At 38.1% G+C, this 144,179-nt stretch overlaps 1 protein-coding gene across 1 annotated transcript; it reads left to right on the forward strand.

Moving 5' to 3' along the window:
* The first annotated feature begins 24,218 nt into the window (after positions 1 to 24,218).
* Positions 24,219 to 99,372, forward strand: MEI4 (meiotic double-stranded break formation protein 4). The gene is made up of 7 exons (XM_086744587.1): positions 24,219 to 24,285; positions 26,678 to 26,926; positions 38,562 to 39,121; positions 52,734 to 52,865; positions 95,309 to 95,518; positions 97,052 to 97,138; positions 99,278 to 99,372. Exons 1-6 carry the CDS (start codon positions 24,219 to 24,221, stop codon positions 97,088 to 97,090), a joined length of 1,257 nt encoding a protein of 418 aa, XP_086600713.1. The 3' UTR covers positions 97,091 to 97,138; positions 99,278 to 99,372.
* Positions 99,373 to 144,179: the final 44,807 nt, after the last annotated feature.

Genomic DNA, 144,179 nt, shown 5'->3' on the forward strand with positions numbered 1-144,179 from the left:
TTTGCAAGTAAGAAATAATTTGAAATTTGATTAAACAGATATCATCAAATGGCACATCTGGATGTGATTGTAAAGCCCTTCTAGTATAGTGAATGACTTTTTTTTTTTAAAAAAAGAAAAAAGTTACTCTCTTGCTTTCTAGCACTAGCATTTACTTTTTACAAATACACTTTCTGTATGTTATTTTTTTTTGTGATGGAGCTCTTTCTTCTTAAAGCTGAAATAAATATAGGAGCATGTCTTAGTGCGTTTAGATCAACCTTTTCTTCTGCTCATGAACAAAGAACTCAGGAGCGGAGACAGAAGATGAGGGCTTTCTCTGGGACAGAAGAGAAAGGTAGGGGGGAAAAAAAGAATAAAAACTCCCATAGTTTCCCCTTAAAATCCTAGAAGACCAACTCTGCCTCTCCCTTTGTGCTTTGTGGATGGAGGGTTTTGAGCTGATTGGTGACAGAGGTGGGTTAGCATAAGGACCATTTGCTGAAACAAGGAAAAATAGCTCTCCAGGTCAAATACTTTCATATCTTTTACTTTTTCCAGTGGTTAATCAGTACTGCCTTCTGAGACAACTTGACTATGTTGATTCCTGTTGAAAGGAGATTTTGCTGTAAAAATGTTCAACTGACAAAGATTTCAGAGTATGTATTATCAATTTGTGTAAGAGTCAAATCTTTGTTGGAAAAATCTCACTGGGATTTGCTTGATCCTGCAAAATGCAGTTTCCAGCTCTAGCTCAGCAAACTCGTACCAGACACATACAACTCTAAGCAGACACTTGGTCCCATGTATCAGACTAAAGGTTTTCAGCATGTTGCAAAACTAATCTCTAGTTTTTTTCTGTTCCAGTAAATATTTTTATTGTAGAAAGTTCTTGTTAGTTGACACAAAATTCCTTTCTTACACTACAAAAAAAATTGTCTGGGTATGAATGTGTATACACACACACACATACATATCCACACACGTGTTCTAATACATACACAACATCAGTCAGACTCCTAATATCTACATCCAAAATTGAAAAGAGACACTGATTAACACAAGAATGTGTAAATGCCCATACTGAACTGAGAAGGTGAGGGTATCTTTTTTTAAAACATTCCTCTTACTGCAATCACTGACACAGATGACATAGCTCTCCCATCTATCATCAATTTTTTAATTGCTGTAGGTGAAAACTAGATTTAAATCAAAGTCTTGGAGGCATGAAGTTCCATAGTTAGGTACCACTTCAGTAAACAGCCAGCTTCATCAGTTCAATTTTCGTTTACTTGTGAGGAAAATATCAAAGAACCTGAAGATATTCTTTGATCTGCTTATAAACATTTTGAGATCAGTGGCAAGAATCAAGGTACAGTAACATTACTGGTTGATACAAACAAATTAAGCATCAGTGAAGAAAGTCATTGAAATGTCTGAAATTCCCAAAATTCTTAGAAGACTGGATTTCTTCTAAAAGACTTTTTTTTTTTTTTCTCAGTTAACTAACCTGGCAGCACTCAATAAAATTGAAAAGCTATTAAACTAAGTTAATAATAAGGTAAGTGAATAAAGTTAATAACTATCAGAAACTATTTGCTTTTTTGTTAGTCGGCTTCTTGACAACCAGTTATAACCTACAGCCGTGGTGTCTGACTGGGAAAACTCTTGGGTCTAGATAGATTCTTAGAGGAGAAATTTCAACATCAAAATAACAAATGGTTTCCATGTAGCTGTAAATTTTCATTTTGTTTCCTTAAATTATAAGGAGATGGAATTTTACTCTCTCATATACCAACTGGGAGCTAGAAAAATTTAGCAACAACAGCCTGGATAGATGGTTACACATAACATGTTGAATATTGCAATAGGATATGACATGTTGCATATTGCAAATGACATAAATCATTGAAGACTTTAATGTTAAAGGCCCTTACGTAATTTATGCAATTTACTGTCTAGTCCACAAGTCAGTGTTTCAAGATTAATATTATACTGTTATGGGTTGCTGAACAATGTCAGTGGTCATTTCCCTTCTTTTTCCACCAATTTATTTTGTGGTTGTCATTAGCGATATCACTTAATGCTTTATTGAACGTCCATTTGCCTGTTTTTTCACTATGTAGATATATTTCTTTTCCCTGTAGCCAAGTACCCACAGGATAATATGAATACTATTCTCTCTAAAATGTATATGCTTACTTAAGCACAAAAAAAAATTGCTTGGATTCAGAGGCCAGCAAATATGTAGTCAAGCCAATCTCAGGTGCTACGGTCAAAATCTTCTCATTTTTCTACTTAGGTTTGTACATTCATTGAGTTACATGACTGCATCGTTCATAAAGAATACCAAGATCACATCCTGACTTTGTAATTTCTACTGGTTTTGTAACAGTATACACTCCACTTCATCATCTTAGAAAAAAATAAGAAGTGAAAAGAAAGAGAATTGTATTTTCTATTCATTATTATTCAGCATACAAAATGCTACTCTGAGCTATTTGAAGTTTTACCTGAAAATTTTAGCACTAAATGGTTATGAAATACAGACAGAACACAAAGAAGAATTCTATTAACTCAACTAAAATAGAAAGACAGATATCAAGCACAAAAAAAAATCCCACAAATTATTAAGTATTTCTTTTACATCATCCTGTCCTATCAGGTAGCTGTAAAAGTAGATAACCTTTTTGTTGGAGGGAATACCAAGCCAAATGCTATTACTGCACCCTCTCATTTTAAAAGAAGTTGCACAGTGTCAAAATGTTTTACTCCTATAATTTATCTGACATTTTATTTTTCAGTATGCCTCTTTGTACGTGTTAAGAGATTTGTTTTTGTGAAATGAATGGAAAGAAAGAGGACATTAGGGATAAAAAATGGAAGTCAAGGCAAAAATAAACTATCTATAGCCATGTATCTCTCTGTAAAAATGCCAAATATTCTTGACACTGGGATAATTGGCTGCTTTGTTTGACAAAAGGTATAGAGGAGGCATTAGCTCACTCAGAAACTGTACTGGCTTTCATTGGTGATACTCAGGCTTATATGGTCCTTGCAGCAGGAAGCCCACCTGAGGATGAGCTGCAGTTCCATCCAAATCTCTGTGTCCCCTGACCTGGTCACTCTTGTCACATGAAATCTCTAAGAATGTGGCCAGCATGATGTGACTTGTTCTGCTTATTTAGAGAGGTAGGACAGGAACAGCATGTCCTACCTTGGGCTGGTACAAGAAGTGTTTGTCTCTTTTATATCATGATTCCTTTGCATCACCCAGTGATTCAAAGAATGCAATTAGACTCACTCTAAATGAGAAATCACTTTATGTTACATCCATGAGCAATGGTATTGTAGTGCAAATTACTGTCAGTGAACAGAAGATGGATAAACAGAGATATTTTTCTGGTGTGCATTCTTCTTTTATTAATAATATCAATAAGGAAAACCATTTGTCTTCTTAGGCAGCCTGGGAAATACAGGAAACTGTGACTGCTCAGTAGCTCATTTACACAAGTACTTTTTGCTAAACAGGCATATATTCTTGTATCCTTGCCCCACTAACAAGGCAAGATTGCTGGAGCTCAAAAGAAACAAAGACAAACCCAGGGGGACTGCAGATATTTATTTAATCACAGGACCATTTATCTGAATTTCTTAAGCTATTTGCTCGCTTGAATTCAAACCCATGCATAATAAGGAATAAGCAATTCACCAAACTTTGAGATTTAGACATCCAAACAAGTCTGTTTTATCTGATTAAACTGAAAGAAAAATTTTGCAGTCTCTGGCACATTAAAAGATAAAAATCCTCCCCTCCCTTGCCGTCCCCCACACACTTATACCTTGTCTCCAGGAACCTGTCACATGAGAAAGAAACTTGTCAATTATCAAAACTTTTAACACAAAGACTGGGATTAGATAGAATATAGAAACATGTTACAAAATTAATGCCGTAAAGAAATATGGCAGTAATAACAGCAGCCTTATGCTTCGTTTTAATATTTCCTCATTTTGGTTATTGGTTTGCAATATCAGCATTTCATTAGAGTCTAAGCTACAAAGAAGGTTTCGGGATAATAGATCTTGCTTTAGGCACCAGTGTTTGAAGGAAAGGGACAATTTAATATTTTAAAGCCAGTGGAATTGTGTGTGGGCAGTAAGGAAGAGGGGCTTATCTGTAGATTTACTGTGAAACAATTACACTCCTGCAAGCTCTAAATCCCTCTCCTACTCACAATTAAAGGCATAGATAACTTCTTAATGTACAGCAGCTGACAGTTTGGATGATGGAAAGCCAATATCTATCACTCTCTGTTTACTTCGTACTCTGTATGCGGAAAATCAGCTATATGCAGAATCCATTTGGGACAAAAAGAGCTTGACTAGCAGTGTTGAGATCATTTCCAGCATGAAACTGTATCATCCATCAACTCGCTCCAGCAAGACACGACTGGATGTTTCATTTGCAGGGCAGAGGGGAGAAACCAAAGGAGGAAGAATCAGTTCAATGAGAAAGGGAAAACTCCTCTTGGGCAGAATTTCAAGCTCCTAAATGACTTCCTGAAAGGCTCTGCATGGCTCCTTGATGGTTCTTTTGTTTGCTCGTTTGTCCTCAGAAAGGCAACTGGCAGAAAACTTGGCTTGAACTTGCAAGTTTTCATTTCATAGGGAAAGCAGCGCAAAATGAAAGGGTGTGGGATGTTACCGGGTACAATGAATGAGATCTTGAAGTCTTTCTTCAGTTTGTGTTTTTGAGTTTATATAAACCTCTAACTAAACCTGGCAGAAGCATTAGCACTTCAGGAACCCCAGAATTTCGCCAGCTGTGTTAAGCTATGAAGCTCTTACCTCCACACATTAAACAGAGGTACAGTATTTGTACCTCTAAATTCAGTTTAGTTCACTAGTAAAATTGATCTGATCCACCAGCAAACGTAGTTTTTAATGCACATCACTGCTCTCTTCCAGCAGTAAAAGCTATGGAACAGATCACTCTGGATCCAAAGCATCCTGTGGCTCTTGCTGAGCTCCTCGGAGGCAGAGAGGCTTGCCCACACGTTGGAGGATTGCAGGAGCAGGGAGTTACTGCATAGAGAAGTTGACATGGATGACACTTGGATTGTCAGCACAAGCACTCTTCTAACCTGTTCCATGTCCCCATTTTACCCATTAATATCTTATCTTAAAGGATTTAAAAGAAGGACTGACAAACTAAACTGTGCAAATAGGAATCCAAATGAGAAGTTTGGATGGTGGTCCAAAATACCAGTAAAAATATCCCAATTTTCATATTACTCTTCAGATTTCTGTATCCTCCCTCCTCCCCTTTTCTGTTAATTTCACAGAAGATTCCTGGCTGATCCTTGTCATAAAGACTTTGCAAGGAATTTGTTTAAGGGGAGGTTAATGAAGACGGCTAGCAATATCTTGCTCGTGCTAACTGAGGAGGCCGAAGTCTTGTCCTCTATCTACCAATATTTGTGGGTCCAAACCCAGACAGAAATGAAGTCCAAACCACTCTGCGTCACTAGTACTCCTCTGGGATTACATTGCAGTCTCGGTGAGATTGGCAGCAGACTACGGCAAACAAGTAAATATGGCGGGTACTGATCAATAGTGAAATTACTTCTTTTTCATTCATTGACCCAGATTGAAGTTATTGAAGATCACCCTCTGAGAAAACAGTATCAGAAAGGCAGGTTAGGCTGTTTTTCACCACACTGGTTATTTAGCTATATGTCTTTGCAGCAACATGTTTACTTTTGGAAAGAAAGGGCCCTTGATTTGATCTTAAAAGTATAATTTTTTTTTATCAGTTCAATCATAACTGAGTAGAGACTTGTATCAAGAAAACAAATAAAAGGAATTGTAACAATTATTAGTTCTTGTTTCCTGTTCCTATTCAGAAAGTTCCTGAAGTTCCTTCTATCCAGTTTCTGAGTCTTGGTGTTAGCTTCAGTTGTTATTTATTCCTAGTAACTATTTTAACAAGAAGACACTTCATTATGAGGCTTTGGGTTTTGTTTGTTTGTTTGTTTGTTTTTTCATGTTAGACATCACAAGAAGAAGACTTGTTTGAAAAGATCTAAAATCATACCTTAAAATGAGATGCTACCAAATATTTTAACATCTTTCAAAATCAAAGGTATATTTACCTCTCTAACTTTTGTAACAATGTAGCTTTTGTAGTATTTAAAACTGTAGTATTGGAGAGTTGGTTACGAGGCAGAACACTGCTTTGTTGTTTTTATCTCCTTGAAATTTTTAGGGGATCTTTCAACGTGCTCGCACCAAAAAGCACCATCTAATCACCATGCAAGACACTTTAGCTTCTAAGAAGTAATCCTAGAAATTCAAATCAACACCACTCATTAGCCTCTATCATGTGGGGAAAAATAATGAAGAAGATGGAAAAACTTCCAATTCACAGGTTTTCCCTTTGAGTTTTGTGGAGGCTTAAAATTATTTTAAGATCTTTTAATTTCATTATTTTAAATTTAACATACAAATCTAAATTTTAATAACTTTTCCTTTTTAGCTTGAACTTTTTTGGTCACCTAACAATCCATTGTTCATGATTTTCTGATATCAATAACTCAACATTTCCTTTCAAGGATCCACTTTGAAAATTCGTTGCCTAATCCTTTGTAAAAGTCTGATTTGAGTTGCATTTATTATTTTATAGTGAAGGATCTGTCAGATTTTCAATTACAAAGTTTTATTTTCAAGGACATTGAGATCATCTTTTAATTCCTTCAGGGACATCTGAATGATCCTTTTAGGGTTTCCTATATTTGACAGGATTTTGCAAGGTTTCTGTGAGCTGCTTAGATATTTCACAGGGGCTTTCTTAGCCTCATGGTGTAAGCTTACTGCATATAACTCATAAGACTGTAATTTAAGCATAGAAAACCAGCATGGGATGACATTTGACACGGTACCGAATAGAATTTTTTCAGTTACAAATGGTGTAGTATCTTTATTTGGGAGTTTTCTTACAAAAATGTAGATATTCTGTCCTACAAATGTGCAGAGACTTTAGGATTGCGGAACAGTGGTTCAGACACATGTTTAAACGTACTGTATTTAATTTATAAACAATTTATCTACACACTCAGTTTTTGAAAACTGATTTAACATCTCTGTTGCATCAGTGTCTTTGGAAATTATAAATAGTGATGTTGTGTATGGCTACAGCCTGACTTGCTGTTGTCATTTCACCAAAAGAGGAGAAAAAAAAAACATTGTGTAATTTCAATCTATTCAACTAAATCCTCCAGGAAAAGAGTGAAATAAGGCCCTGTAAAATTTAGACTACAGCTAATGAGCTTTGAGGGTAATATAAATGGAAAGCAGCCACTTTTGAGGAAGAAAGGTAAATTAGTGGAAACCAATTTCCCCTTGATGCCTCCAAATTCTTTGTTGTTTCAAGTTCTCAGTCAGCTTTGCTAAACTCCTCCGTTATGCCTTGTGGAAGACAGTTTCTTCATCTTAATACCTAAATTTAAAAAGTTTTGCTGTCTTCTCCTATTGACCTCTTTCAACTGCTAATGGAGTGTCTAATGGCTAACAGGTGACCTATTTCCTACAGAAGATTAGCTGAAGTCATCCTGAATATGATCACTAACACTTGAAACTAGCTCTGGTTAAAACCCATTACCTAGAATAGTAAACACGATCTGTATAATTTGTATTTTTGCTTTTATCATAATAGATAAGAAAATCTAATGGATGATCTTGGAAACATATAAATACACCCTGCAGAAGACTAAATAAATTAACATCTATGAAAGCAGCTAGGTTAAACAGAGTTGGCAAGACTTCTGTCCAAGTTAGTTGCTGATTAATATTTTTGTTAATCACATGGGTCAAATAGGATAACTGACTTTATTAGATAGGGTGCAAGTAAAGAAGCTGGAGATAAAAGTTTAATTTCTCACTCTGTTCCTCATGTCACTGTTCAATAAAGTTTAAGCAATGGCACTTTCTTACCATGAAGATGCCGAGGAAAATGGAAGGAGGAAAATAGAAGGATGCCCAGCTATGGCAGTAATGAAGGGCTCAACAGTGTCTACAAGCAGAAACAATACCCAATGGAGAAAAGAGATGCCAGGGAGCAACCTCTAAATAATATCTTAAGAGCCTTTCCCACTGCTGCTGCAGGAGAGACAAAACTGGACTAGATGGATCTTTGGTCTCATGTACTGCAGCACTTATGTTTCAACTGACGGTTGCTTCCAGCCCTGGTGTTACTTGCTACTGGACTTACCAGATATGGAGTGCCAGGTGAAATCATATTGATTGACAGTCTAAGGAATGATCTGTGGGACATTGGGATCATCTCTTTGGCTCAGTATAGACTTAAACTGAACTAAACTCCCAGAGCATTCAAACAGTCTGATCTGTTTTCCACAAATAAAATAAAAGTAGAGAGGACAAGCTCGTCTTTGTGAATACTGCCAGAACAATTTCTAGCCCTGAAAACAGGTGCAGAAGCAATTACTTCTGAGGAAGAGAGAGATTCTTAGCATATGAAGAAACATCAGTGGCAACATAGGTTTCTTTGAACTTTGACAGTACTTCAAAACTCTAAGCAGTCAGGAGCATTTAAAGTATTATTCCTTGAAGATATTTAATAGCAAGGAATAGTGTTCTAAGTGCTACCTAAACATTTGAAATGAGGAAATAAAGACAAAAACTTTTTAAATTTTTTTTTTTATAGCATCTCACTTGCAATGGCCATACTTACAGTGGAGAAGGTACATCTATTATGACATTGCCATGGTTTAGCTACAGTAAGCAATCAAGTACCACACAGCTGCTCAATCACCCTCCCACTCCCCAGGGAACAGGGCAGAGAATTGGGAGGAAAAGAAAACTCGTGGATTAAGATAAAGACAGTTTACTAGGAGAGCAAAGGCAAAGATAATAATATAAATATAGTAAGGATAATAGAAAAACAACAATAATCCTTTGAAAACAAACAAACAAACAAAACAAGACAAACAAACAAAAAAACCCGAATGATGCACAATTTCTCACCATCTGACTACTTGATGACTGATACAGTCTGTCTCAGGCAGCAATTATGAAACGAAAAATAACTGTAAACGATCCTGGAATGATTCTGCACAGTGAGAGAAAAAAAAAACAGAGCCAGCTCACTGGCCCACCCCCCACTTAAGTACTGAGCATGATGTTTGTGGCATGGAATACTCTTTTTGGCCAGCTGACGCAATTATTCTGTCTGTATCCCTCCCACCTTCCTGTGCCTGCACATTAGCGAGACCTGGAAAGCTGGACAGTGTCCTTGGTCTCATTAGCAACAACTCATCTCATCAGTGTGTTTATCAACATTCTTCGCATCTGAAATCCAAAACACATCAGCTACTGAGAGGAAAATTAACTCCATCCCTGCCGAAACCAGGACAGACATTTAGAGATGTAAGAACATGATCTATTGTGCTAATATTTTTCATGTTTGTTCACTACCCAAATATGAATTATTATGAAAGTGTGGTAAAAATCCAGTCTGGCTGGTTTTGAGTTATGGAATACGAGCAAACACACTTCTGCATAATTTGAAAAATGTTTAGGTTGCCCTTTTACACTCCAATTCACGTAACTTTTACCTTGACATATACCTGCCTTTGGCATGTTTGAAGAAATCTATTTGTAAAATAAACAAGTTATGCATCTTAAACCTGCCTACCTCAATCACAACCGTGCCACATTGCATATTTATTAAAGGCCACATTTTCCCTTGAGAGAAATATGTGTATGACTCTAAATGAAGTCATGCATGTATCTGTGTGTAGAATGTGGCAATAAAGCATAAATAAAATAGTAGAGTTGAAGAAGAAATGAAAATTAAAAAAGCTATTGGAAAATAACTTCCCTGCACGTGCAAGGTGCATGGGAATACAAGAGGATTACCTCCATAAAAACATATCTTGGACCAATTTCACCTTAGGATCTCACAGATCAGTGCAAAGCAAAACTTCTGATTAAGCTTCAGTTTAACTTTCTCATAGACCTTAAGGAAATTATATGTATAGCATGTATATCATGTACCATATGTACTCAGATTTCTTTATTCTCAGATATGAATTACCCAAGGAATCTACATAAGAATTTCACTCTGCTGACTTGCTGCTTTTTTTTTCATTGTTCCTCGAATCCTTGAGACCTCAAATTATACAATCAAGCTTATAGTAAAGAGTAACCAAATGTTAAAGTTGAAATTAAAAACTGTGCCTTAATTTTACATATCATAACTGAAAAAAAAAAAAGAATTATTTCAACAAAAATCTAGTATTTACTTAGAACTAAACTAAATAAAATTTAGTTAGTTGGAACAGAATTGAGTTCATTTTATGAACTACATTTATACAGTAGATTTCATGGATTTAAATGGAGTGTCCTCCCCTCTAGCGAGGGTTTTAGTGATTTTATAAGTCGTCACAACTCAGTTTAGTTCCAAAACTACAGATATCATTAAATTAGGTTCATCTTCATTGCAGCCAATTCCTCCTAATCATTTGTTTTCTTAATAATTACTTGAGAAACATAGTTGGCTATGTTGTTATTTTCTTCTGATGTTTTTTCCTCATTCAGCAAAAATATAATTAAAGACAGCACACACATTTTGGCAGATGGGTGACTGCCTCTTAAATCCACCTCTGGAATGGATAATTGTGGACACTTACGGGACATGCAATTTTCTCCCCTTAAAATATGCATAGACCAGCCTTTGTGGTTCTAATCCGTGGCCTGAGGCCCATGTATGGATCTACAGATTTCTAGACAGCTGCAGCAGGACATAGGTTGGATGGATGTTACTTGAATTTGAAATTATGTCACTTGAGTCAAGCCATGCAAGTTTTAAAAGGCATCTTCATTTGTATCTACTGATGCTCACATTCATATATCACTACCATTTTATTTCAGGCACAGGAACCATGGTAATGTGACCTTCTCATCCTGTAAGTAGATGCTCTTCTTCTCTGCAGCAATAGCTCAGCTACAGGAAGAAAGGATTTATGTCAGGTCCATTGCCCTTCCGTGATAGGCTCCAGGAGTCCCAGGAAGCACAGGATAAGAGTTTCAAAGCAGACACAGTATTGATTGCAGCTCCCTTGATCTGTTAAAATGATGTTCAACCCTTCGGCTGTAAAGCTCAGTAACCACTGAACGAGGACATGTGGTGGGATTTTTTTCTGAGGGAAGGAAAGTTGCCTGTGGAGGGGACAGTGTTGCACCTTTGGAAGCCAGTTGCTACAGTTGAAACATATTAGTCAGACAACAAAAATTACTTTCTGTGTTTCTTTACCACAGCACGTTTCACTTTGTCATGTGTATCTGTGTGTCTATCTATCTATCCCTTTGTCTAAATGTGTACATATGTATTTATGAGTGCATACCTCTATATATGACCTATTCTATTTATATTACATCTTGCATTAGAAATTAGTTTTACTAGTCTAAAATTTTTAAGTTTTTATGAGGACTGTTTCTTCTTTCTGCAATATTGTCTCTGTATTTGCAGATACAAGGAATTCTGGGCTCCAAGAATCTACATTTTTAATAATTTAACCCGAAGCCTCCATTTCACACCAGGAAAAATGAATGAATTAATGGTTTAAGCTTATTAAACTCAGTGGGATACATTTACAATTAGAGCAAACTGACAAAACTCCTTTTAAGTGAATGAAATGATGCTAATTTACATGGCTGAGTGGATAGCCCTCCCTCTCCTCACCCACAAGAACAGTACAGTACAGTCCTTTTGAGGGGAGAAGTTACCCTAATTTTGAAGACTAAACCAGACTGCTTAGTCTATAAGAACAGGTCTGTTAATCACAAGTTATCAAATCACAAGGTTGCCCAGAGAGGTGGTAGATGCCCCATCCCTGGAAACATTCAATGCCAGGCTGGATGAGGCTCTGAGCAACCTGATCTGGTTGGAGATGTCCCTGCTCCTTGCAGGGGGGTTGGACTAGATGACCTTCCAACCCTTACCATTCTCAGTTATGTGTGCATCTGTGTGCAAGTGAATGTGTGTAAAAAATGTAAGCTTCCACAGAATGAGAAAATGTCTACACTGTCTTTTGTGGACCAAAGGAAGAAGAGTAGGGAGAAGGTAGGGGTAGAGCATTGTATATGACCCCTCCTATAAGGGTAATTTGGTTTCTTACCTGAAAGTAGGGCAAGTTTCAGTTCTTGCTAGAGAAAAATACACTTCACCTGAAGCTGGGAACATCTTCCTACCAGGTAATGGCTCTTTCACCTTATTACACCTCCCTGTAGTCTAAAGAGTACTTAATTCTTCTATCCAAAGCAGAGCACTTTTGGCAAAAGGAATTGAGACACACCTCTTGCAGAATACCACTGTGATTGCTGGGTGCAATGGTCCTGTGGGAAACCAGGCACAAATTCCCTCTAGAAAAAATAATTCCCTCTGTATCCTTCAAACTCTGAATAATAACCTTCTGGTTAGACAGGTGAGGTGCTAGAAGTATTAGCACAACCACTGTCTTAAGCAGGCTAGCATCTGGCATTTTTGTGTGTGTGAACTGGGATTAAGTCAGTATGTTCCAAGAGGTGAAATTCATTTCGTCAAAACTTATGCCAGACTAATTTGAATCAATAGAAAGAAATTGGTATTGTAACCCATGATTCAGCTGACAGCCAATGTGTGCACAGGGGAACGCAAATCGAAATGTCTCAGGATTAAATCAGAATAATGTGGATATTCTAATGCATTCCATTTTCTATATTATGAAGCAGTTAGGTAGGACTGCTCAGATGCTTTTTGATTCTAGCTCTGCATGTAGAAGTGTAATCTGAATTTTACATATCTTAGGATATATTTGATAGCAATTACCTCTTCCTCTCTCTGCTTTTTTATAAACTTCATAAAGAAAACCTTATGGAATTACAATAAAAAATGCTAAATTAAATGAAAACTCTTTTTATATGTCCTTACTTTAATTTTTCCTTCTTCCCAGATGTCTGTTGTCCTATGCAGGGAAAATGGAAAAATAGCTCTCACAGAAGTATTTTGTTAGATCAATGATGAAATGCAAATGCAGAAAAATGTCTGCTATATTGTCACATTTAGTTTTAAACATCTCTACACTAAAGTATGACCATCATTCTGACTACTGACTAACATGCCTTTACCCTTTTTCTTACCTGGTGGTGGGGGAATCTTTTTGTATTGATTTCCAGATGGTGAAATTATTTGAGGGAAAGGTTTTCTCTCTCTTTAGTACGTACTGTATACAAAAGAATGGAATCTGTTGTCATTATCTTGTGTGTACATCTAATTTTACTGTTATATAAGTGATAACATTTACATAAAGCACTGCAAAGTATCATTAACAGAGCATGCTGTCATAACTGATGGTATGTTACCTCTTAATAGTAGCGAGTTCTGTTGGTTTCCCCTTTCTCCTTACATTATGTCTAAGTTTTTATATTGCTTTTGTACAATGAGGTTTTCATTGTATCAGATGCTGAAGTTTATTTTTTTTTTCTGATGGTAATGCTTTATTTCTGAACAGTAACAAAGAAGTTATTGCATAACTCCTTGAACGTCCTAAATCAGATGATTTGTTTAGAATTGCAGATTATGATCAAAAGGACTACTTGAACCATATTTCTGTCGTCAGAATTACGTACAAAACAGAGCCTTCAGAAACACATTATAATCTATCTTGAAAAGAGCATGATGCTGGGTAATGAAGAAACACGATGCCAAAATTTTTATTTTTCGTTAAATATAGCACTGTAACACAGAAGAATGAAAGCTCAAATGAGAAGATACTGACGTTTCTGCTCATGATTTTCACACACTCTTCTCAAGACGATATATCTCTTGCCCCACATCAGCTAAACAAAATTACGAATTACAGCAGTTGAGACAGCATATTTCACACGTGTCTTCAGACACTTCCAGCTCTTGGGTAAATTAAGATGCATTAAAATATAAAGATGTCTGATGAATTCTGACAGATTGTAGTTCTCCAAATGAAAAGTTATTCTTTCATGTTTGCTTAAGTTGTTGATACTGTAGGCATCCAGTAAGAGCAGGGCCTGCATGTTTGTCAGTAATGTAATCCATTTACTTTTAACAACCGATGGAAGCCTGTGTTTTTGGAGTTTGTTCTGAGTTGACCACTGACTTGTCTGTAATTATTCAGCATGTGGATGGTTATTAAATACTGAGAACTCATGACCTCTAATGGGATTAAACACCTGCACTGCTTTTATGTTCAATTATTAATAAAAGCATCTAATTATTTTGTATGACCTTTTGCCATGAATAAATCCTTTGACTGTTCTTGAGATCAAAAGGCATCTTCAGAAACAGAGATCAAAAGAATTTGTCTGCAACGAGTAGAATCATCTTCCTTCATGATCTACAAACTGCTTACTTCAAATCAAAGCTTCATTTTACTGTTGGTTCACTTGAGATTACTTACAGTGCTAATCATCCCACACTTGGATACCAAAATGGGAATTGTATCTTATTTTTTATTTATTGGATGTAACATTAATTTGCACACGTGCACGAATGCATGTGCACACACACATATTGTTAATTTATGAAAAAGTAATGTTAGATTATGTAATCACTGGGAATATTCAGTGCATAAAGTTAATACAAGTTCTATATATTATTTTTGAAACGTGTTCCTCAATAGAACAGGATCACACATCTCAGTGAACCTGTGGTTGATTGTGCCCAGATTTTGCTGCTTTCAGATGAATAAAAAAGTCCTTAGAGATGCTCTGTTCTTGGAGGAGGGGGCAGGAACCAGCTTTTTTTCTACCTTGAAAATATTGGGATGTTTCAATTTATTTTAAAGACAAACCTAAAAACTGTAAAAAGGTGTACCTTGGTTGGTATTCTGAAAGTTGTGTACAATAAGTTTAAGACACGTTCCTTTTAACTACTACTAGCTCCAAATCCAAAAATTAAAAGGAGCTGTGCATCTAAAACAAAATTTATGCAGCTCTTAGATGTTTAAGTACAAAATACTCAAGCAAAAAACATCCCTCCAGGCAGCTGTTTAATGGTAGAAGGTCTCAGGATTGTTTGGTGCCTCTCAGTAAGCCTACAATTGCAAGTAGGACTGGTACTCCCACAAAAAGCAGAGCCACTTTCTTTTTTAGAACAGTAATAATGTTGCCTCTGCCTAATTCTGATTCTTAGATTCAGCTCTCTCTATATAAACCCCAGGTGTGCAGGTAAAAGCACTGATGTTTCTGAATATTTTATTTCAGTCACATTTGAAAAGATTATGTGAAAATGTGGACGTTCTGACCTACACAATTATTGTCCACTTTGCAAAGCATCTGCAAAGCATCACTTACATGCACAAAAGATGCACAGAAATTTATAAACAAAGTGTGACTACTGATATGTCACTGTAATAAAAAGCTGGAGAATGTTCTGTTATTTTTTTTCCCTGGGTTTCACTGAGAAATAAATAGCGATATCAGAATGAAAAGCCTTTAAATTATTCAGTCTAATTTATTTTTATCATTTGAAGTCTAAAAGGAAAGTTGCAATGTGTTAACATTTTTCTGTAGCTGGGATGATAAATTTATTTTTTCAAATGAAAAAATTAAATACATTATCTCAGAAGTCTATCACTATATATTGTGATAAAAAACAGGTTTTTGAATAACTCAACCTGTTAAAAATAAAACTGTTCAGACTACCCAAGAACAAAAAATGAGGATGTGAATTTTAAAAGTATATACTGTTTGTCACATCTGAATACGCTTGTGTTTAGAAAGACCAATCCCCCTCCACTTAAGGACCTGATACATTGTGATAAACCTCACTGCACCTAACGCATCTGACTTCATTACTAATTTCTTATCTCTCCTCCTGTCCTCCCTGCTCACTCTCCTCAATTGAAGGGGCTCCATTTCTGGCCAAGAAGAGCTTAACACAGCCTTTTCAGCACAGTTTGAGTAAAGAATATAATTTTACATACAAAATTAATTTCGTAAGTTAGCTGGTGAGCTTTCATCACGGTGTTACATAAGAAATGTTTAAGCAGACCAAAATGAATCAACAAAATAGCTCGAGAGACCTTCGTGCAATTTATAGCAGTAAAATGACGTGGACTTGAGATCACGCACACACCAGTGTAGAAACGTGTGGGGGTCCTTTCAGGTGACTGAGGCAATGGTGAGGTCTGAAGGAAGGTGTCACCTCGACCCTCAGCAGGCTCAGCATCAAACCCATGCAGGCCTCACGCCCAAGGCCTGTGCCGGCACCCCATGCAGGGCCCCACTTCCCCCATGAGCAGGAGCAAAGCCATGAGCCAGCAGGCGCTGGCAACACCCGTAGGAAACACCTGTGTTTGGCCGAGATGAACACGAGTGGGATGGGGGCGGCCCGCCCCACACGGCCCCCACCGAAGCCCCTCGGGGCTGGGCCTACTCGAGGGGCTGCCCGGGCCCCGCGCGGGCCGTGAGTTCGCGCCCCGCCTCCCCTCGGGCGCGGCCCCTTCAGCCGCCAGGGGGCAGCGCGGAGCCACGCGGGCTGCCGCTCGCCATGGAGCCGGGGAGCGGGCCCCGCGGCGCCGCTGCAGGTGGGTCGGGGCCTGAGGCCGTTACTGGGCTGTCCAGGGGGCCTCGGCCTCCCCGCGGCCGGGCAGCCCGTGAGGGAGGCTGGGCGAGGGATCCAGGAGGGAGGCAGAAGCCTGAGAAGGTGCCCCCAGCCCGGAGGATTCGCCCTGCGGGCAGAGAGGCCTGGCGGGGCCAGTCTTGGGCATTTCAGGGGTGGCTTAATGAAGAAAGGTTCAGTGTAATTGGTGTATTTGGAAGGAAATAGCAGCCTTCACATGAAAATTGCACCTCTTGCTTTTTGTTATTAATGAAGAAAATAAGCTGTGAGCGACTTCTGTCTACATAGAATCATAGAATGGTTTGGGTTGGAAGGGACCTTCAAAGGCCATCTAGTCCAACCCCCCTGCGAGGAGCAGGGACATCTCCAACCAGATCAGGTTGCTCAGAGCCCCGTCCAACCTGGCCTTGAATGTTTCCAGGGATGGGGCATCCAGCACCTCTCTGGGCAACCTGTTCCAGTGTTCTACCACCCTCAGTGTAACAAATTTTTTCCTAAGATGCTGGAATGCAATTAATGTTGTTAGTGCTTTGCTTGCTAAAAGAAAGTTCCCTTAAATATGCAGATACAATACAAAAGAATTATCAAAGAGTTGCTAATATTTTTACCTGAAACTGATTATTTCTAAACTCAGTGAATTGAAATGATTGCTTTTAATCGCCCCATCCTTAGGAATTTAGAAATCATAGTGTTCAGTCTCCTACACTTTTATCAGTGACCAACAGATGAAAGTAGTGATTAATTTTCTTTTGTTTCCTGTTTGTTTTGTTAGTTGGAATAAACTAGTCATTGAGCTGAATTAAAGTGTAAAAAATACTTCTCTTTTCAATGGACTTTGCCTGCGAATGCTTGACAAGTCACTTGCATAGTCTGTTGTCTTACAGCTTCCCATGCTTCATAAACTAATGTTCACGCATAACATATTTAATGTAGGTTGTCATTCATATCAATAGTATATATATAAGTATATTAGTACATGTAAGTATATATAGTATGTTAGTATCTATAGTGTGTATATAAGACTTTGTTCTTCATTGCATTCTGTATGCTTTTTAGAGTACCAAATCCCTACTATTCCTGCTATTCTGTCTTTTCCTTGTCTTGTACTACAAACATTTGCTTTCTTTTGAACAATCTCATCTTTCATTCTGCCAGCATAAAATTTATGTAAGATAGTCAAGAACAAGGTTTTTAAAACATAACAGATGCTTTCTGGTAACTTACCTGAAGGAAACTTGTTCACTGAAAGATAATGATCGTGCAGATTAAAAAAACTGTGGAAATGGAACTATTCAGGTGAAGGCTGAAAATGTGAAATTAAATCGGAAAAGTATGGTGATGTTTTAGTTGATATATTTTAACGGGGGAAGAGAAGATGCAAAATAACCCCTCTATAATCCTCCAAAGTGTTCATGATTGTCTTTTTTTTAACTCTGCTTTGAAATTCTGCGTTCAAGAACTAATGCAGTCATTGCAGTAAGTAAAACTTACGAGATATGGCTGTTTTCTTGTTGTAACTTGGAAGTATATAAAGACCAGGATTATCTTCTACAGTCCAAAATGCCAATTGTAAATTGGTACTTTATGTAATTAAATATTACTAGCTTGTGTCAAACTTTGTAAATTATTAAGGGTCTGACTTTCATGGTCTGTCTCATGAAGCCGTAATGAAAAGTATATCCTCAGTTTCCAAACCAGATGGATTTACACCCAGCTGATAAAGTGTTTACAGTTTTGTTTTGGTGGGGGAAGAAATAAACATCAGAACAGACACAATTTACAATGATTTACACAGCTGAGTTATACTTTAATTTCTGAACAGCAGCTTTATAGAATAAATCCCCTTTTGAGAATAGCAAAGAGAAACGTGGTAGTGGTAATGGTACTGTGTGCCAGATTCATTAAATGTCATTGTAAGTGACACAGCAATAAAAGCCTGTTGAAGGAGAAAAAACAGTGCAAGAGGAGGAACTCTCTGCTTGTAGAAAGAATATATACATAATTTAAAATGACCAGAAATCTCAGGCTTACATTAGGGTTTTTTACTTGGCATATTCTAATGAGACTAGAGCAGAAGTGAATCCTTTTATCTTTTCAAGGCTCCTATGGTGCATAAGCTGTCCTCACTGTCAGTACTTTGTAATGTTTCTTTAAAAAGATTGACAGAGTTGAACTCTTGAGTGACTTGGTATTCTTGCATGTTAAATCTGATCTGGTATTTCTCTTCTAGACTTGTCACTGCAACAGCATGTTAGAAAAAAAAAAAAAAAAAAAGACAGTTAAAACAGACCATCAGATGGTTCTGTTCAGAAAGCAAAATACCAGAACAGTCCAAACCTGGAAAGAGTTAATCTAAGCATGTAGTTATGGGAGTATCAATATACTTGTAGTATCTTAAGTTAGGAGTTTACACATTTTCAAATGGGAGGAAATAATTTCCTCATGTGATCTCACTGAAGAGTGATGCACAGTAACTTTATGAGGGGCCAAACTGATTGTTTTATGCTGATTTCATTCTGGGCATACTTGATGCTACCCATGTGTTTTGCTTTGCACCTATATGCTATTTTGTTTGTGCATGGACAATCTTCAAGTGTTCACAAGGTTATTCTCACAAATTTTTTCCATGATTTTTGGTTTTTCTTCTAGAAGGCTTAATTTTTTTTCAGAGATATTCAAAAGATCTAGGATTACAAACTTCTTTTAAAAGGTGCTAATTTTAGCCTTGCAAATTTTCACTTGTTAGTTAGGTAGTTAAATACTTTTTGAAGGTCTCAGCTTCAGCTGCCTGTGGTGCACCAGCTCATCTCACTGAAGTTAGCTGTCCACAATATGTGTATGTGCATCTGATCTAGTCACCTTAACTCTCTTTGTAATCCGGGGAGGGAAATGAATGTTTCTGGGTCATGAATTTCTTCATCACAAGGTGGATGTACAAATCACTTGGCTTATTTTTGACATTAGGAATCTCTGTTTCTGCACATTGATGATAAAGGAAGCCTAGACAGCTGGCTCAGCTGTAGTCTTCTAAACTTTAGTTCTGTAGTTAAGAGGAAAGAAATCCTACCCCTAAAGTGTTACTGAAATCCCAAGGGATAATGCTTGTTTATGTCCTTAAGTGCTAGGAAAAGGTTATAATTGGGGAATGTTAAAAAACTAAAAAATATTTTTTCAAATAATTCATGTCCTTTGGTTTGGAGAATTTGTATTACTTTATTTTAGATGCTAAAATTATTTAAAACTTAAACTGTTTGAAGAAATAAATCATATTACATTTTAATCAGGTTTCCTTGTGATTTTGACATAATGTATTTTAAATGTTTATTATTTTCAGTATCATTTTAGCATCTTGAGTCCCTTTAAAAAAGAAAGGAAAAAAGAGGAATGTGTTGGAGATATTGTTTAGACTTGTGGTACTAAAATTGAGTTTTTTGCCTCAGTATGTCAACATTACGTATCTTTGTGTATTATGAGTATAGGTTGTTTAAAAATGACACTGTGGAGTAGACTTGGTTTAATATACATTTTTACAATAAAAGCTACTTAATTGGAACACAAGACATACTTTAGTTCATCTTGTTATGCAGCTGTCACATTATTATTATTTATTACATATGCAAAAGACGCTGTTATGTTAGGCATACCAATTAAATCAAGTTTATTTTATTGTTGCTTAATGTTACAGCCTTCTGCGTCTGCAGCTCAGCCCAGTTCCGCTACAGCACTCACATAATTTTGTGACCCATTTTGTGTTCCATTATAATGGGTCAATACCTTGGTTGCTATTGTATAATGCAGAATGAGGTTACAAAGATGTGGGTTATTTTTTCACCTTCATCTGCAGTGTGTAATTGACAGACTAGTTAAAGTAAAAATCATGGCAATAAAACAGTTTTTTCTGCTATGCTTGTGCTATTGAAAACAGACTATACGCTTAAATTTAGAAGGAAACCCATTTTTTTGACATTTGTTACATAGTATTATTTAGGGCTGCTTGAAGATTTTTAGCTGTGTAGTAGGGGTGAATGGCAATTTGTTTCTGTCCTGACAAGTCCTTTTATAGGTCACATCTATTTTAATAGTGAAGAAAACTGAGCCCTTGAATGGCCTGGAAGTAAATGAGTTACAGTCTATTTTGTGTCTTACTCTATTAATTTTTAAAATGTTCAATCTTAGATGATAATGATCTGAATAACAAACAAATGTCCTGTTGTAAGCAGTAAGGTTTTATCTATGACATTTGCAGAAGTTTCTTCTATTATTAGCCATGAATTTTCAGGACAAACTCAGAGATCATGCCTCGGGTGTGCAATCCTGTGACATAAATGAGTATTACTCCAGTGCTGAGTTATTTCAAAAAAGTTTAGGTTTTGGTTTTATTTTGAGGTGCCTTATAATTTTAAATCACAGTATAACTTTGCCCCCTTCCCCTCATCGCTCTGTGACTTCCCTGTTTCCAAGGTCAGTCAGAAAACTGTATGTAGCACTCAGAAACATAAGTTATCTAAAATTATTCACCTCCCTTGCCCATAAACACCTCCGAAATACTTCTTAAAAGCTCTAGAGCTGAGAATTCACGTGTGCAAACTTAGTAGCTCATCCCTTGGTGGCTGGGTGCGGCACAGCTGCCATTCCTCTGGGCAGAGGAACCCACAGCTGTCTGAGAGAAACCAATGGACATGGACCCAGAAGCTGAAGGAGGCTCATCCCCAGATGACTGGGTTTTTCCGCAGGGAGCGGTCCATTTTGATCTGACTGCAAATTTAACTGTACCCATTTCTAGGTTAATCATGTTTGGGAGGTCGATTCCTCTAGTTCCCGTGTACTAATGCAAGGAATAATGAAGAAGAGATCATCCCTGAACTTCTGTTAAAGATAGAAAGTTATTGTTCTCCCTGTCCACCTGTTGTTGACACTAGTGCAATTCTGGCATGAGGTAGAAAAATCCAAATAGCATCCAGGAGTACTCTTTTCCTCTTCAGAATTAATTTGGTGTTGTGTGCAGCAGTGGAGGCAACTGCTGTGCATTCAGAGACTGGGCTGTTCAGTTGTGTGTAGTTAACAGTGAAAAAAGAGAAGAGGCAGAAAAGCATCTTCTGACAGTTAAGAGGAGGAGGAGGAAAGGATGCTTTTGTGCCAGTAGTGGGCTCACGGAATTGTCTTTATTTCTTGAAGATGTCACGTGTTTGACATCAACTTCCAGACTTTGACATGTTATTGGTATGAACGTGGGGACCACTTATTAGCAAGGTGTGTAAATAGCTCTTTTGTGGGGTTGCAGGATTTTTTGTACTTATGCTTTGTTAAATTGACTTTAATGAATGGTTTAAATTTAGATGCAAGTTTCATGGCTTTAATGGATGTTTAAGTTTTTTAAAACCAATGAATTATTTGAATAGTTTAGTTTTTTTAACCAATAATGTGAAACCTTTGATCTTTGGAATGGAGTTAAATATATTAAGTTTCTGACTGAGAAGAAAATGAACTAAATCTGGATCTGAAGTGGTTTTTTTTCTAATTAGTGGGAATTATTTCCTCTTGGCATGTTGCAAACAGTGTCAAAAACAAGGTGAGACTTACCAGAAAGGTATCTTGCTGTAGTTAATGGTGTAATATGAGCTGCTACCTCAAATGCAGTTGCCGAACAGTGGGACTGGCAGGTTGGTGGACTAGGGTAGTGTTTATGAATCAGATTTACCCTGCTGCTTTCTGTTATCCTGTTTCTTATTTCCATTTAAGGTTCTTAAAAGATCTTACACCACCTCTCAATTCCCCTTGGTTATCTAACACAGAGCTGTGCAGGACAGTTCATGACTTCTTTTGTAATTATTTTAGTGGCTGAATGATTACTCAGCAGCTTTCCACACCTAGGACCTTGGTGAGGCTGTTGGGTCCTCAGTACTCTCTCTCTGCACGAGAGTTAGAAGGCTGGGGAGAGGAGGGGGGGTCCTCTCTTTCTCGTGTTGGAAATCTGGAGACACAGTCCTGTTTGACAGTGATGTTAGCAGATCCTGTCCTCTGAATGTGCTTCCAGTGTCAGTTTATGGATGAGGAGGTTGCAGAGGAAACTTGTCACTGGATGGTATCTGTTGTTAGGGTGCTGCACCCTGCTCCTAGAAGGGCTCACAAGGGATTACTGGTCCCTTAACACTGAGTAAACACACAAATGGAGCTTTGTTAGTAAGCAGTTATTCTCGCTGAGTAACTTGGGTACCAGATGTGTTTTGGTGGACAATTCTTGATCCTTCCAGTTCCTGTCAGAGTTCTTTTGGCATTAGCAGCTAGGGTTAGACTGGTGATTTCTCTCTTCTCTTGTCCTGGTGCTATTCCCAATCAAGGAAAATTTCTGGTTTAGTTCTAAACCTTTTTTCTACTTATCTGTTGGTGTAATTTCTCTGCTGATATGAGCAAAAATATTATTGATAAAACTCTGTAGCTGCCAATATGCTTTTAGTAGAATGCATTTGCATTTGGTGGTCTTCGGAGCAGCACTTCCTGTGCAATTTTTGCTAATGCACAGTTGGCCAGCATCCCTGTATTTCTGACAATGTCATCCAGTCTGCTGTTTTCTAGGAGATTTTTTACAGTGGTTTCTCAGAGTGCTGTTGTTCCTTAGGGGAACTGTGTAAAGCTTGAATCAGCTCTTACAATTCCTGTTTTTTGTTCCACAGACTTCTTTTTTCATAATCAGAAAAGAAGAAGAGAGATGGTGATAGTGACAGTAATAGAAAGGAGGTGAAAGAGCTGTATATTCTATATAAAATCCTTATGAAATCCACTGTTTCTGGAAATACATGCAGGTGTATCACCATTTGTCATTAATTACCTGGTCTTAAACAAGCAATTTTGAGATTCCAACAGAATTACTTCTCCAAAAACTGCTTTAATTGTGTCTTGTTCCTAAGGAGAACCAACTGTGTGATCTGTGCTGCTTGCTTTTTTTTTTTTTTTTTTAAAAAAAAAAAAAGAAACCCACAGCATGTCTACAAGTAATTATTCCAGAAAAGTAGTGATTCTTTTTCTCCAGACTAAGAGTACCTCATTAAACTCATTCAGTGTAAGGCACTACTGCTGTAGAAATGAGTCTGTACAAGATGTTAAAAAGGCCTCCCTCAAAATCCAAATTCCATTACTTAACTCTATGTTCTAAGTGTTAAGGTGGAATGCTATTTAAGATTTTGATGATTGTGATTTAAAGCAAAATTAGGTAAGATACCATGGTTTAGGTGATTTGTTAGGGATGCATCTCCTTTAGGAAACAGCATTTTGGTATGTTGCGGGTGAAAGAATCCTTTGCTTGTCTGTGTTGTCTTATTAGCATGTGCATTAAGGTTTTTGCTCTGCTTAAAATATAGTACTCTCCTTTAAAACAAAGTAGAAAAGTGACTCTTTAGTTTGCTAGTAAGTGGTGAAAAAACACTACTAAAATAGGATTTTACACTTCTACATTTCCTTGAGCTGTACAAATTCAGTCTCAACTATTCCCATTCCACTTCCTTGTAATAGCAGCCTACTTATTAGATTATTTTTACTGGAGATTTTTTTTTTTAACTCTAAATCACTTGCTTTATACTTATGAGTTGAGATGTATGAAGCACATAGTGGTAAAGCATCAGTGGTCAAACAGCTAACTTTGACTGTTCTTCCTAACAGTATGTCATGTGAGTAGAAATAAACAGAGCATGATAGAAAAGAATGTATTGGTAGTGACTGTCTAATGACAAAAGGCACTTGAACATTCATGAAATGCTGAAATTAAGTACCATCTCCTGACCCATACTGGTATGTTGGTTCTTCCGCAACTTCCCTGAATGTAAAGTAAAGGAAAATGCTAGTACTGACAAAACATGTTATAAAGCACAAAGTGAATCTTTGTTAGTCTTTTTTTAAAAGAAGGTGAATCAGAAAGCTTTTGCAAAGTAGTCTCCAGAGATATCAAAATGATAAACCAGCAGTGAAACCCATTTGTAAGACATCTTTCTGCCTACCTTAATTTGTGGCTTGGCTCTACAAAGGAACTTTGTAAGAATGGAGCTTGACAGACACTGTTTGAGTGATATCTGGGTGAAATTTCTATTAAGAAGAAGAAATAATCTGAGGAGCACCTTTCAGGTTCAAAGCCAAAGATTTTGGATACCTTTCTGTTACTACTTACTCTTTTTTCAGTGTGGTTCCATGTATTTCATTTTTTTCACAGCTTTGAAGACAGTTCAATTACTTGCATGATCTGTATTTGTAAAGCATTTCCTTTGATGTATAAGGCAAACAAGAGTCTTACATCAGTTGTCCCACAGAGGTGCTGATCCTTTGAGGCTGAGAGCATTAACTTCTGCTTCTTCACTGGAGTTCTTAGATATGAATGGAAAAGTTGTGTGAACTAGGTTTTTACAAGTCAGAAATTTTGCAGAAAGTACCATTTATTTAATGCATAACTGCTTTAAGCAGTGGGTGTAGATGGTATAGTTCAATTTCTAAGGGCTTACTCTTTCATTAGCTTTAAGAGTACACCAGTGGCTTAGACAAGGCGTTTTTGCCCCGACACAAGGCGGGAATATAGTGTTTCAAGTGGAGAACAGTAGCTTAAAACATAGCTCTAGGTAGATAGATCCCAAGGAATTTTTGCAGTCTTATCCCTTGTGCTCTGTACATTTTACAGTGTAACTGATTGGTGTGTCTGAATGGACAGTGTGCAATGAATGTAAAGGAATTGTATTTGAAAGGTGAAAGACATCTGTAACAAGGCAGCTCTTCCTGTAAGTGCCCCGATGGATAAATAAATAATTTATGACTTACTGTCCAAAGTTGAGGAGAACCAAAAGAAGAAATCAGCTTAGTGATAGCAGGTGATCCGGTGAAAGGATGACATAAAATACCTTATTCCAACCTGTGCTGTGACTGTTTTAGAGATCCTCGACACAAGTTATTATAGTGCTTAGCCTGCAGTTTTCTTGGATAACAGGAAAAAATAGTGTTATGAACAATTTTTACATGGGAAGGCCAGGAAGAAAGCATAGGAAGTGATTTTAAAATTATTTTTATTATTTTATTATTTATTATTTATTATTATTTTACATTTGTTTATTATTTTATATTTATTATTTCTATTATTATTATTATTTATTTTATTATTAATCTTTTTTCAAGTAAAAAAATACAGTGAACTACTGAATGAAAATGGTGTGGAATTAGAAAAAAAAATTACTAATTGGGCTGGATATTATTAGTTATTTTTAATTTTGTTTTTCCTTTTCTGTTCCTAGGTCCTGTGCTGTTGCCCATGACATAATCATCTAGATAAATCTTTTCTGACTCTAATAATGCCTTTTGCCCCATCCTCGCTGTTTGTAACACAGCTGATAAAACTGTGTTCTTCACTTGTCTTACTAGCCACTTCTATCACTTTGAAGCTGTCTGCATAGACCTTTCTGCAGGCTTGATGTTTAATGTAAACTTAGAACTGCAAGTGCCGCAATACCAGGTGTCCAAAACCAGACACTAACACCCTCAGAAGCTGTATCTTTTGAGCACTGAGACTTTTGGGTACACTTCCAAGAAAGTGTATGTATTGTGTTTAAGCTAAGAATTAATAACCACATATTCATTCTTCAGTCATGGGCTTTTTTTTTGGGTGAGGATTTTTTTGGGGGGCGAAGAGTGGTGAGGGGTGTCAGGAGTTGTTTTTTTTACATTAGTGTTTTTAGTGTTTTCATCTTTGTTTTAGTGGAGATTTCATTTGTGTTTTACATTTTGTTAGGATAAGCCTATTTGAAGTGGTTGCTGCTCCTACAATGATTCTTAGACGCTGCCTGAATTTTACTGTTGTAGTTGGAGTGCAGCTCATGTATCTTTTATTCTCACATTGTGCAGAAATGCTTGTATTTCTGCTCTTTTTCCTGATGACTTAGGAATGCACTAGAAATAAAATAATTGGTCTCACTGTTGAACAGTTTTCAAAGCCAAGAAAATACTGTGCATGATTTGCTTAATAGAGTCATAGTGAAGTTACTTTTTTTGTTTTCTTTTTTTTTTTTCCTAATGAAATAGAAATCAGAAGTGGAAGAGAAAATCAAGTTTGGTATTTGAAAATATCAAAACTAGCATTGGCTTTTGCAATTATCCGTTCAAAACCACCAGGGAAGAGTAGCAGAGAATACACTGAGCACCTTGCCAAAACTGTATCTGAACAAGATTTTGGATGGAAATCGAAAGTTGAAGCACTGGAAGCTGAAATTCTTCGATTACGTCAGGAACTTCTTTTGAACAAGATCTGTCCGAGATTTTGCTTGGAAAATGGTAAGTTTTTGAAATAACTTCTGACTGTGTTACAGTATGAAACAAACAGCTTTCATGTTGCCTGCATCATTTCTTGTACCTAGATACGAGAGTCTTCAGTGCACAGCTTTCTGTTTTTCCCGCAGCCCTGAAGTAGTAGAAAACTTAATTCCTTTGTAATGAGACTGAGCTTGAGAATTTGATGCTTACTCTGAACTTATATTTTTAACCTTCAGAATCAGTGTGTCATATAGAATAGTTCCAGACAAAATTGTCAATACAAGGTGTTACTCTATAACTTCAGAGATACTTGTTCATAAGAATACTGATGTACTCTGTTTACATTTAGAACATGTCTTAAAGACATGTTGCATGTTTTTTTACCACTTTAAAGATGCTTAAACTCAGAATTTAAGCATAATGTGTTGAAAGCATCAGTTGCTTATATGTATAATGGGAAGGCTGGGCAGGCAAAGGACTGTAAGGCTGCTATCACTGTGAATATATTTAGACTGTGGATATTGTGAATGTTTATTATGACGTGTGATAAAATATTGTCCAGTATTGTACCTTTCAGGAAAGCTGTTAGATAAGGAATATGAAGAAAAAAAAAAAGCTCAAATAGCACTGTTTCTCCAACTTCTGCATGTGGAGTGAGTCATTCTCACTCAGAGATCAGTGGCACAGGATGAGCTTGGAAGTCAGGCAGTGGAGAATGTCTTCCAGCTCTGGGGAGATACTCCCTCCCCCGGGAGATGGAGGTCAAAATGCTCTGGGCTGAATGAGAGAGACAGTTCACTGTTGAAGGGGTCTCTAAAATCAAAATGTCTAGCTAGTTGCTTTATGACTTGAGATTTTTTAGAAGGTTCCCTGGCAGAAAACTTGGTGAGGCTTTACTGGAATGCCTTTGTACTGAAATGGTTCCTTCTTCATTGCCTTGTGAAAAGATTTCTGGATTCTAACATTGATGGAAGGGGAGAGGGATGCATTAGACTTTAGGTAGAAGCTCTAATGATTTTTTTTTTTTTTTAATAATGAACTTTAGAGAAGTGATTTAATTACTATTCATTCTTAGTTATTGTTTTGTGTGTCTGTTCTCTGCAACGTTTTCCAAACATGAAGTTTATTTAAGAGTAGAAGTAATTTTAAAGCTGTTGTTTGCAACAAGTATCTTAATCTTGTGAATAACTGATTGCATATGATGCATATGATCAAGAGAGATTTATTAACATCTAATGTCTGGAGAGGGTATTCTAATTGTCACTTAAGCAGAACATATCAAACACTAGAAATAAAATAAATTAATCTGCAACTTATGTTTTCCAAGTCTAACTTTTAAAAGATTCTTTACCCCAAGCTGTTGAACTGAGCAATAGTGATATCTCGCTTGCCAAAGTAAGCTCTTTTAGACCCGAGATAGGCAGAGAAAAGCAACTGTCCCTGGTGAATAACACCTCAATGTTAACGAGGGTGTTATTTTTCATTGTCCTAGTCTGTTTAGCCCTAGTCACCCATAGTTTCTCACTCACCCTCCCCCTGCCCAGTGGCATAGGGGAGAGAATTGGGAAGAATGGAAAACTCAGGGGTTGAGAGGAAGACAGTTTACTAGAATAGCAAAGGAAAATTACTATAATAACAAAATATAAGGATACTAAAATATACAAAATGAACAATGCACAATTTCTCACCACCTGATGTCCCAATGACCAATACAGCCCGTCTCTAGCAGCGATCATGGAAGTGAAAACTGAGCAGCAAGCAAAGGAGTGACAGCGAGCTAGAGATTGAGATGCCCTCCACCCCAGGCAACCCTCACTTTTATACTGACCATGATGTTTACAGCATGGAATACTCTCTTTGGCCAATTTGGGTCAATTATTCTGTCTGTATCCTTCCCAGCTTCCTGCACCTCCACATTAGCAAGACCTGGAAATCTAGACAGTGTTCTTGGTTTTATTAGCAACAACCCATATCATCAGTGTGTTTATCAGCATTCTTCACATTGGAAATCCAAAACACACCAGCTACTGAGAGGAAAATTAATTCCATCCCAGGACATAGTCACAGTGAAGTTAGTTCACAGACCTAAAATGTGTTAAATCTTGTGTAATTTTAGATGTCTGCAGCTGCACTAAATTTTCTGTGCTTTCTTCATGATTTGTACAGCGAAATAGCATGCTTACCCTACAGTTTGATTCAGTTGACCCATTGCAATATTCACTGATACGAATATGGTGGATTGTCCACAAAAGACATCCCTCTCCATTCTACTAGCAGTAGGCTGACTAGCTTAGAGAAAGTCCCATGATTCCCAAATCACTTCAGTAAGCTGCTCTTCATAGATAGCTCTTTTTATTTTTTTATGGCCTCAGCTGCCTGTTCAAACGTACCTTGGGTAGCTGACCAAGTCTCATTTTGTGAAAGTGAAGTCAAACTTTAATTTCAGTCTGTGTTTAATCTCATGCGATAATGATCAGATACTGCATTTGTGCCTGCTGCTGCCTGTTGAGAGCTGAAGAGTTTGAGACCTTCAGCTAAGGCTGGCTTTGCAACTGTATCTTCCCTGCTCTGCATTCTGAGTGTGAGACCTTTCCTCTCCCACCTGCTGTTTGTAATAATAGTGGTAGATTAGAGACTGCCCATGGGGTTTTATTTCCCTGATGTGAGAAATTTGTGAGCTCTTTGAAGCTATGGTATCTGTTTTCTTCCTCCACATAAAGTTGCACGCAGTACAGATGCACAAGCACGTGAAGGAGAAAGAACAAAGTATCAGTTTTTAAAGATATGTTGTCTAAATTATTTTTGTCCCACCTGAGTAGTTCTTTGTCCTCAGAGATCCTAAAAAAGTTTGTGTTTTCTCGCTGAGAGGGAGGAGCATGCTTTGCTACAGGTAAGCTGTTTGGTAGTATGGGTTGTTACAGTTTAACAAGTTATTTATAAAATTGCTGTAGTATGTATTCAGTGACTGTCCTATGTCTGGAGGTTCCTTATTTGACTTAATGCGCAGCTGTCTTTCTGAATACAAGGACACTGGTATTGCTTTTACGTGGCGGTGCTTTTGGCTGTACATCAGCCATCCAAGGAGAAGGAGAAGCAAATCTTTTTGTAATTGTCTGTTCATTATTTTTTTCATCTTGCCAATATTCTCCTGACAACTACGTCCATGGGTAGAAAAAAAATCAAATTTCATATTAATTGAGGTTTCTTGCCTTCCTTTGATTCTGATTGAAATTTCATAGAGAAGAAACTCGGTGGTGCTATTCCAAGAATATTTGAGCATTCTGCTGTCCCTTTGCTTTGGAGCTACATGAAAAGACAAAGGGTCTTACAAAGCATTGATGAATTAATAGATTCATGGATTGAAGCACCTGTCCTCTAAGACAAATTCCTTTGCTGTTATCAGCTCATCACATCAACAATCATATTGTTTCTTGGCAGCCTCCCTTAAAGAGATCTGAAAAGCCTGCAGCTATTACTCCAACCTAAGAAGGCATAAATGCAATACTCTACCCTTTTTTGCCAAGCATGTATTTTAGGAATGACAATTTAGAGGATTGATGTTTATTGCCTTGGTTGCTTTAGGCTGATACTGTTGAAGGGTTCTGAATCAGTTACCCAGAGTATATTTTTAGCAAAACTTGTATTGAGTACGTATTCTCTCTTCCTTAGCTTCACCTTCAATCTTGGTTCACATTATTCCTTTCTTATGCAGCGGATAGGAATTTACTGAACTGCTTGCTCCTCAAATTAAAAAAAAAAAACAAACCTGATTCTCCCTCCTTCTTTTTTAGAATTAGCTTATTCTTCCTTTTATAGATGATTCACAGTAGAACTTCATCTGCCATGCCGTGAAGTCCCCTCCTGTGTTCTCAGCCTCCACAGTGGCATATGGCTGCCAGTCCACCCTACAATAGTGTGTCTGTGTGTTTAGGGAAATGCTGAACTCTGAGTCAGGATGTGATTAACATGAAGGTCTGATTTTTAACTGTATCCTGAGGCTGTGTTTGGCTTTACAGGATACTGTCCCCTAAATTCTGCTTCCTATGTCAAGACATTTGAAGCAACTTGTATCTCTTTAGGGAGTAAGAGCCAGAGACAAAAATAATTTTGTATCTCCTGCTTCACTCCTTAACTTAGTGTGTTTCTTGAGGCATTTAGTTGTACATGTGGAAAAAGGAAGCAATTTCCTTTGTACATTAGTATGAATGAAGACACTTCAGTCTCCTTTCTTCTTGCTGGAAGCTCAGACTTGCTGCAAAAGCAAAAGCATATAGAAGTGGAACCAACCAGCACATCAGCTGAAGTAAAACTGATTATAAACAACTGTCATGGACAGGAGCTATGCACTTCACTCATAAGAGAGAAGCAACAATATATTTTCTTGATATAAAACACTGAGTTAACAAAGTTTGATATTAAATGGTAAATGCAACAGTCATTTAACAGGATTTGATGGCAAGGCACATTGGATTATTTACTGCATAGAGAGCAGGGTCAGACAAAACTGTCAGGGAGACTCTCCTGTGGAGTAATGAGTAATGAGATTCAGAAAGGACCCCCTTGCTTTCTAAACTTCTCAGAGAGGAGTCTAGGTGTAGCTGAATCCAATCCAAGTCCTATGCTTGACCAATGATTTACATCTAAAGGATTATATGTGCACAATCAATCCTTTATATCATTTAGCTAAGATTTCAAAGTTTAGCCTGCTATTAGTTATTTACTGAGAATCTGTTGCAGCAAGGAATCTCTCAATCTCGAGGAGTAACCTTGAGAGGCGTCCCTACTCAAGAAGAGATCCTGGCGTGCGGCCCGCTGCTATGTAGGAGAGCTCAAAGGGCTCTTGGGCTACTCACTATTTATGGAGTAAGATAATTGACTCATAGTCATATTTGCACATTGACTGTAGCTGTCAGTTTCTTCCAAATTTTGAGTCAGATATTAACCAGCACTGTGGTTAGGGGGGGTGCTTCACCATCCCTTAGCTATTGTGTTGTTATCTGTCTCCCCTGAATCCACTTTGAGCTGGATGCAGCCATCACAACCAGACATATCTATCACTAGTGGTTATCACCCTAGCAGGGTTATGGGAAAAGTGGTCAGTTGCAGGGGGTGGAGCACGCCGTCACAACAATGTACAAGTCCATTTTACCAGCTGTCTTGTTCTGGGCCATGGAATTCAGTCACCTCTTTCCTTTCCATTTCTCTGTAAGTCATGGCTTGGGTGTTTCTTGCTTAGTACAGAGAGGCAGAAAATCTGGATGCTCAGCTTAAAGCCCCAGTATTTCCTTAGTAGGCAGAGGAGGCATCAGATAAAGTCCTGCTTTGATGAGAGCAGGAAGAGTGATAGCCAGTCAAAATCTTTTCTGGCTAATTTCATTTCAAGCCTCTGAAAGGGCAAAACTTTCCACTATGACTTAAATAACTTAACTTGTGATGTTTCCTCTGCCTGCTTACATTAAAATGGGAGAACATAATTGATAATAGAGGATTTTTTTTTAATGCTCACTTTCAAAGGGAAACCAATCAGATGAATTCAGAAAGATCAGACCAAAACATATGCAGATTCCTCAGTGAATATGTTATCTGCAGCTTCATAAAGGAATCTTCCTCATTAGTGGAGGGAACAATAGTCCAAATCAGACTGAATAATAAGGATAAAAACACCTTAGTCTATTAGGAGGAATTACTTACCTTCTCAGAAAAAAAAAAGATAAAATGGCATGAAATGTTTACAGCTGCCCTGAATAGCACTTAGCAAAGATTTTAGTTCCTATGGCATGGTAGTAAGGTAGAAGAATATAGACTAGAATGTCCAAGTCACCATGGTACATTTATGTAAAAGCTATTTCTTCAGGTCAGTATGTTTGAATGAGCTGCTATTACAGATGGCTGCCTCCTGTCACCACTTTTTCCCCCCGGTATTTGTCAGGAAGTAAGGAGTGCAATGAACAACAGTTGCAGAGGAATTGTCAGCCTCTGAGGGGTATCTTTGGCTTCTCTCTTTTTCTAGCTTCCTTTTTCCAGGGTGAGAGGATTCCCCATTGGGCAACACTTAGTTTGATGTCACCATGGAAAACAGATGTGATTATTTTTGTCTAGTGCTTAGGGATGTGATGTTTCTGCATGAAGAGATTCTTCCTCCTTCCCTCTCTGCTGTCCCCACCTCCACCCCAAAAATGTGGCCTTCTCTCCATACAGATCTATAAGGGCAGCCCAGCCTAACTAAATGTCATCTCAGCCTTTTTTCTAAGGCATGACAGTGTCAGACAGACAGTACTTCAAAAAAGAACTGTCATTTGACATCTTAAGTGTACTAGTGTACTCTCATGCTTCTACCAGTGGTACTAATGCAAGTAGGCAGCCTTGTAAGTAATGTCTCACAACCTAAAAAGAATTTATTTTTTTTTTTAGGAAGGGAGTAGGGAATTGAAAACAGATACATGAGATGACAGAAATTGAGTTAAAATGTGTTTAGCACAGATTTATGGGAATATGGCTCCTGGAATATGATGATGAGATAAATCTGTTCCCCATAATTGCAGTGACACAATGGGGAACTTTATGAAAGCTGAGGCCTTTTCAGGATAATTAAATAAGTTAATTTGCAATCTGGAAAAAGCACCAGCTGGAGTGTAATGATTCATTGAAATCTCAGAGTACTGCTCCTTCCATGAATAACAGGTCTGTTTTGGTTGTGGAAACTTTCTGCCTTTGAAAGCAGATGCTGTCTGTCTTATCAGATGGCATTGCTACAGCTGTTCTAAGCACATACTTAGGGCAAAGAGACCCAAGCAGCATTCTTTTATTTTCATGTTTCTTCATAAGGAACCCATTCAGAGGCAAAACCAACCCAATTGTCCCAGCAAGAGTAAGGATTTGTTACTATTTGATAAATTCTCTGTATAGATCAAGTTCCTGATAAGATGCGTAATGATATTTAGGAATAAAGTACATAAAAGCAAATGGGATTAATAATTTAGGGTAGATTCATTTCCTTTCTTCTGGGTAACAGAATGACAGTTTTGGGGAAAATTTAATGTATACAGTAAAAACTGATTTAAAAGTGTGGCCATGGCAATTAGGAGCCTCTTGCCTGTAAGTCTACTGTGGGGATCCAAGGATCAGTCAAATTTTTCTCTGGAAATACAGAATCACAGAATGGTTGAGGTTGGAAGGGATCACTGGAGGTCGCCTTGTCCAACGCCCTTGTCAAGCAGGGCCACCTAAAGGCAGTTGTGCAGGACCATGTCCAGACAGCTTCTTAGTATCTCTATGAATGGAGATTCCGCAACTTCTTTGGGCAACCTTAAGCTAACTCAAACTTAGATTTGAGTTCCTCAAGCAGATCTTTGTTTATGAGTATGTAAACACAGAAGCCAAACGTGTACCATATGGTATTCAAAAAAAGAGATGTTTTTAGGAATGCACACCCTAGCTGCTTTCTTAGGGAGTCCACCTCATTTCAGCCTTCAGCTCATTACAGTTGCACCCAGATCATTGCTGTCTGCATTGACTGATACTTGTTTCTTAGCGAAGCTCAGTTTGTTTGACAATGCAAAGCATTTTTAATAAGATGTAGTACTTGCCATTCAGTATTACCGGTTCAGACAGGTAGTCTTCATAGGTAACATTAATTCCCTTAATATCTTGATATATCCCCTGTCTAGCTTAGAATTCAAATTTTGGTCATCTTGTTAAGATGGTCAGTGTTGTAAAGCATATGTTAGATCTTTTGATGTGAAAGCTGCTTGATGAGCATAAACTGACCCGATTTGTCACCTGATTATCGATCCTTCCATATCTTTGCTGCAAGTATTCTTTATTTCACTTGAACTGCAAAAGATTTGTGCTGTCCTCTATGGAAATCCCCTAAAAATGAATGTTTATATCCTCAAAATCCTTCTCAATTCTTACTGAATTCTAAATGTTTAGGTGCTTTATGTAAGCAAAATCCCTAACAAATTGAAGTATATGCTTCTAAGCCTTCCAAGAAAGATTTAAATCCTGGCATTGAGCAATTAATTTGAGAATTTTAGATACTCAGTCCTATATTCATTTATGTGAAATTATTCCTAAATGGGACAAAGTATGTCAGCATGAAATACCTTAGCTATAAACAGAAGAGCTTTCTTTTTCAAGGTGGTTGTGAAAAAAACATGGAAATGGAGAAGTGAAGTCTGGGATACACAACTTCTGAAATTTCTTAATTTGGAGAATCGTGAAAACTTTTGATTATTTTTTGCTATTATTTCAAAATGTCCAAATATGTTAGACAGCATTTCTTTGCTTTGATATATGCAGAAGTTTGGCTTGGTTCCAGCCAGTAGCACAGGTATCTGAGAAAGCATCTTCCACCGCCCCTGCTCCTGCTACATGGATACTATAACTGCTGTCTCTCTTACTCCATTATAGGTAGCTGGATTATTCCCTTGTCTCTTCACAGCTCTGAGAATCCTTATGACTATACTGCTGGCAACAAGCACCTGGGAGACAAAAGATGTTTTCCTGTCCTGATGAAGCAACTGGCTCCTCCTCCTCCCTTTCTTGTTCCTGAACTGAATCTTAGTGTCTGTACTAAGGTGGCTGTTCAGAAGTGACAGAATTCACCTGGGAGATGGGGTGGACTTTGATGTTTGCCAGACTCTACTTCCTTGGGACTAGCTGAAGACTTTACACCTGGTAGTCATATGACTTATTGTCATCTCAGTCCTCTGATAAAAGCCTCTGTGTTCTCTGGCCCCATGGCAGTATGTGCATTTGAGTTCTTATGCTTCACAGAAGTGCCTACAAACCTTACTTACCTACTATACACAGTATGCACGTCACTCCCTTGTCCATTGAGCAACTGCTGGTTTTCTGGCCAGACACTGTCTGCAGCGGTGGATATAGGTAGAGGGATGTCAGTTCTTCAGCCTTTGCACCCCGAGGCTGTTCTTGTGACTGTATCTTGCTTTGTTTGGGGAGCACACAATTCTGATTTTCAGCTCAGAATCTTAATGGAGTAAGGAGCTAAAGTCCTAAATAGGAATTAAAGGTTTAAGTATTTCCTGAATCTGATGTGACATGTTTAAGGAGGCTCTAAAATTGCTCATGACTAGATATTTCATTACATATATAAAGGCATTGTAAAATTTTGTGGTTAGTTTATCATAGGCACTAAATTTTCATATTTCTTGTTCCAGAATATTGATAGTCAAATGTTCTTGAAATTAAAGATGCTTGTTAGTGTAAGGCAGGCTTAATGCTATTCCTTTTTTTTTATATACTTTATAACCGCATGGTGTGAACATCAAGACTGCTTTCTCATTTAAATAGTAGGTGAGTACAAAGAGATTAGTTTACCTTCTTTCAAGAAATAAATGATAAGCTATTTCTAGACATTTTGAGGAAAATGACATTTCCTGGTGGGTGGTTTATTTTTTTTTAAAAGATAACTTCCACCTCCTCCCCAGATGACTACAACATATCAATGACTGAACATTTTTAAAGCATTTTGTATTATTTGTTGAACTGGAAATATGCTGCTATTGGGGACTTAGTATACTAGGGTTTTCTGGAAGCTTATCATGGGACGGGAGTTTGATATCTTTGTGAGTAGGAACCTAAGCAGAAATGCACCATTGTCTCCTACTGTGTTTCATTGAATATCCTACCTCTTTTATTTGGGGACAGTCTTAAGTTTGGTTCCTACGTATATTTCTGTATTATTATTTCCTTCCCTTTTTCTTCCCTTTCCTTCTCCTTTCTTTCACTTCTGCTATTTTTTTTTTCCTTCAACAAGAGAATCAGTAAACATACATAGGGATTTTTTGCACATAATTCTTATTTTGCTTATTTTGACTCCTGGTGTTACATGCCGATGAGCAATTTTCATGTTGCCCCATGGGATTAAGAACAGGAACAAAATATCCACATAGTGAAACTCACACTAGATGTATTCCCTAGACGGGCTTATTTTCTTTAAACAGGACCAAAACCAACTTTCAATATTTTTCTTCTGGAATGTCTTTTGCTCAAAACCCTAGGGAGAGAAAACATGAAAGACCGATTACTGCTTTTGTTAGTCAGGCCATGGGACGTGTACCTTGCTTCTTTACTTGCTTTCCAAGTTTGAGTATGCAGGACATTTGGGAACAGTGTTAATATATAAAATGCTAGACTGGCCTTACAAGCCCTGCCTTTCCTGCCTCCTGGAAATGTTGGTTGATTTCTCTACAGTTAGCTCTTCCACTGTGAGTCAGTTGGTACCAATCCTGTTCAATTTTGAGTATATCTGAATGTTAAAGGCATGAAATGCCACAATAAATAAATAAACCACATTTCCAGTTTTGATCTCAGTAATAGTACGCTCCTTGGATGATCTGGTATGTTTTCAGAGACTGAAGTAATAGTCAGAATTCAATTTGACATTATGTATTTTATGAAGTCTGTGTGTAATGAAGTCAAGTAGTGTTTCATTAGTGTACAGAATACTGCGGATTATTGCCAAGTAATGTTTTCTGCATTAAAAATGCTTTAACTTGCCATGAAATATAACATTTATTTCCCATCAGGCCAAACCATCCATAAAATCTTTTCATTCGTTTAAGAATACAAATAGAGAGGAGTACGATGTTGCTTTGGATCCTTGTGGAAATATGAACAGTATATGCATGTTTTTTTAAGAGTGAGAGGAGAAGCAGTTTGTGTTTGTGCCACGGTAAGAGGGGCACAACCAGGAGTTGGTCAGATGGGTTTCTACCCTTGCCTCGTGGCACTGAGATGTTTACGTGTGTTGATCTTCCATTTCACTGCTCTAATGTCTCTTGCTTGTTTTGACTGTAATCTTTTGGCATAGGTAGCATGTAGCACAGAGAGAGTCTGTTGTCACCTAGTACTGAGTTATATCCAGAGGCACTGACTTAAATGTATCTAATGTGTGAAATAGGATGAAAGAGATTCTACAATGGTGTATGAATAATAATAATTTAACTGTGTGAATGCAGTGCATCCTGTCTGTAATGCAGTTTGTGTGTCTTTGAAGAAGATGGTGAGAGGTAGCTGGTCATGGGAGAAATTTTTTATCCTGAATGTTTTTCTTTGTTAAATAATAAAAAACTCAAGTGTAATGTTGTGCTCAACCTTGACTCTGTTAGAATTCCCTATGTGACCTGGGGAAAAAGAGTACACGTGAAGGAGATCTTATTTGATGCAGTTATAGTAACAGACCTTTACTGTCTTTTAGAAGCAGTTTGAGTTCTTGAGAATAAAAGTTGTGAAAATGTTTAGGAGGCCAGAAATTTACATACATTTCCCTCCCTGGGAATTACTGGGAGTATAGGTGTCCACAATTGTTCATGTGACATCCACTTAAATGATATATGTGAAAACATAAAACCATCAGGAATTTTAAACTCAAAATTACTGTTTGTATTACTATGAGCATAAGACATCTTTTTCACAAGTAGACACTACCTTCTTAAAGTTTTGACTTTACTTTAAAAATGCCACCTTCTTCCACAGCTAAATTCTAGTCATGGGGAGTTACTTGGGGAGCAAACATACATATGTATTATGTGATTTTTGTGTGGAAGCAAAAGGAGAAAGTATATACAACACTTTCCATAAGCATTTATTTAATATCACACAAACGTTAACTTTCACATTTGTGTTTCAGGAAAACCAAATGCCTCTGCTGAAACTCTTCTGGATCAGGAATGTATAAACCCTATGAGTTACTCAAGCCAGCTAGAAGACTCTGGATGTGATGTCTCTAATGACTATGCATTCGATTCTTTAGGCATAGCTTCTGATTTTCACCAATTTGAGCATAATTTCGACACTTCTAAACATTGGTTGGAAAGAGCTCCTCCATTGAATCTTTGCTCTACTGGCAAGAGGGAGTCTCTCACTGCTCCAGTGCAGTTTTTACAACATCTACTTGAAATAAGAAAACTGTCAGAAGGAGGAATTCTTCAAGCAAACTTAACAGAGCTTGAGAATGATTCTTTCACCATATCCAATTCAGTGTCTCAGTTGCTTGATGGACTGACCATTTTCTACAACAGTCCTAAATTTCCAGTTTCTAATTTTCTTACTGAAGCAGTTTGTGTTTTGATCAGTTTAATAACTGATACTAAATTATCTAATCATGTTTTGAAGAAGTGTGCCAAGAAGCTGGAAGAATTTAAGAAAAATCTAATTCAGATTATTTTAAGAAACAGCAGTGTCAATAGGGTAAGTTTAAAACATCTTCCATCTTTCCGACATCATTTCAGTATACTGTAATATTCTTCTGGTTTTACGCACTTTTATTAGTTTGTCTTATTATATTTTGAAGAGTACTTCTCAGATTTTTGTGGTTGTTCTTTTTTGTGATCTGGACAATAAATGCTCTAAAGCATTTGAAAAACTTCTTGCCTATGCATGTGAGTTCTTCTAGTCTATTCCTGAGTATAGGACTTAAAAACTGTTAAAAAGGCAGATTAAAACAACTTTATAGAAAATAAGAGAGAAAACCACATTGTTTCTCTTGCTATATGAAGATATATAATAGATATTGACAAAGTAATGACTATACAATATTTTTATTCTTTCTTGTGCACCTAGATTAAATAGGTTGGTTTGCTTCAGAGGATCTCTGTCACTCTAGACATTTGCAAATCTATGTTTTACAAATAAATCAGCAAATGAGTGTAGAATTCAGAAATAGCATGTCCCTGGCACAAACAGTAAATACATCTGAACTGCATTTTGTCTGTATTCATCATTCTGCAGTTCCATGCATCATCTTGTTAGCTTCCTCATTCAACTGAAATATCTCTAGTCTTTCTTCACAAGACTTCCCATAAGTAATGAATTCCTTTGTCTATCTTAGGATTTTTGGTTTTTATTCTGTCTTTCAGAGAAACTTGGAACAGATATGATGGAGGAATTGTTTGAGACTTAGACATACCAATTTAGTGTCCACATGCATGTAGCTACACTACCATTATAGTAAATAAAGATCATATCTGTGTAATCCATGGAGCCTAAAGAATGCTGACCAGATACTAGGTCCCTATTTTAGGATGAGCTCTGAAGTTGCCTTTAGCAAAATGAGAGCCTAGATATCTGCTGTACCTGTGGACAGATGTACCCATTTGTCTTAATTTCAAATGAATCCTAGTCACTGTATATTAAGTATTTACCCCAGATTGTAAGGATCAAACAAATATTATTACCAAACTAAGGGGTGGGGGGCTGCAGGGTGGGTATGCCTGTACTTTGATTAGAAGGCATTGACAAGGAAATCTTCATGTGATTAAGCTTTTGCAAGACTAGAACCTTGTGTCTCTAATACCAGGATGCTTTCTAGTTAGTGATGTCATGGTGTGAGACTTAGTTTTTAAATAGAGGTGTCTTTGGCTAGTGCATTGAATGGCTGTGAGCATGCATACCATTTGTGTGGTATCAGGAACAGAGTCATGCAGATGCTACTCGTTTTATTTTTTGGTGTGATTACAGGATCCAGAACAAAGAAAACTTGAGCAGGCATTCATTAAGGACTTCTTCAGAGTGAATGATGTCCAGTGTTTCCACGTGCTCCCCTCTACCCAAATGGGAAGTTAATAAGTAATTAAAATAATGTTAATTGCAGGTTAGCAGCCAAGAGGTTATCCAGAGAGGGATTACTTGTTGATTGGAGGAACCTGGCAAAACTTAAGTGAGAGGTGTCAGATCTTAAATGAGAGAAAATAGCCTGATAGATCAGGGGTGCTTCAAGTCTGCAAAGTACTTTTATAAATCACTGAGGAAGGGTGGAGTATATTCACATAATTTGCAAGTGGCATCTCCTCTCTGAAACAGATGGCTTTTTATAAGATGTTTTATATCTTGCTTCCACCAAAATATTGACTTAACAGTCATTCCTATCAGCAGCCGTTACTTCAATCAAACACATTCAAAGAGTTTAAAAACTGTATAAACCAATTATTAAGGGATAATCGTGGTAGTTTGCAGATTTCTAGGGAAAAAGTTAAAATGTTGTGTATAGTAATTGCGATGTTTATAAAGATTTATTGAAAAATGCTTTTTAGAGGTTTGGTTTTCTTTACACCGAATTAAATATGGAAATAAATATGTAGAATTCAGAATTAGTAGTGGAAATTGTATAACTGATTCTTCGTATGCTGTGTACCAGATATCTCCAAGGGACACTTTATGCCTCACTTTTAATCATCACTGTTTACTCAAGTGATGATTGAAATATCAAGATTATAGGTTTAAAATAAAATTACCATTAATTACAAGGCTGTCATCTGGAAAGAGTGGCAAACTAACTGTATGAATTTCTGTTCCAGGAGGATGCTTAAATCCCTCCAGTATAAAAACATCAGGAATTTCGTTGTATCTAACCTTACTAACTGTCAAAAAGCATTTATACAGACAGCCACCAGTGCAGCTATAGTATCTGACATAATTTTACCTTTGCCATCCTCACCTATAAAAATGTCAGCAGCTGTCAAGGAGGACAAAGGGCTGTGAGAAACACCTTCAAAAAGTGAACAAAGAGAGAAATGGCTGTGGATTACACTTAACGCCTCATCTTCAAAAGCAATCCCAGTGTTTTACAGAGCAAATTAAATAACTTTAAAAACCTTTGAGAACTGTAAAAGATCATTGTATCTACATCAGATGTAAAGGAAGAAAAACAGCAGCAGAATTACTTGCTGTAACTGTTGTTGAGTCCTATTGTTTGAGATGTTTTAATTGTGAAGCACTGAGAGCTGCAGGAGCCAGCAAAGACATGTACTCAGAGCTTTTCTGCCTGGGTTCAGTTGCCTAAAGCCGTGCACTCTGGATAGAATTTTTGACCTGAAACTCCAAATTGACATGAGTATCAAAAGGAAAAAAAAATTAAGATACGGGAGGTAAAATAAAAGGAAATATTACTTAAAATATAAAATCGTTTAAATCGAAGAACTACAAATAAAATCAGCCTCTTGATTTTCTGTGTTTGTTTTTTCTCCTCTCCATGTTTGGAGAGCAACTCAGAAGTCTGCACACAGCTGTCAGACACAATCTTTTGGAAGAAGCCTTCTGGAAATACCTAGAAGGAGCCTCAAGGCATGGCTGCTTAGGGTGAAGCATGAGTGCTCTGAGGTTAAGTCATGTGCTGGAAGGCTTGCCTCTGTACGTTCTGCTAGCTTGGTCTTGCATCCGTCTATGGCTGTTGTCTGAAAAAGATGGATTTGTTGCCCAGTATGCAGCGAGCTAATAATCACACACTCAGGAGAGACACTAGTCATTTATTTCAGGTTTGCGCAAGCCTGGGTGCTCAGTAGTCTCCCACAAATCAAGCACACCAAGCAGCACCCTCTGCAGTATATTTATACACAAAACTTTTACATATTCATCTTTCTAACACAAATGCATTAATATTCTATTAAATGATTGGTTAGCATCTCCTCAGCTAGCATGTAAATTAGTACAGATGCTCAGTCCTGTTACTCCGCCTACTTCTGTTGAGTCAGTGGTATGAATTGAGTAGAGGGTCCATGACTTGGTAGTCTGTGATCCCCGCTGGAATTACCTTTTCCCTAGTTTCTTCAGTAGTTGGCACCAAATGCAAAGCATCTTCAAAACATTCTGATTAAATGTTCTTCTCACGGTTTAATAGGATGGATGTCCTTGGTTAATGTATACTAAAGTGTTGTTCTGATTAGAGGTAATTAGGTGTCCTCTACTTGTTAGCTTGTCGCACACAAAGAACATCTTTGACTTAATTAGCATTAGCTGAGTTTCAGAGTTAGTCTTCAACATGGCTGCCACAGAAAAGCTTGTAATGATCCTGTCTCTAATGCTGGTACGGATAAGATGTTGCTTTTGTTGTCCCGAAGTGTGGGATCTTTACCCGGTATGGGTGGTGTACCACAAAGCTAGCTCTGTTGGACACTGAAATTGCAACCTATTCGTCTCAATCCGTGATCAGTGAAAGCGTGCCTTATTTTACATTAATTGGTTAGTAATTAACACATAATTTGCTGTTGGTTAGTTATGTTTTTTTCCTTAATGTACCCATTTGGGATTTGACAACAGCTACCTCTAGCCACCTCTACAGGGACATAGTGAATGTGCATCTCTCCTCCTAGATACATTGCTCGCTCACAGGCACTGAGATGAGCCTGTTCTATTGAGGTTTATCTCTGTTGTTCAGGATGCATTGGAACAAGGGATCATTTCTCCTGTATCACAAAAATTCAACAGCTGGGGACACTGGGGATTCCCAGCTCCCTGTGCAGTTCAGGATAGCATGTGTGTTTTATGTTTCTGGAGAAACTTTGGCACAGCTCATTGCAGTAGGGCACTTTAGAGAGGACACTAAGTTTCTATTACATGGGCAGCATCCTAGAACCTGCCAGGAAGCCACCTGTTGTGAACTTCAGCTGGCTGTAGTTCCATAGTATATGGAATTAGCTTTAGAAGTCAAATCCCTATAACAGAAATGAAGATAATCACATGTCTTATTTACATCTCTCATATATACAGCTGTGTAAAACTTTAAAACAATTATTGTTAAGGAATTCAGAGTCTCAGTGGTTACTTTGGAGATAGAAGAAAAATGCTTTTCTATCTAACTTCTTTTAGTGCAGTTCAGCTGTATTCAAAGCTGTCATGGCCAAATACAGTCACAGGGTGCTTCATTAAATAGGATTTATGTGATGTGATCCTTAGTGGTGTCACATTAGTTTATCAGCATTGTTGACAGAAGTTCAGTTCACTGGTTGTACTTTCAGGTGCAACTGATACTGTAAGCTGGAGCATGGCTAATGCATTAGATATGTGCCAGAAGATCCTGACCTTCGTGCTGGGTTCTGTACAGAGATCTGTATCTGTTTCTTGGACCTCTTGTTGTAAGGAGTTAAACAATGGTACATTGCCTTCAGGATTCTAAAGTTCAGCTGTGTAAGCTTTCAGAAGAGAGTGTCTTGTTCCTGTTCAACAAACATCTCATCCATCTGCCCCACCTCACTCATTATCTCTTTCAAACAAGACCCAGAAGGAAGAGATGTATTCTAGTGAACTGTGGTTGCTTGCTTCTTCTCATGCTATGTTTAAAACATTGATACCGACTTGGAAGATGCTGTCAGGAGTCATAAATTGCCTACTCCGTTCAAAGGAAAAAAAAAAAGTTATGTGTGATTTCCTTCCTTTTTTAAAATCCTTGTCCCCTTTGGAAATTGGCTACCCTACCTTCAGGGTAGTAGTTTTGAAGTTGTTTGTGTTAACAGTATCTGAATGGATACTGAAATGTGAACATAGTCTCTAGAAACTTCTCTTATCCTGTTTGGGGCTTCACTGCCTGTTTTCATTTTTCTCTGTCTTATATTCCATCTAAAAGTCTTCATGTAGAATTTTGCAAATGCTCCAATATTACTGTTGATATATTTAGCTGAAAAGCAAAGGCAAGAATTTAATGTCTTAACTGGATGTTTGTGTGAGAAAAGATTCACAATTCTTCATGAAAATAACGAGTTGAAATGTAGTGTAGTGAAAAGCAGAAGGAGAGAAGTGTTTGAATCTCATTGGTAATTATGTAATGAAATGTATGGAAGTGTGCTTGTGCAATTGAAAAAGCACACATTTATCAGAACCATGGTTGTGAATATTTTCTTATCTAAGATACAATTTGTATGATTCATTAATGATTGAAATTGCCTGGAAAAGAGTAATCACAAACTTAATTCTGATGGTTTTAATACATGCTCCAGCTAGTTCTGGATGACAATAAATTCCCCCAGCCATGTACAGTTTGGAGTATCTTTTGTCAGCAACTGCCGGGACAATACTTAACTCATCAGGTTACAAGAGTCTTGCCTGCTGAGGGACAAATGAGATGTAAAAATAGTTATTCATGTCACTGGTGGTTCCCAAGTATAAAACTAGTGGGCTTCAGTTTTCCTAAATTAATTGAGTCCCAAGGGGAATGTCATGGCTCTTAAGACATGGTGCATTTTCATTGGCCAAAGAATTTTGCTAGTATAGTGAAAGAGCAGTTCATTTGTATGAATATTAAAGTGTGTTGCCAGGATTTTATGGTCTAGTAAGAGTCAATGTTTGAATCTCTTGATTGTTGAATTAAATTTTCTCAGCAATCTGTTTTCCTATGTAGAGAGCTATTTAAGTCAAATGATAATCAAAATCCATTGTCTTGTAAATCGCTACAGTCTAAAGCAATCACCAAACTGACTGACTCTCATTTATTTCAGTAAAATGGATCATAGGAGCAACTAGACAGGAATGAATGAATGAAAATTTTGTCTGTCTCTTAGATTTTTGTACACCTTTCCTCAGCCAGCCTCAGCTGATATACATCATACACTAAAGCTACAATTATTGAAGAATTACAGGATGAAGTTAGCTGTAAGGATTGTCTTTCTCTTCACAGAACTTCACAGAAAAATTCAGTTTGTTGCTTTTAACAGAGATGGTGTGCTTTTTTTTGTTTGTTTGTTTTGGGGGAAGATTACCTCCTACATGCTCTAGTTTTTGAAGATAGCTGTATATCCCAGGGGGTTTTTGGTAGTAGTCCTCAACCATTGCTTCAAATGTGTGTACCTCCTTTAGTAATGAGAATCTTAGGGCTTCTCTGTTCTTTTGCCTGTTTACTAATGAACCTTTTCTCATAGCTTAAATTTGTCATGCTTCTCTAGGAGATATTTTTTCTGCCCAAATAGGGTGTGCATTATGGTGATAGAAGTGAGAAGTAAGCTCTGTAGAGCTTATTATATGCAGCCAGTTGCAAAGACAGTTGAGTATTTGTTGTGTAACTTTTTAGTGCTCAACTCCTGTGGTGAGATCTACAACCCTAAACAAGGTGACTCTGTTCTTCCTAGGTATGCATGCCAGATACTTGGCATCTTTAAGTGGTCTTCGAAGTAGCTCACACATTTTGGGGAAAGGGAGGAAAAGTGAAGTATTGGGAAAGAAGCTTCTGAAATCCATTTCCGTTTGCAGGGACTGTCTGTAAATCTTAGTCACTTAAATGAGACATTGATTTACATCCCTAAATTTCTTTAAGGATGACTAGCTCACTCTTTAGTTTAAAAACCTAAAAGCTAGAAGATACCTGTTTTCTGTAATTTATCCAGTGACTTTTTCTAAGCAGTCCTCAGGTCAAAATTTTGAATGCATAAGTCTTCTGTTCTGAGTGAGCTCACGCTTGTTGCCTAGTGTTTTCTGCATCCATTAACATAGCTTGGCAACTCAGCATCAGCAGGCAGATAAGCGGTTCTTCACTCCTCTAGGCTTCTGACCAGGACTAGTTAAGAAGGAGGAATCAAGGGTGATAGAAATTCTAATCTCTTGGGCAGAGAACACTTTGTATCTAGAGCTGGTTCTTCATAATCCATAGAATATTTACAGTAGGTATTAAAAAATATCTACTGTAACAGTAACATCAGAGTTGTCTGAGTGGCAGCTGTTGTGAATGCTGCTTATATAACTGGGATTGATACTGTCTTCCTGTTGACAATATTTACTGGATCCAGCCTCTTGGATGAATTAGATATTTAGATGCCTAATTCATTAATCCCAAGAAGATGCCGACGTTCTTGATCTCTGCCAAGGTAGCATTGCTTAAAGTTAATTTATTGGTGAAAACGGTGATGCCAGCAGGACCTCAAGCATCTGTTAGCTGGATTTCTTTATACATCAGTTTCTTGTACTTAATCTTCAGATGAACTGATGACTCTTGTGCTTGCATGCCCTCGAGTAAAGCGTTGTCTTTTCTATAGAGGTGATTGAGGTGAGGTGAGATAAGCAAAGTACTTTGTTTTAGTGTCTGGAAATTGATATTATCATTTTGAGGTAGACACTAAATTAAATATGACAGTGATTTGCAGCCCTAAATTCTTCTAAGGACATCCAGGTTTGGGTTGGGGGGTTTTGTTTGGTTGGTTTGCTTTTTTGTTGTTTTTTTTTAAAAAAAAACCCAAACAAACAAACAACACAAACTCACAACAGGGTCTCTTATATGTATTTTATCCCATCAACTAGGTGTCATTGTTTTATATATATAATCCAACTCAAGAGAATGTAAGGTGCTCAAAATGGGAAAGACAAGACAAGTCTTTGTCCTGTGAAATGGAAAGAAAATGTGAAATAAGTTTAGAATCAAAGACTTAGAGATGGTATTATTGTAACAGCAGAATTTCTAATATAGCATGCTGTGCGTTTGAAACTGAAGATTGAGAGGAAGTTACCTAGGTAGCAGTTTATCTCAGTAACGTACAAAGCCTTATAACAAAGTTAAAGGAAAATAATAATTAAAGATTTAGAGATAAATGATACAAAATGCAACATGAGTTTACCAGAGGTAAATTGTGGCAGAACAATGTAAGAGCATTCTTTGTAAAATAAACCGTGTTTACAGATGGGAGATTTGGTAGCTTTTATCTATCTAGTGTTCAATAAAGCATTTGTTATGGAGCCCGTACTAGAAAAATATTAATGAAACTGAAAAATATGTTATTTAATGCTTTAGTCTTTTGTAATTGGATAAGAAAGCAGCTAGAGAAGTAGCAGCAAGTTATGCTATGTACTGAGTTTTTACACTTGTCAGGGAGAGGAGGGGAAAGGTTTGTGTACGTCGGTCAATTGAAGGACATACTACTTAAGGGTATTCTTGTTTCTGCAGGTGTGCTGGGTCTGGTCCGAGTCTATTTTCCTTACTTGAGCGGTAACAGCCTTCCCTTGTGCAGTGAAGGAGATGGTGCCAGAGGTCTTGCTGATACGAAGAAGCAGTAAGGGAAGAGGGGAATAGGAAGGTGGCTGAAAGTGTATTTCTCCTTCACAGCAGTTTCTGTGGTCTCTCATCTGTCCTTCTCCTTGCTGAAGTGGCAGCAGCAGCTGACTTGGCTTAGTTTAGCCTGTGGACAGGAGCAAGGAGATGCACTAATTACTGCCTGTTTCACTAGGGAACTGGTACTGGCTTGGATAAAAGCCTATATGGAGCCAGAGGAACTGTGCTGATCAGTGAATCAGAGAGTGACTTTTAGGCAGCCATGGACAAATAAACCTAAGAAAGATATTTTCAATCTGTGAGTGGAAAAAATTGCACCTTTTGACTCCCAGTCTGACATACAAGCCACATGGTCAGCAAAGATGACTGGGAAGAGTTCATGTAGCACACTTCCTTGGACATCTTCCCTCCTATCTCTGCAAATTCAACAAAGTTGGACTGTTCTTACAAGTGTACCTGCTGTATCTAAGCCAGTAGGTTGCACGTTTGTTTCAGTGAATACCATGATATCTGCGTGGCATTTCTGGCTTTTCCAGCATCGTTCACCAAAGTGTTCTGGTTTTCAGAATATCTAGTAGACTGACTGCAGGTTATTTGTTTCTCCATCTCAATCCTCTGCGCAATGTGCAGGTGCTGTAACAATAATTCTTTCCCATATATTGAAATACCTTGTTTTATTTTTCTTTTTTTTTTTTTGCCTTTTCTGAACATTTTCTAAAAAAAAAAAAAAAGGGATAAATAAATTGTTCACCTCCTTTGCATTTTGGCTTGTTTTTTTTAAAAAATTTGGTGCATGCAGTCAAACATGTTGCAAATAAACCTTCCTTTATTGTATGTCACACTGTCAGAATGTTTTTCAGCTAAAACTGTGCAAAAAAGTACTGAAATACTGTGATATAAAAGGCAGCTTGCAGCCATGAAGCTAACTGATGGTCCTAGTAGAGAACATCAGGTTTAGAAGAGTTGAGAGAGGCAGGAACAAGATTATGAAGGGATAAGGGCAGAGCAAGGGATTGAGATGAGGCTCACAGAGCAAAGAATTGGAATAATAGGTATCAAATCCCAAGCCTTGTGAGTAGGAGAAACAGCGCAGCATAAACAGGAGGAGAGACAAGTGACAACCATCAAATTAACAAAGGAAGCAATATGACAGTAAGATAAGAAAAGGGGTATTAATGCTCTCTATGTAAAAGTGAAACTTTTTGATTGACATTGATGTATTAGGAGTGGAAGTCAGGTTGGACTAAATGGGCAAAGGGCAATGGTGATGTGAATTGAAAGGCAAAAATGCTGTTTTGTTTTAACACCTGACAGTTTGAGGATACCTGTAATAATAATTTGTCTTAGTCCTGTATTGCCAAATATGCCAGCTGCTTGGGTAAGAGAGCTGTTACTTGGCGTGAAAGCTGTAAACTAGTGGAACAGAAACTAAGATGCAGTTTTCATAGTTGCGGGGTGTAGTGAATCGTGCAGCTCCTGAAGGAATTCAACTCACAAGTTTTGGATAACTAACATGTTCTGATAAATGAATTCTAAACAAATAATTCGTAAATAAAGATTTTTATCATGGTTTCCTGGGGAAACAAATCTCTTAGGATTGCACTGTTTGTTTTTCTTGTCAATCTTTTCTTCTACTAGTAACTTTTGAAACTGATAGCCAGTTTAAAATCACTTGGAAAGAAGTAAGAGGTCAAAAATACCTTCCAGTAGGCTTTAAAATCAGTGGCTGGGTGGAGGAGAGACCAAATTGGTATGCTTGAGGCAAGCAGAACATTCACACGATATATTCATTTTGGCATCAGCCAGGCTGACAATCCATACATCCTTCCCAGCTACTGGCACAGCATTGCTCAACTCTTGCTCTGCATCCTGAGGAACATGGGAAAAGAGCAGAGACCGGGGTGTGGGAGGAGGGTTAGGGACGGATGATGCCGCTCCTGAACAGTGAACCAGGCTCCATTATTTTCTTGTTTCTGATCATATGTTTTTTACAATCTAATTTTCTGACTGCTTTTACCTGAGAATCCCTGAAGAGCATAGGTTTTATTTAATCTATACCATTAGTAAGCCCAAGGGATTAAAAGATTTCTGTTCCTTTTTTAATGTTTGATAGATTTAAGAGACGAAGATATGCTTTTATCTTTAATGAAATTGCATACTGTTTGAACTGTTAGCAGTTTGAACGTTTCAAATTTTAATTAGAAATATGTGAGCATTACTTTGAAACACCAAGTCTTAGTTCTTTTTGCTATTTACAGATTTATTGCTTATATGCTATAAATTTGTTCTGTATGCATTTAATGCATACAGTTTGTGAGCGTCATTGTAACCTTAATTCTTTGTTGTATCATTTTCTTAAAATATACTAAGAAATCCACCAAAATACAATACTCATTAATAAATCAGTTAGTAGCTGGGATTTTTCAGTGGCATCAATACCTGCATTTCAAATACCTGAATTACTGTCATTACAAAAATCACAGTTTACTTCCCTAAGTAGAGGCTAAGGCTTTAAATTTGAAGATCTCCTATTATCTAGTCCTACAAAATTCCAACTAGAAAGTGGTAACTCTTGCCAAACAAGAAAGGATGTAGAAATTTTGTGGAAGATCCTATTTGAGTTAGATCTCAGGTGCTAGCATCAATAACTAGCATTAATCATTGTTTCACTATCTGTCTAAAATATTATAAGCAAATAGAAGAGAGCTTAAAAAAGAACAATCATAATCATATTTGTGTGTAAATATATACATTTAGTGCATTATTTGAGAGAAGTAGCATTGAAAAACTCTAGATTGTCTAGTTCATTTGCTTGCCGAAGGCAAATTAGCAAGTATACTCAATGTTATACTCTGAAAATACAGAATATAAAATATGTATCTATTCTTAATTTATAAAAATAAATAAAAATGAGCGGAGACTTTAATTAAAAATGTGCTATTTTTTAGCATTGTTTACAACTCAAGTAATGATTTGAAACAGTTGTAGCCTTTTGGAACATGGGTGCTGTCAGTCCAGGTGTTGCGAACCTTGTTTCTGTCATTCAGTTTTAGTAGACAGCAGGGGAGATCTTTCAAAACTGTAAATGTCTAGATTCTTTTTAGGAAGAGGAGTCATTGTTTTGTTTGGAAGGGTGTATATTTCCAGTATATGGAAGTCTAATTTTAATTCATATATCCTCAAAGTACTTTGTAGGTCTGTGCATTACATTATCCTTTCGATCATTTTAATTGTTCTGAAACCTGTTTGTAGCTCACCTTCATTCACATTTCATTGTTACAGAATTTTTGGTGTATACATTTATGAATTATTTTAATCTCACAGATGTTCAAAGCTATATACATACTATTTATGAATTCTCTTTAATATGAGTATATTTTGTATCTGACTGCAGATTTGATTCTGAACATAAGACTTGTCTTTCTTATATTGTTTTCTTTTTATATTTGTTTTGAAATTACATGCTAAAGTGATATGATTAACAGCAAAGATTTATTAAAGTTTGATTGTTAAGACTCTGAATAGGAGATTGTCTCATATTGGGCAGATAATAACCAAGCTGATCAAACTCCTCGGGTGTAAGAGGCTGGTAAATAGGCATTGCATCAACTGACAGGGCAGTTTGACCATGTGATCAGACAGACAAGCAGTAACTGTACATGGGAAGCTGACCAATTAACAATTTTTACAGCAAAAGTTTTCAGTCCTCCTCACTGTCTGCTTACCTAGCCCAAAATTTTGTCAGTAATGATTTTATGGGAGACAGTCTTGAAAACCATGATGAAGTCAAGGTAAACTGTACTCACTGCTCTCCCCTTATCCACTCAGCTGATCATCTCACTGTAGAAGGCCACCAGGTTGATTAAGTATAGTTTCCCCTTAATGAATCCATGCTGACAGCTATTGGATCGCATTCCTGCCTTTCATGTCTTTGGATTTCCAGGAGGATTCATCCTATGCAAACTTGTAAATGGTGGGCAGGTATTTTTATTCACATATATATATATGCATGTGTGTATACACACGTGAGCTGGCTAGAGGAATAAACTAGACTGTTAATAAGACATGGTGGTCTGCTTTTGAGTGGTTCAGACATGGTAGTTATTCTTAGATATAGAAATTTGGGTCTGAGTATCCTTTTGTCAGTCAAAAATACTCATTTACAAAGAGATACTGAATATTAATGTTGTAGGGGTATATATTTATATTAAAATGTAAATTATAAGAATTATATTTAACGTGTATTACTTTTTTCTTTGAAAGAACTCCAATACTTTTGTATATACAAAAGGTAATTTATTCTAGTAGTGTTTTACAAAATAATAGCGTGTTTACTTTGTAGAACAGTATGTTTCAATACATAATAACTGCATTTCCATTTCAGGCAACAAAGAAAACAGTTTTCATTTTTTTTAATAGAAAAGACTGTGGCAAAAAAAAATAATTACTAATATAATTCTCGTGTAAGTTCACATCACTCCTCCTGTGTTTCAAGATAAATGCCTTGGTTGCAGCTTGTTAAACAACAATATGAAAGTGAATTGTTTGAATTTGAAAATATAGCATATCTTCTATAAGTTAGCATTTAATCAAGTGTGTTCCTGATTACTCCATTGACAGAAAACTCTAGTATAGCTCTTAGCTTGCTCATGTGTTTGAATTTCAAATAATTTGTTTATTCATTTGTCTACCTGTGACAAACAGAATTACTGTGTTTGCAGGGTAGTCACCCATTTTCTGTGATGGCAGATGGGCATGACAGCTAATGCTGAAAAGCTGCCTCCTGGGGAATTCACATTTTTGGAGGAATTTGTTCATATGACAATTTCCTGTAGTGCTAATCTTTTGAGAAAGGAAAGTTTCTAGGTAATGAATGTGGGTTTCTCATAGATCTCAGGTGTATGTAATTTAATAGCATATTAAATTCTCTAAAATTTTGAATTTTATTTTTTTTCCTTTAAAATTTTAGTATGTAAATGCTATTTCTATTTAAGGGAATTGTTTGAGGTAAAAAAAGACGGAGATGTGTTTTGAAAAATTGAACTTACTGTTATTTCTCTTTAGTTTCAGGCACTGCATGCTGTATCACACACACTGCTTTTGCTAGGAAGGAACAACATACTAAGAAATTCTTTAATATCTCTTCTACTGTCAGAAGTACGTCAGTTTGCTGAGCAGCTGTTGCAAGCTCACCAGGTACTGTCATCTTTTCTTTTGGATGAGGGCTGAAGAGTGGTGTTGGGGAGTATTTTATCTGTATCTATTTGCTTCATAAAATGTAATAAATCATTCTATGCAATATGCAGGTTTAAGAACCCAGAAAATGCTAGCACCTAACTTTAACAGCAAATTAAAAAAAAAAAAGAGATGGAAAGTAAAAGAAAATATACTTATAGACAAAAGTAAAATTAACACACTGTTTAATAAATAGACTGTATTAAGATTATGGTGTATAATTTGGAAAAGACTTGAAATAAATAGTTAAAACAATTATTGGAATGTGTAAATTGTTTGCTGTGCAGGCAATAAAACTTAGGTATCCAGTTGGACCCACAAAGAATTATGTCTATCTCTAGCTCATGTAAAACCAAAATTTCTAGTATGTTTGAATTATAATCTGAAAAAGCTTCAGAAAGGCCAGTTTTGAAAGAATTAGACAATGAGCTGTGTCTTATTTCAAGTCACTAGTAGCATAGCAGAGTTATTGATGGCAGCTAAAAGCAAACAGACTTTAAACAAATGTAAGGATAGGGAGGCATGTAATTAAGAAAAGTTTTGTTGTTTACATTTAAACAGGTTGTTTATTTTTACTATTATTAAATCTCACCTGTTTAACAGCATTAGTCATCCTTCCTTTCAGCAGAGTTTTTGCCAGTGGCAACACAGAACCCAGTGCTCCACACTGATGAAAATCTTACACTGAGCGTAGCACCTTCGCTAAGTTAGTTACTGCGGTACTACTTAACCTTGCCATACTGTAATTATTTTAAGTATTGTTTTTGTATTTGGTACATAAAATTTAGTTCTAAAAATGTCTAAAAGAAGTTTGACTCCCCTTTGGCTTAATTTTATGTTGGAAAGAATCATATATTTGATTTTAAGATCATAATAAGGGAGATTACAAAATTGTGTAACTTGGAGTTGAGAAAATGGAAGTAAGTTAGTATCCTATGATTTTTACTGTAAAAGATTATCTTTAACTACACAAGTGATTCTGATTTCTCTGGTGGCAAATTATTTTATTATTGGCATTGTAATTTGTTTATTTATGGGAACATAGTCGAAGATTTGATTCATATGTAAGTATAGAGCAGTTGGTAATTTAATCCCTGAACAATTCTTATACTGCAGCTGGTGTTATAAATTGCTTAAATGCCAGTCTCACTAGGGTGGCTTGATACCCCTAATTGTTGGTACAGCAGTTTTTCCTTTCTTTTTTACCTCTGAGAAAGCTACCACTCTGCTTGATTCCCCCCCCCCCACCACTGTCAAGAACCAGAAACCTTCAATTGTACTTCCTGGAGCAATTGCAGAAAGTTGTTTCTGGCACTGAAGGGAAGGTGCCTGTGCAGTGGGAGACAATTTCCAGGGGGGACAGAGACTTGTACTCATTTATTGAAAAGAAAAGAAAAAAAAATGTTTTGATCTTGTAAATTTATTCTATTTATTCATACTTGGTACATGTGGACTGAGATTCAGGACAATAAAGTGCATTTGTTACTTGACGTTTTTCAACTTTAGGACCAAATCCTTTTTCAGGTTAAGTCTTTGCTACCTGCAGCCCTCTATCCGTCACATTTTAGTTACCTTGCATTTGTGCTTGCTGCAAATCTTAGTCGTTTTCAGTCCACAATACAAATTTTCAGACTTTCTACTACCAAGAGCCTTGAAATGCCTCCCACCTTTACAAGTGAGGAAATTAATGTTTATTACTGTACAATGGGAAACATAGAAAGATTCTCTGACAAAAGACTTAATAAGGTTCCCTTTCACCTTTTTTTTTTTAAAAAAAACAGGCCTTTCTGTTCACGCAGAGAAATTATTTAATTCTCTCATATTCAAGAATTTAGAGCCATATTTACATAAGGAGAGTTCCCTGCTCTGCTTCTTCCCATTAAGTTGTCAGTCTGCCTTCTGCTATTGAAATGTGGTAGACCCTCTCTTTTTTTTTAAAAAAAAAAAAAAAACAAACAACAAACTGATATAGTAGTTTATTTATTTGTATTTTCCTCATCCAGCATTATAAGTGTTTCTTGAAAGATTAATGCATCTGGATCAACCAGCCAAAACCCATAGGAGTTTCATATAATCTTACAAAAGCTTATGGGACTTTCTTTTAAAACACTTTGCATTTAAGTGACCATCAGAAGACTAAGTGAGCTTCAAGCACTTAGGTAGAGACTCCAGTGACTAATTTTACAATAAAAAAAGTAGTCTTGAAATGTTCACGCCACAACACAGTGTTGAACTTTTTCTGGGAATAGCGCAAGGTTCAAAGTGGCTGAATTTGAAGCCGTAGCAGCTGTGTGTCTATCTGTAGCTAACACTTTGTAGGACTATGAGATTTTTAAAAGCTGCAGTTCATGTAGGGAAAGTGACTGAAGTTCTAGTTTGCTTAGCTTGCTGTAAAGTCAATGTTTTTAAAGTTTATGCATTCTTGATTTAGTCCAGATAGATGTACTGTTTTCTTTTACAGACTCTTACATGTTCTGTATGTGCTATTTTTTTTTCTCAAAATACTGCTTAACAAAAACTTATCTACTTATCACAATAGGACACTAAAGTCTAGTATCTCTGACAGCCTGATTTACAGACTTGCTTCTGGTTGTTTCTGACTTTATGCAGGCATGATTCTGCTTCTGGTAGGCTTGATTCTAGAAGGGATGAAAATATTTTTTTCTTGTTTTATAATCAAAACTAACAATATAATATCAGTTTGAAATACACCAAATGACAGCTTTACAAAAAAAATCATAAATACTTAAATTAGAATTTGCAGAAGGATAATACTTTATATAATCAAACTTCATTAGCTGACAAGTATCCTAATCCTGTTTTGTTACTTAAGCAAAACTGCTGTTAATTGCAAGGGCATTTCATGTCTTCCACTTAGGACAATCAAATTAGGGACTTAATTATGAATAGTTAGTTGTAATTGTTAGTTGTGATTAGAGGTGTGCCAATATCTGTTTCCTTTTTGTTTTGTTGTTTGTTTCTTTTTTTGTTCTTGTTGGCAGGTGGGAGAAATAAAGAAATCATCTGAGGGATGTATTCAGATTAGTTTGCAATTAACTTTTACACATCTGGAAAAACAGAAACTGAAGAAAATTAACTTATTCATCCAAGCAAATATGTATGTTTTATTTTTGAATATATATTTTTTTAAGTTGAAGATGTTTTCCAACACTGACTTGGATTTAAAATAAAATTCCTTTTAATTTTTCTAAATGAATCATCTAGATATTTCAACATTTTATTTTAACTTCCTCATTAACAGTTGAGCTAAGCTACAAATAGTTTGTGAAATGTTTGCATTCCAGAATATGCAACTTTATACTCAGTCATTTCTTCAATAGGAAGTGTGCTCAGCTCAGGTTATGTAGGTGTGTGGATATGTCCTTTGATAAATATTGAAAATTTTTTACTTTAAAATTCTGACTGATTTTAATGAGTTTGTGTCTGTGTCCTCTTGGGAAAAGCGTATCTGTTTACGACCCAGAGTTTTAAAGAGCTAGCTGTGCCGCTAGCTTTAAAAATTAAAAAAATAGGTTGACTGTAGGAGAGTGTATCTAATGAACTACATAGAAAGGTACAGCGACTACTCCGCATATTTTTGTATTATTTCCTAATTGGCCAAATCCATTAATCTTAGAATATGGCACATTAATGTGAAATATATGAATAATAGAATTTTGTTTAATATTTTGGACCAATATTCCCACATGTTAATGTAGAAAATAAAAGTAACTAAGGAGCATGTAAAACAGTGTAATTATCCTGATTTTTCACCCAGTTAAGATGAGTTTTATGGTAGTAAACTCTCAGGCAAGTTTAGTAGTTTGCTTTAATTCGTTTAAATATTTCATCATGTGCCTAAAGTGAAGCTTATACTTCAGCGCTTTGCTGACACCAGGACACTGACTTCTAGGCAAAAGCATATATTAATATAAACTCAATTGGATCCCTTAATTTTTGCTGATGTTGGATATGTACTTTTCATTTCTATCTGTAATGGGAACCTTTCATGCTTCATAAATACAGTTTATAGGAATACAGTTACTGAACCTTATCTTCCTGTGGAATAGAAATCTTCTGATCCACAAATGGATTCCTACAGCAGAGCAGATAAAATTTTAAGATACTCAGATTTCAGAATGATACTGTGGAAGATGGATTATTTTTCAAATGTTGAGCTCCTCACCATGATAGCAGATCTTCCTTTATAACCCTTTCAAAGTCAGAGGACCAGAAATGGAAAACACATACTGGTTCAGTGCCCATTTCTAACCCCTTAGTTGTTAATTACAAGAACTCTGAAAAGAAAATTAAAACCCAGAAAATAGATTTGAAAATAGAAAAAGACATGCTTTGAGGTTTTGGAAAGCTCTATTTTTCTGTGATTGCTGATACATATCTTGTCGAGCATTACATGTGTTTGTATAGAGGCATTTAAGTTGGGCCCCTGAGGAAGCTGACTTGGTGACTGGAGTGGCTGAAATTCCTTTGTGCTGCTCTTCAGGTGCTCTCCTTCTGACTTGTGATCCTTCTCCAGGCTCTGGCCATCTGTTGCTGACGCTGGCATCAAACTCGTAATGGGATGAATTGAGGTTCCCATCCCCTGGCAACTTTAGTTTAAAACCCTCTTCACCAGCTTGGCAAGCCTGTGGCCGAAGATGCTCTTTCCCTTCTCTGACGATGTACCCCATCAGCCCCTAGTAGACCAGATTTGTCAAAGCAAGTCCCGTGGTCTAAGGAACTGAACCTCTGGCTGTGGCACCATTCCTGTAATCATTTGCTGGTTCTTCAGATTCGACTGGCCCTTTTAAACCCTTTCCCTTTGATTGGGAGGATGAATGAAAAAAGTAGCTGCGCTCCAGAGTCCCTTACCACTGCTCCCAGCACTCTGTAATCCTTCTTGATAGTCTTCAGGTTGCTCCTGGCTGTATCACTGGTGCCCATGTGAAACAGCAACAGCAGATAATAGTCACTGGACTGTATGAGACTTGGTAGTCTCTTGGTGACACCCTGATAGGAGCCTGGTAAGCAGCACACCTCTCTAGAGAGTGTGTCAGGTTGGCAAATGAGTGCCTCCATACCTCTCAGAAGAGGGTTGTCTACTACTGTCACCCGTCACCTTCTCTTAGTTATGCTGGTTGTTATATGAGGTGCAGGTTGGGCTGCTTTGTTCAGCTCTAATGTCTCTTTCGATGTGCCTGGGCTGTCCTCCTCAGTCTGCAGAGCAGTAAAGCAATTCTGCAAGGGCACTTCAGGTTTCAAGGGAAGTCTCTTCTTCCTGCTTTTCCTTTCCATTGCAAGCTTCCATTGTTCTGCATCATTGGCTCCCTTCCCGTCTGTATGTGCTGGTGGAGGAGTTTTTGGCTGTTTGGCCGTGGGCTGTGGGTTCAGTGCAGACTACACTTGGAACCAGCTGTGTAACTCCTTCTCAGTCTTCCTGCTGTTATGCAGCCTCCTCACTGCCTCCTGCAGCTCAGCCACCTGCCACAGGAGCTCCTCCACCTGTGCACACCTTTTGCAGGCAGGGCTGCCACTTGTTGCTGCCCCAGGAGGAAGGTGCACTTCCTGCAGTCTGAGGTCTGCACTGTGGTCTCTCCCTTTAGGAGCTCTGTCTATGTGGAGGGCTAGATGGTGCAGGCCTCCCAGCTGGAGCTACAGCCTTTGCCCTCAGATAAGTGCCCACCGTTCAGCCTTGAGGGTCAGGTAGGATGAGTGCTCTTGACCTGTGCAGGTGGTCGCAGAACAGTGCCTGGCTGCGGGGTTATGTGTACTTCAAGTCTCTTCTACTTCTAGGCTAGTGGAATGCCCCTCCTTCGAAGAGGTGCCCTCCCTGTGTGCCCTTCCACATGAACTGCCACGCAAACTGCCACACCACGCCCTTGCTGGCGTGATGCTTGCCCACCCTAGCTGCTGGCGCACCCTAAGGGCTTGCTTTATACATGAGGGAGGCTTGGCTGCCATTGCTCCTGGCCCTGCCCAGGTCTCACCAGCTGCTGTCTCACAAGCTGCAGGCTTCTGGTGGCTCTTTTGGCTCCCTCTGAGGTTCCCTGGCTCTGGAAACCCCCCTGTGCACTGCACTAGGGTGCTCCGCTGTGGATCGTGCTGGCACTGGAGCTGTTGCCTTGGCAACTATTCATCCTATTTAGTTTAGATGTATGTAGTAGAAAGTGCTGTCTACTTCTCATAGAAGAAAACCAAGCTGCTAAGGTTAACTAAAAAAATTGTCAATGTGAAGACAGATAGTCGTGCAAGGCTTTGTTGAATGTTGCATAAGTTCATGAGAATCAGGCTCATTATGACAGAAGAGCTTTGACTCAAATGAGCCAAAAGAGTTAGACATATGGTGGGATTTGTCTTACTTAGCTTCAGATTTCTCTGATATTTCCATCTGATTTGCTTACTTTAGTTTTCCTTTATAGCCAAGGGAGGGAGAGAGGCATTTCTTGTCCAACCGATTTTGGATGCACATAATTATGATAATTGGCCGTAGAGTTGTCTACTTCTCTCTTCTAATTATAAGGAAGGAAACTTAAGTTGATCAGCTGAAACGTAGATGTTTATGTTGTAGACACCTGAAATTAAGGGAGGAAAATCCCATTATATCTCTCTGAAGATTTCTTTTGGATGATCTGGACCAGAGCTGTTATGCCAGGAAAGGTCTGATCCTACAGAACAGTTGTAACAGGTAGCCATGCAAATCATACTTCTGTCTGAACGCTGACAAAGTTATGTAAGTAACCTTACTAGATGTTTGTAACAAGTTATATTTTAGTTAGCTTAATTAATAAGTTAACTTAGTTCCCAAGTATTCAAATTCTTTAAGTGTTACACATCATTGGAAGAGATTGATGATGGACTAGAGGTTCTTGTAACGTGCATTCAGCTATGGCATGTCTGATGCATATATCTCCAAATAGGAAGCTCTGTTAAACTAACAGTCTATGCAGGCAATGTATTTAGGAAGAAAAAAAACAAGGAGAAGCATGGATACAGTATGATTTTGAGCATTTTCTGAGATTTTTGTTGCCATTCAGTACTGGATAGCAAACAGTTGTGTCACTGAAATTTCAGACTGTATGGCAAAATACCTCTACATGGAAGCAAATGACGGGCTGAAGTATTCCTGTGGCTGGAGAGCCTTTTTTTTTTTTCTAGCAGGCCTGCAAATTAGAGACATTGTGAATGCGAAGATGGACTAGTTCAGTTGGTAATTGATCCATCAGGGAAAAAGGAGTTTGCCTGGAGCTGTGTTCAGCTAGAAAACAGGAAGATTTAAAGTGCTAGGAATTGAGCTATTAGTGTCAGGGCTTGTCTTCATAAGCCTTTCTCCATGCAGTATCCAGTGGACGTTCTGGGCGGGTATGGTACCCACTACAGGCTTTATTCCAAATGTGAGTGCGTCTGATGTGATGTAGAGAATTCTTTGGATAAGCTTCTCTTTCCAAGACGTTTACTTCTTTTATGCAGTATGTTTAATCTCTTCAGCTGTAAGTTTATGTATGTTGTAATAGGACTTTTGTATGGGTTAGAAAAAATCTATATTTTTCCAAAATATGGTAGAAAATGGCTAAAATAATTCATTGGAAAAAAATAGCTGAGAATATTCTGCAACTAGAAAAGCTAAATAAATTTTGCAGTCCACTGTTCAAGGTGCTAAAATGGCTACCCAGCATATTTGGCTTTTTGTAGTTTCTGCTGTTGACTTCTACTAACGCTTCAGATTACTGATACTTCACCCAGGTAAAAGACAAGAGATTGATGCCATGTAGACCTCATGGAAATAATTAAACTTGCATCTGGACATCTGTTCATCCTTTTTAAGATGTCATTTCTTTCCTTATTATGCTGATAAGCACAGTTTGTAACATATTTCAAATTGTGAATGATTAAAGATGCTGCAAAATAGTGCTCTGAGTAAATGTAGGATTTTTTTTTTTTTTTTAATTCCATGTGACTGCTGATGCTACTGGTAACAAAGGAAATAATGGCTGGGTAGAATAAAGAGTGGATCTGCATTTTGTCTCATATATAGATACCTAGATTGGAGATATGGTCTTGTACAAACATAAATCTCTCCCATGAAAGACAGGAATGAAAGAATCAGTTGAGACTCGGTATGTGTCGGAAGAGTGCCATACACCTTTGAAGTAAATACCTGCTTTTGCTGCATACGTCATCCCCTGTTACAGATTAGATGTTAAGATGCATACGTGTCAGAACTGCAAAATGACAAATGGTTCCTGCAGTTTCTCTCTTCCCTCTCGTGCTATCATGAAATGATAATGCTAAGGAGTTTAGAAGTATTCTTACAGAGCCAGAAGGTAGCAGGGCTTTAACTGCATTTAGATGCTTGGCAAAATTGAGGGTGACATGTAATCAGAAAACCTCAGGTGTGTTTGGGAATAGAAGCAGCAAATATTGATTACATGAGGAGAACTCTGTATTACTGTTGACTACAGAATTATCACTCTTAATATTGGTGGATCATCTCATTCATGGAAACATAATACTGGAAAAGGAAAAATGCTTAATTACAGAAATCAGAATATATAATACCTCAACAAGTAAATAAGTAATATTCCTGGAAATTATCTTATTTCAAATCGTACACCAAATCCAGGCTTTAAAAAAAGCAAAAATAACATGATTATAAATTAAAATGACCTATTTGAATTCTTGATACAGTTAAAAAAAAAAAAAAGCTTTTCTAGGTTGATGCTGCTTTTACTTCCTTATTCTCACTGTTAATTCAATCCTTTTCCTATTGCTTTCTTTACAGTTCGGTTAGTCCTTTTGCATGCTTGAAAGCAGAATGTGAATAAGGAAGAAGCACCTGATTTTTGTGGCATATGTGGTGTATCTGCTAGTCTGGAAGACCATTTGATTATTACTTAATCTGTGTCTCCAGATAGGTAATTCTAATGCTCCTGTTAGCCTCCTTTATTCATGGAGCATTCTTGCTTACTGACAGTGATTTGCAAAATGGAATGATGTTACAGAAAATTAAGCACTGCTTCCTCGATGCTTTTGGATATTGGAGTTGTCTATGTGAATTAGCATATATACCATATATGCTCTTAGAAGTTCATTTTACAGGAAAGGTAACATTTTGTTACAGATTTACTTTCTGATTTTCTTTTTTTTCTATTGGAGAATTGTTTAAAGCCCTCATTGCGATGTACTTTTAACACAGTTCACTAAATGCTTTTTGGGATACAGTATAAATGCGCAGTTCCTGTGTCAATGGGTTTGCAGTTAATTTGCTTTAGTATTTCATATCTTCATAAAATGGAAAAGGGAAGAGTTGTAGCCCTAGAATTTCTAAGTAGAAGTTACTGATACAATGGGTTTTTGTTTGGAAGAGTGATTACAGTTGATAATTAAAACTGTCTTTAAATAAGAGCCCAGTTAAATATAGTAAAATGTAAATTGAAACTATGGAATGATAGTAGAAACTAGTGAAATCATCACTTCATCTTTCTTTCAAAACTTTTTTTTTTTTTATTTTAAAGGACACATTAATACCTTTCGATTTCTTAGCTTCACACTGTCCTGGTTCTGGCCAGGATAGAGTTAATATTTACCTGAGCTGGGTGGAGAACTGAAGCTGGTAGCCCCTATGGCTGGGATAGTTAACTAATTAGCTAACAGCTGGGGTTAATTTACCCAAATTAGCCAAAGGGCTATTCCATCCCATCTGACATCATGCTCAGTATATAAGTGAGGAGGGTGCTAAAGGGAGGCCCTGCTAGTTGGAAGAGGCTGGATGTGGAGATCTGTTGTGAGCTATTGTACTGTATTTGTGTTCCATCACTCTCTTGTTTTCTTCTGTCATTACTGTTAAATTTACTTTTTGTTCAATCTCAACCCGCATGTTTGGTTTTTTTTTCCTGGTTTTCTTTTGTTTGTCAAATCTCCTCCTATTCTCTTGGAGAGTGGGGGGAGTGAGAGAGAGACTGCGTAGTCTGGTCCCCGTTGGGGCTGAACTACGACACACACACACTTGCCTCTCTCTGAACATATGAGCCAGTCCTGTACATAATAACTTGGAACATCGACTGGCCTCACTGGGATCTCATTTATTGATTTGGGTTTTTTTTTTTTTTCTAAAAATACCTTTGAGGCTGTGCTTATCTACATACAGAGCTTATGCATAACCATCACTACTTTAAATTACAATACTAGGATAATAAACTGGTGTTTGTTCAGTGCTTTCTAAAATGTTAAAGTGCTTTTAAAAACTCATTATGTAGCTTGCTATGCGATGTTACAACCACTAAGCAAGTGCACAATGGCATATCTTCTGTGGTGTGCTGTCATATGCTTAAAGCATAAAAAAAACCTGCTTCTGTTCTTTGCACATTCTTTTTTTGATAAGCAACAGATGCCATGTGCCCAGCAAGCCACTCTATCACTCCCCTCCTCATCTGGACAGGGGAGGCAGAATGCAACGAAAGGCTCATGGGTCGAGATAAGGACAGGGAGAGCTCTCAGCAGTTACCATCACAGGCAAAACAGACTGGACTTGGGAAAATTAGTTTAATTTATTACCAATCAAAATTAGAGTAGGATAATGAGAAAATAAAAACCAAATCTTAAAAACACCTTCCCCCAACTCCTCCATGCATCCCAGGCTTAACTTTCCTCCTGAGTTCTCTACCTCCTCCTCTCCAGTGGCACAGGGGGACAGAGAATGGGGCTTGTGGTCAGTTCATCATACGTTGTCTCTGCTTCTCCCTCGTCCTCGGGGAGGACTCCTCACATTCTTTCCCTGCTCCAGTGTGTGGTCCCTTGCATGGGAGGCATCAGCTGCTCCAGCATGGATCCCTTCCATGCGGTGCAGTCCTTCAGGAACAGACTGCTCCAACGTGGGTCCCCTGCAGGGTCACAATTCTTGCCAGCAAACCTGCTCCAGTATGGGCTTCTCTCTCTCCATGGGTCCACAGGTCCTGCCAGGATCCTACTTGAGCATGGGCTTCCCACAGGGCCACAGCCTCCTTCCGCCTGTCCCAGCGTGGGGTCCTCCACAGGCTGCAGATGGATCTCTGCTTCTCCATGGGCCTCCATGGGCTGCCAGGGGACAGCCTGCTCCACCATGGGCTGCACCACAGAAATCTCTGCTCTGGTCCCTGGAGCACCTCCTCCCCTCCTTCTTCACTGACCTTGGTGTCTGCAGAGCTGTTTCTCTCACCTGTTCTCATTCCTCTTGTCTGCTACAGTTGCACAGGGTTGTTTTTTTTTTTTTTTTTTGCCTCCTTAACTGTGTTGTCACAGAGGTGCTACCACTGTCCCTGATGGGCTCAGCCATGGCCAGTGGCAGGTCTGTCTTGGAGCCAGCTGGCATTGGCTCTGTTGGACATGGGGGAAGCTTCTAGCAGCTTCTCACAGAAGCCACCCTTGTAGCCCCCCTGCTACAAAAACCTTGCCACACAAACCTGCTGGTTGTAGTGTGGATTTGAGGGCATATGCTCATGAGCTGTATTGAATGCCACTGCATCTGGAAGGAGCTGCTGTCCTAAGTTTGTCTCTGAAACAAGCTGAGTTTGTCTTGCTGGTATTTAAATGATGTGCAAATCGTTAATTGAGTAGGTTTATGTCTGTGATGAAAGGGATTGGCTACCTGGAGTTTGTTTTGTAGCTAAGGTTGGGAGTTGTGGTTGAGACATGCGAGAGGTTAAATCTGATTCCGTAGCTTATCTTAAACTTAGTCTAAATTTTGGGTGACAGCACTCTACCTGGCTGATTAAGGCTTGATCTGGCAGGGCAGCAAACTACTATTAATGCTGTGCCCAGAGAGGGAAGTAAGGTTCAGGTCTGGTGTCAGCAGCATCTCCTATTTGTTGTTAGGTTGACAGGATTTCTAGTATAGATCTGTTTTACGGAGATAGAATGTGGTGAGCTAAAGCTGAACATGTTTACAGGAGGTATCACTGAGCTAGATTTAGGGTTGTCATGCTGAGGGTTGAGTCATCTGACGTTTCAGTTTTGGGTGTGCACTGGTGATGTAGCCTTCTTAATCCACAACTAATTCAGTGGAAGTAGTGTATTGGTGGGCTTGAGTAAGTGTAAGAATGAGAAGTGAGCTTATTAATGCCTTTAGGACTTATAGGGGCTTTGGAGATACAGGAATGGGATGCTGGGTGAGGGACAAAGGGAGCAACAGCTGAGTGTGTTTAGATCTGAGGGTTAGTGACATGAGTTGCTGGACTGGTGTTAAGGTAGAGAGCAAGGCTTGGATGTCCACGATTTGTGCAGCAGAAAATGCTTTGCAAAAGTTGGAGGTATTCCAGAAAGAGAAGCTGAGGTATGCTTGGGCAGGATATGATTTATATGGCTTGATTAGATTTAGGATTAAGACATTCTTGGTTGCAGTCTTGGACTTGGATGAAATAGAGGCAACCAGATACCTTTGCTGGGCTGAACTGCAGTTGTAGATGCACATGCACACGCACACGCACACACCCCCACTCACAGAATAATTTATGGCAGCGTAATCTGTATTGCATATCTTCTGGAATTATTTCTTTCCTACTGAAGTATACATTTGAAATGCATGTAAAACTAACATTACAGAATTAAAACTAGTTTTAGGAAATAATGTTATTGAATCCACTCCAGTTTAACTTCCTATTATACAAGAATAGATTATTTTCACTTGATTGCAGTAACACTTCACATAGGGAGAAATAAATTGAGTGAAATGCATAGAACAAGAAAATGGGGAAAACAGAAGAAAAAGTGTGTGTGTTTGTATTTCTCCTTTTTTTTGGTAAAAGATGGCATCCCAGGTTGCATGATTACAGTGCAGCCTTTGAAGATTTAGCTTGCATGTTTTGAATTTCCTGGCATCTGTAAATCCCTCTATAGAGTTGGCAAAGCACAATTAAACCTCTAGGTGTATTGTCTTGAAACAAGATGATTTTGGCTCTATTTCATCTTTATAATTAATTATTTCATTAAAAGTTACTCCTAATCTCTCTGAGTTTTCAGAGTATTAAACTTCTAGCTGAAGTTGCTCTTTTAAAGAACTCTGTTTCGTGTAGCCTTATCATTTGATAAAAGCTCTTTTACTAGGCCTAGCTACTACATTTAATACAGAATACTCTAGGGCATTTTGTATGATAAATACGAGAGAGAGAGCGTGGTGATAGATAGAGTTTAAAATCTGAGTGGTAGTTCTGCCTATAGGAATAAATTATAAACAGAGCTTAGTTTAGGTTAACTTATTCAGTTACTTATTTTGAGTTCTTCTTGCACAATTTGATTATGTGAACTATAATTCAGTCCTGTTGGCTAATTTAAACAGAGTGAATTCATCGAATGATCACAGAAAAACAGAATGGATAAGGTTGGAAGTGACCTCTGGAGATGATCTAGTACAACCCTGCTGCTCAAAGCAGGCTCAACTACAATAGGTTGCTCAGGGCTGTGTTTTGAATTTTTCCGAGGATGGAGACTACACAACCTCTCTGGGCAGCCTTTTCCAATGTTGATCCCCTTTATTGTAGAAAAAAATTGTTTCTTATGTTTAAATGGAATTTCCTGTATTTCAGTTTTTGCCTGTTGACCTTTGTCCTGTCACTGGATACCACTGAGAATTGTCTGGCTCTGTCTTCCTTACCCTCCACCCCGCCAGGTATTTATAGACATTGATGAGATCCCCTCGAGCCGCCTTTTCTCCAGGTGGAACAGTTCCAGTTCTCTTAGCCCTTTCTTGTATATTCTTGTCCCTTCATCATTTTTGTGACTCTTCAGTGGTCCCACTCCAGTACATACAGATCTCTTTTGTGCTGAGGAGCCCAGAACTGGAGCCAGCAGATCTGCATCTCACCAGTGCTGAGCAGGTGGGAGGCATCCCTTCCCTCAGCTTGCTGGCAACACTTCCCATCATGCAGCCCAGGACACAGTTGGCCACCTTTGCCACAAGGACTCAGCATTGGCTCTTGTTCAACCTGTCTGCCAAGACCCCCAGATTCTTCTCTGCCAAGCTGCTTTGCAGCTGTCTACCAGCCTGTACTGTGCATGGGGTTATTCCTTCCCAGGAATAAGATTTTGCACTTCAATTTGTGGCAACTCAAGATTCCTCTTGGACAGTTTCACCAGCCTGTTGAGGTCCCTCTGAACGGTAGGACAACCCTCTGGTGTGCCCATCACTCCTCCTGCTTTTGTATCATCTCCAGCTTGCTGAGTTTGGAGATGATATAAAAATGTGCCTGGACAATGTGCCATTGTCCAGGTTGTTCATTAAGATGTTAAACAGTACTCGTGCCAGTGTCAACCCTTGGGGAGCACCACTAGTGAGTGATCTCCAGCTGGATTTTGTGCCTCTAATCACAACCCTCTGAGGGTTCGGGCAGATTTCAGTCCACCTCACTGTCCATTTACCAAGCCTGTAAATCTATGCTGACTACTCTCAGTCACCATTTTGTCTGTCATATGCCTGAAAATGGTTTCAAGGATTATTTGCTCCACCTGCCCAGGAATCAAGGTGAGGCTGACTGGTTTGTATTTCCCTGTATGTTCCTTCTTGAAAACGGAAGTGACATTTGCTTTCTTCCAGTTCTCAGGAACTTCCACTGATTGCAGTGGCTGTCCAAAGATAATTGAGTAGCCATGCTGTGACACTGGCCAGCTCCCTCAACAATCACAGGTGCATGCTGCCAGGTATCACGGACTTATGTATGTCCAGTTTCTTTACATGTTCCCTAACCTGATTCTTCTCCACTGCAGGTAAGCGTTCCTTGCTTCAGACTTTCCCACTGGTCTCAGGGATGTGGGATTCCTCAAGACTGGTTTTACCAGTAAAGATCAAGACAAAGAGACCACTGTGTCCTTTATCACCATTTTCCTTGCCACGTTTTACTTTGTCTTTATTTTGCTGCTGATGTACCTGTAGAAATCTTTCTTGACACATTTCACCTTCCTTGACAGATTTAACTTGAGATGGACTTTGGCTATCCTGACCATCTCCCTGCACACTCAGACAGTGTCTTTGTATTCCTCTCAGTTCACCTGACCCTGTTGCAGGCTGCTTTTTTATTTTTGTCAGGAGGTCCTTGTTGTCCAAAATTGATAGCAAAATTAGTCGTGAGTTACACTTCTGTCGGATAAATGCTGTATGGTTGTAAGATGCTATTGTACCATTAGCTGAAAACAGAATAAATTTTCAGATATAGCATGTGAAAATAATACTTTTCTCTCTCAGGAACAAGACAGAAGAAACAACTGTCACATGACAAAATTCACTCAGGCTGTAGATCAGATAAGTGATAGTGTTTTGTGTCTTAAGAGCTTGTTTTAATTTTGTAAATTTTGACAAATGTTAACCATTCAGGTTTAAATTTTTTTTTTCTATAGATGTCTGCCTCAGGCCATCTTTGTATGTGCTTTTTACTTGATTTTTGTTTCTGTGAGTGCGTGTGTACAAGTTTAAAGAGGAAGGCATTAGTGTCCACAGCTTTCACAGAAGCCAGTAGGAGCTTTGCTTTGGATTCATGTAGTTCTGTGTAATGGCAGGCATTGTAAAATCATGTCCTAGTCAGCCAAGTTTGGCACTAGCAGCTACTTTGAGTATTTAAAAGATCCTTTTGTAAAAGGTCAAAGCCATTACCTCTTTCCCTAAACGCAGTTGTGAACTTAAGGTAATATTTGTGGTATGCATGGAATTATAGCAAGAATTATCATTTTAAAAAAAAGTATTAATTCAATATTCAGAGCAGAAACTGAATGCTGCACATTTTATGCTCATATATGTAACAAGGACAGAAAAAGTACTGAATAATATTTCTTCTAATTGAGGATCATCCCTCCTCTATAGTAATAAATGCAAAAAAGAAAAAATGAAAAAGAAAACCACAACCAAATGGTAAGTGATCACGTAATTAAAAGTGTAGGCATAAGAGAGTCAAAATAGGCTTGCAATGTCATTGTATTGATTTAAAATTGTCATTCCTAATAAAAAGCAGGTAGCTAGTAGTACATTAAGTAACTGTATAAAATAAATGAGGGAATTAATTTGCAATATTAAAGGACATCATCTGAATCATAGACCTTAATTTCCTCAATGCTTCATGATTCTGGTAATGAATCCTTTGACCAACCTTTGGAATATATCCTGCTAGTTCATTCTACACAGTGGTTGCTCAAGCATCGCTCAGCTCTACTTAGTTTAGAGGAAGATATGCTTTCATTAGTGTCTGAATTTAATGAATTAGCATTTTGTGCCTGTATTTTCTGTCTGCAGCATAGGAGCTGATTCCAGTTCGTGGGTTTTTTTAAGATACAGTTTTCCATGGTCACAGATTCTTAAAATTAATTAATTATCATGTGAAAGACAGCTCCTTCTAAACTATGCTTTTCTGTTTCTCTGAGGGTAGAATACCACTGTAGAAAAAGTAGAGGAAGTTAACTTTCAGGGAAAGTATAAAGCTGTTGAGATTTTCCTTATGCATGTTTTAAGACAAATGAAAAGGAAGAGGGTTTCTGCTCCCATAGTGGTTTTAGAAGAGGCGCATGGAGATTAAACTGCGTACAGATTTATCTTTTTTTTTAATGTACTATTATTGTATTATTTGTTACATGACATTACTAGTCACCTTTAAAGTGTGACTTTTGGAAGACTTACTAATATTTTACTCAAAATTAATCTGTTTGCCGTAGATAGTGTTGCTAAATAGGCCAAACTGTAAAAGGTGCTTTATGATGGGGAGTGTGGCATGTTGCCCAACGTTCATTACAATTGTGCTAGTATATGGCTAGGCAAGTTGTGATATAAAGAACCAGTTGATCAAAATGTCAAGGATATATTAAGTTTACTAAAAATAATGATTATTGGTAATTTGTGTTTCAGTTTTGTTTTTAAAGTTTTTGATCTATTTAAAAATACAGTAAATCATAGAATAAGGCATTTTCATGTTTGATGAGGAATTTTCATGGCATTCTTTGTGTGCATGTTTGATGTATTTTAAGATATTGTCAAGAAAATGTAAGTTTCCATAAAATAACCTAGAAAAGAGAGGACTGAGAGGGAAGAGCAGTTGTAATAGTCTTCCAGAATGTGAAAAGTTGCTGTACAAGGAGTAGTTCTTTTGACCTTTGGAATGAACAAGAAGAAACATATGTAGTGATTAAGGTTCGATATCAAACTTATTTTACTGAAGGTCTTCAAGTACGTTCATGATGAGCATCTTTTGGGGATGACATAAGTATACTTGAACCTGTCTCATGGTGAGAGTTGGGACTAGAACAGTTGAGGACCCTTTCAGCCATAAATCTGAACTCTGCATTTGTATTTATGACATTTGTATATTGACATTGCTAATTATGGTCAGTTGCAACGGAGGGGGAAGGAGGCAAAACTCCACTGCAGATTTCCTCTGCTCCTGAGTTTTGGAATATATTGAAGTACTGTTCTAATTAAATGTGTGGATGCTAGTTGTGAGGGGATTGGTATAATGAGGATTTAATAATTAATGCTAGTAGGTCAGGAAAGAGGTTTTACAGAAAATTTATAAAATTTGATTCATTTTAGAAAATTACTAACATGTCCCACAATCAGCATTTCAAAGTGCAGGAGGTTAAAACTCTCTTCTTCAGGCAGTAATAAAAATTCAGAATTTAGATTAGATGTGTCCTGGCAGGGATTTTAAACAGGTGATTTTTGCGCAGAAGGGACTGGTTTGCGTCAGAGGAAGCCTCTTGGGGTTTTCATATTTGGAGTCCTGTGAATTCTGTATTTCTCAGATTGCTTTTGGTGTCCTCACTTATATTCATTCTTCACTGTAATACCTATGTATAATGTATTTTGTCTATAAAGATGGAGAAAATGGTAATTTTAAGAGAGGTCTTGGAAACTGGGAGGAAAATTTAGCTGAACACTGGACTGCACCATTGATCGAGATCTTAGGGAGTTGTGCTCAGTTACACTGGTGCTATATGTACATACAAAGATCTGAATAATGAGTAGCTTACAGCTGTGTTCACTCGAATAGCATTTCAAATCCTATGTCCTGTTCTGGATTGTTTTATGCTAATGGCAAAATTAATAATATTCAAGAGCCTTTTTGCTCATTTTAAAATATTTCTATTTATCATAAGAGCTGTTCTTCAGAATGTATTTTAGCATACATTTCAATTTCAGAACATACATCTTAACTTCCTTGCAAACAATTTTAAATGTATTTGAAAGTTAAATTATATTCTTGATTCATGGATTCTGAGGTCATTTTGTCCAAACTCCTTTCTGTACAGGTGATAGATTTTTCCAGAAGCTGAATTTAAGAATGTGTTATTAATACATCTGAAAGCTGTTCTTGATTCTGTTAATTGTTTACAATTATTGTTCTCCTCATTCTTTAATAATAGCTTATGAGTTTTCACTTTTCTATCTGAATTTTATTGCCTAGAATTAAGTAATAGTTAAAAGAAAAGCCCTGATCAAGACTGATAGAATGTGCTGAAATAGTATTACAGCTCATAAGGTTATATAGTAAGGTAGATAAATTATGAATGAAGCGTAAGCAGTTGTCCAAGCAATTAGTTTTATGTTGAATCAACTTGAATCAATAGGATTAACTAAACATTGATTTGTTTTGTTATTTAGTATGTACTTGTTAAAATATTTATTTGAGGAAGAAATCCAGCTGGTGGAAACAAAATTTTTACTAGTACTCATTTGAAAGAAGTGTTACAAATGTGTAGAATACTCCAAAGTTTTCAGTATCAGGGAAGATAGTTGGGAATCGGTGGACAAGGGACGGGCAAGAGATATCATCTACCTGGACTTGTGCAAGGCATTTGACACTGTCCCGCACGACATCCTTCTCTCTAAACTAGAGAGGCATGGGTTCGATGGATGGACCACTCAGTGGATAAGGAGTTGGCTGGATGGCCGCACTCAGAGAGTGGTGGTCAACGGCTCAATGTCCATGTGGAGACCGGTCACGAGTGGCGTCCCTCAGGGGTCCGTGCTGGGCCCGGCCCTGTTCAACATCTTTGTCGGCGACATGGGCAGTGGGATAGAGTGCACCCTCAGCAAGTTCGCCGATGACACCAAGCTGTGTGGTGCCGTCGACTCGCTGGAAGGGTGGGATGCCATCCAGAGGGACCTTGACAGGCTGGAGAGGTGGGCCTGTGCCAACCTCATGAAGTTCAACCAGGCCAAGTGCAAGGTCCTGCATCTGGGTCATGGCAATCCCAAGCACAAATACAGGCTGGGCGGGGATTGGATCGAGAGCAGCCCTGAGGAGAAAGACCTGGGACTGTTGGTAGACGAGAGGTTCAACATGAGTGGGCAATGCGCCCTTGCGGCCCAGAAGGCCAACCGCATCCTGGGCTGCATCAAGAGGAGCGTGGCCAGCAGGTCGAGGGAGGTGATTCTGCCCCTCTACTCTGCCCTGGTGAGACCCCACCTGGAGTACTGTGTCCAGTTCTGGAGCCCCCAACACAAGAAGGACATGGACCAGTTGGAGAAGGTCCAGAGGAGGGCCACAAAGATGATCAGAGGGCTGGAGCATCTCTCCTATGAGGACAGGCTGAGAGAGTTGGGGCTGTTCAGCCTGGAGAAGAGGAGGCTCCGGGGAGACCTGATAGCGGTCTTCCAGTACCTCAAGGGGGCCTACAGGAAAGATGGGGAGAAGCTGTTCAGTAGGGCCTGTTGTGATAGAACAAGGGGTAATGGGTTTAAATTAGAAGGAGGTAGGTTTAGATTAGATATTAGAAAAAAATTTTTTACAATGAGAGTTGTAGAGCACTGGAACAGGTTGCCCAGAGAGGTGGTGGATGCCCCATCCCTGGAATCGTTCAAGGCCAGGCTGGATGGGGCTCTGAGCAACCTGATCTGGTCAGGGATGTCCCTGCTTCTTGCAGGGGGGTTGGACTAGATGACCGTTGAAGGTCCCTTCCAACTCTAACTATTCTATGATTCTATGATTCTATGAATTACCCAGTTCTGGCTATGTTGTAGTCTAATAGCGTTCTGTATGCTGCAAGTCCTGTTTTAACTGAAGAGTTAAAAAACAGATCCAGAGCCTGTTGGAATCACCAGAGGACTCAATTTTTCAGTCAAATTGCATTAAATCTTTGGATTTATAATATGATTATATTATACAGTTCCCGAGTTTCATTACTTCTAAAATAATAGAATAAGTATTTAAAAGCAGAATTGAGAATTTGTTGACATAAGTATAATTGAGTTTCCTTTTACCTAGGGATTTATATTTTTTTCTTCCACTTCACATAACCCTCACTTTGTGTCAGTAATTTTTATTATGACCCTATGTAAGGCATGATTTCATCATTTTTTGTTGTTTATGAAACATAAACTCTTAAATAATGCTACCTGCACTTACCAGTGATGTCTGCCTTCGTTGTCTCTTCTACCTGATGCTCTGAAACATAATTCTCTATATCTGTCTCCTTATTCACAGAGTACCACATTTAGCAAACGTGAAGTACTCTATTTGCATTTTCAATCTTCTTATTGACCACTTCTGTTATGATTCCTCTAAGAAAATAACAATTATAGTAGTACATGTTCAGTAACAAATTTAAGTGTCCGTTTTAAAGAGAGAAGAACAAACCTTAATAGTGTAAGTTGTGATCTTGTGATCATTTTCCTGTCATCCATATTTTCTTTCTCTCATTCCTGTTGTTTGAACACTTTTAAATCGCTGCGTAAGATATTCAAAGAAAAAGTTGAGTGGAGATTCTGGGGGGTTATCAGGATACAAAATATAAGATATTCGAGATTACTCCAGCAATTCAGCCTTATTCCTTCTTAACAGTGTTAGAATGGGAAAGAAACTTTGTTTTTAATGGAAACCCCCAAAAAATGTAGCCAAAATAAGCTGTAGTGAGCATAGTAAAGAGGAAAAATACGTAGCACAGTTGCCATGGCAAAGCTTTTCTTCTTTCTGGTGACAGGCAAAGCAACTGGGAAGACTCTTGCTTTTCCATGTGACCTTGATACCCCATCAGTCTCAGGTCTTGTGGGGCAGCACCCCAGACAGCTTGCTGCCAGGCCTGCAAGCAGTAGTTCTCCCTTCAGAGCCAAAGGACCATTTGCTGACTTAGCACCTTGGCACATCTTTTGTCATCTTGAGGTGCTTCATAATTGATTCTCCTGCCTGAAAAGTGAGGGCAGAGGAACCAAAGCAGGTTATTTTGAATATCCTTGCTGGCAGCCTTAAAGACACATTACTGTCACTGTTGCAGGTATGAGACATTCTATCAGAATAGCAGATAGCATACAACATTGCTTTTGACTCTACATACACCAGCACAACCACCCTTCCACCTAGAAGATCTCGATTTTTCATTTGTTGCATTTTCTTTAAAGATACATTCCTCATGGCCACTTCTTTTTTCTGATAAGCTGTGCAGTATTAGAAGAGATGACAAATTCTTCTTTTTTCTCCTCAATCAGTATCAGTACACATATCTGAATTCACTGTGAGTATCTGAGGGTGGTTTATGTGTGCAGAAGTGATGGCTCCCAATGAATTTCTGCACATGCAGGAACTGGTATAACATAAACATGGCAAATTTTATTGTAATCTGTGCACAAGGCACAGATATTTTTTATTGCATTTGACTCAGCAGAAGACAGATTTCTAGAATTTCACTCACAAATATGAAATGCCTGTAGTAACTTGATCAGTAATATCTTATTTGTAAAATATCAGCCTGTGCTAAGTTCCAGTTCCAAAGAAGACTTAAAAAAATAATCTAAAGTTAAGAGTCTAAAAGACCAACTTATTTCTAAGGAATCTGTTTCCATCAGTAGGCTATTTAAGGAGAATCAGGTTTTGAAGTCAAATGGAATATGTGAAAAAGGAATATTTTCAGGACTTTTTGCTAGATTGACACTGCAGTCTGTGTTTTTTTTTTTAATTATGTTGAAAATGAGGCATATTGATTTAATTGCTCTTGTGGTATATTAAGGGTCTGCACGAGTGACAATGAATAACTGTTTCGATCATTGGCAAATGAAAAACTTTTTTTTTTTCCTGAAGCCTGAATAGTTAAGTCTATGTTGTGGTTTAGCTCTAGTTACCACACAGTTTCTCACTCATCCTCCCCTTCTCCAATGGGATGGGGGAGAGAACTGGGAAGAAAAGAAAACTCATGGGTTGAGATGAAGACAGTTTACTAGAATAGCAAAGGAAAACTACGGTAATAACAGAATATAAGGATACTAAAGTACACAAAATGAACAATGCACAGTTTCTCACCACCTGATGTCCCAATGACCAATACAGCCTGTCCTGAGCAGCAATCACAGAAACAAAACCAAGCGGCAAGAAAAGGAGTGAGAGGGAGAGCGCAAGGGATAGAGATCTCGCTGTCCCCCACCCCAGGCAACCCCCACTTATATACTGAGCTTATGGCATGGAATACTCTCTTTGGCCAGTTTGGGTCAATTGTTCTGTCTGTATCCCTCCCAGCTTCCTGCACCTGCACGTTAGCGTGTCCTGGAAAGCTGGACAGTGTCCGTGGTCTTATTAGCAACAATTCATATCATCGGTGTGTTTATCAACATTGTTTGTATACGAAATCCAAAACAAAACACTGGCTATGGAGAGGAAAAGTAATTCCATGGGACAGACACTGTAAAAGCATTGCATCTGAAAAACAAGCTCAGATACAGGCATCCAGTTGCGGTTAACGTGTTTCTAGCAAGACCTTCACGGCTTTGTTGCTGTAGGGAAATACTAGCAATTAAAGTGAAATCTAGTAATGCATGTCTGTCTGCTAAGTTAATAAATAAAACAGAGACAGGTTTTATTAGCTGGCAATTGTATCCAGGAACACAAGCAGTGAACTGTGGTACTTAAAATTAATTGACGTCTTACAAATATTATTTGAGAAATAATTATAGTCCCTGACATGATTAGCCATAATAACAAATTTTACTTTTCCATTTCTTCATGCTATTTTAAAATTAATTAACTATATAAAAGTAAACTATGATTTTGTGATTTAATCAAATATCTACTAGTGCCAGGATCTTTTTGGGGTAGAAAAGAGGTCTGCTTCCTTTGATATTCCTTAGTTGCAGTCCAAACCACACAATATTGTTTTAATTGAACATAATGCTTTTTGCACAGGAAGCTTTATATTTTTGTGATATTCGGCATGAACGTAGGGGACAGAACGGTGCTCCAGTTAATTCATAACTGTACTAGCATAAAGGAAATTCCTTACCAAACAGGCCCCACTGCCTTAGTGGCAAATGCAATGTCCTACTGAAACAGATCTTCCAAGCAGTGACCTAGGGCTTAATATACACATTTACTATTTTAATGTGAGTCTTGACATATATTCATTGTGAGAAATACTGCGAAGGTGCTCTGGAAAGAACTTGAGAGGATCACTTCATAAAGTGATGTTGCAGATGATGTTTCGTATCCCCACATTTTCAGTTCTGTCCATAATATCATATGGAATAGAAATATCCTTTTCTTCTTTCACTTCAGAATTGGAGGAGAAACCACTCTTGACTATTTCTGGGTTTTTGTGTAACTACTTAAATTTTTCCTACTTACATTTAGCAGGATAACTTTGTTTTTATCTGTGGTTTTACTTTTATTTCTAACATGCTTTAAAGTTCTTCCATTTGGGTTTGTTTGGTTTTTTTTTTTTGAACTCTACTACTTATTGATACTCTGTGATCCCTTTAGCTTCATCAGTTGCATTATAAGTTTTTACCTTACCTTCAGTGCAATTAATTGCCTCCTCTTGTATTCTCTACATATAGATTATTTAATGTTTTATCAGGGCTTTAACATTTTATTTTAATGGGTTCATTTTTACATCAGCATATTTTATAATGTTGATACTTGGAAAATTCAGCTGACATACTGGCAACTTAGAAGGAAAAATAGTGATTTCCATAGTTTACCATCTTTAAGATAAAGCTATATATCTTTCTGAAAGATTATTAAATTAGTTTTCTGGGGAGAAGAGATGTGTTTTTTCCTTGAACTTTCAGATCCATCAAGCAGTGTGATCTTTGTGGTCCCTTCTAAATGTAAAATTGAAGGCTATGTAAAAACATCATACTACATTACTTAATACTTTCAGATACATGATGACTTGGAATTATTTCTTTTAAAAGGCAGAATTATTACTCTGCTTTTCCCTATGTTTCTTTCTTATAAGAACTTTAAGTCAAAATATTTATTCTGAAAAATATGAGCTTGTTTACTTACTTTGTTTTTACATGCTCTTCCTTTCAAGGGCAATTGTGCTGTAGAGATGCCACTGAATGGATATTAATTGGGAATTAGGAAGGGTAAAGTAACTATGTCATGAGATACAAGAACAGCAGCAGCAAAAAGAAAACCCTTTGAGAACTGATTTCTGAGTAAGCAAAACAGCAACAAAGGAGGAGTTTTTGGTTTTGTTTTTATGAATTGTGTAGAATTTTGGCCTTCTGCATTCTGATGTACACACACAAGGTAGAAATTATAATGCCTCTTACAAACTTAAGGAAATGCTACACAAAATACACAAACAAGAACTGTTTAGTTATAAATTCTAAAATAACTGATTTCTTATAATGTTACTGTTGCTTCTAGTTCTTAATTTATGTGCCTGTTTGTAGCTATTATTTCAGACAGAGCAATAGATGTGATTTTCTAGTTAGGTTGTACAGGGTGGGCTAGTGAGTCAGCATCAGTGTCTGTTTGGCTGTCAGCTAGATTTTGCTGCCTTTCTAACAGCTTTTTGCAACTCTGTCAACTTTGCATTTTTAATGATTGTTCCCTGACTTTTCACTGTACGATTTGCTCTAAGGCTGTTGATTTTTCTAGTTTCAGAACTTCTCTGAAACTAGTTTTATTTGACTATGTTTAAAGCTAAACTGCTATAAATCTTATTTTTGTTAAATATTTATATTTTTATCTTGCATGTTTTTTTATTTTAAAAAACAACAAAAATTCTTTCTACTGTAAGACTAAGTGCTATATCGCAGTGGGACATAACTGAAAAAGCACCACAGGGCTTCCACTTGTACGTGCCTCCTTCTCAGTATGAAAGCTTTAGTGATCTCCTGGCACAATGCTGGGAAAGAAGTGAATATTTCAGAATAAGCTTGACAGCAGTAGGGACAATGCGGGGGAGACAGCTATTCTTAGAAGTAGGAAAATTAAAGAAATTGGCATTTCTCAAATTTTGTTTTTATGGGCAACTCAGCTGTAGGGGTGAGTTGAGTACACCTCACCTGTAGGATTGTGGTTTATAAACCCAAAGTGGTTTCCTTAGTTGAAGAACCTGAGTCTTTTATTTCAAGTTGGAAATAGGAAGAAGTAGATTTGCATATGTCCTTTTAAATGAAGTCAGTATGTACCAGTGCTTCTGATGTCCCTTTTTCTTACAGTGAATTATTTTCTTAGGAAATTATAGATATATACAGCCTAATCAGTGATTTAGGCTAACAGATTGTGCTGTTCTTCGCAGCTTATGAAATTCTCCACCATACTACTTGAAATATCACTTACGTAATATTCACATTTGGTTAACAAGCACAGCAAACCCAGTTTGGGACTAAACAGGGAATGTAATTCATAGAAAAGACTTGTTTCTTGCATCACTTTCCACAACACTTGGACAACATACAAGGGTTAGCAGGACATGATGACTTTTGTCCGACACATTACACTTTTCCAGTCTTGCTAACACATGGTTTCACATCAAAACTACCCTTAAGTATTACCCTTATGCTCATCTTCTTATAGGTCATTCATATTTGTGTTGCATTTACTCCTCTTTCCTTTTATTTACTTACACACGCCATTAACATTCAGAGTTCCTTCTGAAAATAGACTTATCAAATCTGCATTAGTCTTAAGCATCAGCGTCAGTGCGTTCTAATGGTGTTACTGTCGTGCTGCGTCTTCCTAAAGCAGTTCAGAACCCGATTGTCTGTCTCTTTAGTGAATATTGCAGCTACTGGCATAATCGCTGTACTTGCATTAGTTAACTTTTTCAAAAACGAAGACAAAAGAAGTACTTTCAGACTTGCATAATGTCAAAATAAACCTAAAAAATGTACCTATGTTCCTGCGAAATTATTCCCACCACTCAGTGACTGTCTTCTCAAAGGCTTGTCATATAAATGGAAGGGGACCATTCCAAAAGAACAAGTAATTGACTGCTATTCAAAAGTGCTTACAAACATGAATATTATAAAAAACAGTAGAATGGCAATTACAGTCTGTATAGAATATGAATGTGCTACTTTGCATGAAGGATGCCTTTGTTATGAGTTCATTCTATAGGTGAGCCAGTGTAGATTGTTTTCAATATGAAATACAACATGCAGTGGTCTTAATAAAATCTTGTTGCACATATTGCCATCTCTTAATATGCAATTAAGCAGAGTTTTAAATCCAGATTTATATCATACTGCATGCAAGAGCAGCAAATTAAAAACCATTCCAAGTATTTTGTCATTATTCTTTCATCAGTTAATGTAGCAGGGTGGTGCTAGCTATTGTAGATCTACATTTTGAAGATTGCTGTTAGTGTAATTTTTACTCATAATTGTAATGAATTATTATTTTTTTAATGCTTAGGAGTGAGTTCTCTTTTTTTAATGTCGTTTACCAAGTACAGAAAATAGGTTTGTAGCTATTATTTCCATGCAGAGAAAGTGTTTTAAAATATTATTAGGATTATGAGATAAACTGGCAAAGATACAGATGATGAGTTGTAGCAGACTGGGTCGTGTGATGATGTCTTCTGAGAAAATATGTAACAGAATAGAAGGAGTTTGAATAGAACCAACAGATTTAGAGACTTGTGAAGTCATCTGTTCTGAGAGAAAGAAAGGTTGCGATTTAAAGAGGAAACAAATAAGGATTACAGCAGAAGTATGTAAACCAATGTATGATGTAAAGAAGATAAACTGAGTATTTTTTTGACCTTTATCATTATTGAAGAAATAGATGGCAATGAAATTTGAAGGTAAAAAAATCTTACATCTGAGAAAGAGACACCTTTGTTCAAAGTATATTCTGGTATATTTTCTTTCTCAATCTTCATATCTATGCGAGCACTTTCTAGCTGCTTTCTCTGTGTGAGTATTCCATGAAAATTCTTGCCATGTGAACTAATTCTCTGTAATCTTTTTTTTCTTCTCTGCTTTACCTTTTATCTTTGGAGTATTGCTATTACTTCCAATGTATTTCTCTCTAAGGCACTGATTTTCTAGCAATACTTTGTGCTTCTCTGAGGATCCACATCTAATGGATCCTAAGGGGTGAGTAAGAAGAGTAGATTCAGGAAGTACTGTGCTTCTAACCTTTATCTTGTTCTCCGAAAATGTCGTTAGAACATGCTGCAATTTATACAAGAAGTCCTAAATGTGCTAAAGAATTCAAGAATCAAAATTGCTTCTTGAAAATCCTCACTTAGTGAGGAATTTCTGAATGTTTCCAAAGCTGTTTCAATTTTTCAGAAGGAAAATGAGGCAACTGGTGGCAAGGATGGGAAGATCAGATATGAGTGCAATAACTATTTCCTTGTCACAGTAGTCTCCCGCTTTCAAATGGTGGTTGCTTTTAGGAACAATGCATGTGAATTACTTCCATAAAAATATTTTAAGTGCTACCCACCTGATCTATTAAGCTTTTTTTTTCTGGTAACAATGTGGTGAGAAAGAGCATTGTTTCAGGAAGTGTGTTCTATTGACTATCTGACTCTCCCTGTTATTACAGTCCTGCTAATAGTCAAATATATTTCTCCTTTTTTGCTGTTGTGCACTTTTGCTTGACAATAAGGCTGTGTCTAAAGTCAGGCAGGATGAACCTAGCATTCAGATAAAGCTGTGAAAGGAAAGATGTTTGTCCCAAGCAATGACAGTTTCCACCTGCTGAGTGAAGAAGGCAGAAAGCTGACGTTTCAGGTTCTGCTACCTTTTTTCAGTGTTAAGAAGAAATTCACAAAACTTTGTACAATTACTACTGTTAGTAATGGTATTTGTTATTAACTCTAATAAAGCCAAAGAAAAGCAGCAAAAGCCATTGACTTTATCGAGAAGGAAGACTCATGTTTCAACACCAGCAGAAGATGCATATAGTGTTTCTGGCATAATTTTCATTCTTGCTATTCAAAGATCATGGTATGCTGCAAAATCACCCTTGGAATTGCTTGAATTCTTTCAGTCCACCTCAGTATAGACCAGCAGCTGGCTTGGGGATTTGACAGTATTTAGAAGCTTCTTTGCCTTCAGGCTTGTGATGTTCCTCGCGATGCCACAACTGACTTGTTTTTGTGAGTTCTGCATTCCCACAAGCACGGGCATGCTACCTCTTACTCTTTGAAACTTCCCTCCTCTTTTTAACTGCTTGCTAAGTGCATGCATAGGAGAAGCAACACACTTCAAACACACTTTAGAGACTCAATAAAGTCTGCCACAAGTCCTTCTAGAAGGTTAGTTGTCATTTTCGTAAAGGTCATACCAGGGAACATTTCACAGCTGAGCATGTCTGTACATGTATGCTTCTGGGAGGAGCCTACATTTTTTTCCCGGGTTGATCCCTGAGGTCTTTCAGCTACTCATTCAGTCTTGTTGGTTTGATTGTAAAGTCCCTATACATCCTTTTGGAGAATGCATCCTTTGTCATAAGATGTTGGCCAGAACATCTCCTGTCAACAAGGCCATTTGGAATCCGGCAAAGTCATTATAAAGGTATCCAGTTTCAAACTATATAATGAATAGATAGATTTAGAAAAAGATACCATGGCCGCATGGGAACTAGTTGGTGGGTGAGAAAATAAAACAGTTAATATCTTGAGTTAAGAGCCAGAAGCATGACAATGGAACTGGGAAGAAGGTACGCTTCTAGCATCATCAGATAGTCCAGCTAATTTTTGAGCTGTCTATACAAAAAGTTCTGAATAAACTGCCCTCTCTCACCAATGTTTTTGTACTGACTCCAAGAAGAATTTTCCTTCCAAGGCTTATTCATTCATTGTGAGGTTGTTACAGGAAGCAATGGTTGCGCTGATATTTCCTGTCGAGCAAGATGATGTACAGTTTTCATGAGGAACACCTCCTAGTTTGAGTTTGTGTGCTTACCTAGAAAAAATGCCTTTCTCTAGGTCATCTATCTATTGGTAACTTCATTCTTTCTAATGATAGAGTGGATGAGGTCTTTCTCTACATTGAAGATTTTAGAACTATATTAAGATCGCTTGGCTTAATGACAGTAATTTTTTAGAGGAACCTGGTTCTGTGGATTGTAGAGAGGCCATGCTTCTTGGCTGTTCCACAAGGCCAGCCAGAGCTGGATCCACTGAAACAATGGTATTAGCATCACCCAGATGAGGGCCTAGTTTGAGAAAAGTTTGGCAAGATACCTATTTTCATATTGTAGACAAAACCAAGAGGACTAATACATTCCTCTTCTTATTTATTACTTTTTCCTGTTTTAGCTGTAATCCCTTAAGAAGTGCATTTACTCTGTATCTATGTGCATACATTTCCATTTCCACAGCCAGAAGCCTTTCCGTTTAGTTTTCCTTACTGTCATCTTGAATGACTGTTAACTCTGCCCCTTTTCAAGGATGATGCTCGTGAAGATCTTTCACAGCAGATTAAGTTTCTGATGCTGAAAACAAGAGCAGTTTCCTGTGAAGGGAAAGAGGCTCTGCAACTCTGTTTTGTTTTGGTTTGTTTTCCAGAAAGGAGAGGAATTAAAATCGGTCTAGAACCCAAACACAGTTGCTTCATCTGCACATGAGTGTTTGCATTAATAACCCTGATATAATCTCAGACATTCAAGAGTTGGGGGCAAAAATACATGTATAAACTGAATTCCTGCTTGTTGATAAATCCCTGTGTCACCTAGGGACAAAAAAGTTTGAAACAAATCATGAGGCATATTTTATTCTGGAAAGAGATTATAGCTATCAATAAAGTTTCATAGGAAGGTAAAAGAACATACAGAGTGGTAATGGCCCAAGGCTGACCTTGTACAGTTCTGAACACTAGACTGAGATCTCACTGAGGGAACAATAGGTGGAAGAAATCTAATTAACTGTTTAGGATTAAGGAAGTCAAAGTCTTTCAATTCTTATTGTCTGGAGACCTGAGGACTGAAAAGGACATTAAATGAACCATAGTTCTACGTAGTGGTAATCTCATCTCCTCCATCTCCAGTAGGGAATCTAAAATATGAAGTATTAAGGAAGAGAGATGGACCTGTGACAAAACCAAATTAGTTGGTTTTTTGTTTGGTTTTTTTTTTAAGAGTTCACAGACTAGAAAGCTTAAAAAGTTTTCTAAATCAATGGCTGTGTGCCCATATAATATAGCAGAACTGGAATTTGATTTAAATAAGTGAAGTTCAGTAGCAGAAACAGTCACAGCATGAGTTCCTTATTGGCTAATTTGCTGTCATCAAAGAAAGCTGAAGGAATGTATTGTATGGCTCCCTTACAGCAATTAAAATGTAGCAGTAGTCTCTTTCTTATTTGTTCACAGTCTGCAAATTATTTTATTGTCCCAGAAGCTTCCCTTCTACTATAGCATATGATATTCTCTACAAGAGCACTGATAGTAATGGAAAATACAAAAGCTCAGATTCAGGATAGTGATTTTCTTCTAATAAAGTAAGTTTGAGCATTAAAATAGGAGGTTTTCTTCATACTGCAGCTGATGTCTTTAATTTATTAGTAATGTTATGATTACTATGCTAGGTAATAATAACTTCTAATAACTAGAAATTGGCTATGAGTAAGTTACAGCATAAGAAAGATGATCTGTGCATCTTAATTTTGATAGGATTTGATTTTGTTTCTTCTGTACTCTTTTAGAGAGTCAATCTATAATGATTTTCTGTCGTATTTTTCTTGATGTATTTTCTGCAGTCATCTGAAATCATTTTGAAGAGCTAGGTGGCCTGTGTATTTAGTGTGATTTGTTAATGTGATCTTTTAATATCTCTCACAGTGGTTTTAATCCTGCCTAATAAATCAAGCAATAATATTAAACTGCATTAAATTTACAGCATTATATCTGCTTAAAGTAGCAAAGAGAAAAGAGGAATGCTATTGTGTTACTAAAGGCACTTAAAGAAGCATTGTGACATTCTTGTATGTATTGCCTACTGGTAATTATTAAATAGAATTAGCTGATTGTAAATAGCTTTGTGTATAAAATGAGGTAGCAGGTATTTTGAATTATTACCTCTGGTCCACAGTTAGGAAGATGCTTTACTTTTTGTTTCAGACCATTTAATTAAAAAAAAAAAATAAAAAAAAACCCCTGTCTCAAACTCAAGCTTAACTCTCCTTTTGAAAGGCTAGTCATCCTCTGAAATGTTGGAATTTTTCTGTCTTTTCAAGACAAATTGTTAACAAATATTATGATACATCTAAGATTGCATTCTGATTGCACAATAAATCTGACATCAGTGTTGCATTTCACCTACTGTGTGGTCATGTAGTAATTGACAAGTAGTTTGGTACTTTTGGTATTTCTTGAATTGATGCTTCTGCTTCAAACTTCATTGCTTTAAACTTCTATGATATCTCTGAGTTTGGGTGCAATAGTCTCCTTTTGGGGGACTCAGTTCAATACAGTGCACTTCTGGTCATTTTTAGCTTTATTGTTCTTAGGTCTTTGGCTTAGCACAGCCATTTGATAAAATCGTCTGTACTTTTACTAGGGTGCTCAGCTCTTACATATTCAACGCCACTGCAGAACATTACCCTTCAAACAGATTCTCTGAGGGTTAAATGAGTCTGTACTTCTCCACTACTTGTCAATTCTAGGTAGTCTTACTGAACTGTGTTGAAGCTTCGACGTAAGAAATTATTCCGAAGAGTGAAAAATCACGTGCTTCTCTTACCATATGTAAATCTTCCTAAATTTTCTTCAGCTTTCTTCTAGGTCATTTCAAATCCTGGCATTCCCAGATTCATAATTTCTTGATGGCATTCTGCTAGCGCAAGGAAAGAGGCCTCTGTAAATGGCTGTGTGCTTGCTGAAAATGGTGGCGCTATACATCAAAATTTTTGCTTAACTTTGTACTTTCCAGAATATTTTCCTTTAGTTAGGCCAGTTGAGAAAACATACGTTGTTCATTTTGTATATTTTAATATCCTTATATTCTGTTATTATTGTAGTTTTCCCTTGTTATTTTAGTAAATTGTCTTCATCTCAACCCACGAGGTTTCCTTCCTTCCCAGTTCTCTCCCCCATTCCGCTGGGAAGGGAGAGAGTGAGCGAGAAACTGTGTGGTAATTTGGGCTAAACCATCACAAAAGAAAAACTAGTTGGCTTCTGATAATAAATTTATAGTTTAATCTCTTTCAAGTTTACTTTGCTTTTTTGTGTTCTGTCTGGATGCTGCAATTTTCACACAAGCTGCAGAAAATTTTAGGTTTCAAAAGGATCTTTCTAAATGTAGCTGTCTTTAGAATTACTCCTGGCAGGCTGAATTTTAGAGCATGAAGTGCATATAACTGCTTTCCTGCACTGGTTTCACTGTGGCACTCACAAGTTCTAAACTGCTGCTCTGATCCTCTTAAAAACCTGTCTTTTTACACTACTGTGCTGCTGTAGCATTTGGAAAAAAACAAGCAAGTTAAAAATGTGAAAATGTCTAGAAAACTACTGGGTTTGGGTTTTCCAGAATAGTATAATGGAAAATTAATGGAAAAGTAAGATTTGAAATAGAAACCATATTTGCTCATAGTCATATCCGTTTAGTTTCTGTAAAGCCTAAAAAGATTATAGGAAGCAATCTGTTCCATTTTCTATTTTGTCATGTTTTAGTCAAAGGAGTAATTGCTTCTAAAATTAAGCTTTACAGCATGTATCTAAACTTTTAGATACACTGTGGTGTACTCATGATTTCATGGTATTTTATATTTTATATGACTTTCAGTTAAATATTTTGCATCTGTAATTTCTCACATATTTAAGCTGAATAAGCAACATAATTTTCATATCGTTAAATTCTATTAATCCATTCAAGATTTATTCTACATACATATTCCACATAGTTTTAAATGCATTAAATAAGAGAGAGCACTACTCTATCCTGACTAATTTTCATGAAATTGTGATATCCTACCATACCTCTCGAGTCTTCCAGTTAAAACTTGAAGACTCTGATGGTATTCTCTGTAACTAGGAGCAGGTTGTGGGAATTGGTGACATAGTTGTAGTGGAAAGCTGGTAGTTTAGGCAGATGCTAGAATCATTGAAACACCATATTTTTGGTCTTGTTTCATAGTTGTATCTAAGGGAAATATTCATTTTAGGCAACTAGTTTGTGAAAGTGTTGTATTTATATTAAATAGAAATATTTTCCTCAAGATTTTTTTTCTGTACAATAAAATTTAAGTTTTTTTCCCAAAGAAGATGAAAAATAAGTAGATAAATAAAAAACTTCTTCCTAACCCAAAGACAAAGGTTGGTTTAGTTGTTTAGTTGAACGTTGCCTTGAACAGCTATACAATATTCAGCTGCAAGAGGAAAAATAACTGCATAATTAGAAGGAAGCCTTTCTTCTTTAGTGTTATCCTTTTTTTTATTTATGAAAAGTAAATGACAAAGTATGACTTTGATTCATTGAATGAAAGTGATTCAGAAAGCAGATGTGTGTTCCAGCCAGCTTTGTCCTTTTCCTCACATAGGTCAGTGCTTAGAATCACTCCTCTTGCTCTTTGTTAGGTGTTTTGTTTTGTCTTGTTTTTCACGTCTTTTCTGTCTTCTTTTGCAGCAGATAAATACAAGCTTTGAATACACATTGTGTTTTAAGTTAGTCCAAAACCCCATAGGTTTGCTTCTGTTCAGGCTTTTTTTTTTTTCTGTGTGACTCTGAACCTGGAGCAGTGGTTTCAGTCTCTGGCTTTGGAGGAAGGACTGAACTCACTAAAACTGAATAAGTTTGTGGTGCATATAGACCCATATAGATTGCTCACTTCTTGAGCAGAAAGCAAGCTGGAAAAATAGTTGCTCACTTCCTGAGTGGAAAACTTTGCCTGGAAGAGGGAAGGGGATTTTCTTCTCTAAAGTAACTTAATTCTGGTAGTGGGTAGGGCAGCAAAGTAGACTGGGAGATAGAAGAGCACAAGAATGGCCATGACATCAGACCAGATGTCAAATATTCTGTTTCTGGCAGTGGTTATAGTAGACATTCAGGGAAGAGTTTGGAGATATTTCCAGGAGCATTCCTCCAGTATCCAGCAATTTGGGCTGCCTAAGGTGGGAGATGACTGTTTTTACATGTGTATCAGTGGATTCCACTATCGTACATCTGTTTACTTTCCTTTCATCCTATGCAAGCTTTCAGCTTTCACAACATCCTGTGGCAAGTGGTTTAAATGCATGTTGTGTGATAAATTGCTGCTTGCTAGTAGCCACTTGCTAGTTTCATTTGATACTTTCCATCCCTATTACTGGAAGCTTATTTTAGTAAGTCAAGCTGAATGTGATGTGGTTATCATGCCTTCAGAAAAACAAACGAAAAAAAAGCCTGATGAGATTAAAAGCATGAGTTCAAAAGCTTCTTTTCAAAAGTGAATGAATTATGATTAAGTACTAATAAGCGTGTGTCTTGCATTACTGTCAGGATTGTGTTTGTTAGAGCCACTAAAGCAAAGTGATTGCTGTTTATTTTCAGTACTTCTGTGTGTTTTCCAAAGATATGTAAACTTCTGTCAATAAATCTTTTGAAACTAATATAGCTGTATTTTTCAGCAATCCATTGTTTTCTGATGTGATTTTAATTAAGAGGACATTTTATTATTGTTGTTATTCAAAACTTAATTTTATTACCTTAGTGTCATTCTTTACCCGTAAAAAATGTTATAGGTATGATGTTTACTTTCAGGAGTTACTTAGATTACTAGCATTGCTGTGTACTTTATGACATTTCCTGTAAGATAAGAACATAATTTCTTATGTCAACAAACAACATCTATTATTTTAATGATACAGTTATTGCATGTGGTACTCCTACACTTGCTTGTACTAAATGAAAGAAATGCACATCAGACAATGAAGTAATGTTACAAATGTGTTACCTCTTGCCTTTTTGCTAGAAACAGAAGCTTGATATGTGTAAGGCTGATCCAGGGAATTGAGTGGAAGTCTTGAAGCACAGACAAGTCTGCCCATGGACAGAACACAGTTCTGTCTGGGAAGGCCCATTCACATATCAATTACAATCAAAGCACCGTAGGGTGTCTGCTCAGGAGGAGCTTCCTTACCGCTTTTAAGAGCATTTGAAAAGAAGAAAGGAGACTTCTTTTCTGTCCTCGTCCTTGCTTTTCTTGTGGGCAGTAGCTACTAAATGGGGAAACTGATGGGTTGACAGCTTATATTCTTCTTGCCTTTTCAGATATGTAAGAATAACTTTGATATGATACTTTACTTTCTAGTTATAAAATCTGGATGCTTATATGCTAAGCCTCCGTCTTCGTCAATGTCTCAGTTTCCACTAGTAATTAGCAGCTTATTCATAACCACATCTGAATTATCATCCATCTTCCATCTTTTGAATGGTGAAAGCTAAACAGAACATGCATGGAGAAATAAAGTCCAACTTTGAAGATGACGTGGAAGGTGAGGCAGACATGGGTTTCACAAGGTTCTTACTGTTGCTTCTGAAACCCCTCTAGCGTGAGGCTGGCTGAGACATCTAAAGCATTGTTGACAAAATATTGCTCAGAACTGTAGTCACTGCACGCACTGTAGTTGCAGATTCATTTGTTCCGAGAGTTTAGTTTAGTCACTCCACTGGAATTTAACTTTCACAAATGTTAGTAATTCCTTGACTCTTTCTGCAGGCACATTTGGTCTTGATCTGTAAGCAGAATTGTTGAATCTTAGGGAGCTGCTTGAGAAGAAAGTGACAGTCAGCGTGAATAAAGATGACACAACTAGAATTTCAGATCCTGTTGAATAAAAGATCAAAAAACTTTGAAATTTTAGGGAGGGGTGGTTTACATTTAAACAAGGAATTGTAGGTGATGTGGATCTTGCTTTAGATACTGAAAGAGGGTGTAAATCAGTTTGAACTTTCTTAGCAGGTGAATATTGACGTGGTTAATGAGGATTATGATTACTGGGAAGGATGTTAGGGAAATATGCTTTTCAAATCACAAAACAAAAAGCAATTAAAGAGAAATGCTAATCAGCTAAAAACTGCATATTGACTCATGGTAATTTGTAAGGTAATTACCTTTTAACCAAATACAGTAGTATTAAAATCAGAACAAAAAGATTTCCAGTAAAGTCTTTCAAGCATGGCTACCTTAGATAATTTAGGGATGCTTATCAGCATGTTATTTAAACACTAAACAGCAATTAGAGATAATGTGTTTTATCCTTTCTTATGCCACAGATATTGTTGGTTTTGTAAGTTTTAGTGATCTACGTAGAGGTTATTTCCATGCTTGTGGAACATCCAGTTTCTCAAGGGAAAAATGAAGGGTCAAGAACAGAATTCCCTGTGAGGATTAATCTTCTTTGTTCGTAATATAAGAATATATTGCCACTTGAGGAAACAATTAATTCATTCTTGAAATATATTTCCATTAACCTCTGACTCAGACTGGACTGATTGATTTTACTGAAAACTTAGGTTTGTCAGCATTACCTTAGCAAACACAAAATTTACTAAATGCTGATCACTTGTTGATAGCATTTCCAGCTTTCTTATTTTTCATTATGATGATTTAGAAACTTTTTTTCCTAAAAAGTGATGCTGTCAGTATCTCTCCATTTAGGGACTTGTTTTTTATAATCATATACTTGTTAGGACAAATCTAGTGTTAAAATACTGAAAACAGTTGCAGAGAAGCATCCCTCCTATATGCAGGCATAGTGAGCACAGTTTGGTTTTTTTTTTTTTCTTTTCTGTGGATATCAGTGGCTATATTTAGTTTGTCACTGCCTTGTTGTTTAGTCCCAGATCCACCTTCTCTTAGTTCTAGATGGAGCAACCTCTTCTACTTCCAGAAAGTCAAGGCAGCAAATAAAATAACTTAAAGAAAAGAGCTGGGGTAATTGACCATAAAACACCATACCTAGGATTGTATATCTCTAGAAATGTGTAAATTGAGGTTAGACATTTTCTAACAGGCATGCTCTGCTTCAAAAAGTTTGAAGTAGTTGGGGTAAGTCCCATGTTCTGTTACATGGGACATCAGCTTACACTCACTCTGTGGCCTCCTAGCCCATGAATTTTCATTTTCTTGCCTAGAATTCAGTCTGCATGTGTACCTGCCTGCACTAGCAGCCTTCTGCAAGGAAGCAAGGGATACTGGGACTATTTGCTGAGATGATGCGTTGGTTGCTGATAGACTATGTCAAGGAAGATGGATGTTCTTTGCCTGCTTCCAGCAGCTATAAGGAATTTCTGGGAACTTTGGTTCCATTTGCTTCCCTGAAGAGGGGAGGGGCCATGGGGAATTTTTACTGGAAATGGCTAGATGGCAGATTTCATTCTGTTCTGTCCTCCATCACGTTTAACTAAGTGATCACAACCCAGCAGCTGGCGGTGCTGCAGTTCCTACTGCCACTGCTTCCATTGAAAGGCAGTATTAGCCAGTCTTCCGCAGTTCCTGTTGTTTATTTCGGTCTACCCTTTGCACTTCTCTGAAAAATACACGTGTAAAAGAAGAGAAATACCAATTTTTAATGCTTGATGTTTCAGTGAAATTTGAAATAGAATTTCTTGGGACACAGAAAAGACACCTTGTTGGCATAAAAGTTACATCTCTGCTGAATAGTCAAAGTTTGCTAAGAAATGAAAGTGGCAGAAGTTGCAGGAAAAAATTTACACGAAGCAAAACTGTTAGAATATGATGGATTGAGGAGATTTGGGCAGAACACTTTTCTGCTAAACTAGCCATCTTCTAGAAGTGTCAATGTTATCACTTTCGAAACAGCAGAGGTGTATAAATATTCATCTTTCCAGTTTGGTTAAAATTTGTATCGATATGTCAGTATTTTATATAGCATTATGTTGTATGTAATTATTTGTTGCAATATACATTTAAACTTGGTATCTTCATGGGACTAAAAAAGCCTAAAGAGATGTTAACTAAATTATACAGATAGAAAAAGAGGAAAGCTTTTTGTCATTAATCAGACATAATGGTGCTTCTAAATTAGTTTTATTTGTTTTCATTTTTTCAGAAAGTTCAGCATTTCAACATTCTATTCTAAACCAAAAAAAAAGTTTTCCTGAGTTAGTGCTGTTTCTGGCTTGTTCCAGAAGGCGTACAGGTGTTGCTGATGCCTTGTCCATAGTCTGCATAAATATCTGAGTTGTATGGAAGCAAGTACTAGTTGCCATGAACATACTTTCTTTCTTTTAATCTAATTTTTATTTAAAGTGGTATTGTCTCAATTCTGTAGGTCCTATGAGATATAAAAAGAATAGAAGTTATTTGCCTATACTCAGAAGATAGCATCAGTCCTCTGCATGTGAAAATTCCAGCCTCAACAGACTGCATTACTAGAAATATGAGTTGCAGCTGGTAAATGGCTTAAGAATTGTAGAGAATTTCTTCAAAGCTAATATTTATTCTCCTCTTCTTCATTTGTATTGCTGTCATTGAGGGCATTTGAATGAATGATATAAATGTGCTTGAACCTTTAAGACACAAAACCAAAAATACTCTTAGTGCAAAAATTTAACTTAGAATATCACTTGGGATTTTTTTCTGAATCTGGTTGAATAACTTTCAGGAATTACATCCACCATTCTGTGAAGGCTACTTCCAGGTCCCTACATTTTGTCCAAAATTTTGCTGAAGACCCCAACTCAAAATCTGTCCAGTAAGAGAGCAGTGGCTTGGAATTTGATCCAGAGCCATCTGATCTGTAAAAAGAGTGGTTATAGAATCATAGAATCATAGAATGGTTTGGGTTGGAAGGGATCTTCAAAGGTCATCTAGTCCAATCCCCCTGCAAGGAGCAGGGACATCTCCAACCAGATCAGGTTGCTCAGAGCCCCGTCCAACCTGGCCTTGAATGTTTCCAGGGATGGGGCATCTACCATCTCTCTGGGCAACCTCTCCAGTGTTCCATCACCTTCATTGTAAAAAATGTTTTCCTTATGTCCAGTCTGAATTTGCTTCCTTCTATTTTAAAACCATCACCCCTTGTCCTATCACAACAGGCCCCAGTGAAGAGTTTCTCCTCATTTTTCTCATAAGCTCCCTTTAGGTACTGGAAGGCCACTATAATGTCTCACTGGAGCCTCGTCTTTTCCAGGCTGAACAGCCCCAACTGTCTCAGCCTGTCCTCATAGGAGAGGTGCTCCAGCTCTCTGATCATCTTTGTTATCTTAAAATTCTTACTGAAAAACAAAGCTAGTGTTAAAGTTATTTAAAGTTAATATTAACATGTTCTGGAATTGTAGTCTATATGTAAGATTTGCTTTACAGACATACCTTCTGAACTTTCTGGATGGAGTAGCTGTGTGTTTGTGTATATACACATACATACACCGCTACCTTCTTACACACATTGCTGATCAAGATGAACAGGTCTGTTACCAGACTGTGCACCATTAGGTAGCAGTACAGGTATTCCTCTACAAATTCTGTGATACAAATTTATATTGATAGTAATTGCATCAGTTAGTGCTACCAAAGACATCTAACAAAAGAAATTGAGACATGTTTTGTTCAGATTATTAAATGGCTTGGAAAGGTTAGTAAGCCAGAGAATATTCTAGACTATTTTTCCCCCCTAGTTTTATAAAACAATATTTCAAAGTGCATTTGTCCCCTGAAAAGCAATTAACTGAAAAAAATACTTCCTCATTGCTATCAGACTTACCCTTTCTGTTCAAAGTCAGTTCTGTGCGGGGCTGAAATAATTTCCTTTAGTGCAGTACTGTTTGTAGAGGAAAGATAATTAGTTTGCTTGTGGTTTCTATTATCCATAATCAATTAGGTAGTTTACTAAGTTGCAATTAGTTGCACTTTTCAAGACCTACTGAAAGTAACACGATTTCTTAACTGCTCAGAAGAGCCTGAGGTTATGGGGATAAGTGAAGTGACATAATTTGCCTTTCTAAAACGTTTTCTATTGATTCCTTATGCAAAAGGAAGATCTGAGTGAATTTACAAGGCCAACACTTAAGAATCAAACAAAGGTTTTTGCTTGTAACATTGTACTTCTAATATCCAAATTACAAGAATTGAAAGCATAGAACTTCAGTTTATGTTTCTATATAGTCATTTTTCTGAGCACAATCATACTTCATCACTATAAAGAGTTTCAGGACATGATACATCTGAGGATTTAGTTTAGAATGGGTTGAATTACATCCTGAAAGACCCTGGGAGCTACTTATTTGCCAAAACTCGGACATTTTATACCACACTGGATGTCCTAAGGTGGTGCTCCTGGCTTACAGCTGCTGACTGTTACGTAAAGCGCTACTCATGCATGTGAGTTGGATCCCCTTAGACATCCAAAGTCGCAGTAGGTATCTACATTCAAGCGACTGAGTCCCAGCCTTTGCTTCCCTCTGTTGACTCAAACAGGAACCAACGATAACTATCTCAGCTTGTTGATGCCTTTGTTTGGTCAGATGACTCCTACACTGGAAGTCTTAAGAGCAGACTTTGTAGGCCTTTAGAATCATCTGTTCCCTACAATTCCAGGAAATCAGAAGTACTATTTTTTTTTTCTCAACTTAGAAAGCTGTAATTTAGTCAAGTAAGCAAAATAAATACATTTGTCTCACCAGTATTAGTTACTAGTCAAAACAATCAGTGTATTGACATGGTTGTCCTATAGTCAGATGCTTGGTATTTGAAGAAACAGATTGTCTTGTTGCATCTGTTTTAGAAGAAGGTTTTCTCTAATTATACAATTCTATTTAATTGGACTTTGAAAGTATGCACGTACTTAATATTGTCCTTTTATATTTTTTGCTGCCTTTTGTGATAAGAATGTCAATATCCAGTTCTTGGCAGCAGCTTTTGAACTGCAGGATTTTTTTACCAGATTCCAGAGAGACTGAACTGGAGCACGCAAGGCTAGAGTTTATATTTTTCAGCAATTAACCTAATTTTCGAGATGTCTAGAAAACTCAGTAAAATTACTTTGCTACATTGAGGCTTTGCAATAAGATGGCTATGATGTCTTAGTGTTGTCCCTGAGGTGGGAGGTTACCTGAAGGACATTACCCTAGGGAGCGTCAACATAGATTTTAGGTTTAAGAACAACTTGCTCAGAAAGAGAAAGTGAGCAATCCCTGAGCCACCACCTACTGCAGAGGTCGATAGTAGCAGCCTTACCTGAGGAAGGTGGAGTGCTGTCTTTTTGTTAGACTCCAGTGGAATCAAAAATTACTTGCACTGTTTGTAAAAACAATTATTATGGAATAAATGTCACACTTTGGAAAGTCTAGCAGTGTGCAGTTTGGGGTGGGTAAAACGATTTGAAACTGATTCAAAGACCCATCTCAAAGCCTAGACCCATCTGGCTTTGTACCGCAGATGTAAACAGTTGTTGAGGCTTGCTAGAGCTATTGGTCCATTTTCTAAAATATATAATGTATTTTCTAGCAGCTATGATTTTACCTTTCAGTTCTGATAATCTAGCTAGTGTAATTGCAATCCTTTTCAGAAGAAGGTAATCTGATATTATTGGTAGACTTTGCTGTGAAGGGGGACATAGAATTTAATTCCAGAGAGACAACTCCCCCGGGTTTAAGTTTTATCTTACTAGGTATTCCCTTTGTACAGCAGAGGTTCTGAGAGGTTCGGTTTGAAATTGTAGTTTCCAAGTACAGGACAGGTAAATTTATATTAGATAAAGCTGTAATGGCTTTTAATTAGTTCATAGTTTGGTCAGTGAGCTTATTTGACAAACTGATTCTTCCACTTTATGACTGACTCAGATATGTAGTACTGACTTGTGTATTATCTATTGAGATTGAGAACTTGGACTTTTTATTTGCTTTCTAGAGGTGTCCCTTGAATAGATGATTGTCTATACTAGAGAGTAAAAAAATTATTTTTTTACTTGTTATTTTATTTTTCAGAAAACAGAAATCTACTGATTTTAATTATATGCCTAAAATAAACAAAAGTGTTGTTGCTGTTGTTGTTTATCCGTAGATCATTATTTTATGTCGCAGCCTGTGGATAATTAGGTAGAAAAAACTCTTTTTGACTCATAAACAGGAGGTTATGTTGACATTTGGTATTATGATGAAGAGTTAGTTCTTTGGCTGTTATCACAAAAAGGAAAACATTTCTTAGAATTAATCATACTGAGTGTATAGCCATTCTGATTATATAAATACTACTAAAAATTTTAACGTTATTCTGTAAACTGTCATCTGAGATGGTGGGCTGCATTTTCACACTGTGCTTATGTATCAATTTTTCTTTATTCCCAGATCCAGGCCATGTATGACATTATCCACTATGAGAATATTTTTCCTTTGTGCATGATTCTGGAACAACTTCTTCAAAATGAGACAGAAGAAAGTAACGTTTCAAGCTCAGACTATGATAGAGAAGAAAAAATAAAATTTATGAAGAACCTTGATCAAATTATTCTTCACCTCTCGGATGAATTCCCTTTGTTTTCTTTATATTTATGGAGAGTGAGTGTTCTTTTGAACTCAGCTGAAATACAAATTGATTAAAACAAGCAGCCTACTTTTTAACAGTTTATTTGTTGTGGGATTGCATTGGAAAATTTTTGAGCCAGACAGGAAAACGGTTGGTATTGGAAAACATTTATTTTAAACTGCTATACTATACAGCAGTTTCAGAGATAATGCAATTTATTTCCAATTTTAAATATAGAAAAGATGTAATAATCCAGGTGCCATTTTGAATAAATGCCATTTCTTTTAACAGAAAACAATATGTTGGTGTTTGCATACACAGTGAAAATGGCAACAAAGCAAGTTGTTTCAGGTGATGTTTAAAATAAGCACTATGAGTTTTAAGGTCAAGACATAACATGTGTGTAGAGTTTCCTAGTTAGGAAACTAATGTGTGTATTTTAAGAGTTGTATAGCATCTGTGTGCTTTAGAGAGAATGAGTGGTTGGCAGAAATAAAAATGTTTCTTTTTAAACTTGGTAAGTTATCACTACAGATTCTTATAGGACAGACATAGTTTCTGATTTAATCAAAAGAGTCATTAGTTGAGCAAAATAAAATCTGTTGCTTAGTTTTACAACTTTCTTACATTCATTGTATCCTGCTTGGCTTTACTTGTGTATGCACAAGTGTAGGCACAATAGGCTTACTTCACTCAGAGTTGATGAATGATTTCAAAGATGTAATCTGAATAAATTTAACTCCTTTAATGATTACTTTAAACCTTTTTGTTAAAAATTAATGAGTATTGATAAAAATCCCTTTGTATATTTATGTATTATTTGATTTTTAGATTTTTATTTCTTTGATGAAATTATCTTCATAGTAATAACTAAATTTAACAGAAATAATCTTAAACATAAAAGGCCTTTAAAATATTAGTTCAACAATACCTTGACTGATCCAGAGTCTTTGCTAAATTTAGAGGGTAACTATTATGATGAATGGCATTTTTTTTCTAATGAATAAACATCATTTTAGTTTTATAGTGTGTCCTAACAGTGCACATTCACCATAAATATAAAATATTTTTAGCATTAGTCCTTATCCTTCCCCTTGCAGTTGTTTCTTCAGATCTATTTTTATGTCAGAAAAATTCTTTGAAGCACCACTTTTGAAATACAGGAAATAATTTATCTTGTTAATTTGAATGCATTTATTTCAAATAATAAACCTTTGTTTTCTGTATATGTAAAATAAATTAATATTTACAAAACAAGCTTTGCTGAATTGGCTCCCCAATTTGGTTTTTATACTTGTTTACACATTGGCCACTGTTCTGTTTCTTAAACTTTGTGTTTGGAATGTCAGATGGTAACATATGTTTAATGCTTTCTTTTAGCAAATGTTCTTTCGACAGAAATCTTTTTGATTCACAAAACAAGTGTTCCTAAATATTCACATTAGAAAATCAGATAAGTTTAGCCAAATTAAAGAAAATAAATAAGTATGTAAGGTTGGTAGCCAATCAGGAACTACTGTGCGCTTTTTGTACTGCTTTACTTTTTGTTTGTTTGCTTCATTAAGGTAGAAGATCATTTCTTTCACCTCCCTCCACAGCGCTGAAAACATGATTACGAAAACAGCAAGGAAAGGCATAAACAAAAAGAACTGGTATCTAATGGATATAATAATTTTCATTTTCATTTTTTAAAAAAGCTTTATTCAAAAGTATTTTGTAAAGAAAAGACACAAAACGCAGAAAGATACTGGAATCTGTATAATGACAAAATGTGTAGTGTTTCAAGACACCTATTCTAAAGAACAGTTTCAGCACTAGATTGCACATTTACTGATCTCTGGGCAAAAAATATTTTTGTTATTAGTAAAGCAACTTGGGCACAAAGTGACACATATTTTCTTTGCAGATTGCAGTGTTTTCTCACCAGCAAGCTCTCTAGGCCACTGGAAGACCAATGGCTATTTTGGGAAGCACATGCTTATGTGAGAGGGAGTTTTGTGTCCAGAGGTGCTTACACTCTGACAAAGATTCAGAACAGTTTGTTATGCACCTTTGAAAGTGCTGAGGCAGACTGAGAGTTCTCCTTGTAATGCCAGTGTAGCAATTTAGACACGCACTAGCCTCTCTGCAAAAGTGTTAATAACTGGTCACCCGGGATCTCCTTATCTGTTTCAATGCAAAATTAGTGCAGTTGAACCACGTCAGTGAGCACATATCTTCAGCTTTGATGGGAGCAATAACCTTTGCAACCAGGATAGTTATTAGAAGATTATCTCATGTTCCTTGCAGCGATTTTTCACCAAGATGGGACTTGCCTCAAGGTGAACATGCACAAAGTGTTTAGATGACTCCCTGTGGTTGAGACGTCTAAGCTATGAAACACTTATAAAGTACCCTGGTGTTTTGGGCTGGGTCTCCAGCTGCTATGCCAAAGGACTGCAGATCATCTGTAAGTCCTGTGTCACATTTTCTCTCTTGTAGATGCCTGTGATACGCTGGAGCATCTTTAGTAACACTGTCACTAAATGTGTCTGCTTAGGCAACAGAATCAAGCAGTGATGACAGCATGAAGCACGATATGTAGCTCACTGGCATGAGCATGCCTTTAGGTGTCTTTATGTAGGAACTAAATCCCACCCATGTGATATCTTACCAGTTTTAGCAAGTAGGAAGTCTTAAGTTTAAGTGCATACTCTTCAGACAATTTCTGCTCTTGTCCAGTGACTGTTAGATGTAACTTGAGTAAACATTGCTGTCTTTAGTTTTGAAATAAAACGAGATGACTAAGCCAGTCGCTGGAGTTAGCTGTTACAGGTGAGGATTTGCGACTGGGTTGGAAGAAACCTTCCTACAACTTGGACTTTAACTAATTGCTTAAATTGCTTACTAAATAGGTGTGTCAACATCCAGCTTTTACACATCTGTCCTCCAGAGAGAAATCCCAAATCTAGAGAAAGTGCCTATGGTCTTTACTAAGTGGAGACTATTAGATGTCTCAAAAGAATATCCTCAGAGTCCCATTTGCTGAGTGTAACATACTGTAGACCTAAAGAACAGCAAACAGTAAAAAAAGAACTTGGTCTGACCTGTCGTTGCTCGCTGGAGTGCTTCACCTGAGTTACCCTTACAATTTTAGAATTAACAGTTCACGGATATTTCTTTTGTCTTGCTGATTTCCTTGTTGTAAATATATGGACTTGAGAATTTGGCAAAATGCTAATGTTCTGCAAATGCAAACTGGTCAGGCTTTTATATGTATATATATATAAATATATATATATATACACATACACACGTATGTGTGTATATACACACGTATGTGGTTGAGTTGTATATTTATATGGTTGATTAGCAGTGGTTATTAATTAGCAGCCTAATAGCGGTTTATGATTTCGTAATTTGTTATTCTGCCACATTCTTAGCTTCTCAGGTGACTAGGTTTAGTACCTGTCTCCATCTGTTTTAAAAAGGATTTTATGGTAGAGTGTCTCTTTTTATGAGAGTAGAAAAATTATGAGACAAGGAAAATAAATTTTTATTCTAGTGCTGCTCCATTGATTGTTCTATTTGCTAGACAATTTTACATGCCTACTAATGACAGCAGTGGGTGGGATTTTGAAGTGAACTATCTCAGGATATTTTTGTAAACTTAATTTGGAATCTTTTCATAATCTGTTTGTGATTTACTGAATTTTTTTTTAAGGTAGTTATTGCTTGTATATGTTGGTAATAGTGGAAATGGAATTGTACCTTATTTTATCCTGTAAAAATCTTTAATGTTTTTCTTTCAGTTATCTGTGCATTCCTAGCTGATACAGAGTAACACTTTACTGTGGTGCAACATTCAGCTGACATTCACATGATCATAGTAGAATTTGGATTGGACCTCACCAGGTCTCCTCCTGCTCAAAGCAAGGTTAGCTGTGGGGTCGAAACATGTTGTCTGTTGCTGGTTCAGTAGTCAATGAGGTATTGAAAACCTTCAAGGTCAGAGACTGCACAACTTGTCTGGATAACCTGCTCTTATACTTGACTATGATCATGGTGATTTTTTTTTTCTTTATAGGCAGTCTGAACCTCTGTTGTTTCATTTTATGTTCAATGTCTTTAGTCATCGCACCCCCCAAAGCCTCTTCATGTCCCCTTCATACCTTCCCCATTGGCACTGCAAGCTGCTGTTAGGTTCCGCTGAAACCATCTGTTTCCCAGGCTGAACAAGCCCAGTTCCCTTAACCCACCTCACAGCACAGATCGTAGAATCATAGAATCTTAAGGTTGGAAGAGACCTCCAAGATCATCAAGTCCAATCGTCAACCTAACACCACCATGCCTGCTAAACCATGTCGTGAAGAGTGCTTCAGCCCCAGCCATCTTGATGGTCCTCCGTTGAACACAGTTCAGTTTATCAACATCTTTTTACTGGGGGCCCAGAATAGGCAGCAGTAGCCTAGGTGCAGAATAACAAGGGCTGAGTAGTGGGGGGTAATCCCTTCCCTAGGTCTATGCTCCTGCTGGCACAGCCCAGGATGGTGTTGGCCATTGTTACTGCCAGGGCCACTGCAGGCTCACACTCAGCTCACTGCCCATCAAGGTCCCCAAGAGCTTTGCCTGCAGAGCTGCTCTGCAGCCAGGCACGCCCAGGCTGAAGCAGTGCAAGGGGCTCTTCCTTCCCATATTGGACACTTTGCACTTGTCCTTCCTGAATTTCCTAGTCTCTGTCAGCCCATTCTTCCAGCTTGCATCAGTCCCTCTAATGACAGCCCTGCCCTCAAGCATATCGACCAGGACCACAAATTTGGTGTCATCTGCAAATTTGATATACGTGCACTCCACAATATCCTCCAGGTCACTGACAAAGATGTTAAACAGGACACATCCCAAGATAGCTCCCTGTGATATTCCACTTGTGGGTAAAGTACAACCCATTCACCACTCCATGTGAGCTTGACCAGCAAACCATTTTTTTACTCACGTGGTTTTTCACCCATCCAAACGCATCCTGTCCTTGCCTTGTGAGGACATTGGCCAATTCTTTCAACACCTATGGATATAGATCACCTGATTCCATAGACATACATGGGCAGAAATCTCGCCAAGAAAAACGCTAACTTGATCTTCAGCTGCTCCTAATAGTTCCTCTCCGTGGAACACTTTCACTAAGCTGAGGAAGGGCTGAGGAAACCTTGTTGAAGATTGAGGCAAAGAAAGCATGAAGTTTCTCAACCTTATGTCTGCCATTTTAGTGGTGTCTGCCATCACTAAAAATTTAATCCTTTGTAAATCATTAGTTTGATAGAAAGCCATTTGTGAAATACCATGATGTAAATCACTTTGAAAGTCATCAGTAATGTAGTTATCATTGCATTTCCAAAGGATCTAGCGTTGAAATTTCAGAATTAACGTCAGATTTATATAAAAATTATTTAATTTGAAATTCAGTTCACCTTAGCCTATTTAAAAAAAGCCATGGGCTTGGGAGTGATTAACGTATGTTCATATTTTATTGATTTAGACGAGGGAATTTAATCTTTAGAACTCTTGCTGGTATACGAGCAGAGGACTTAGAATGACTATTTCATCAAACAAAAAAAATCTTTCAGTTTCTGCTTTTTCATTAGTTCCACAGCCCGTGAGCATGTCTGGTCTGCGGGGACAACTAAGTGGACCAAAACAAAGTTTACTTTTCAGAGGTGGAAAGTGATACTCATTACTTGGTTCACACCACAGAAATGCAGGGCATTCCCCAAAACTCCTGACTGCAAGGGAACATTGCAGTGCTCCTTGTCTGCTAGGTAAACAGCAGTGCCTTCTGAGTAAGGGTATTAAAAGCACAGTATTTACATGCAGAACCTCTTGTAGCTCTTGCATAGTAGTAATTCATTTACCTATCTTCAGCATCCTGTAATAAGGGGAGAAGCAGCTGAACCTGAAAAATAGATTGGGGGGATGATGAGGAAGGAGGTACTGACGAGCAGGAGCCTTTGACACTGCTAGCTGAGACAAGGAGTATGGGAATATCACATGGCCAGGAGACAAAATGAGACACGATGTGCAGAAAGATCAGTACTCTAAAAATATATAATTTAGCTTCTTTTCACAGAGGAGAAGGAAAAGAAAAGGGCAAAATTAGATTGTTTTTAAGCTAAAGCGTTGTTATCTTCCTCACAGCCACAAATCTGACCCAAACTTCAGCTTCTTCAATTCTAACCCCTTAAAAAAGTCTCTTCTGTACCTTAGTGTCCCTGTGCAGATTTCAGTGATCAGCTTGAGAGAAGTAGTTAAGAACTACAGTAGCATAATAATCAAAGAAGGACTACATTAATATTAGCATCTTACTCTGTTTCAGTTTAATAGTGAAAAAAATACAAGTTTTAAAATATTTTTAATTACTTACAATGTAATTGCACAAAACCCAGGAAATTGCACAAAACCCAGGTTTTGTGCTTTTCCTGCACAAAACCAGGAAAAGCAAAGGATGACATGTTAGAGGTTTTCCTTTAGTGTTTGTTTTCATTCTCTAAGCAGTTGTCTGTATATGTACCTTTCCCTTTAGAGGTCAGAGAAGTTTTGCCCAGCTATATACTTGTAGCTTTCCTGGATTATACTTTTTCTTCTGTCGTGTGCCAGAAATGGTCTTTTTCTGTTCCATTGTTCTTAGTTGCCTTGATTTGAGGTAGTGTTTCTGCAGCTGCAATCCAGATCGCATGCTTCACTTAGACCTTCTTTAAATCACCTTCCCCTTACATGAATTGTTTCACTCCCCTTAATTGCGTTTCCTTTTAGTTTCCCCTTTTTTTCTTACAAGGAAATTTGCTTAGTCTGCACCTGGTTCTTTAATTGAACAAGCAAAGTTAGTTTTCATCCTTGCTTTAAGCTGTTCCTTCAACATGGTTTCTTCTGAATTTGCTGATTTCAAATTAATACCAAATACTTTGGGGTTATATCCACCACTAAAATAGTTTTACTAAAGAGAGGCTCATCCTTGTGAAGAGCACTGTTTGCATATCACCTGCTTGTAAAGCTTGAGTTCATGTTTGAGACAACTCTTTCAAATTGTACTTGAGGAAACGGTCTCTGCCAGACAGGAACGTCCTCCACTGAAAAGAAATAGTTCCAAGACAAGGTATTTGAGGTTGTTCAAAAGGGCACTTATCTTTCTTTTCTTGTTCCTGTGTTTTCCAGAGATTCATGTGACTCAATGAAGGCCAATCCTGGCACCTTACAGAATACAACTCTTCAGCATGTGAGACTTAAAAAGCAGCACGCTTGCATTCATCAGCATTTTCTCCATTACAACAGCATGAGAAACTGAACAGTACAGATTTTAGCACTGATGTTGGTTACTCCTCCAAGAAGTTTTGGTGATTTCTTGCCTTCTCCTGTCAGCTACTGTTTCTGCTGTTTCTTCCATCAAAGTATAGCTTTTTGCAGTTATCATTATTGAATTTAGGTATGTTCTTTGAAGATCTTCTTTCCAGCCTATGAAGACTGAAATTTGACTCTATCCTCCAGAGTAACTGCCCTCCCCTGACTCTGGCGTGATGACACCTACAAATTTTGTAAGTATACTCTCTGATACATTCAACCAATTTTGTACAGCCAGAGGAATATTGTGAAGTAAAAACTCTGTAGAAAACAACAGAAATTGAAACTCTTGTAAATTACTATTGTGTTCTGAAAGAAGATAAAATGTTGAAAGCAAAGATATTATTAGAAGGGAAATGCAGAGCCTAATCTGTTTTCATTTAACAAAAATGAGCTCTATTGATTTAGTGAGACATTTACTTCATGTTTCTGATGAATCCAAGTAAAAGCTGTGTCAGCCTAATATTCTAGTATCTTTTTGACCTGTGGAATTAAGAAGAATGGTTTACATGCTGTTCTGGTTTTGTTTAGTGAGGGGGGGCCTAAGGTGGTAGCTTCTGTAGGAAACTGCTAGAAGTCGCTTCCCTTTGTTCAGTGGACTCGGCCGGGCCTAGGGTGAACCCGCTGCTGGCCAAAGCCGAGCCAATTGGTAGCAGAATGTCCCGTGATAATGCCTCTGCGATAACATATTTAAGAAGGGGAAAACAGAAAAAAAAAAAAGGAGAGAAGATGTGAAGCAGCTGAGCAGGGGCAGAGAGGGGGAGGCGCGAGCCTTGTGGGCCTTGCAGGCCTCACCCTCTGGCCTCCCGCCAGGCAGCCGACTGGGCCCAACTCGGCCCGGCCTGGCTGCAAGAAGTGGAGAGGAGATGAGAAGTGAATAAGATGTAAAAAGGATCCTGAGAGACATCTACCAGCCTGTTGTGAGGAATGGCTGGGGACGCCAAAGTCAGTGAAGAAGGAGGGGGAGGAGTAATGCCAAGATTCCCCTGCAGCCTGTGGTGACAACCATGGTGGAGCAGGTTGTCCCCCTGCAGTCCATGGAGGTCCACAGAGGGGCAGAGATTCACCTGCAGCCCGTGGAGGACCCCACGCCGGAGCAGGTGGAGGCCTGAAGGAGGCAGTGGCCTGTGGAGGGCCCGCTGGGGCAGCTATTCTGGAGGGACTGCACCCTGTGGAAGAGATGACCCACGATGGAGCAGTTTCACAAAGGACTGTGGCCCGTGGGAGGGACCCCACGATGGAGCAGAGGAGGAATGTGAGGAGTTCTTCCCCCAACGATGACACAGCGGTGTGAAACAACGCATGATGAACTGACCATGACCCCCATTCCCTCTCCCCCCCCCCCCCACCCCGTGCTGCTCGGGGAGGGGGGGAAGGTAGTAGAGATAATGTTAAGCCCGGGAAGAAGGAGGGGTGGTGGGAGGTTATCTTGTTACCTGTCTCATTCTCCTGCTGATTTTAGAAATAAATGAATAGTTTTCCCCAGGTCAAGTCTGTTTTGCCTGTAACGGTAACTTTAAGGATTTCTCCCCGTCCTTATCTCAAACCTCAAGCTGTTTTTCTTATATCATCTCCCCCCTATTCTCTTGGAGGGTGGGGGGAGTGAAAGAGAGACTGCATAGTCTGGTCCTGATCAGGGCTGAACTGCGACACATGCACAAAAGGCTTTCAACACACTTATATACTACTCCTTTTGTTATTTGAGGAAGACACTGAGGTATCTCTGACCTTCACAACCTTTCACTATGTCTTCCTCTGGAAAGTTGTTACTTTTGGCCATTGGGTATGCCAGGCTTTGTCTTTCATTCCAGAAATGAGGAAATAGTCTTGAGCCAGAAAAAGAAAAAATGAAAGATTATTCTTGTAGCTTACTATTTTTCTTAGTGATTGACTCCTTTGAACCTTTTTTTTTGGGGGGGGGGGGAGCGGGGGAGCAGGGGAGGAGGGAAAAGGGAAGAGGACTAACTCTTTCCACAGGGGGACTCTCAGTACCTGTTTTCAGGACTCCGAGTTTTATAGGGTATCAGGATGCCTCACTGGTACCTCACAGGTACTTATTACTCATCTGGTAACTCATCAAGATCAAGGTTCTTCAGGCCTTGGAGATAATGGAGAGTCTTTCAGCTAATTTTTCAATTTATTGTAAGTAGCCGTCCATAAAAATGCTTCCACATTTTGTGTTCTCACAATACAAGGAAAAAAAAAAAAAAGGCTTGTGAGAAAAACAAAGAAACAAAAGGACAAACCCTGATGAGACTTCCCATAAAGTGTGAACTCCAGTGAAATCTTTTGAAAGCCTTCAGCAGTGTGTCATCCTTTTGAGAGTCGGAGCAGCACCACCAAATCAACTACTGAAGCCTTGGCACCTCTGGGATCTGCGGCACTGACCGATTTGGATCACCAGAGCCAGCACACGGACTCTTAGCAGGGCGGTTCTCTAAGAGTCATCTTAAAAAAAACTAAGCACAGTCTGCTTCCTAAATACAGAGCCAGGTGCAGTTTTTTATATTTTTTGTAAAAAAAAGCAAAGGAATCCCTCATAATTGGGCAATGAAGATGGCTAAAATCCTGTTTAGCATTATTTTTTCCTGTTATTTATCACTTACTTATTAAGGCAAGCAAACAAACCCTTTATTTTAAAGGGGACCTTGTTTTTCTCTTTTTGTGTTTGTATAAAATTTCTTTTGAGTACAGAGAATTGATAAGAAATTATGCAACATTTTAAATGTTAGTCTGCCACCCTAGAGTATAATGGAATAGATTCTCTTGCATGTTTTTGGTGCAGCAATTTGTTCTACTATTCAGAAAACAGGTTGTACTATTTGATCCTTTAAAAGTATACTCATATATTAGAAGCTAACAGAAGCACGAAGGAAGCCTGTTCCACACGGATACCGCTTTACTGCAAATTCCTTGTTGCACTAAGGTATTATTGCAAGCATTTCTGTCTAATATTAATGTATGCTCTTGAGCAGCATATTCTTTTTTCCTCCTAATGATTATGTAAACCAGAACTGACATCCAAAACTGTAAGAAGTAAACTGAGTATGAACTTTAAGATTCTGTGTAGCACTTCTAGGTTTTTTTTTTGCTCTAAATGAGAAAGAAAAATCTGCTTAAAATAATTTGTGCTGTAGTATGAAAATCACTTAAGGCAATAATTGAAACAAATAAATTAAAGAGATACATGCCAGTCATATATATCACTAAAATTATTTTTGACACTTTCTGTTTTTTCACTGATTAGTTTATAATAAAGTTGAAAAGGGTACTTGAGGCAGGTTATGCTCAAGTAATTTCACTGCTAAGTTAATGCTCCTGTTCCACACAAAGTGCCCTTATGGTTATTTTGAAATAAATTAAGAAGTTTCATTTTTAACAGGGGAAAATGTTGATAGCTGAAAGGCTTTGTTGCATTTTGTGGCTAGACTGCACACAGATATCACATCTACCCTTGCTGCTGACACCTTCCCTCGTGTCTTCATCTTTGGTTAGGCAGACCATACAGTGAGAGTTTATCTGCACCTGTTTGGCAATTAATGAGAAGGGTGAAGTACTGAAACCTCACCTTTAAAATTAAGGTGATCACCTTTCAAATGAAACATTCCCAAGTTTTTCTTACCTGTTTTATTTTTGCAAGATATTTCACCTTTATTTTGGTTGCCGCAAGTACACAGACATAACTAAGGGTTAGATTTTGCATTCTTGACACAGGGTAACTTAGGCTGGGGGTTTTTTCTTCCCGCTTTATTAATTTACTTTAAGTTCAGGATGCACACATGATGCAGGAATTAACAGAAAAAGTAGAGGCATGAGTCCTAAGCTCCTGTAGCATTCCTGCCCTGAAGGGCAGAAAAGACAAAAACCCTATAGATGACACCTATGAAGAAGCCTGTGTAGTTTTCCTTTTTTTTTTGTTCTATGTATCTTCTGGATGGATTATTTTCCAAAACATTTAGAAGAAAAGTGCTTATCATAACCAAAATATCAAATCCACTTTTAGGCTTAGTGACAGAATTCATATCAGCAGCACTTTAAGGGAAGATTAGAAGTTATAGGTAAGTGAACAAATATCTCACTAAATTTCATCTTCTGATGAACAGCAGATCATTTTACATGTTGTCTTGGTAATGTGCTACCAACTGTCGATAAACAGGTATACATCCATTTAATATTCCATGTCCCTGATCAGATCTTATATTCTTCATTTTCTTTCCCAGCAGCATTATTTATGTTGATATCCTGTGGGCTGATTTGATAACTGTCTGATAACCTTATTATGGTCTGTCGTAGTTTAGCCCTGCTAGGGACCAAGCTACGCAGTCTCTCGCTCACTCCCCCCACCCTCCAGTGGGACAGGGAGGAGAATTGGTAAAGGAAAGAAGGCAAAACTCATAGGGTGAGATTTTAAAAAGTTTAAGAGAACAACAGAAAAAAAAAGAAAACAGAGGTGGAAAACAAACAGACAAAAAAAAAAACCCAGTAACAGAAAACACTGAAGCACATAATTTACAGTACAATAGCTCCCAGGGAATCCTGACACCCAGCTCTCTCCCCTGTAGCAGGATCCTCCCCTTACCACCCTCACTCACTTATATACTGAGCATGATGTCACATGGGATAGAATGGCCCTTTGGCCAATTTGGGTAAACTATCCCAGCTGTGTCCTCCAGCCACAGGTGCCACCAGCTCCAGTTCCTCTCCCAGCTCAGGTGAATGGTAAGTCTATCCTAGCCAGAACCAGGACACGCTCACAGAATAGTAGTTCTAGCTGTGACTGTACCTGTTCTGCTTTGTATGATTGCAGCCTTCCTTGTGCATGTTGCAGCTGCTTGTACAAAAACACCAACAATACATTAGGCACTTGTGCATTAAGATTTAGACATGCGTCTTTTTTTTTTTAATGAACGAAGTGATAAACTTTTCTAACTGGTCTCTGATCACACTGAAATAGATGTTTTAGCTAAAATGAGTCAGTCTAGTACAAATGTGGTCTTTATGGTAGTTCATTTAAACTGAGATGGGTTTTGGATGTGAACAAGAGCAGTTCAGTAGGCCATCGTGATCCCAGGAAGTGGCAGTCATGAACAGCTGGAAGGAATTTTGAGAAGCAACCTTTTCAGTCAGTTCAGATATAATCAGGAAAAAATAAGTGTATCTGCAGCCTTAGTGGTTCCCGTGTTCTCCTTTCCTCTTTGTGCACCTAATTCCTCTCTTTCTTTCCCTCTTCCTCATCTTCTTTTGGTAGATACCTGTATTATTTGCTCTACTTACCACATAGCTGCAAAGAATTATCCTAAGCCAATATGATCTGTAGGGCTTCTCACAAAATGCACTTGCGGGCACCTTGTTTCAAAAGGTGGCCCCAGAGCACAGTAGTAAGGACATTCATTATTTCTTCTTGTGCATTATCCAGGTGGGTCACTCACTCAGGTGTGGAAGATCAGTGATCCCTGCTCAGCCTTTCAAAGAAAGGCTTCTGGACAACTGTTTTCGGAACAGATGTAACCTATGGCTTGCAAGTACTTCCTATTGTTTTATGTAAAGGCTTACATTTAAGACACATCCTTCTCGTTACTCTCCCAGTGACTAACACTAAGCAGGACCTCACTAAGCGTGTTGGCTTTAGAGGACTCCCCGCCTGCTGCAATTCCTGTTGAGGTGTGCAAGATGTTTGCCATCCTGGTGAGGCCCAAGATTCAAAGGCTGCATCTGTACTAGCCACGTCACCAGTGCCAGGACCTTCCTCTGGCCATTGAGCCAACTTAAATTCCCATAGTCTTCCAACCAGGGTTGCTGTGTCCAAAGCAGCTCTTGAGGGATGCTCCTTGGCCTTTGCCAGCACGCAGGCTGAGTTGTAGGGAATCACATGGGAAAGTGCTATATGACCAGTGCCAAAAGGGTACCAGGGACCTTTCTGGCATTTCAGCAATAAGCAATTTAGCTTCTCTGCCCTGACACTCTCTAATTCACTGGTGCAAGAAAGGTCCCCAGGTTTCTAAAGTCATGCAGAGATTGAAATAGGTTTTTGCACAGACATGCCTCTTGCCAGAAATTTAGGTATATGTGCTAGACTTTGCCTAACACCTAGTTATGTGTGTGTTTACAAATTTCATTGCAAGGCTTGTGCCCTTTGCTTTAAGTGTCATCTTATCCAGAAGGAAATGTCACCAGAGGTTCTTAGAAGGTCTGGAGAGGGTGTCAGAGAAAGTCCAAGAGGAAGCAGGGGAGCAGAGCTTTGAATGGGTGACAAGCCACAAGGCCTGAACTTCCAGGAAGGAGAATAAAGGGAACTGAGAGGGAAAAGATTCCTGAAAAGCTGAGCTGGTGCCTGTGCTTCCAAAGTACATGCTATGTGAGAGCTAGATCACTGATCAACAGCTGGAGGCAGGAGATCATCCTACCTCAAGTATATTTGACATTATTTTCTTCCTGAATACATGAATTTTATTTTTTCTATTAACTGAAAAATTCTGTGTTTTATTTATTCCTCTGATTAATCTTTCATGTTGATTTGTTTGCCTTGTTTGTGATTTGTAAGTTCTCTCCTTATGCCCTGCTTATGTTTGAGAGTGTCACTAATAAGATCTTTACTCCTTGCGATCACTAATGGCAGTGTCAACCATTGTCAGTCTTAACACCATCTTCTGCAGAACACACCGAGATAGCTGTCTGCAGTCAATTCACCAACATTTATCATTACTCTTTTTTTGCTAATACTGCCTTCATTAGTTTTTAATTTACTCAAGTTGTAGCAGATATGAGCCCAGGGGAACCTTCCAAGGGGAAATTTAAATGACAGTCAGCATAAGGTCCCTAAGGCAGAGGAGGATGAGCCAGGCTTGGAGAGGGTATCATCAAAGCTAAGGGTTCTGTTTCGTATTCAGATTCCATGTCCAGCACCTGTTTAAATCTTTTATAGCATCACAGATCTTATCCTTACATCAACTCTGGTGTTTATCATCCTGAAGGAAATAGTAACTGTGAGTGGGAGCAGCTGACTGTAAAGGAATTAAGACTCCAGGGAGGGGAAATCACTCAGAAAAAGAAGAGAATCTTGTTTTGACCTTCAAAAGGACAGCTTTAGTGGGAATAAGACCTCAAAGTGTACGACGGAAAAAAAGAAACTTTTATCAAAATCTGTGATAATTTAAAAAGTTACAATAGAAGTTATTTGTTTGTCAAGAAAAACTGACTCCTGAAATAGCTGCAGCTGAAATACAAAGTATGGGAAAAGCTGAACATGAAGATGGATTCACTCAGTAGTGTACAAGAAATCTAGAAGGTAAATAAACATAATACAAAAGAAGTAAGTAGTACAAGCAATATTGACTTCTTCAGCTTAATAAGCTGATTACCAATTATTTTTAAACTGTGATTATTGTTAATTTTATGTTATTGGAGATTTCTGTTCACAGCACTTTAAAGATTAACCTTTACAGTACTGATATCTTAGCATGAAATCAGGAGAGGGAAATTCTCATTTACAGATGTTGAGAGTAAGGTTGACACATTACAGTCAGTAGTCTATATTTCTTGTAGTGAAGCTATTGTATTCTGTACTTCTAATAGAACTTCATTATCAGTTATTTAATTTCTGGTTTTATCTGTTTTTTATAAGGCTTTTTTTTTGTCAAAAGCTACTAACATCATAAGATTCTTACTACTTATAAGCAAGTGGATTTTAAAAGTTACATTTTAATTTCTAAAAATCAAGGCCCAGTGTACCCAGTACCAACTTTTACACATTGAAGGCTTCAGATTGCCCAGAAGCTTAGGAACAATCCTCCTCTAGCACAGAAGCTCTATAACTTATTAAGAAAAAAAAAGTATGAACACACTAACTTAACTTGTGAATAATTTAAAAGAAAATATGCAAAGCATAAGACAAATATGGAGTGAATTGAAAGTGCTGACATACCCAATTTTTCTTTATTTTAGAGTTGTAATGAAATTCTGATAATGCTTATTTTGCATGAACTATAATCTCTGCAACTTTGCAGTTTCTCTTTTTTTTCTTTCCCCATTGGAATCTTACCTCAGATTTTCACTCTTATATAATATATTTGGTTTTTTTCTGTTTCTTAATATATAAAGTAAAACATAAATACATATGCACATATTATTATTTATATTTTACTTGTATATTTACTTTTATTTTAGATGTATTTCTTTTACATACCATAATTTGGTATATAAAGTATGCAAACATATGTTGCTATTGATATGCCCGTAGCAACTGAAACTCCTGTTGTTTGAACTGTTACTTTATCTTTGGTTTAAATCTTATAAGCAGCTGTTGTTCAGTTTGCTTGAAATGTGTTGTCGTTTTGTCTTTGGTCCCTCCAGTTTGAAACCTGAGGAGTTTCTAAAGTGCCTGTCTTAGGAGACAGTCACTTAAGAGCGAGGTCTGTGACATGGAACAGCAAAAAGTATCAGTCTTTAAGTTCTGTTTTTGAGTAGTACTTACTACTGATCTGATGTCCATAAATCTTTGTTCTCACGTATAGATTGCACTCACAAAGCTTACTTGAATTACTAGACTTCTTATTACCTAATTTCTCAGGTCTGCTTTGTTTTAGCATTTGTATATATTTCCAGCTTAAACTCTGCAGGTGTTTTTTTACATCTCAGTCAACTTGTCTCATTCAGAATATAATTATATCCAACTTAACTATAGAGCAAGATTGTTTCAGTACCTTGTATTCAAAAAAGCTTTAGACTACAAGTGCCTCAATAAAGTACTAATAATTAAAGATTTCATTCAGCAGATCAGATTCCATTAAGTATAGCTCAAAGTTGTTTAGACATGTCAACAATTAATTCTATAGAAAAAAAAAAAGTTATTCATTCATGAATTGGAACACATTAATATACAACTCTCTAAATAAACTGTAATTATCAGAATATAATCCTCTGATGGAACAGCTACAAAGTTTGTCTCTTTCTAAAAGCTTTTCCTAATGCCTCACTGATTTCTATTTCCTACTCAATAAATTATGGCCTAATTAGTGTAGAGTTTTGTTGTAGAGAAACAGCTTTCACATTCTAAAATGTTAATCTTTTCATATTTCTACTTTCAGCAGTAGTCTGTCTAAAATGATGCTGCTGTGCGTCAAAGTTGCCACTTCATTTACTGTTATAAAATGCTGAAATGATGAGGGGTGTGGAAATTACTGTAATTATGCAAGTATATGTGTTTACTTATTGTCTCATAGCTGCCTAAATATTATTTAAAGATAGGGCTCATCAAAAGCAAAAACTTAATTTACTGAATTTTAAGTCTTTTACATTAACTTCCTTCCTGTACAGTGTAAAAGATAAAGCTTCAACCAGGATAGATCTCTCACCTAGACCCGTGTTCAAGCTTTTTGCTCTTCTGTGATGTGGATAAGAGAAGATCTTGAATGTGTTTCAGTCACCTTGACTGCCTTAGCTTACAAATTGACTATCACTTTGTCTCTTAGAACTTGGGTACTCTTGCTGTGATTAAGATCTAATTAACCTGGTATTTTAAATCTGATTAAAACTTCTACTCAAATTTAAGAAACCTTTCCCAGCAAAATTTATTTTTTGATTAAAACTTCCCTGAAAAAAAGGCTTGTCTTTCAGGTGGATATTTTTCTACAAAACAATGTTTTCTTCAGAGTTCCCAGTCAGGTCTATTTAGCTGCTGGAGGGGGGAACAATTTGCTGCTGTAAATCACGCAGAGCACTTAAAGATAATTTGTGGAGCAATTAAAATAGCTACTGAGATTTTATGGTGTGCAATTATGTATCTTCCATCAGAACATCATTAGGAGGAAACTTATTTAGCCTTGCAAGTAGAGCTTGTTAAACGTAAAGAAAAATGCAACTGGCATGCAATAAAGGGCAGATTAAGGGACAAATAAGATGTCCAAGGAATTCTTTATGAGTGGGGCTTTTTTGTGTGCTCAGCTTTTGTTTTTCTAGCCTTCCTCAGAATAAGAGTTCAGAAAACCTATTGAAGCCCATAGAGTTGGCTGACAGTTTTAAATGCAACTTCTGCATAAGTAGTAATTTTACTAGGTTATAGTTAAGTAAAAAAGCAGTACATGCTGAACTTCTGTATTCAACACTAGAATCGTAGCATTGTTTAGGTTAGAAAAGACCCTTAAGATCATCGAGTCCACCAGGGATGGTGTCTCCACCACCTCCCTGGGCAGCCTGTTCCAGTGCTTGACAACAAGCTTGAAATTTTTCTAATATCCCGTATAAACCTTCCCTAGCATAACTTGAGGCCATTTCATCTCGTCCTATCACTTGTTACTTGGGAGAAGTGACTGACACTCACCTCAGTACAACCTCCTTTCAGATAGTTGTAGAGAGTGATAAGGTCTCCCCAGAACCTCCTTTTCTGCAAGCTAAACAACCCCAGTTCCCTCAGCTGCTCCTCATAAGACTAGTTTTCCAGACCCTTCACCAGCTTTGTTGTTCTTCTTTGGATGTGCTCCAGCACCTCAATGTCTTTCTTGTAGTGAGTGGCTCAAAACTGAACACAGTATTCGAGGTGCGGCCTCACTAGTGCCAAGTACCTCACACCATCCTTGTAGTCCTCCTGGGTTGCTTGCACCTTCTTCCAAAGGTCATAAACTCTCCTTTATTTTCCCAAGTTCCAGCCAAAGCTCTCTGATCAGCCAGGCCAGTCTTCTTCCCCACCAGCTTGTCTTTTGGCACATGAGGACAGCCTGCTCCTATGCCTTTAAGATTTCCTTCTTGAAGAATGTCCAGCCTTCCTGGACTCCTTTGCCCTTCAGGACCATCTCCCAGGGGTTTCTGTCACTCAGTTTCCTCAACAGACTAAAGTCTGCCTTCCAGAAATCCAAGGTAGTAGTTCTGCTGACCACTCTCCTTGCTTCTCTGAGAGTTGGAAACTCTCATTTTGTTGTTACTATGCCCAAGGCAGCCTCCAATCATCACATCACCCCAAGTCCTCCTCTGTTCACAAACAACAGGTCCAGCAGAGAGCCTTCCCTAGTTGACTCCTTCACTAGGGAAAAATGTCACAACATAGTGACATTCCCCTGTTTTTCCAGAATTTTAGTTGATCTCCAAAAGTTCTCTGTATGGTTTCTAGGACTGTGTGAAAATTCAGCTTGGAAAACACCTCAAAAGGTCTAGTCTAACCTCCTGCTTAAAGCAGCATCAACTGTACAAACGAGGTTGCTCATTGATTTATCTCATTGAGTTTTGAAAACTTCCAAGGATGGAGTCTGGGTGACCTCTCTGGGCAGCATGCTCTGCTGTTTGGTTGGCCTCATGGTGAAAACGTTTCTCCTTACCCAGTCTTACTCTTCTTTTTTTTTTTTTTTTTTTTTTCCCCACTTATGCCTCTTGTCTTCTTTCCATGCATCATTTTGAAAAGCTTGTCTCTGGCCCCTTGATAGCCTCCCTGTAGGCACTAGGGGATGCTGTCAGGTCATGCCCGAAGCCATCTCTTCTCCAGGCTGAACAACTCCCCCGTCACAGCGGGGCTCCAGCCGTGACGATCCTGGTGGCCTCCACAACTCACTGCAGTTTATGAATATTTTTCCTGCACTGGAGGACCTATTATCATAGAATCACACAATGGTTTGAGTTTGGAAAGGATCTTAAGGACCTTCTAGTTCCACACCCCTGCCATGGGCAGGAACATCTTCCACTAGGCCAGGTCACTCAAAGCCCCATCCAATCTGGCCTTGACCGCTTCCAGGGATGGGGCATCCACAGCTTCTCTGGGTAACCTTTTCCAGTGCCTCACCACCTTCACAGTAAAGAATTTCTTCCTTATGTCTAATCTAAATCTACCCTCTTTCAGTTTAAAGTCATTATCCCCTGCTCTATCACTACATGCCCTTATCAACAGTCCCTCTCCAGTTTTCTCATAGGCCCCCTTTAGGTACTGAAAGGCTGTTATAAGGTCTCCTCAGAGCTTTCTCTTTTCCAGGCTGAACAGCCCCAACTGTCTCAGCCTGTCCTGTCTCACAGGATGTGTGCTCCAGCCCTCTGATAATTTTTGTGGCCCTCCTCTGGACCCGCTCCAACAGGTTGTAACTGGTTCGTAGGATTCCTATGCACAAAATTCACCCAACATATGATATTTTAAAAACACAAAAAGTATTTATTGCTCTATTATAGCCTTGCATAAGCAGTTACAGTTCCTAGCATAAGCAGTTACCAGCGTATTGTTTTCCCTTTATGAGAGTCTTACCAACCCGACTAAGAGACACCGCCGAGCAGGAGGATGATGATCAGCGAGGTCGGAGCAGAGAAGGGAGGTAGCTGCAGCACCTTCAGGGCATCCCCTGTTGTTCATAGAGTGAGCTCTGAGTCCTTTCTCTCCTCTCCACTCTGAGCTGCCTCTGTTTATACCCTCAGCAGATTCAGTGGCAGAGTACTGACCAGGTGTTGGTGCACGCGTGGCCAGCGCATGCAGCAAGGCCTGCCAAGTATGTGCCCTGCTGGCTAACAGCGGTTCCCGGATAGCAGCAACACACTGCTCAATAACAACTCTCCTAACTCCCCTCTCTGAGATAACAACCCTCCCAGCTCCCCTCTCCAAGGTCGCATTCTCACAGCTGTGGGCAGCTTGTAATTTCCCACAGTGGCCCTACACAGACCATCATCTGAAATCCCTCACACACAGGCCCATGTCCTTCTTACGTTAGGGGCTCCAGAGCTGGACGTGGTACCCTAGGTGGGGTCTCACAAGAGCAGAGTAGAGGGGCAGAATCATCTCCCTTGACCTGCTGGCCACACTTCTCTTGTTGCAGCCCAGGATGCGGTTGGCCTTCTGGGCTACAAGCGCACACTGCTAGCTCATGTTGAGCTTCTCGTCCACCAGCACACCCAAGTCCTTCTCCTCAGGGCTGCTCTCAATCCATTCTCCATCCAGTCTGTATTTGTTCTTGGGATCGCCCCAATCCACGTGCAGGACCTTGCACTTGGCCTTCATGAGGTTCTCATGAGCCCATCTCTCCAGCCTGTCCAGATCCCTCTGGATGGCATCCCTTCCCTCCAGTGTGTCAATCGCAGAGGAACCCAAATTGATTAATAAACTAACTACATTTTCCTTATTATTATGCAAGGACATTTGCTTGTTTATGCTTCTTGAGAAACCCTGCATTATATACACTTTTTTTTCCCTGAGGAAACAAATAAATCTGGAGACCTGGCCTGACACAAATATCAAGAATTTAAACAATTCTGTGATGTTCTCCAGGCATATTATTCCTGACTTTATATGACAAGTTTATTGGAAACATTCAGGTAAAATGTTCTGATTTATTGCCTTACATGGTGGATTTACTGAATGCATAAAAATACAGTGAATTAAATAGGATTTTCATTAAATTATGCATGCAATAGCATTTTGGTATGAGTGAGAGATCACAATTTTAATTTTATTTTAATGTGTGCTTTGATCTTTTACTCTTGTATCAAATGTATAATCTTTTCCAACCCTGGTATTTTCTTGTTAATATTTCAGTCATGCTCCAATGTATTTATGAAAAAATACAGGAGTTTAAAGTACTGGGACTTTTTGTAGGTGTTACATTTTGTGGGTTGTAAACCTGTTATAGGAAGGCATGCAATTAAAAATTTATTAACACCACACTTCATGTTCTGTGTCAAATAAGAAATGAGAGGTACGTCTTATCTCCTCTTAACGTCATGTGGTGATGATGTCTTTTAAGCAGAGCTCGGATCATTAGCGTTAATAAGGGGCAACCATGCCTTTCTCACTACCAGTCAGTGGGATGTGTGTACAGAGGAAATGCAACACGGCAACTCCTTAAGGGCAACAGGAAAAAAAAATGGTAGTAAAGACCACAAATGCCCATCTGATTGAAGACAAAGATCTCCAGTAGTCTGAGACCAAAATTCATGCCCTGGGAAAGGAAGGAGTGTTCTGGTACAGGGCATTCTGTAAGAATAAGTATCGTTCTTTACTTGGAGGGAATAATTACGTGTTCCCTGGAGATATTGTAAGGCATTAAGTTTCTCTAAGAGTATGATAGTTGAGGGATTTGGAATAATTTTTACATAAACATACAGTATTGCTTGGAAAGCTTGCAATAGATTATATGGTTTAAACTGTATTTAAGTTGCATAAATTTGCTCCTGCTAGACTGGATTTGAAATAACTTTATATGGTGAAACTCACAAAATAAAGAGAATTTAAATTTTTCCCTTCAGATCCCAAAACTAACATCTGAATTCTAAAACTTACATTAAGATTTTATTTTTAAGATTATTGATGTAGCAGTAGTAATCAACCCATGTGCTCATTTCTAAATTCTACGTCTCTTCTCTTGTTGTTGCTGGGGAACAGATCCTGCAATAGCTAAGCAGTGGGCTTTTTTTTTCTTGAGAATATTGAAATAGGTTCAGAAAATTCAGTCTGAAGCAAGGCAAGTTTCTTTCAAAAGCTTTTTTCTTCCTAGTCTTAGAAAAATACACCTATCAACAACATCTTACTTCTTAATCTTCTGTACGGTAAACCTAGGGAAAATGGTAATCTTCAAAAGTTTTGGGTACTTTTTGCTCCCAAACATTTCCAGCCTGCGCCACCTGGGATGTGTTGTGATTATTGGAGCAAAACTCATTCGCATTGAAAGACTGACATATTTTATTTAGCAGACTTTGATAAGAGCAAGTTAAAAGGCAGAAATCACAAAAGCTTAACCAATTTTCCTTCTTTCTGCAGTAAAATGGTTTTGTAGAAGAACAAATAGGCTTTTCTAATTGTTCTATAAAATGTTACGCATGAAGTGCTTTAGAACGGTTGCCAAACTGGTGTTAACATTTTACAGGGAAACCATTCTGTTGGTGAACGCATTGAAGTAAGAGACAAAAAGCACAAACCCCTTAAATTACACTTAATGTAAATGTGAAGGTTAGGAAACATTGCAAAGCGAAATATTGATAAAGCTTTTATTCATGTCCCCTGCAAGGGCCATATGGATTTTGTGACTGATGTCATAAACTGCAGTAACCTAGGAGTTCAGAAGTGGACAGACTCATATCTGATGAATAGCCTAATAAGTTTTATTTCTTCAGAAATGAATTCACAACTAACGGCAATACCATCTGCACTCTTAGAGTAAATGTGTACCTAGTACGCTTGTCACTTGGAAAACTGCCTTACTGTTGAGTTAATAGGTTGACTATCATGGGAAGAGGGGGGAGTATTAAAAACAAACAAGAAAAACAACAAAACCCCCCAAACCTTTCCAGACAATGCAGAAACCTGTATATCTGTGCCTTTGTTGCATTCCAACAGTGTGCTATAACTGAAAAAAATCCACGTACTTCATTACTTCCATTAAGTTAATTAGGGGATATGCAATAAGGGAACTAATTTATTAATTTAATTTCATTTACCCTTTCTGCCTCATGACAGGAATCTGTATCGGTTTGCCTTTTTGATGTAAGATGTCTGATATAAAATGACAAAGATAAAATATGATCCGCCTTACAAAGGAGAGCAAATAAGCATTAGGTCTTTGTTTCAAAACTTTTAGTAGAATTCTTTAAGAATTCATAATTATTGAAACCCTGCTTCGATAGTCATAGAATCATAGAATGGTTTGAGTTGGAAGGGACCTCTAAAGGTCATCTAGTCCAACCCCCCTGCAAGGAGCAGGGACATCTTTGACTAGATGAGGTTGCTCAGAACCTCATCTAACCTGGCCTTGAATGTTTCCAGGGATGAGGCATCCGCCAGCTTTCTGGGCAACCTGTTCCAGTGTTCTACCACCCTCATTGGAAAAAATTTTTTCGTATTATCTAATCTAAGTCTACCTCCCTTTATTTTGAAACTATTACCCCTTGTCCTGTCACAACAGGCCCTGCTAAAGAGTTTTTCCCTGTCTTTCCTGTAGGCCCACTTTAGATACTAGAAGGCCGCTATCAGGTCTCCCTGGAGCCTCCTCTTCCCCAGGCTGAACAGCCCCAACTCTCTCAGCCTGTCCTCATAGGAGAGGTGCCTCAGCCCTCTGATCATAGTCTTGGTGTTCTAGTGAGTCTATTCTCAAATTTCAAATACTACCATTTAGCTAAATCCGCGTTTTTGTCTGTGACTTAGTATCATGTGTCAGAACATATTTCCTTTTCTGTTTCTGTGTTACTGTTAATGCCTCTGTGGAAGCTGTGGTTGAAAAATTAACGAGAAGAGACTATTTTGGAGGCAGTGGAGGTGTTAGTGCTGCAGAAATTTGTAGGAAAAGAAAAATGGTGGCTGTGGCCTATAGTGAACTTGAGGACACAGCAGCTCTCACAACTGACTGCAGACTCCTCTTCCACACCTTGTCAACGCAAATCATCACAGCTAGTTATGGTCTTCTGAGTTAAGAAAAAGTTATAAAGAACCAGCGGTTTATTGACAGTAGAGAAAGAGGCCACAGGCTGTTGTGTGCTAATTTGATGTACCATGTGTGCACCCTGCTGCCACTGTGAGCAGAGTTGCCTCTGGCAGAGGAGGGCAGCGGGCAGGTCAGCCTGCCAGCTTTGTCTTGAACCCCTGCTGCTGAGTCAGCAAGAGCTGCTCTGCCAGTGCCCCTGCCCTACATGACACCTGCTGTTACAGGCAAGAAAAGTGACGCTTTTTTTTCTAATCTATGGTTATACAAGCTTCACAAGGGATCTGAATAGATATGGTTCTGGAAAGCATTTCCAAAGATCCCTAGTTAGTCACAGGAGGTAGTTCAATTGTATGTGGCTTAAATGAGTCCAATGTTTCACTGAGCTGGAGTATTTTGTCCCTGTGTGACGCCTTAGTGAATTGACACTAGAGAGAGAAATGCAATCAGATAATAATTTCACAAAAGCAGAGCTATTGGTCAGTAATTCTCTCTCCCAATTCCTATTTTATCCTGAAAAGAAAATCAAAGAAGAAACAAACAAACAAAAAAAAAACCAACCAATAAAGACCTTTTCTTTCCCACAGGATAAACAATTCTATTTTTTTAAAATGCTACTAAAATCTGTTTGTCCTTTTAAAACACAGATCTAAAAACTGAAATACTTTCCCCAGCAGGATTATTTTATAACTCAGTTTCATTGGATAATATTTTCTCTGCTTTTTATTCTAATTGTGTCTGCATAGTAGTCAATAAATACTTAAATATAAATGATGCTTCTTTTGTATTCTAAATCATAAAAAGGCCTAGTTTAGAAACAGAAATATTGTGCCATGTGGTAGTGAAAACTCTGAGATTCAATAATGAAGCATGCATGAAAGTTACAGTGAAATGTTCAGGCACAAGAGCTTACCTAATTGTGTTTAAGAGTTCACTGTCCCATTTTTAAGGTGCAAAATCACTGTGTTGTAAAAGTCTCTTTGTGTTTATTGCATATCCCAAACTCTCACTAAAACTCTCAATAAAGGAGGAAGTGAGTTAAGAAATACCCATCGGATCCAAAGGACTCTTGCATTGGCTCTCTGGTGAGCTTTAAAATAATACTGGGTACCCCATGTAGTGTATCATGGAAGTCTAATAAAGTAAACAGCGCCTGCATTTCTGTAAAATTGAAGGGTTGCTGTGGAGAAATACATTTTCCTGGTCTGAAAATGCTGTACCATTTTGTTTTGTTTTGGTTTGGTTTGTTTTTTTTTTCCTTTTTCTGAAGAAGTATGTAGAATTCATACAGTTTTGCTATGTGGATGTCACCTCTTCCAACATGATAATTTATTCACATCATTCTGGTAGCCGTAAGAGAAGGATTTGCTATGCCATACTATGAATTTTGCTCTGGCTAATGAGGAAAAGTAAAGCAAACAAAATTATCTGAGCAATAAGAAAAAAGAACATATTTTGTTATTGACATACTTTACATTGTGCCCTGTGTTGTGTGCGTACAGCAACATACATTAGTGTGCTGCGCAGGAGGCATGCCAGCAGAAAGGTTCTGGCAGTATATGGGTACAGCAAGGAGTACAATAGTAGGATGGAGTTTAAAAACTTCTGAGTTAGCAGTGGAAACTTTCAGGGATGAGCTAGTGAGAAGTGACTTGCATGATGAAAGACAAAAAGGAAAGCAAAATATGTTTCGGTGTCAAAGGCTGAATTGTAAAGTAGGTTTCTAATATAAACCAGAGAGTGAGATAGGCAGAAAGTCTTCAGGATATATAGTATGGTGCAAATAGAGGAGAGGGAGAAGAGGACAAGATCAGAGGTGTAGAATAAGCATGGAGGAGAGTATAGAAGAGAGGTCAGAGAATCTGCTGGGGATCCTTGTGACAAGGAGGAAAAGTTTAATTTTATTTTAAAATACCACAAAGGCTAAAGAAAATGATTGATAAGGTACGGCTTCTGGATTATAGAATATACACCACTTCACATGTGGCATACTTACTGGCTTTAAGAGAGAATGAGCAACAGTCGAGATGAGAAGGACTTCAAGTATGAAAGTGTTCAAGGAGACAGTTAAAGTAGACAATGGGAATGCATGAATGAATGTAGTAAGGTTTCCAGGGTGGGGATAGGCTTCCTCTTGGTAAAGATGGCATGAAGGAAAAGCATTTGTTAGCTATGAGAGTCTTTCAAGGGTTTCCCAATAATTGGGCTCTAAGAATAAAGTCAGAGTCTGAAATTCAGAGCCTAATCAATGTACTCAGCAGAAAATAATAATAATAGTATCCTGTGATTGACTAGCCCTCTAGTTTATTTGGCTGAGGTGCATAAACAAGAGCAAAGCGTAGTGGAGAAGGAGACACAACAGAGTACATAAAAGATAAAATTAAACCACTATTGTTTCTGTAGGTTCTTGCCACTTGGGATAGCTACATCCCATATGCAGTGCAAGGGAAGCGTAGTTTTAAAACAGCGGCAGGTTGGGTGTGAAGTCACCAAGAGTTGGAGGAGAGCACAACTGCGTAAAATGACCAGGGAAACAGTGCAGAAAAAAATCGGAAAGCTCAGGCCTCCTGACTCATTCATCACTTTGGGATCCATGGCTTGAACACTGTCTTGAACGTAATATTCCCATTTTTTAAAGAACTGAGAAGGGACCCCTCAGGTGTATGACAGCTGTTCTACACCAGCGTTTGCAGGATGTGAGGCAACCTTTTGCCTTACTAGATAACTCTGTCTCAACTGATTGTGGGGCTCAAGGGTTCCTTTTTCTTCTCTTTGAGATTTCTTGCAGAATAATTGGAACAGAACAGGAATCCAGATTTTCCTCCAGGATGTTTAATTTGTCTAGCCCCGTTTAACACCACTCTCCAGTGTTCTAGCTGCTAAGAGTTTTTGCAGCCTCAGCAGTACCAGTAATTTGTATTATCTTTTGCCTTACATGTTAACAAGCGTGTTTTCTCCACGTGTCTGGAGTAGGTGCTAAATGCAAAGGCACACAGCTATCACAGCTATTTCTGCATTCACTGGCATCTGAGATGAGATGACAAAAGGATCTAGGAATTAGATAGCTATTTAGGAAAAATTTGGAGATGACTGGAATAAAATGGAACAGCTGCTTTCTGTGGAAGCTGATAGCATTATACCAGAAGTATAATCAGCTTCCTTTAAGCCAGATGTCTCTAAATTAGGAACAGACCCAATAAAGGACTTAAATATTGATGTGCTATATTGAGAAATTGTAATGTAATTTGATTTTTTTTTTTCCCTGATAAAGGAACACAAAGTACAGTTAGATACACAAGTGTAATAATCATTGTATGAGGACCGTCTGGCATCTCAGAATGAGATCCAAATGGCTAAAGCACTGAGCAAGGGGTTGTTTAAAACTGGTTACCCAGAAGGCTTGGGAAGAGGGCTGTATGTTGAAGTCTTGTCTTGATGTTCCAGACCAGGCTCCTTAAAAATACCTACCTGGAGGCCCTTCCCTCTGGTGTGGTTACCCTGTGTGTAGCCATCTCCTCAGGGCATGTGTCTGTGATTGTTCATTAACAGCAGAGCAAGGCTTAGCCCTTTCTTTTAAAGGATAGGTGGTATTGCGTACTTCTTATGTACACTCAAAAATTTGAATATTCAAAGAAGTATTGGGTTCAATATCCTTCTTAGCCCCTGTATTTCTGTCTGTAGTCCTTCAGAAGATTATCTTAACCACCAATTTAGAGGTTTCAGTAGGCAAAGCAGAGGAGCATCTTTTGAACTTTTTAAAACCGAAAGGAGTAGGAAATTCATTGGCTGACACCACAATGGCTATCATGGTAGCCAAGGCAGTCACCCTTTTCTGGAAGCAGCACTGTTCTGCAAGGTCCATCAGGTGCAATCACAACAGAGCAGCTCTGCTGACCCAAACCCTCTTTTCTGGGAATGTATAATAAAAGATAAAGTCAAAATGGCAAATACAGCTAGATGATAACAAGGTAATTTATGGGATGTTAATTGGCATATGGTGTACGTAAAAAAAAAATGCATTACAGAATAGGAGGAACACAAGCTGTGTGTGTTAATATTGATGATACCAAACAAGCAGCATCTGACCATGTAACAGCCACAGCTGGGTAACTCTAAAGAAGCACCTGCACTGCGCTGCTACAAAGAGTCCAGGCGAATGAAATACAATCCATGTTTCCTGTAGTGAGTATAATCAGTTGTTGTTAGTTATTCACATCACTAGAGATGGTTTGATAGAAGAAAATTATTATATCCTTTTACAATACAGTTTCTCTAAAAAATAAGATCAACTAACAGGCAAGTCAATGTTTATATGGCAGGAATGGACACTAGCAAAAAGACTCATTCACTTGATGAATTTGGAATGATCATGTTGTGAATATTGGTACAAGTGTTACATAGTGCTAATCAAAAATGCAAGTGCTTCGGTTTTTTGGAACATAAATCTTTGTTTTTGAAGTGAAGTAGGCACTTCCTTGATTAAAGTGATCAAACAGCAGCTATACCCTGTCTCTGATGGTTCAATCTCTAACATACAAATCAGCATTTTCAGATAACACATTATAATCAAGCTAGAATAATATCATCCGTTAAAATATTTTAAAAGGGGAATGAAAGAATATTTAATAAAAAGGAGACACATGGTTAGAAGTGGGAACTTCTGAGCAGAAGAGCTATAGATTGCTTTTTTGTTTTCAATTTAAATCTCATTTTCCCTGTTACCTAGCATGTATATTATCAAGAGGAAAAAGAGCATAAAATAAAATAGCAGCAAGGAATGTGTTTAGTACTGGACGTCAGCCTTTTTCATAGATACATACAAAAGTTTTGGAAGTGCTTTTTTATTGTTACTGTTTTCAGCTGGAGTGACCCAGTAAAAAAGAATGTGGGTTATTAAAAATAGTACATTAAAAAGTTGGTTGTGTACACTTTATATGCACACATGCAGTGTTCATTTATATTGTTGTGGAGATTTGTAGGTTATATTTTAGGGCTTGTTATCCATGGGCCAGGTGGTACTGTGACTTGGACAGGTGAGGAGCCAATTCAGTATCCTTTTAAATATTGAAAATGCATCTTTTCGTGGCATTTGCCACCTAAATTCATCAAAGGAGCTCTGCTACAAAGTGCAGATAGTTCTAACTGTCTGTTTGTAAGGAAGAAAATGAGCATGTATTGTGTAGCAGCAGGTGGACTCCAGTTCCCACTAGTGCTGGTGTTATCGGGGCTGCTAAAGCTTTCTTGCACACAGAGTTTATACAGGCTACAAAGGATTCTGTGGACCAAAGATCATCTAACAAGACTTGAAAAACATGAGGCTTACACAAGTATTTATTTTTTTTTACATGAAGAGGAATGAAGTAGTGATTAGGGAGATGTAAGGGTAATTGGCCTTTCTCAAGGCAGAGAGCATCCCAGAGGGTCTCAATCAAAGCAGCTAGTGCTTATGTGAAGGACTGTCACTGAGACCTGTTTCCACTTTCTCTCCCTCATAATCTTTTTTCTGTCAGCTTGGTTAGGCTATTTTTTGTTTTATTAATGATTGTCAGTTACTTATTCTGATCCCAATTTTCTTATCTAAGAACTTACAAGTAAGATGTTTTATTCTGATCTTGATAAAGAGTGACAATTGGCCTCTTTCACTTAAGTCCCTGTCAACTGGTTATTAGAGAACTATTTTAAAGTATGTTACTGTTAATGTGACACATACAAGAGGGAATAAATGGCAATATAAAGGTGTTTTCATGTTGCAAGTTGTGCTCAACTATTGCAAGATGTCATTGAAAGTATCATACAAGGGGACACATTTTTCTATCTGTTTCTAAACACGAAGATTGTTTATGTCTAACACCAGATTAGTGATTAGTGCATTGACTTTAATGTTTTTCATCAAGAAGCTTTAAATAAAATTTTAAAAATTATGACCCAAGACTTCTGATTCTGAGCCATCTTGGCTTGTAGAAGATTTGCCAGACACCTTGTGCCCCTGCTGAAAGATGTTGCTGGCCTGTTATTTTGAAGAAGTACTTTTTTTCTTCTTTTTTTCTTTTTTTTCTTCCAGTAAAAATGTAAACATCTAAAAAAACTGTAAAGAAATCAGGATTGGATTTTTTGGTTTCAGCTATGTACTGTCAAAGATCAAAGCTTAGATTCCTGAAGAAGGAGAAGCTGCCTAAAGGTTAATTCATAATTCATCTAATTGAAACTTGCATTATAGAGGTGTTCAGGATGTAGACCAGAAGTAGTACTAATGTGTGGGGTTTTTGACCTGAAGACCTGAGATGAGGTTGAGAAGATCTGGCAGGGATCCACGGAAATGCACTAAGGTAGTCTGAGTCCTCCTTGGAGTGGTGCGTCCACAAAGTACTAGTGAATTAAAGCACAACTGAAAAGAAACATAGTATGACAAGCTATGTACGAAGAAGAACTGCAGGACTGCACTCTACATTTAGATTATGAAGGTTATGGTTGCTTCCTAGAAAATTTGTGGGATTTGTTTACTATTCTTTTTTTCCCTCTCTTGCTTTCTGACATATTTGAGGAATTTACACCATCTCAGTCATTCCACTCTGCCTGGAAGGAAAAGCAAAATAATTTTATTAATTCAAATTTAGTCTAATTCTATTTTTTTTAATAGACCATATTTCTTGATTTCATTCTCTTGTAATATTCTGGTCTACATTGCTTTGATATAGTCTTATTAATTATAGTAATCTTGCTACATCCTTTGTAAGGGCTAAAATAATTTTTACAATGTGCCACATTCCAAAGTACATTCATAAAAAGATGTAGCATGGAAAGGATTCTCCAAGAGCCATCTGATCTTACTGGTGCAAGCTCAGCAGATACATTATGATGAGCAACCTGATCTAGTTGGAGGTATCCCTACTCCTTGCATTGGGGTTGGACTAGAGGACCTTTAAAGGTCCCTTCCAATCCAGGCTATTCTATGATTCTATGAGTGTTTCTCTAACCTGTTCCTAAAACTCTTCTGAGCTTTACTGTGTGGACATATTCTTTCTAAAAAAAAAATAAATATTTTTTAAAAAGCATTGTACTAAGAAAGCTACATTTAATTAATGAGAATTTTTTTCACTATATATTTTTAGTAGCCATTTAAGCTTCAAAAACATGTTTAAGTCCTTTCACTTTAGCATTGTTAGATAAAAATTGTATTCTGTCATCATTGTTCACCATAAACAAATGCTTACTTCTGTATAATAAATTAATACCTCAAGTGGATTAAATTCCTGGATGAAAAAAAAAAAAAAGAATTTTTAGCAGGTATTTAAGAAATTATTTGATCTTGTTGGTGATGGATGACTTTCTAAATGGCAGCGATTACTTTGAGCTGAAGAACTTACAGCTGTTCTATATCCTTGAGAAGAGGTAATCTAAGTCAGTGCTTGCTCACAATTGTGGCACTTAATAGGTACCTACATTGTCCTGAATTCATTTCACTGACAGACAGGCTTAACAGCCCCATTTTAGCAGCTGAACCCCATGGGGAGAGCACACCTGTACCACTAGGCTTCAGGTGTTTGCATGGCCCTTTGGATGCAGATAAGCCCCAGGCTGGATTCTGTTTGCAGAGATCTCATAAGCACAGCTTGATGTGGGACATGTGGTGGGCTTCTTGGCTGGAAAGAAATTTATCTGATATTTCCTGAAGTTGCATTACATTGCAATTATTGGGTTTTAGAACCTACTGGTCTTGTAACTGAGCTTTTGCTTCAGAGGCAAATTTGTGTGGCCAATATAGTATGTATATCAGAGTAGAGCTGCAGCAGTTCGGTATTCTTGTTATTCAAAAGGGTTCCCAGTTCTGTTTTAGACTTTGGCTTGTGATCTAAGTGTGTATCGCCCATAGCAACCAGAGAAATTCCTTTCCTGCTTCTTTTGTGGTGGCACTAGTGGATTTCTTCATGTTTTGTTAAAAATTAAATAAGTAACAATCTGGAAATTGGTATATTTTTAATAGGAAGCAAGATATTAGGAGAGAATGTGATTTCTGCAAAACAGAGTGAAACAATCAAGCCTTATAACTTCTGATGGAAACTTAATCTCAAACTTTAGGACATTTTTTTGTCTATTCTGAATACCTGTTAAAAAAACTACTTTAAGGAAAATATGAAAAAAAAAATCACGTAATTGATTTTTTTTCATCTAAATAAAATATTCCTTTGGAATGTGACCCATTTTTTCCAACCCTTTTCGCCAGCTGGTCAAGATCACTTGTTTGGGGTTTGGTTTTTTGTGCAGGTTTTGGGGGTTTTTTTTTGTTACTTTTTTTCCAAAAATCACAACTTGTGACTATTATTCTGTATTTTTATATAGACCTCATGGGAATTTAGAGCAGAGAATGAGAAGCCAAGAACAGATTGAAATGAAAAAGGATGAAGAGGATGAGAATACAAGTTCTCTTACATATTATTGTGTTAAAATAACTGCTTGTCTGGAACTCTCGTGTAAAACTGTGCAGCACTAACATCACAGGAGCATAATAGAAGTCCAGAAAATTTTGAACAGTACATGTTATGTACTATAATAAAAGTATAATGATTAGTCAGGCTTCTTTTCTCCTTGGAATTACATTTTTTTAAACAGCCACAGCTAGTTTGTTTTGGGAGGAAGGAAATGCGATGGTTGGTATTAGCTGATTGATCTTGCAAGACTCTGTCATTGCCTGTGTGATCGATTCAGATATCCTGTATGGGCACCATGAAGGCTACAAGACTGGGACAAACCCTTGCAACCCCTCCTTCCTTCCCATTTTTTTGCAAAATTTTCTTTATCCTGAGTGGACCCAGTCCAGAAGTGGCTTCATTCTCCATCCCTTTCTTTCCCCGGACCTTCATGACTGGACTCTACGGCTGCTTTTGCGGGAAAGGCTCTACACAAAGCCCAAGTGTTAGGCGGTGGGAGTGGAGAGAGAATGGTACCTTTCTGTATGCCTTTGCTTGTATGATGTTCTGTTTCTGTGTCCTTTATTGAAGTCGCTGGAGTCATGTTAGATATCACTGTGTTGCTCATAATAAAATGCCCTCAGATAATCAGTGCTCCCCTTCTGGTTTAAAAAGCTCACCCCTACATACCTTGAAAGCCTGTCCTGATTTTGCTGGGTTAATAAGGGATAAAACTGCTTTCTGGAAGGTTTATGTACACCATTCAGTCAAGTGGTGCATTGCTTGCTCATCTCCTTAAAGGTTATTTAAGAGATAATCTCTATTGATTTGAAACATATAAAGCCATGGATAACTTTGAGATAAATTAATAGCTGGCACAGTAATAAAGCATTTAATCAGCCTCCAAAGTTATTTAGGGCACTATGTTATAAAGCAATTTTTGTTATTCTGTAGCAAGCCATAGAAAAGAGAGGAAAAACTACTGAATGACCTTTTGTGCGTGACATCAAAGTGCTGAGGCAACAAAGATGTTTTGAGCTGTCTGCTCTGCAACTCAGTCTATCATTACATGTTATGTTTGTTGCACCCGTGTTTAACAGACACTCTGGATGCAAGTCAGGCCTGGAAGTATGCGGTTCCCGTCAGAGGCAGAAGATTGACGTCTCTTAACCCTGGATCTGCTTAGCTCAGTGATACAGTTGTCTTTTCACAAGACTGAACTGAGTGCTAATTTCATTTGGGCTTTCCTCCCATCAAGCTCTTTGTTTTTAACTTATGAGTTATTGTTTCCACAATAGCTGAATTCCTTGTCTGTTTTAGGAAAATTTTAAGAACTGACTTATTTAGACTGTGCTGACATCATCCTACTTCAAAAGAAAAGAGAATCTGGATGACTATAAGGGTTAGGCAGATGAATTGGCTTGTATAACTGGGTAAGGATCTTTGGCCAACACAGCACAGAAAGTCTGAGGTTGCTCTTTGGTGCCTCATAGCTGCCCCTTCAGACCCCGTGCATGAGTAGAGGTTGTGTCTCTTTGTACATCAGGCTGGTCTGCTGAGACAGGCTCTTCCCAAGCTTGTCCTCAGAAAGCTCATATGTGCTGGCAGCAGCCTTGCTGGCTTGTGTGCAGAAATGGGGAAGCCTTGTCTTGACCTGCAAGACTGTAGTGTATTTCAAAAACCCCATCACAAAGGGGAGAATTTCCCTTCAGCTGACAAGTACAGTCCTCCGTGACCCTTCCACAGTCCCCTCAAGAAATTGAACTCTTTCTGTGTGCAATGAGGAAAACGGATGTTTTACTTATTAGATCTTACCACCTATGTCAATGTTGAGTTAATCTCCAGATGACTCCCTTGTTTTTTAAATGTAGGGAAAAAAAAACCCAAAGAGTACTAAAATTGGAAATTAGATTCAGAGACTACATAGCTCAAACAAATTTCCTACCATAGTTCACATCAGAGTCACTGCCCAACAAATTGTTAAGATGGCAAATTGGACAAAGATTCAATGTCACTCAATGTAATAAGAATGTTTTTTCTCCATTTTGCTTGCTATTTTCTTCAGAATTAAAGTGTAGTTACTGGAATAATTTTGTAAATATAATGCTGAAGAGATAAAATATGTTATTGAAAAAGAAAGGCATAAAGTATGGTCAGGACAGATTTCCCACTTCACCTTTGCAATCAGTTCTGGGTAGACAGAAGTGGATCACTTGTTTCCAAGCTGGCAACTCTTTACCAGCTTTTTGTTTATTTTTCACCACTGTATGTTCCTTGCTCAGTGTAAAGTCTTGATAGATTATTAAATCACTTTCCTGCCACCTTTGCTTTTTGAATCACGTTTCCAGCTTCTGTCTGTGCTGTATGTCTCTCGAGCAAGTCTTATTGTCATTTGTGTCCCACTTCTATGAACTAGGTTTCCTAAATTTGGTATTTATGACACATGAAAGGAAAACAACAGACTAAAGACTGAGATTCAGATTTCTTCAGAAGAAGTTGATAGTAATCAATACTTGAACTTGCTCTGAATGCATAAAATAATTGTCAGTTCAGCATCTGACGTTCCAGTCAGGTATTTTTTTCATGCTTATAGTGACAGATTTTGCAAGCTTTTTTACCAGATCCTGAAAACTATTATGAAAGTTCAGTCAGGAAAAACTGTAATGAGTGTGGCAACAGTAGTTTTAGCCAGATCAATTATCTTAGTTAAAAGAAGACAATCAGTTAGGATGCATCCGTGGGTGCTGATGGAGCAGTCATCAAGAGACTACTTTCTATCAAGGCAATCAGATGATGTCTCTAGCGCCTCTAAAAAGGCAAATGTTATGTCCATCTTCAAAAAGGGAAAGTGAGAGTCCAGGGAACCACAGAACATTCAGCCTCACATTAGTCCATGGGAAGATTATGGAGCAAATCCTTCTGAAATCCATTTCCAGGCAAATGAAAGACAGGACAACTTGGAACAGCTAGATCAGATCTACAAAGGGCAGTTTATATGTAACCAACCTCATTACAATCAATAATGAAATGACCAGTATAATGGATAAGGAGAGAGCAGTGAATATAATTCTGAGGATCCAGATCTTCCTTATTCAGAGGTTCGCAAAGAAAGGAAAAAAGACAGCCAAATTCCAACTAAATACAAGGAAAAAAAAAAATCACTGAGAGGTTGGCTAAACACTGGAGCATATTGTGCAGGGACACTGTGGTGCCTCCACCCCTAGAAATTTCCCAGACTTGGCAAGGCCTTGAACAGCCTAATCTAACACTGAAGTTAGCCTTGCTTTCAGCTGAGGGCTACACTAGATGCCTCTGAGGGTCCCTTCCAACCTGAAGTATTTTAAGATGATTTTTATAAATTGCCCAAAAGAAGCTGGCATGTTTCTATGTGGCTGAGAGCTGTCAGGATTCAAAATATCCCTCCTAACCATTTTTCACCAATTCCCCTCTACCACTCTTTCTGTCTTCAATGAAACTATTTGTGACAATAATTTCCTTTTTCTGGATGGCAAGGTAAATGTCCAGACCACCCTTGGAGATCTGGTGCACAGCATAACCAAAGCATTGTGGGAACAGTGGTGACTCTATGTCTCTATTGTAGCTGTGGTTCAAAACAGAGGTGTTAGACCTCCAGACTCCTCTTCTCAACTGATGTCAGACAGATGTGACAGGGAGAAGTTAAGCTGGGAGAACCCTTTAACCTACTGCAGAAAAAAAAACTAACTGCAGGAGACAGTAAGATTTATTTATTCTGTAGAAAAAAAAAAAAGTAAAACCTTGGGTAGGGTGGGAGAAGTGATTTTAAAGTTGTAATATTTCTCAGCAGTGGGAAAGGAAGAATATTTACAAAGTCCACCCATCAGCTCTACCTTCTCATGAAGGTCTTTTTCTTTCTTAGCACTCTGTCCTTAGCAGCTCCCATGGTGTTTTTTCCCTGTCTTGTGAAGATACTCAGCAGAGTTGGCAGTGAGAGATTTTTTGAATGTCAGTCTCTATTCTTACTGCTCAGAGCATTTCCTTGTGGGTGTGTTTTGAAATGTTTCTGCTAGAGTTGGAACTGATAAAAAATTTTCTGTAGCTGAACTGTGTGTAAGTTTGCACTCAGGTTATGTTCTCTAAAATTTCAGCCTTGTGGGAGAAAGGAAAACTTAACACCATAGCTTCACTAGAGGTTTTAATTTCGGAAAAGCACATCTGCCTCTTGGTCTTTGTTGGCTTTCTAGCAAGGACAGGCCACCTTTTCCACCCCTTTGAAATTCCTTAAGTCTTGTGTACCCTGTTAATTTGGTGATTTTGGGGAACGTGCCTATTCAACAGCAGCACAAATCTCTTCAACTCTCTCCAAAACATTGCCACACTAAATACTGTCCACTTCTTCCCACTGTGTTTCCTGGTTTCCATTGACTAGTTTCCAATCTGTAGCAATGCCTCACCCCATTACCACTTAGGTCAGCTCTAGCTGTAGAGTTGACTTGCGTATAAACATGTTGAGCTTCGCCCACATGAGAGCATCTCAGTGGAAGAAAAACAAGTGGAAGAAAAACACCCTCTATAAATACTCCTTCCATTTTTTATTCTTGTTTTTCTTCTTCTTCTACACAAGTCTGTCAGACTTGTTTTTACTCCCAGTGTACAACGCTGTATGGTTTAGCTGAAGGCAAGGAGGTCTTTTGTTACAAATGGGTGTGTTAGCAATTGCGGGAAGCTGCTTTTCTGATAACAGCCCACAAAGCTGTGCCACCTTATAGCAGAACCTCTACAAATCTTTGTCCCATCTCCAGATCCTCCAAAAACAAACAAAAAAAAGGTGGCAAAAACCTACTTTTGACACACAAAGAACTAGGCTGTTTCTCAGGTGATGGCTTTGAGGACTGCCGTAAGCAAATTGAGTAGCTACCCTGCAGCATCCTTGTCCTCATTCGACCTTCCAGAGGGGAAGAAGTATGGGTTAGGCTGAAAAATGAGTAGTACTGAGAAGAAAGGTTTGATGAAAGCTGTAGCGATAAACTAAGTGTGTAAATACTAAGGATATAATCATTAACACAAAGTGACACAAATACACCTCCAAAGGAAGCATCTGCTCTGCCTTCCCTGTCCAATATTTCAGACTTTGCCCTTGCTAATCATGCATGACCATCTAATCAGGAACTTATTGTGGTAAAGGCATCTTACAGCCCACAGCAACTGAAGCACACTGTTAATTTCACTGTAGCAAAACATGAGCAACTGCAGTTGTGGAGATGTATCTTAGACTACAGTTCATTGTGGTTTTGCTGAGTAGGAGCAGAATGAACATCCCTGCAATTAGTGCTGGTGACAGCAGCAGCTGCGGCAAACCTGAACCAACTGCAGACGTACCCCAGGCAGGCTCGTTCAGGCAGGCTAGTGAACATCTAGATAAAGACCAAAATAAGCATCTAATTTGATTTTCTGTCTTTCATATCTTCTTTTGAAAGTGCTTGAGGTTGTTGAAGACGTATCATCTTTTTCAAACTGTGTTTTATAGCTGCCCTTGCCACTTTTCCATTGTACCTAACTGTGTCGGTCACTTTTAAACATGGACCAAACAGCTGAAGTTCAGTTCACATTTCCTTTTTCTTGACAGCGCTTATCCTCATTTTCTAAGATAAGACTAGCTTGATTCAATACAGTAACTGCAGCCAGCGGTCCATCTCAGAGCGGTTCAGTTTTGTACCGTAATGAAGTCTCACATGTAGGTTTTGTTCCATTTAAGGCTTTCAAAACCTTTCCATGAAACTGAATTTTCTCTACATTAAAAAGCAAAGCTCAAAAACCCTTTTGTTTGGAAGAGGTAAGACTGGACACTATGATGATACATATCCCAGGCATGTAAGAAAGAGTCTGTCAGCCCCAAACAGAACAATGTTTGCTTTAACTCTAACTCAGATGACTTGAATTTAGCTCATCAAATCACAAAATACAGGGGGAGAATGAAAAATTCTCCCACCTCATAAAGGGCACTAAGGCTTACTTTTTTGAGGTCTATTTATATTTGTTATGTAGGAGGCTGATAATGTGGCGGCAACTAAGAAGTCCACACCTCTTTGGCAACTTCATTTTGCACCCTTATTATTCATAGATCTTTAGCTCAGCAGCACTACCGTGTAATGTTGTGTAATTCAACATGCGTACTCTTCAGAGATTACTGTCAAGATCTGCTGAGCTGCAGAAATAATAGAACATGCCAAACCCAAATTTGAAAGCTGAGAGATGAAATTTGGAGCTATATACTGATCCTTTGCTTCAGGTTAGTTTCTTGTAGGTAATCTTTGAAAGATAAGTTGTTGGGAGTTTGTATCACTGCCTTACTGTCATCATGCTGTGAAGGATGAGGTTGTACTCTCGCTAAACAAGAGTGCTGAAAAATTAATGCTGACTTAATTGCAAATAATGTATTACCTTGTGTGTCTCTGCATTAGCACCTCATCACAGATCTAAAGAAGGTGGCCAGAAGGGAATGCTTTTCTTTCTGAACTCGTAGATATTTTCAAGGTTCGAAGTAAATGTGTTCCTTCAAGAAAGCAATATGAAATGGCTTCTTTTCATTCTTTCAAAGACAAAAAAGGAAACAATAATGCTTCTTATCAGGGCTCCTCAGGTTTATAGCATCAGTAGGGTATGTAATTTGGTTTTTTTTCTGAGTATAGCAACATATCATAGAAAGATACAGAAATGATTACATAGCACCAAAGGGCGTATTACTAGCTGACTTCTTTGATCTATGATAAATTAATGGATACAAAAATATGAATTCAAAACACTTGTACTGCCCTTAAGGTGTAGAAAGACATCATGTGTCTTCCAAGTTGAGGCACTCTCCTATTAGATTTCTTCTACTGGCAGCTGCTTTCTTGAAAGTAATTCCTTCAAGGAACTTGATAATCCTGGTACTTAGTTGGAAAAGCTTCATCTTGCAAATGAGGAGGCTAAAAACTGCCTCTTAATTTTGCATTTCCATTACAAAAGTCCTTCTCTGTCTTCCCATACATGGTGCTGGAACAAGTGTACTGTGATTCCAATATTTTATATAACAAACTAATGGCTGGAGTCCTCATCATGAAAAAGGTTGGGTTCCATTTTTCAGTCCCAGACAATTCCCTTCTTTCCAGGAGCATGGATTAACACCTTGAGCAGTGCCGGCTCTTGGGTGAGAGCACCTCACCTGTTGAAGCTGGGACAATGCTGTGGGCAAGATTTGCTCTGTGTGTGTGTGTGTGTGTGTGTGTGTGTGTGTAAGAGAGAGAGAAGAGAAGTGAGGAGACAGTAGGGTGTCTGATTGCAGCGCAGTGATGTAGGTATTCAAACGGTGGTGGAGAAATTCCCGTGGCTGCAGCTCCCTGGACCATCTCTGTATTTTAGCCAATGGCTACTGAGAAGTGACTATTTAGAAGCCCTAGTTTAAATGTTACATTATTAAGAAGGCAAGCATTGCTTACTCTAATTGTCTGTGCATGTTAAGCATCCTAAGGGCACATCTCCTTGGTTGTGTCTTTGGGTAAATTCGTATCATACAGATGGTAAGGAACCTGAAACAGCCTTACCTATGTTGTGGTGGCCCATGTGCTTTTGTGCTTCTAAGCCATAGGGAACATAAATTTACCTTCTAGGTCTCTTACGTCTGACAGCACTTTTCTAACTGTCTCATTATCAAAGTCTATTTATAAGCTGAGGATAAGGATTGCTTTCTTGCTTTATAGAATGCTCTGTTTTAGTCCAAGTATAAAAAAGGATGAGTCAACTTATACCATTTTCGTCTTGCCACACGATGCCAGTATTCTGTTGAATATCAATGGAATTGCAAGTGAGGTTGCAGGCACAGCAAATTATGAGTAATTTTATGTATTTATTTAAAAGAAACACCATCGTTCCTGTCACCGTCATACCGCAGCTTGCGTTCCCTTTCTGCAAACTGTATGCAGGAAGGTTCTGCTGGCAGAATGGCTGTCAGAAAGCAAATGTGAAACTTTGCACTGCAGTCCTTGTGGGATACACATTTTCAATTCAGTTTCTATGAGCACTGGCACCTGCACATTAAGCACATCCTTCAGTCTAGCCCTCGTCAACAAAACACTTAAGGATTTGGCTGAGCGCTCTCCTCAACTGGGGCCTTCAACTGCAATTCTGAGCTCACTGCAGTAGATATAAGCCTTCATGAGAGCTGAAGTAGAGCAGCCCCAGCCTTACAGCTTCAATGAATATGTGAAGTGTCCTTAAAAGTTTTTATTCTACTTTCCTAACCTTGACTGTCAGTATCTCCTCCTACTGCAACTCTCCTTAAAGTGCTGCATTTTGTCATGCCTTATTGTTTTTGCCTCTTGAAGTTAAGTGGAGGACTAATGTAATGTTGTAGGATAAAATTTTGTTTGTTTTCTGGGGACAGTATTTGTTTTGTAGCTAATTGCCATCCAGATGGAGGCAGAAGAACCACAGGTGCCTCAACAGAGTGCTGTGCAACCCCACATTCCTTACACCTAATATCTTATAAGGCATGCAACTGCAGCAATTCATCCATCGCCTGTTTGTATCACACCTCAAATACTGAGGAACAGGAGCACTCTCTCCTCCTCAACAGTTTTACACTTTTTTCAGCTACTGATAACTGTAATCACCAAAAATCTTCAGAGAAAAAGATCATAGAATCATAGAATTGTTAGGATTGGAAGGGACCTTCAAAGGTCATCTAGTCCAACCCCTCTGCAAGGAGTAGGGACTTTTCCAACCAGATCAGGTTGCTCAGAGCCTCATCCAGCCTGGCCTTGAATGTTTCCAGGGATGGGGCATCTACCACCTCTCTGGGCAACCTGTGCAAGTGTTCCACCATCCTCATTGTAAAAAATGTTTTCCTGATGTCTAGTCTGAATCTACCTTCCTCTATTTTAAAATCATTACCTCTCATCCTATCACAGCAGACCCTGAATTTCTCCCCATCTTTCTTGTAGGCCCCCTTGAGGTACTGGAAGGCCACAATAAGGTCTCCCTGGAGCCTCCTCTTCTCCAGGCTGAACAGCCCCAACTGTCTCAGCCTGTGCTCATAGGAGAGATGCTCCAGCCCTCTGATCATCTTTGTGGCCCTCCTCTGGACTCACTCCAACAGGTCCACGCCCTTCTTATGTTTGGGGCTCCAGAGCTGGATGCAGTACTGCTGGTGGGGTCTCACCAGAGCAGAGTAGAGGGGCAGAATCACCTCCCTCAACCTGTTGGCTGAAGTGAAGTGTTTATACAGGTGTAGCCAGTTTTCCCTATTTCTGTTAAATATGAAATAGTTACTTCTAGGATTCTTTTGTTACTGAAGGCTGAGAGTGACTTGGGGAAGGAAGTAAACAGAGACCTATCCTGAACCAAAACACTCAAACCTCATTGATTTAGAAGAGAATTGAGCATATGCTGAAATGCCTTTATGGATTAATGCTAAAATAATGTCCCAGCAATTGAGTTAAAATTTTCCACTGGACCCAGAAACAAGGATCTTGGTAAAAAACAGAGAAGGAGGCCTAAAATATTAAAGATAATGTTCAACTTGTGTAGTTCTGAAATTTTGTTCTGGGAGTGTTAATTCTTTTAAAAATAAGGCTTAAGAAAACAGTTACTCTTTGAGTTAATTGTATACTGTATTTATTTAATATGTGAGTCAGATCAAGTGCAAATTGCCTTTTAGAAGCTGCCAGATCAAAAAGCTTATTTTATCTAGGGCTGACTTTTCCCCTCAGGTTTAAGAATTTTCTACTCACCAAAAGGTGTCAAAGTTCCCCTTTTCCAGAGCAGCTATAGCAAGAAAAGCTGTAGTTTTGTCTTTCCCATGTTCATTGTCACTGAAATAGTATCTACATAGCAGTATTTTCAGTCCTGGATATAATTAATAATCATTTATATAATATTTAATAACAGTATATTTAATAACAGTTTAAGGAGATGGAAGTTCATTACCATTATTGAATTAATCTCCCTCTTTCAAGTTCTGTATCACAACTGAAGTGTTGATTTTAACATGCAAGTTGTATCCTCAGCAACATATTTCAGTCAATTTATATTGATATTCCAAGGTTACTCTCATTCTGTATGTCTCTGCTTTTATTCTAATTTAGAAGCAGCAAGAGTTTAACCAGGATTTAAAGGAAATACAACAGACAATTATACATTCCATTGCATGCCTGAACCATTTGCAATTATGAGTGGTATTGGATTTTTGTAAACTGAATTTCTAATTGAACTTCAGGAAATATTTGCCATCACCACATTTTATAAAAAATAAAAACTTGTAGAAGGTTGATTTTTTAAAATTAACTATTAAGCAAGGTAGACAGCGTTACCTTTCGATCTTTAGTAGAAAAGTCAGACAGAAGGAGAGATTAGTAAAGTTAATACTGGCAATAAACCCTCTGCCTTAGTTAGAGGTAAATAAGATGCTTAGATAAATAAGATATTTTTAGCTCTTCCAGACCTGATGAACTTCATTCTTTGACTGAAAAAGCACTGGCTAAAAAGGTCTTGGAGCCAGCAGCAGCTATCTCTAAGAATTCACGAAGGATGGATTAAGTGCCATAAATGACAACATAATTGCTGTTTTCTGTCCTTTCTTTAGAGAGGACAAGGGTGAGAAGAGAAGCAAGAGAGCTACATACCACTTAGGGTAACTTTAATACCCAGAAAAACTCTGGAACAAATAATTCAGCAACCTATTCATAAGTAGTTAGAAAATTACGAAACGAGTTCTCACCAGCTCTCTTCTCATGTAACTTGTCACTTGGCAAATCCAAGTAACTCTCTTTACAGTGAGATACAGGCATTTGTGGGTGAAATGGGAGCCGTGAATATTTTATACCTTGGTTCTTAGTAAGGCTTTTCACAATGTTTAACATGGTATTCACAAGCCAGCTACAGAATCATGGTTTAGACGAAAGAACACTAACCTGCAAGCAAAATTGTGCTTAAGAAATACTTTTCAGCAATTTCTTGACAAAAAGGGAAGATATATTCATGCAGCTCTGCAGGCTTTTGTCTTCACTCTATTCCAGTCTGTTCTCACTAGCAATCTGAGTGAAGAAATAGATAGGGTGCTTCTACTGAAAAAGACAGAAGTACTACAGCTATGCTGCAAGGCAGAAAAGAGTTGAAAATGGATAAATAATTGGAAAAAATCTGCACAGTTACCTCAGTAGAGGTAACTGTGAAGTGCTACACGTAGGCAGGAATAATCAAGTGTGCCAATGGGGAGTGGGGAGCACCAAACTCGTTTCCAATCTAGATGGATTGGAGAACTGGGCAATCATCAATGGCATGAAACTTAACAAGAAAATCTTAACAAGTGCTGGATTCTGCACCTAGGATGGAGAAACGGCAAACACAAGGAGTGGCTGGAAAACAGCCCTGCGGAAACGGATCTGGGAGTGCTGGTCGACAGGAGGCTCAATATGAATCAGCAGCATGCTCTGGCAGCCAAGAGGGCAAACCATATCCTGGCTTGCATCAAACACAGTACAACCAGCTGATGAAAAAAGGAGATTATTCTACTGTATTCAGTGTTAGTGCGGCCTTACGTTGAGTACTGTGTGCAGTTCCAGGCCCCACAATTTAAGAAGGATGTGAAGGTCCTTGAATGCCTCCAGAGGAGGGCAACAAAGCTGGTGAAAGGCCTGGAAGGAATGTCCTGTGAGGAACAGCTGAGGACTTTGGGTTTGCCTAGTTTGGAGAGAAGGAGGTGAGGGGTGACCTCATTGCCCTCTACAGCTTCCTGAGGAGGGGGAGCAGAGAGGAAGGTGCTGAGCTCTTCTGCCTGGTATCACATTAGGAAGCATTTCTTTTCAGAGAGGGTGGTCAAACACTGGAACAGGCTTCCTAGAGAGGTGGTTGATGCCCCATGCCTGTCAGTGTTTAAGAGGCATTTGGACGATGCCCTTAACAACATGCTTTAATCTGGTCAGCCTTGAGTTGGTCAGGCAGTTGGACTAGATGGTCATTGTAGGTCCCTTCCAACTGAGAGCAGTTCTCCAGGGAATATGTAAGCATTATAATGACTTTTGAGCTGCCCATGGCACTGAAAAAAGGGAAATACTGCTCTGGAGTGTATAAATTTACAAGTACAACCAGCACACAAAACAATCCTTTGGTTCTGCTTAGTAATGCCAAGGCATGTGCTGCAGTCTTTCATCAGGTTTTCAGCAGTATTTCCATGAAAGATTTGGACTAACCAATATTCAAAGAAGAGCAGTACGAACAGTAAGAAATTTAGCAGATGTGTCTGTAAAGACACATCTGCTAAGTTTCATTAAACAGAAGACTGTTTAATTCAAGGGGGGAAGGACTGTAAGACGTGATAATGGTTTCCAAGTAGGTGAAAGGCTACTTCAAGAAAGAGAATAACATGTTCTCTGTGTCCAAGGCAGTGAACAGACTGTGGTTGTAACGAACCACCGGAACAAGCTGCCTGAAGGGCTGCAGGTCTCATTGAGAGGAAGTGTTTCTGAACAGGCTGGAAAAGCATCTCTCCAAAGTAACTGCAGGGCAGGCAGATGCTCATTTGAGTTCCCATCCAGCCATACTTCTCCAGACTCTTCTGAACAATACCAAAGCACATGAGATGATATAATATATGCACATGTAATTAGTTTTGTTTGTGTTTATGCTTTATGTTACTACTGTATAGTTTAACTTGCCATTCACTTTGACCCATCTCCTTACGAAGTTCAAATGTTAATGCAATACAAGGAAGAAAATACTTTTTTTAAACTGTTCTTTTATTTTTGTGGATGAGGCTTTTCCAGATGGTGTTTTTGAACATTGAGATCAAATATATATGTATATTGGCTACTCTCACTGTTATTTCTGCTTTGGTTTCATTGGTTTTTGTGGTGCTTCTTTCAGCAAATACAGATATATTCTTAATGACATACTGTCATCTTTTTGGAGGGGTCAAACCAGAGGATTCTGTATTCCAACAGATTTTAGGATAACACTGTATCTGACAGGACTCCCTTTTGCTATGGGATGGCAAATTATTGTTTTCTTCTGTTTACAAAGATTTGTTGTGAAAATTTCTACTGCATTTTTTTTTTTACTAATCTGTTTTCTTGGACCGAAAACTCCTGTTGCACGCATTGACTAACTAAAAAATATTTTGCTTTTACTGGAGGTATTTTCTACTTCCAATTCTAATTAAATTGGGTGCCAGCCTAATGGTAAAGCCTGAAGTGAATATATATTTATTTTGTCCACATATGGAATTTGTTTGTCATTTTCTCTCAGGTAAATTTCAATAGGCCTCATTTCTGCAAAATGCTGAAATTAATTTCTTTCAGCACTAAAAAAATATGCTTTATTTCTGTCGAGTTTGATATTATGCAGAAAATGCTACTCCTTAGGTGTCAAATTTCTCATGTCGCTTAGTCATATATTTATGAATCTTTTATCTCTTCCGAAATGAGATATGGTATTTGGGATATTGCAGATGGTAGCAACCTCTGAATCAGTCATGCAAATCACTAGCTGTTTTCTCAAATAGCATATAGATACAAGACCTTTGCAAACACTCTTTTACATGTTAACAAAGAAATTGGCCTTTAAAATTGTGATAAGGAAAGGAAAGGAGTTCAAAAATAGCTGAAAAAAAAAGTCAACTGAGTGGTGTCATTTTTGCGGGATCCTTGGATCCTTCTACAGTGTGGAATGCTTGAAATCCTAACATAGACTTTACTCATATGAAACCTTACTCAGTCTTCAGTCAGCGTCAGCGCAGCATTAGCAATTGCTGCCTAGCTTTCTGTGATGGGGGAAGAGCTGATTGCTTTCCATGTTTTGCTGAGGCTAGTACTAGGAGTTAGGGCAGATCTGGCAAGAGGGGCTTTACTGAGTGTTTAGGACCACCAGAGCCAACTAAACATTTACTTGTGCCCCACTAAGAACACCTTCCCTGACTATTGCAGAAGTAGACCTGAAGTGACTCTTTCTATAAAGTATTTAAATTTATTTTTTTTTTTTACATTGAACAACACAGTGGACAACAACGGCGAAGGGGGAAGTCTGTCTCTCAGATCTGCTTTGTCTTCACCATGTCCATGGAGGCAGTTAGTGTGATAGTGCTGTAGGCTCAGCAAATGTTTACTCATGCCCAGGAGGAACTGCAAAGTGAGCAGTTAGTGTGGCAGATTGCCTCTCCCAAGGAGAAAGGGCTGAGAGCCATTCTGAGAGGAGAATTTAGGGAGTCCTTCCTTCAAAAAGGAAGAAGATTTGGAGCCCAGGTTTGAAAGATATTTAGGAATCTGAGGATGTAAGGAAACATTTGGCGGTTTACCCAGGGCACCTCCTGTCATGTTAGTTTAGTTCAGTGAGTAACAGTCCAGCCTGGCCCCTACAATGAAACACTAAATGAAAGATGGGACGTCTGCGTATTACATATGGCTCACGGGCAAATTAACTGTCTTGAGGGGACTTCTAACCACATAGCTCCTCTCACTGGGTTTCCAGGACAGTCAGCTTGATGTGTTGTATTGTCAGTTTGAAGCTTTCTGATGTTTGCCATGAGGCCACGGAGGCCCCACTTGGGACCACATTGCCCGAGCCCACCCTCTTAACTTAGGTTGTGGCAAGGCCACGGGAAGGCCAGGAAGAGGCATTGCCAGTCAGGAGGAGGGTGGATTGATATTGTGGCTGTGCAACAATGAACAGCACCGAATTAGACTGGCGTAGCTGTGCAGCTCATGTCTGTCCAGGTCAAAGTTTTGATATAAATGCTTGAGTTTCTTCGTATGGATGCTGGAAGATGGGCTGACAGTCTGTAACTCCTTCCTGCAGCATAACACCTCCTACCCAAACCAGCCCCTCTTCTAGACCTGCGTTACTGACATCAATGACTAGAAATATTTGTCATTAGAAGAGCAGAACCGTGATTCAGATTTTTTACTCATTAGTAAAGGATCTTGTTGCCAACTGTTGGGAACCTTATCAGCTTTCCCTCTCACTCATGGAGCCCACTTGTGTCAAAATGAAGGCTTTTAATAGCGTGTTTTGCATTAAAATGGAGATAAACAATGTGTTCGCTTGAAGCAGAACAAGGCAGAATAAGCCAGATCTTCAGCTGATATACATTTGTCACAGCTCTATAAAGATAATGAAGCTATACTAATTTACATTAGTTAAGAAGCAGAGCTGCTGTCTCCCATACAGACTCCTCTGCAGATATCCTTCATGCAGATAAGGAGAGGCACTGGTGAGGACGTGGAGCCCTAACAGCTTCCAGCATGAGCCTTGGATAGGTCAGAAACACTCTGAACCACGCCTCCACTGGAGATCGCTGACAGGCAAGAATTAGTCATAAGTAAAAGCTTAAATTCTTATACTTTTCCCTGGACGGGCTTTTGGTACTCAGGGAAAGTTTCTCCATCTTACATTTGCCTTTGAGACAAGGGGTTTGCATTTTTTTCATGACTGCTTGGACTTTCTCATATGCAATTAATGAATTAATTAATTAATTAATGTCACTCCAAATCTGGCTTGGGACCCACTCCATCCTCTCTGATACTTGCTTCTTCCGTCTCCTCTTGTCGCTTGATTGTTAGGTAGTCGGGAGGTTTTTCTTAGCTTTTCTGCCCCTTTTAGTTCTCTTTCCCTCCCTGTCTCATTGATTGATTGAATTGATTAAAATTTTCTTGTAAGGCCATCTGCTAAGAAGGCGTCAGGTACCATTTACCTTATCTGCATATATTTCCAGCTGATATCGCTCTCCTTTTTAAAGTGACAAAAGAAAATAAATTTCAATAATTTGAACTTTGAGTAGGTAATAAAGGTTGAAGGGATTACTTATTGTATTATTCTGAAAACACAGCCAGCCAGTGGCCTTCAGGAGCTCACAAGGTGAGTCTACAGCACTGGGGATTTACCATTTGGGTCACAAGTATGCAAGTCCCACCTAAATACCAGCTGAAACTCTTGAGTCCTTTTGCAGGCATTGCCGCTTAATTCATGCAAACAGGAAGTAAAAGTGACAATAACCAAAAAGAAGTATTTATCCTCCTGTTTCCCTTCGCTGGGAAGTTCATACAGTTTTCATGTGTCGTGACATTATTTTTTGTTCCTGTGGATGGCTGCATAACCAACAGCCTGACAGCGGTGCAGGCACTCAAAGCCCCGTGACTGCAAGGCTCTGGGGTAAGTGATACGAAGCAATGAAAAATTTAGTGGAAATACACTAAAGCATTTTTATTCTGTTCAATAAAGAAATTGTATCCCTCCCAAGCATAAATTCTTTTAAGAAATTAAATACTTTTTAAAATGGAAATTTTCTATGGATTTGTGTGTGTGAGTGCATGAGGCGTATGAACTGCTTTTTCTTTCAAAATTCAGTGTAGAATATTCCTGTAGCTGCAGGTACGTTTCTGCCTTTGAGTCAGAGCATCCACTGAGATGTCATATTCATTTCATTAGGCTCATCAGTGTTAATGCTGTTCAGCTCCATTTAATGAAAACAGTAAATTAGCATGTGCGGTAGTTCTTTCACTGACTAATTGATATATGATGAAAGTTCCGATGTTACTATCTAGTACATCTTC

Source organism: Chlamydotis macqueenii, chromosome 3 (assembly GCF_036417535.1).
Source record: "Chlamydotis macqueenii isolate bChlMac1 chromosome 3, bChlMac1.mat, whole genome shotgun sequence".
In the NCBI taxonomy this organism is placed as follows: Eukaryota; Metazoa; Chordata; class Aves; order Otidiformes; family Otididae; genus Chlamydotis; species Chlamydotis macqueenii.

Bases quoted from the DNA above. Each gene is read 5' to 3' on its own strand.
- MEI4 (XM_086744587.1), top strand. From the start codon at position 24,219: ATGTATGAAGCACATAGTGGTAAAGCATCAGTGGTCAAACAGCTAACT. The intron at 24,286-26,677 runs GTATGTCATGTG...CTAATGAAATAG, and splicing joins TTTGACTGTTCTTCCTAACA to AAATCAGAAGTGGAAGAGAA. The intron at 52,866-95,308 runs GTACTGTCATCT...CTTTATTCCCAG, and splicing joins AGCTGTTGCAAGCTCACCAG to ATCCAGGCCATGTATGACAT.